Source organism: Thalassophryne amazonica, chromosome 19, assembly GCF_902500255.1.
Source record: "Thalassophryne amazonica chromosome 19, fThaAma1.1, whole genome shotgun sequence".
Taxonomy (NCBI): domain Eukaryota; kingdom Metazoa; phylum Chordata; class Actinopteri; order Batrachoidiformes; family Batrachoididae; genus Thalassophryne; species Thalassophryne amazonica.
Window position 1 is genome coordinate 50,121,808 of NC_047121.1, and position 135,478 is coordinate 50,257,285.

General features: G+C 41.4%; 4 protein-coding genes and 3 non-coding genes across 9 annotated transcripts; 1 reads left to right on the top strand and 6 right to left on the bottom strand.

Moving 5' to 3' along the window:
- Window positions 1-41,630: 41,630 nt before the first annotated feature.
- Window positions 41,631-49,327, bottom strand: rpl13a (ribosomal protein L13a). The gene is made up of 7 exons (XM_034195564.1): window positions 49,172-49,327; window positions 48,597-48,669; window positions 47,337-47,402; window positions 47,022-47,123; window positions 43,688-43,773; window positions 43,424-43,483; window positions 41,631-41,880 (listed from the first exon to the last, which is right to left on the bottom strand). The coding sequence occupies exons 1-7, from the start codon at window positions 49,310-49,312 to the stop codon at window positions 41,671-41,673; spliced, it is 738 nt and encodes a 245-aa protein (XP_034051455.1). The 5' UTR covers window positions 49,313-49,327; the 3' UTR covers window positions 41,631-41,670.
- Window positions 43,857-43,928, bottom strand: LOC117501237. Its single transcript, XR_004557976.1, has one exon. It is a non-coding gene; the product is annotated as a small nucleolar RNA SNORD50 (small nucleolar RNA).
- On the bottom strand, window positions 47,207-47,292 carry LOC117501235. Its single transcript, XR_004557974.1, has one exon. It is a non-coding gene; the product is annotated as a small nucleolar RNA Z195/SNORD33/SNORD32 family (small nucleolar RNA).
- LOC117501234 lies at window positions 47,474-47,555 on the bottom strand. Its single transcript, XR_004557973.1, has one exon. It is a non-coding gene; the product is annotated as a small nucleolar RNA Z195/SNORD33/SNORD32 family (small nucleolar RNA).
- Window positions 49,328-52,137: 2,810 nt separating the features above from the next.
- Window positions 52,138-101,142, bottom strand: rlf (RLF zinc finger). Its single transcript, XM_034159443.1, has 13 exons — window positions 100,928-101,142; window positions 91,366-91,520; window positions 91,173-91,254; window positions 89,515-89,650; window positions 87,466-87,668; window positions 85,046-85,182; window positions 75,262-75,403; window positions 70,679-74,519; window positions 69,966-70,645; window positions 68,021-68,027; window positions 54,030-54,142; window positions 52,925-53,037; window positions 52,138-52,786 (listed from the first exon to the last, which is right to left on the bottom strand). Exons 1-13 carry the CDS (start codon window positions 101,105-101,107, stop codon window positions 52,645-52,647), a joined length of 5,931 nt encoding a protein of 1,976 aa, XP_034015334.1. The 5' UTR covers window positions 101,108-101,142; the 3' UTR covers window positions 52,138-52,644.
- Window positions 56,766-67,911, bottom strand: zmpste24 (zinc metallopeptidase, STE24 homolog). The gene is made up of 10 exons (XM_034159444.1): window positions 67,550-67,911; window positions 66,982-67,128; window positions 66,483-66,686; window positions 61,888-62,040; window positions 61,595-61,736; window positions 61,275-61,450; window positions 58,546-58,650; window positions 58,322-58,465; window positions 57,618-58,249; window positions 56,766-57,580 (listed from the first exon to the last, which is right to left on the bottom strand). The coding sequence occupies exons 1-9, from the start codon at window positions 67,655-67,657 to the stop codon at window positions 58,025-58,027; spliced, it is 1,404 nt and encodes a 467-aa protein (XP_034015335.1). The 5' UTR covers window positions 67,658-67,911; the 3' UTR covers window positions 56,766-57,580; window positions 57,618-58,024.
- On the top strand, window positions 93,195-111,479 carry znf593 (zinc finger protein 593). Of its 3 annotated transcripts, none has more exons than XM_034159446.1 (4): window positions 93,195-93,200; window positions 110,319-110,531; window positions 110,750-110,812; window positions 111,043-111,479. In XM_034159446.1, exons 2-4 carry the CDS (start codon window positions 110,332-110,334, stop codon window positions 111,167-111,169), a joined length of 390 nt encoding a protein of 129 aa, XP_034015337.1. In that variant the 5' UTR covers window positions 93,195-93,200; window positions 110,319-110,331; the 3' UTR covers window positions 111,170-111,479. The 3 variants fall into 3 exon arrangements, with proteins under 3 accessions (XP_034015337.1, XP_034015336.1, XP_034015338.1); XM_034159445.1 differs by lacking the exon at window positions 93,195-93,200 and adding an exon at window positions 103,759-103,841; XM_034159447.1 differs by lacking the exon at window positions 93,195-93,200 and adding an exon at window positions 108,023-108,030.
- The last annotated feature ends 23,999 nt before the right edge of the window (window positions 111,480-135,478 follow it).

The following is a 135,478-nucleotide window of genomic DNA, read 5'->3' on the forward strand; positions in this document are numbered from 1 at the left end:
ACGATGTGTCAAACCCAGGCGCGGTCCTCAGCGTCTCACAAACGAACGTCACAAGGTTGAGTTCCCAGCAATTCTGCTTGAACCACTCATGGCTTAAATGCAGAACGCCATCTCATTATCTGCATCAGCTGAAAGTCTTTAAGTTTACACTTGAGCATCATCCACAGGTGCTGCGAGTCAGTAGGCCTGCACGTGAACATCCTCCACAGGTGCAGCTAATAATGCTGATGAGGGTGAAGGACTCTTCTGCCAGCACCGTCTCCACAGACAAAAACCAGTTTGCATACCACCTGGAGAGCAAAGAAAAGAAAACAACACAAAAACATCCAGCCAAACCCCCCAACACACAACAGTACCCCCCCATCAACGGGAAGCCTCCCGGCGACCGAACAGACCAGGCCCGAGAACAACACCTCCCTCCGGGGTCCATGACAGAAAGCAGACGGCAGGACAGGGCACCGCGGCTGGAAGGCCGGCTGGCATCAACAAAAACCCCAAACAAGTCCCATATACAACCCAACATAGAAGAAAAACACAAAACCCACCCAAACCCTCCCCAGGGGACTGTCCCATCCAACCCCGGGAAGAAAAGAAAAACTCCCAAATGCAATAACCCAACACAGCCCCAACAACACAATACAAACATAAATTCACAAAGAAAAATAACAAAACCCCCCCAGAACGATATGCAGAGCCCCCCCCCAGAAGACCTTTACCACCAGTTCCAGGAGAGAACAACCAAAACCGGAATCTTACAGAGGTCCCTAGGTTTACACGGAGGAACAGCGCCCCCCAGAGGACCATACCATCAACCCCAGGAGGTACCCTCCCCACAACCCAGGAACCCCAGACCCGGCCACACTTGGTTAATCGGCCCCACAATCAATTCCCCCCCCAGAGGACCGTCCCATCGACCCTGGAGGTGGAACCTGGAAGGAAACATAACAACACAAAAATCCAACCCCCAGCGGACTTCATTAAAACACCCCGGGGGCAAAATAAAACAACTGTCAAACCCTGTTACCCCCCCCAGCACCCCGAAAGACCCCAGATCACTCCCAGAGCCCATCGTTGGCCCAATTTTGGCGAACGGCACAAAACTACTAAGCTGGGGAAGGAAACAGGAAAAACTAACCTGGTCCCATCCCCGAAGCGCAGTGGAAAACCGGAAAGACGTCCGGTGCCCCAACCCGACCATACCCCAGCCTATCGGGAGGGGTGGAACTACCGAAATGGCGAACGGCAACAGATCGGCCCACCACTCCGACTGAGGTATGTTCCCGCTGCACCACACCCCGGTAACACCAATGACGAATGGTCAAAGGCCCACCGGGGCTGGAGAGGAACCGGGCCCTAACCAAACCCAAAAAAATGCCCCTGACAACCCCCCCCCCCCCCCCCCCCAGGTGCAGAGGTCTTCTGAGAAACGCTCAGCGTGACCAACCTGCACCACCCCACAACCCAAAAAACAAAACGGTCTCAGAGCAATGTGAGGTTGGGGTTAGGGAAGCAGGGAAATAAAAAACAACAAAACAAAATGACCCAATCCTCAAACAGAAAATACCTAAGTCCAAATAATGAAAACAAACGATTACCTGAGTCCAGCCGAGCTCCGAACTGCCAGTCGTTCACTCCTCCGGAACCGCCTCTAAATCCCCAAACAATTTATAACCCCTTACAAAAAAAACAAAAATAGCCCAAATAACTAAACAACCAAAGGGTTTTTTTGTTTGTTTGTTTGTTTTTTGTGTGTGTCCATTTTTATGCCTGTCCCAGAACACCTGGAGATACGTCATCACTATCTTTCTTGACGCTTATGTGACCGGGGCAATATGGCGGCTTCAGCTCGTCCGAGCTGCATGGGCTCATCCGCAAGAGGAGCCAGAGGTCCCGTCGGAGGAGTCTCAGTGGGGCGAAGAAGAGGCAGCCCAGATCTGTGTCGGGGAAAGCCCCGAGACGAAAAAACCCGCTCTGATGTCCGTCCTCTCTCGCGTCCACACTCCTTTATCCGATCATCTAGACGAATAACCAAAGATATTAGTTCATCTAAATCTTTTGGTTCATCACGGACTGCTAGCTCGTCTTTTAATGGATCGTTCAAACCATCTACAAACACTCCTCTTAAAGCTGCGGCATTCCAACCGGACTGAGCAGAAAAAATTTGGAAATCCACGGAATAATCCGCCGCACTCCGCCTCCCCTTGGGTGACGGAGTTATCTGCACCGGTATCGATAGTGCCGCAGCTGGAGCAGCAGGAAGCAGAACGGCTTGCGCTGCAAGCTCCATAATGCGAGCATCTGTTTGTTTAATTTGATTTGCGAGAGGCCATAATTGCTCCCATATCTTCTCCAAGTATTCTTGAACTCTTTCAGCAAAAGGAACCGCTTCTGCCGCTGGGTCCATTTTAGAATGGCCGGGAACTACTGTTATGTGCAGATGCAGGTTGAGGAGCGGACCAACGTCTGACCGAACCCAGCGCTAAATAACCAGAAAGCGGTTCCACAAACAAAACAATTTTATTTCCCCCTCTAGTGCAATAATTAGTGTACAACATAAATATGTGGTTTGTCTGGTGGAGTGAAGGACGGCGCGCTCTCCAGCGCCCAAAAGGATCGAAGCCACGGCGCTTCTGGACTCAGATTCACCGCCAAACACACCCCAGGTGGACACGACAAACTGACTCTGTGAAGGATGGAAAAGGTGAGGTAAGTCAACAGAGCTACAGCAAATATCCCTCAGAGGCACACACTATCAGCAACACATTCAGGTCTGAATTTAAGCTTTATGTAAATGAGCAGCTTCTCACAACAGGTGGAGGATCATCAGTCCGTACGCCACGGCAGTGAGAAGCAAACTGCACAATTCTCATCAATGTTCAAATATACTGCGTAACAAAATACCAAATTACTATTAACGATCATTCAGACAATCAATCACCTCTGATGTGTGCTGACAGCATGTGTCCCTCACCCGTCCTCCTTCACAGGCACGATGTGTCAAACCCAGGCGCGGTCCTCAGCGTCTCACAAACAAACGTCACAAGGTCGAGTTCCCGGCAATTCTGCTTGAACCACTCATGGCTTAAATGCAGAACGCCATCTCATTATCTGCTTCAGCTGAAAGTCTTTAAGTTTACACTTGAGCATCATCTACAGGTGCTGCGAGTCAGTAGGCCTGCACGTGAACATCCTCCACAGGTGCAGCTAATAATGCTGATGAGGGTGAAGGACTCTTCTGCCAGCACCGTCTCCACAGACAAAAACCAGTTTGCATACCACCTGGAGAGCAAAGAAAAGAAAACAACACAAAAACATCCAGCCAAACCCCCCAACACACAACAGAGGGGGCTGGACCACTCCTCCCACAAGGCGTGCTCACAGGCGAATGATGTCACTGACAGGCGTGAAAAAACTCATGCATGCGCACGAGGGTTCAAGCTTGGCTGATGTAATCACACATGATTCAAATCCATATAGTTTTTAAAAAAAATAAAACTGTCGGTTTCTTTTCTAATAGACCTCGTATATACACACATAACCATATATGGCACAATATATATTGCCGTATATTGATGCAAATAAAGTCAGACTATTACATGTAAAAATATAGTGGCCTCTTTGGTCTTGATTGCAATATATATTTTTATATTTACCAATATATACACATATATGGTCTACGCATATATTGCAATATATTCAAAAATATAAATGCAGAATCTCATATATGGAAATATATTGATAAATGTATTGCATGATATTCTCTAATATACCGAAATATATTTTTGTTTCATAAGGGTGGACAACATTATTTTTCTATTTAGACAAAAATTAAGTCAAATTTTCTTTATCAAGTTTTTTTTTTTTTTTTTACTTTCTTAGCTATCAGTTTTAAAAGACAAGTCACACAGTCACATACCGCGCATCAGGTGATGATGTGTCACATTGAAAAACAAGCTTTTTTCTCCTTCAGCACCAAAGACATCATAAACACTGCAAAATCGGATATCTAAGAAAGTCAAAAAAGGCTTGTTTCAAGAAAATTTGACTTAATTTTTGTCTAAAAAGAAAAATAATCTTGTCAAGCATTTTTTACGTAAGAAAAAAAATGTCTTATTTTTGGAAAATGTATCTCACTTTTTCTGACCAAGTTTTTCCAGCTGATAGCAAGATGTATTTAACCAGTAACGAGGAAAGGCAATGGATTTCAAATCATCCAAGCAAAGGAACAAGATTGTTTTCCTTATTTTAAGAAAGAGGCTAATCTTAAAATAAGAATTCTGTCTAGTTTTAAGGCACATTTTGATTATTCAGTGCCTACACGTTTTGCTAGTTTTGAGAATTCAAACTAAGTAAGTTTTTCTTACCTCATTGGCAGATTTTTTTTTTTTTTTTTTTTTTTTTTTTTTTTGCTTAATACAAGACAATTTGGCTAGATTTCAGATTATTTGGGTTATTTTGAGAGGGACAGTTTTTGCAGTAAAATGTTTTGTGATGTCTGTGTGTCTGGAGCAAGAATATAAAAAATCTGATGTTTGACCCTCTTTGGGTAAATTGTGGATCTCTGTTGTTTTGATTAACTTATTTCAGTGTCAGAGGTTGGATTGAATGATGAGCATCTGTGGATAAATTTAGCTTTGAAAGCCCAAGATCTGGCCTCTTGTATTTTCTCATATGAGCTACAGAGAATCAGGTCCTTAGTTGTTGTTTCACACAAGCAGCACACACTAGTTTTTCACATGTATGGGAAACATACTGTGTCCTATTTACCTCTAAAGTCCTAAGTGGGAATGACGTCGCACCAGACTTAAAGGTGTACCATTTTCATCACAGCATCGCAAGTCAGAAAATAAGATGGACATCTCCAAGATTTTTTTGAGTATATACTGCTACAAAAAACATCCAGCCTCTGAGTACAAATGGAACACACCAATGCTTTGGTTTGGTTTAGACAAGTGGTGACACCTGGGTAGGTGGTAAGATATTAAGTACACCGTTCCTTGAATGTGTCTGAAAATTTCACAGTACTTACAAAACTTCCTGAATTTTGATGCATAGGTGTCAACCTGACTCCTGAAAGGGCAGAGAGGGTGCACGTTTCTTTGTAACCACCAACTCCACCAGGTGATTTCATTTGTGAACTCATCAGATCTGCTGTTAAGGGCCCCTTTACACATAGTGCGATATTGGTTAATTTGCGCTTAAAATGCACATGAAGCAGGAATCGTGTGCAAAATGTGTGAAATCGTAGCTGCCTCGTACACCTGTTGCTACATCTATTTGCGCACACCAGCAGCTGAAAGACAGAGTGTGCGCTGTGCAAGTCCATCAATCCCTCTCACGGCAGGTGTCGGCCAAATTCCAGGTGACAAACACGAACGTCTAAAGCTGCACTGACACGTGCATGACTTTGACTCATGCACTTGCACACACGTCGTTGTGATGATCCCACCCACTGTGTTCCCAGCTGGATGCCATGCTTTGCTTTGCTGGTTGCTGCGTATATAAAATAATTATTTCGTAGCGGATTAATCATTTTCTCTGCAAGTTGTCTGTTGAAAACGGCTCTAATCACTTCCTTAATCACAGAGGACCGCTCCAGCAGTGCACGCGCACACTGAATGAGCTGGAGAGAGCATTTGGAGGTGTCTAAAAAGGTAATTATTTGTCATGTTTACATTGTCATGGCTTGGTAAAACAGTTGCATTTTCTATCCTTCTTTTCTGCAGCTGTTAAAGTACATTTATGATAGATTTAACATGTCGTTATAATCGTTCAGACGAGCTGCGATCCCATGTGATCTGCTGACGCAACCACTCGCTCTGTTCACTTCTTCTTTACTCCACTTGACAAGCTGCACGTCGTGTTGGTGACCAGATCGTGCCATGAAGCACGACATTTATGCGTGAAAGATTTTTTGAACATTTCAAAATTCTCTTTGCACAATTGCACACACCGGCACCCCATATTAAAGACTGGCACCCCATAATAAAGACGAGTTTACTCTCCTGCATGACACAGGCCGTGCAAGTGTGTGAATCAAAGTCACGCATGTGTCAGTGCACCATAACACCGCTTGTTTGGCACTTAGAAAATGTGTGGCCATTCGCACTATTAACACAACAACAGTCAGTAAGTAAGTAAGTAAGTAAGTAAGTAAATTTTATTTATATAGCACCTTTCACAGACAAGAGCCACAAGGTGCTTCACAACATAAAAGCAGAGTACACCACACAAAACATCAGACAATGGCTGAGACATAAAAACATAAAACATAACATAGGATCACAGAGCAGCCTAAAAGCTAAGAAAACGCTTGAGTAAAAAAGAAAGTTTTAGTTGGCTTTTAAAAGTATCGACAGAGTCCAGTGAGCGTAGAGAGAGCGGGAGACCATTCCAAAGCCTGGGAGCAACAGCCTGGAAGGATCGCTCTCCTCTGGTTGCAAAATGGGTGCGAGGAACCTTCAACAGATTTTGGTCCACAGACCTCAAAGCCCTGGCAGGGGCATAAGGCTGGATGAGGTCACAGATATAGGGAGGCGCCTGGCCATGTAGAGCTCTAAAAGTTAAAACCAAAATTTTAAAATTGATCCTGAAGGACACTGGCAGCCAATGAAGTTCCTTTAAAATTGGGGAAATATGAGTCCTTCTGTTAGCTTGTGTCAGAATTCTTGCTGCAGAGTTCTGTACCAACTGCAGTCAACGCAACTCCTTCTTGTTTAGACATGAAAACAAACTGTTACAATAGTCTAAACGTGTTGACATAAAAGCATGAATAATAAGCTCTAAATCATTTCGAGACACCATTTTCCTGAGCTTAGAGATATTTCTTAATTGAAAGAAGCAATTCCTCGTCAGCTGTTTACAATGCTGTACCAACGACATGTCTTTGTCAAAAATGACACCCAGGTTTCAAAGACATGATTTAGCAGACTGGCCCAGGTCTCCCAAGTACTGCTGAATACCTGGAATATGGGCATCAGGGGCAATAACCAATGTCTCTGTTTTGTCTGCGTTAAGCTGAAGAAAGTTATTCGTTAGCCATTGTTTAATTTCCGCCAAACAATGGAGGAGGGAATCAAGCCTCTTAATCTCAGATGGCTTAAAGGAGCAGTAAAGCTGGATGTCATCCGCAAATAACTGGTAAGAGACATCAGTAAATCTTTGAATGATCCTACCTAAAGGGATCAAGTACAATAAAAACAAAATGGGGCCCAATACAGAACCCTGAGGGACTCCACATAACAGGTCCGCAGACTCTGACCTTATCTGGTTAGCAAAAACGCTAAAGCTGCGCCCAGACAGATATGAAAAAAACCACCGAAGAACTGACCCCGACAGTCCGACATGATCCCTCAGTCTATTCAGCAGGACCTGGTGGTCAACAGTATCAAAGGCAGAGGACAAATCCAAAAGAACCAACACGGTGGATTTCCCAGCATCAGCAGACATCATAATGTCGCTGGACACTTTCAAAAGAGCCGTTTCCGTAGAGTGTTGTCTACGAAAACCGGACTGAAACCTGTCATGAATGTTATTCTGATCCAGGAAGAGTGTCAGTTGGTCTGAAACCACCCTCTCGAGGATCTTAGACAGAAATGGGAGCTTAGAAATAGGTCTAAAACTACTTAGCTCCATTTGATTTAAACCTGTTTTTTTCAGTAGGGGCAACACTATGGCATGCTTAAAAGCACTGGGAAACACACCGGTGGACAAAGAAAGATTTACCATTCTAGTAATACACAGTCAGCAGACAATCACTGTTGTGCTGGCAGTGAAATTTGTCTAAGTGTCCCACGAGTGTGTGCAGTAAACTGACAGGAAGTGTGGCCGCCAACAAAAGCAGCTGTGGAGATCTGTCATTCTGGACATCCCAGCTGGACAACACGTACTGTGTTTGGACAGACATGTGTCTGCTTGCTGTCATCATGTGGACATAAATAAAAACATATCGCTTGGTGACAGGCTGCAGCATGTGCACACGCTGCAGCCCATGGACAGGCTGCTCCCAGGTTGAAACGGACCGTCTGATCATAACACTCAGTGGGCGATCTGACTGTCACACCACTCACGTGAGCTCTGTTCCACATGATGCGGTGTCAGTCCTGCGGCGTGGCATTCACAAGACACACATTTCGGGCAGAACACTAGCACAGCCAGCTGGACGCACTGGACCAGTAGATGTGAACATGAGAAAAGCAAACTGCTTCATCATTCATGTCATTTAATGACTGTATGTCTGTGACCATGGGTATTCTACAGAGGAACAGATGGATCATATCTGTATTGCTCGCTTGATAAGAGGTATTCAATAAAATGCAATGTTTTTATATGGTATGCAGTTTTATTTTTTTAAATACGCTCATGTCTTTCCTGATATGAGGCAGTTTCCCACACCCTTTTTATAGGACAGTGATCGTAGCTCAGTGGTAAAGTTTCTAACTGGTAATCAGAGCTTTGGTGTGGGTTCAATTCCTGTGGGTGGCATGTAATTTTTTTTTCACAGCAGCTGCGCAATGCAGTTACACATCGCAGCATGTATTTTTTACATTTATTATTATTTTTTTCTTCACAGCAGCTGCGCAATAACCACATCATGCAGCTTCTGGCTCTGTGTTCCTGTGTGCATGAACTGTCGCTCCGGCATTGTGCACACCTGCCTGTCATGTTTCATGGTTCGCTCATACGAGCTGCTCTGACGAGTGTCGCCCTGAGTTGTACATATTCGCACTATGTGTGAAGGGGCCCTAATCAGTGAAATCACCTGGTAGAGTTGGTGGTTACACAGAAATGTGCACCCTCTTTGCCCTTTCTGAAGTCAGGTTGACACCTATGTTTGATGTCTCTCCAGTTAGACATTTTCGTTGATGTTTAGATGCAAATGGTCCTCCTTCTTCACTGTTGGATGTTTATATTCTGGTTTTAGGTCATTCACATGATATATGCTATTAGGAAAAGGTTTAGACTGATACGGTGCATTGGGAAAGTATTCACAGTGCTTCACTTTTTCCACATTTTATGTTACAGCCTTATTCCAAAATGAAGTAAATTCATTTTCCCCTCAAAATTGTACTCACAACACCCCATAATGACGACATAAAAAAGTTTTTTATTTTTGCAAATTTATTAAAAATAAAACAACAATAACTAAGAAATCACATGTATCATGTATCCACAGCCTTTGCTATGAAACTCAAAATTGAGCTCAGGTGCATCCTGCTTATGCTGATCATCCTTGAGATGTTTCTACAGCTTAATTTGAGGCTACTTGGAGTGAATTCAGTTGACTGGACATGATTTGGAAAGGCACACACCTGTCTACGTGATGCACTTTTGGCAGCAATTACAGTCTCAAGTCTTCTTGAATATGATGCCACAAGCTTGATGCACCTATCTTTAGGCAGTTTTGCCCATTCCTCTTTGTAGTATATGTCAAACTCCATCAAGTTGGATGGAGAGCGTTGGTGCACAGCCATTTTCAGATCTCTCCAGTGATGGTCAATCAGTCTGAGAGTCCTTCAGGTGCCTTTTGGCAAACTCCAGGCAGGCTGCCATGTGTCTTTTGCTAAGGAGTGATTTCTGTCTGGCCACTCTACCATACAGGCCTGATTGGTGAATTGCTGCCGAGATGGAAGGTTCTCCTCTTTCCACAGCGGAATGTTGGAGCTCTGACAGACTGACCATCAAGCCTTGGTCACCTCCCTGACTGAGGCCCTTCTCCCCCGATAGCTTAGTTTAGATGGGCGACCAGCTCTAGGAAGAGTCCTGATGGAGCCAAACTTCATTTACGGATGATGGAGGCCACTGTGCTCATTGAGACCTTCACAGCAGCAGAAATGTTTCTGCACCCTTCCCCAGTCTTGTGCCTTGAGACAATCTTGTCTCATAGGTCTACAGACAATTCCTTTGACTGCTTGGTTTGTGCTGACATGCACAGTCAACTGTGCAATCTTATATGTAGACAGGTGTGTGCCTCGTCAAATCATATCCAATCAACTGAATTTACCCCAGGTCTACTCCAGTTAAGCTATAGAAACATCTCAAGGATGATCAGTGGAAACAGGATGCACCCGAGCTCAATTTTGAGCTTCATGGCAAAGGCTGTGAATACTTACGTACATGTTATTTCTTAGTTATTATTGTTTTTTAATAAATTTGCAAAAATCTCAAAAACTTTTTTACATTGTCATTATGGGGTATTGTGTGTAGACTTTTGAGGGAATAATGAATTTACTTCATTTTAGAATAAGGCTGTAACATAACAAAATGTGGAAAAAGGGAAGTGCTGTGAATACCTTACGCAGCATCCCCAGATGCAGTGTAGTGTGTGTACCTAGCAAAAATATAAGTGCAACACGTTTGTTTTAGTCCTGCTTTTCATGCATTAAGTAAAAGATCTAAGATTTCTTCTTTGCACATAAAAAAGTTTATTTCTGTCCAATTTTGTTCAGAAATTTGTTTTAAAAACAAGTTAATGAGCACTTTACCTTTGCCAAGATAATCCATCCATCTGGCAGTTGTGGCATATCAGAATGATCACAGTTTGCCAACCCTCAATATATACTCAACAAAAATATAAACGCAACACTTTTGGTTTTGCTCCCATTTTGTATGAGATTAACTCAACGATCTAAATCTTTTTCCACATACACAATATCACCATTTCCCTCACATACTGTGCCACTCTGAAAGGTGCAGTTTTGTTTTATTGGGGGGGGGATACCAGTCAGTATCTGGTGTGACCACCATTTGCCTCATGCAGTGCAACACATCTCCTTCGCATCATCTGTGAAGAGAACACCTCTCCAAAGTGCCAAACAGCAGCGAATGTGAGCATTTGCCCACTCAAATCGGTTACGACGACGAACTGGAGTCAGGTCGAGACCCCGATGAGGACGACGAGCATGCAGATGAGCTTCCCTGAGACAGTTTCTGACAGTTTGTGCAGAAATTCTTTGGTTATGCAAACCGATTGTTCCAGCAGCTGTCTGAGTGGCTGGTCTCAGACGATCTTGGAGGTAAACATGCTGGATGTGGAGGTCCTGGGCTGGTGTGGTTACACGTGGTCTGCGGTTGTGAGGCTGGTTGGATGTACTGCCAAATTCTCTGAAACGCCTTTGGAGACGGCTTATGGTAGAGAAATGAACATTCAATACACGAGCAACAGTTCTGGTTGACATTCCTGCTGTCAGCATGCCAATTGCACGCTCCCTCAAATCTTGCGACATCTGTGGCATTGTGCTGTGTGATAAAACTGCACCTTTCAGAGTGGCCTTTTATTGTGGGCAGTCTAAGGCACACCTGTGCACTAATCATGGTGTCTAATCAGCATCTTGATATGGCACACCTGTGAGGTGGGATGGATTATCTCAGCAAAGGAGAAGTGCTCACTATCACAGATTTAGACTGGTTTGTGCACAGTATTTGAGAGAAATGGTGATATTGTGTATGTGGAAAAAGTTTTAGATCTTTGAGTTCATCTCATACAAAATGGGAGCAAAACCAAAAGTGTTGCGTTTATATTTTTGTTGAGTATGATGGAAGCCAAAGTGTAGGCAGAAGACAAAAACATCTGAATAAACAAAATCTACACAGAAACTGCAAGGAGTGAAGCAGCAAAACTATCTAAAATGGACTTTTTGCAAATTTCAAGCAAAGCAGAGCACAGATATGTTTTTGAAATGTCCCACAATGCTGCTGGTGAGCTAACAAGCACTGAATAGGGTAGTGAACTGTTGTGGGCTGGGGTGTTTGGCTGGCTTGGTTTTTGTTTTCTGTTTCTCCCACCAGGTGGTATGCATTCAGGACTGAGTGGCTGAGCATTAGGACCTCACCCTGAACACCTGAGGCTTGTTATCACGTGCAGGTCATCAGGACTCACAGCTGTGGTGTATTTTGTCTTGATCAGAGATTGCTGCATTTAAACCTTGAATGCACAGTGTGTGATTGCCAGAGACTCGACCTTGTGAGCAGACGTGTGAGATTGACGTCAGGAGAACAATCTCACCATCACGGACGCAGAGACCGCTCCAGGTTTGACGCCACAGTCTGTGAAGAAGGATTGGGTGAGGTCTCACGCTCCTCAGCACACTTCCTGAGGTAATTTGTTTTTTGGTGACATTTATGAAGTAACATGTAACAAGTATGACAGTGGATTTGGTGTCCCTCACACCTTGTGTTAGTGAGCTGTCACGTTATGCTAATTGTCTAATCAGCTTCTGCTGCAGTGGAGATTTGAACTGAGTTGTTCCGTGCCTGCAGGGTAAGAAGCTGATGTATAGATTTAAGCCAGGAAGTGTTTGCTGATTGCGTGCACCTTTGAGTTGTGTCTCTCTGTGTGGAGTTGGACTCACCTCATGTTTTCTTTCTTCACAGACTTGGTTTGTCGCGGCCACCTGGGGGGTGTCAGTGGGGTCACTGGGTCCAAACTGCTGTGGCTCCGGACCGTTTGCGCTGTTGAGAGCGCGCCGTGTTTCCACCTCACCAGACCGCGGACTTTTTGGTTGTTTAGCACTGCTCACTGTTATGTTTATTAAATTCTGTTATCCTTTGAACCGTGCTCTGCTTATTTTATGCTGGGTCCTTTCAAACGCTGGGTCGGTGCTCCGACCGCGTCCAACACATAACAGTGAACATCAGGTTCAACATAGAGGGGTCTGGGTGAGATTCATATTTCATCAATCAAATTCCAATCTATCCAAAAAAAATTCCTTAATTGGGCCCTATACTGATCTGAAGCGGAAAAGCTATCTAAAACAGACTTTTTGCAAATTTGAAGTGAAGCAGAGCATAGAAATGTTTTTGAAATGTGCCACAAAGCTGCTGGTGAGCTAGCAAGTAATAAATAGGAAAGTGGACATCAGGTCCATCAGCGCATTGCTTCCAACATGGACCAGACAGGTCTGGGTGAGATTCATATTTCATCAAGCAAATTCCAATCTGTCAAAAAAAAGAAGCCTCAGTTGGAAACAATACTGATTTTGAGGTTGGATCTAGACATCCTCAACCCTCACAAATAGCCACAATTATAAGATAATCTGCCATTCAAAATAAATTCAGTTTTTGGTAATACAGCAACTCAAATTTTAATCAAATTAATTTAATATTTTTATTCCATGTGAACTAAAATGTACTGATTTTAGCTGCCAGGTACTGAAATTTTAAATAAATGATCAATTATGTTTTATAAACCTAGCCCCACTAATGCTTTGATAATAAATACACTGATTTAAAACCAATTCAGTTCAGTTTGCTGCTACTTTTACAATGTCAACTCAAATTTTATGCAATTTAATATTTTTATTTCACATGAATTAAAGCATGCTGCCTTGCCAGGTAGCAAAAGTTTTAATAAATTTTAAATACCCATCCATTTTCTTTACCTGTTTACTCCAGTTAAGGGACACTGCGGGGCTGGAGCCTATCCCAGCAAGTATAGGGTGTGAGGCGGGGTACACCCGGGACACGACACTATCTGTCACAGGGCCACATATAGACAAACACATTCACACTCGCACACACACTTACGGACAATTTAAAGTTTCTAATTCACCTAACCTGCATGTCTTTCAATGTGGGAGGTAGCTGGAGCATCCGGGGGGAACCCATCCAAACTCCACACAGAAAGACCACAGCTGGGAATCAATCCCAGGTGAGGCAACAGTGCTAACTACTAAGCCACCGTGCTGCCCCAATTTTAAATACATTTAAATGAATTATTTTATTTTTATGTCTGTTTATTTCTGCTAGTGTAACTTTTTACTAGTCAGTCAAAATTTGTTTCTATATATTTGTGCCAGCAGGAGAGAAGACCTGATAACATACGTAGTTTGTCATCAGGTCGTAGTTTGATTTCTTAATACTCGCCATTGCTGCCCTGACATTGACTATTAGAAGCCCACGGTATCCTACAAGACATCAGAGATCGATGAGAATGGACTTAGTCTTTCACAGCTGGACACCTTTTGAACCCTGCGTGTCTTTAAGATGGAATCTTTAAGGATTTTCTGTGGTATAAAGCATTAAAAAGTCTCTGTGATCCCTCAGACTACAGTGGCTTCCTAATGAGAAGCACTTGACACTGGTGAGACATAATACAAGTGGACTTTTGTCCTGTGTATTTCTATGAGAATCCAAATGAACCATAGACATTCTACATCCAGTTAATGCTCAATACAGCCGTGACTCAGAAAGACTTTACCAAACGTCTGCCTGCTAATGCCCCGTGAACAAACATACTGTACTTCACTTTGATAACTAATTCCACCTCCGAGCTTCTCGTGCACGTAGGGAAACCTCCAGAGAAATGGAGGAGAACGTGGACCAGAGGAGAAAGCTTTCTGAGAAAGAATGGTTTATTCCCAGGTATTTTCAGTGTATGTCATGAATAAATTCAGAGTTAGATAAGCATTGATACATGGCTCAGTAATGATCTCTGCGGAGAGAAAGAAGGCTGCACACATTTTTTTTTTTTTTTGAGTTGCACAGGGAGATAATTCTTGTATTTCACAGTACAAGCAATGTACATGTGCATGAACACACTCTGCACTGACCATAGCCTTTAAATATTAATTTCAAAATCAGTGTGATCCTAGACTATTCCCTTGTTTTGTAATGTTTCAGCAATAGAGGGTGCCGCTGGAATGTTTTGAAGCATTTGTTTTGCATCAGTTTGTTCCATTGAGGCACTATTTAAAACAGCTAGTAATGTTTCTTCATACGAACCCTGAAACAGCGTTTGAAAAACAGGCTTTGAAATACTGGGTAGTAGTGTTTTGAGTTCGAGTCACTTGTTTGCAGAATCAATGATCAATTTTGGCCCTATCTATTGTTTAATTCCAGCTTTAGTTTGCCTTTCTGCTGTTAGGATTTTACCTTTTTCCTGTTTGTGTCCTCTGCTGTTCTTCCCCTCCACCTGCATGTCTGTTTATTTTGTGATTCATAACCTGGGCATGGCTGACCTGCTTGCCACTTACACCTGCAATGCAGGTGTAAGTCACGGACTGCAATGCAGTTTAAAAGACCGGCTCATTCATCCACTCCTTACCAGTTTGTTGACTTATTTCCTGTGATACACTTGGTTCTAGTTCTTAGTTCTCTGAACATTCTGTTTGTGTGAACTTTTTTTTGAAATGGGATTTAACTCTGTTTCCTGTGTTCTTTCAGCCGGCCACACCCAGCCTTCTGCCATCTGTTTTGCCCACGCCAAATAAATGGACTGCATTTATATAGAGCTTTTCCATCTGCATCGGAAGCTCAAAGCACTTTACAGTTATGCCTCACATTCACCCAGACACACTCACACACACACTGATGCCAGGGTGCTGCCATGCAAGGCTCTCACTACACATCGGGAGCAACTAGGGGATTAAGAACCTTGCCCAAGGGCCCTTAGTGATTTTTCTGGTCTGGTTGTGTTTTGAACCAAGGATCCTCTGGTCTGAAGCCCAACACTTAACCACTAGACCATCATTTCTCCAAGGCCAAGCCTTCAGATCCATTGGCCTTCAAGGACAGTTTTGCTCACCATCACCTCACTTGAAACCAACACTGAACAACCCTGAACTTTGTAATTTTTGTAAAATAAATTAATTCATCATTTTCATAAAAGCTCAGTGTCTGTGTCTACATTTTGGGTCCAATTTATACATTTACCTAATATGTGCTCTATATTTTGTGTATTATTTTCCCTCATTGTGATGCCTTCCTTATGATGCAGACTCTGTTAAAGTGTTCAAAGCAGGCTTTGAAATACTCCGGAGCAGCGCTTCTAGTTAGTGTTACTATTTTATAGAAATTGAGCAAAGCTCACGTTCTACCAGGAAGATTCAGGTTTTAGCTCTCCTAACATTCGCTCATTAATAACACCTGCTACCTAGTCAGAAGCAGCTCTTCTCAATTTCGGCATCAACGGCAACCAATATAAAGGCCAATGCCAGCTGGAGATGAAAATCCTGACTCACCTTTCGCCTGTTTACAAACGCTTTCTGAGGCTTTGCCTCCTCCTCCCCACCACCTCCTGGTTGGTTCCAATCATGCCTCTGTGTTCTGTTGCCTCCTGTTCGTTCCCGTCTGTTGATGGCCTGATCTCTGCCTTCTCTTTGTATCGCCTACTCTGGCTTCTGCATCCTCCTTGGTCACCGTCCTGCAGCATATCCTCCACCCCACCAGCACCATTTGGTCTCCATCCAATGCCTGGGGTATGCTCCGCCCCTGCCTTCTTCCAATGGCAGGGTTAAAGTGTAATATACGTAAACAGGAAAGAAGACCAGCCCCAAAACTATCTCATTTGTAGAATTTTATTTATGGAATAAATGTTTAACTTCTTTACCTCCTGAGTCTTAATGGTAGAACTGGCAAAAAGTTTTTGTATGATCCCCAGCCACATGTTCTATCTAGTATTTAATCCCAAATTTAGTTTTGCATTCTGTTAAATATTTAATCTAGAGTTTTCCCACATATTAGGCATCATGTTTCTCAGTGCAGTTGCAAGCTTGTTAGCTGCACGGAGCACTCTGTACAACAAAACACAGTGTACCAGGAGACAGACAGACTACATGTGAGTTTCAACTACAGGTGGTTGAAAACATCAACAATTTATCCAGCATCCACTAACTGTTCATAAGTTAATTGATGCTGATGAAGTCAGTCACCTCTACTAACCAACCCGCAGGCAGCACTACATTTATGGGATATTACAGACAAAACACAGTTGCTCTTTTGATCGATCTGATGCATCAAATTTCACCAGATGCAATAGCATTTGTCCCCATTATATGTTCTTTGATTTTGAAGAGTTACCAGATGAAGGCATTTATTGTTTTTCAATTATTGTCGACACAAGCTGGCTCACTCACCTACATTTTTGCTGTTCGAGCCCTATACTGTTACCAGCTCAGGGACCGTCTGCCTCAAAATGGGTATTGTACACTGATTCTCTTACTGTTGTCATCCTCTTTTGTTGTACTGAACAACTGTATGAGCACAACATTCAGTAAGAGCACAAATGCCCAACTGCATAGTGGAAAAAACAAAATGTTTAAACCTTAAACTTTGTGACAAGATTGAAAAGAAGGTCATCTCAGAAATAACATTAAATGGCAGACCTTGTTTTTCACTGGAGAGGTTTGAAGCACTTTTATGGTCTTCACCTCCCGATAACAGATTGCAGCAGTGGGTGGACTTCCACCGTTGCAAAGTGGAAACTGAAAACCACAAACAGACAATGGATTTGTACTTTGTGAATCACAGTAAAGTGAACTTTAATGAACTTAAAGGAATTCAGCTGAAGCTCATTTTGATTAACATAACTCAGTGCAGCATAAAATTTAATTTAAAACCTCACAGAGTTGTTAGGCAGCCTGTTTTATGCCAAACAAAACTGGAAAAATCATGGTAGGGTGAACAAGTACACAGTAAACGAGAGGAACCGTCATTATACATACTGCCCCTGTTTTAAAAAGGACGTCCATTTTCTGAGTCACTTCAGCTCCACGTTGGAGGTTGATGTTTCTGTTTAGATATCTGATTGAAAGATGTTTCTTTAAGATATCTGATTAGATATCTTAAAGTGATTCCACACAGTATATGAAGTCTGTCATATACTGCCAAAGCACTGAAACAATATTATAATAACAGTAATGCCAATAAATATACAGTACTAATAGAATCATGTTAATTAATTATTTCTAATGCGGTGACACAGTTGTTTATGGTTCTATGTGGGTTTGACATTTCATCAATTATGTTCAAAATTAAGCCCCTTGATCCTTGACAAACACACAACCTTTCCACCACATTTAATCCATATTGTGATTTATTTATTATTATTTATTGTGGTCCTTCTCAGGACCATTCAATCTCTGTACTCACAAAGCGAGAGCTGTGTTCAGATTCTCTGCAGTAAGTTGGACTCCTTTCCGGTGGGGGTTGGCCTCCGCCAGGGCTGCACCTCGTCGCCAATCCTGTTTGTGATATTCACGGACAAGACACCGAGGCACAATCGAGGGGAGGAGGGTCTTCAGTTTGGTGGGCTGAGGGTCTCATCACTGCTTTGATATGGTCCTGTTGGCTTCATTGGCCTGTGACCTCCAACACTCACTGGATCAGTTCGCAACGGAGTGTGGAGCAGCTGGGATGAGGATCAGCACCTCTAGATCTGAGGTCATGGTTCTCAGCAGGAAACCGGATTGCCTACTCCGGGTAGGGAATGAGGTCTTGCCCCAAGTGAAAGAGTTCAAGTACCTCTAAAAGAGACCAGAGGATCCTCGGTTCAAATCCCAGCCTGACCGGAAAATCACTAAGGGCCCTTGGGCAAGGTCCTTAATCCCCAGTAGCTCTTGGTGTGCATCCTCACATAGGGGTGAATGTGAGGCATTATTTGTAAAGCAGTTTGGATGGAAAAGCGCTATATAAATGCAGTCCATTTACCATTTTACCTCAGGGTCTTGTTCACGAGTGAGTGGACAATGGAGAGTGAGATTGACCAGAGAGTCGGTGCAGCCTTTTGGCTCAGCTGTCAATCTTCTCACCTATGTTCGTGAGGGTTGGATCATAAAAGAAAGAACTAGATCGTGGTTACAAGCGGCTGAAATGGGTTTTGCATTGAAAGGAGCAAGCTGAAGTGGTTCAGGCATCTGGTAAGGATGCTTCCTGGGCACCTCCCTAGGGGTGTGTTCCAGGCACGTCCAGCTGAGAGGAGAGCCTGGGGAAGACCCAGGATTAGGTGGAGAGATTATATCTCCATACTGAAGATATATGTATGTATGTATGTGATTTATCACCTGAAAAGAACATGTTTTGTGTGGGCGTGTGTGAGAGGAATGGAGAGAAAAACAGTGTCTTCTAAAATGTGTTGTTACCCTCCCGACTCCACCTTTGGCTTTTTTATTTGTATGTTTGATTTTTCTTGCAGCATCCACAACACACAGTCAAGTTAATACACTTTTGCAGCTATCTGACACTGATATGTGCAGGCAAACCGGGTGAATGTGCACTGAGAACCCACTTATGTCAGCATATGCTCCTGCTGTGCATGGGTGTAATTATAGAAAAATACTGTCTTAAAATATTCAAGATCATAAGTTTCTAAAGACATTTGTTGGATTGCTTCAAAACAAATTCAAAACTGCTGAAATGATTTTCATGGCACATGATGAAAAGGTTGGGCACAGTTTAGGATGATGGCCTTTAAAGTCTGGGTAAGAGCCAGATAAAGTGCCCACCAAATTCTAAAAGCACGTTTTGTTTTGATCTTTAGGATAACAAGTCGGGGCATTTTTCTTCTAAAAACAAATTCCAGCATTAATGTTTCTTTGAAACTATTTTTTAAATGTATCAAAAAAGTGATTATGTAAAAATGTATAGAGCATTATTTGCCTGTTTGGTTTTTTAATTCAATTTTGTGCTACATTCCAAAATTAGATGTAAAACTGTTGTGAAAGTGTCATGACACGGACCCACAACAGGGGGCGTTAATGAACGGACAATGGATAAGCCAAAAGTAACAATTTAATGTTGTGAATCGCACAACGACGTACAGACAATAACAATATGGTGGAATGTCAATTATACACCAGGTGACGTGTGGGCAGGCTCGACGATAGAAGACGCCTGGCGAGAGAAGAGCCGGATCCCACACAGCTTCCACCACCAACGGAGCTGAAGAACACCGGAGCCGCCAAGCCCTGCGCCCCAGGTGGCCGCTGTCTTCAGCAGTCAGACCCGGTACTGCTGGCAGAGAACAGAGACAGTCCTGATGAGTGTGAGTTCGCACACTCAGTAATCCCACAGTCTGTATACAGTTAGGAGGGAAAACCTCCACCTCCAATCACACACACTCGTGCAGCTCCCGAGATAACCACTTATCTGGGTGGGGTGGGAGGCGAAGCCGTCGCAGTCCACACCAAACGCCAACTCAGCAGACAGGGTATCCGTCCCAGGAAAACAGCTGCAAAAGAGATCAGACTGATGCTCGGGTTAAGGTTCAGCAGAGAAGTAATTACCTGAATGGTAGCTGATTTCTCGGCAGGGAGGTGGAGTTGCAGTCCGGCTTTTATGGTGGTGGTGATGAGTAGTGGATGAGTGACAGCTGGTACGGATGATGAGTGACAGCTGTCACTCCCGATCGCTCCGACGCCCTCTCGTGCTTGAAGCCCGCACTTCAAGCAGGGCTCCATCTTGTGGTGGTGGGCCAGCAGTACCTCCTCTTCAGCGGCCCACACAACAAAAACAGCACATTATTATTGAAATAAAAGCCTTTATCATGTGTATTTAATCCAGTATATAGACTAATCCAGGATTTTATGGCCGCCCCCGGTGTACTGTCAGTGTGGGCTAAATATTTATAAGCTGTGATCTCTGCTGTTTTTCCATGAAGGTGTTGGTATTCTTCAGCTTTGAATTCCACGGGTTTCACTGAGGCCCTTAGCTGACTTTATTGGCAAACATTCACTGTCTCTGAAAGTTGAATCATTGCAAGCACTGTTTTTAAACTGCATTTCTCATAGTTGAATTTTGTACCTTGAAACAACACAGTCTGCCAATGGTTTGTTCTTTTTTTTCCTCACTCAAGTACTCCAAGTGAATGCATGCTTTACATCTCTCTCCCCTTCACTGTTTCTTAGTGTGACACCAAAAAAAAGAGAGAAAAGTACAAAAGAACTGCATAAATTGAGATTATTTGGATTTTAATTAGGTTGAAATTAAAACAATAGACAACCTCAACTGAAAGATGTAACAAACAAACAAACAAGCTAGAGCGCAAACCTCTGCTAACACTGGTTTCCAATTTCACAAATTTTTACCTTGGTAAAAATTTCATGGTCAAAGTCCTGTTAGAAGTGGATTTTCATAAGCTAAAATATACAAAAATATACCTCAAAAGGGCTTTTTAATGTTAAAAAGAATCAAGTATTGCTAAATCAGCAATATGGATCAGCTGCGGATCAAATTTAGTCTTTTCATTAAGAGTGCCCGTTTGCACCTCATTGTCACAAATGAGAGTGATTGAGGCACATTTGATTAAGATATCATTTAAAATATACATTAAATGGGGTTTTCAATGTTAAATTCAAGTGTCCACAAAATCCACAATTCAGATCAGATCTGGATCAAACTTTGTCAGGTGATAGTGAGTACCAGTCTGCACATCGCATTCAAATACAAAAGTGATTGGGGAATATTTGATTAAGATATAATGTAAAATATATATTAAATAGGGTTTTCAATGTTAAATTTAAATGGCTACAAAATTTTTGATCTGGTTTCAGATCTGGATCAAACTTTGTCAGTGGATAAAGGATACCATCTTACATAATGTGCTCAAATATGAAAGAAATTTGATCTTTTTTGACAGAGTTATGAATTTTGAAAAATTTGTTCAATGTTAAATTGTCAGGCGTACTGGTACAGCATGGCTGGGCACAAATGCAGGATTCAGATAACAAACAGGGTCTAATAAAAGTTCAGGCAGAGTCCGGTACACAGGTAGGCAGGCCAAGATAAACAACAGGATCCAAAGCATTAGGCAGAGATGAAGACAAAAAACAGGTAGGCTTAGCCAGGACAATATACTCAAAAGAAAGGTGCCCAAAAGTGGCGAGAGATCCAAAGGCATTCCCAAGCCAGCTGGGAAATATAAAACCTCCACTATGACCGGGGTCTACCCCAGTGGCCTCCTCCCAGTAACAACACTAACAATGCTACCCATAGTTATGTGTTATATTATAACTATTATTGCTGTTGTGTTTGTTGTTAATGTATTTTTAGCAGCTAAAATGCAGACACATCTTTCATCCATGTCTTTCAATCAATATTATTCTGAGTGATCTACTGCTACAGTTCTGTGCTGTAAAAAAATAATTATTTTGTAAAAAATAATATCAGTATATGAATGTAATAAGTAACGTAACTATTTTAATTACTTCACCAGATTAATGTAACTCATTATTTTTGATTACTTTTCCAACAAATGTTTTAAATTGGATAAGAAAGCTGAAAAATCTAAATTATAGTTTTAAACTTGGCAGTTAGACTTCACAACAGTGATTATTGTTAAACTGTTTTTAAAATATTCAATATAACATGAATTAAGACTTCAACTTTTTGATTTTAAAGCATTGTCATCTAAACAAATCACATAAGTATGTAGGTTAAAAACAACATCTGCAGGGAAGGAGAAATGTAACCACTATCTCAAATTCTACAAGCCCAATTCCAGTGAAGTTGGGACGTTGTGTAAAATGTGAATAAAAACAGAATACAATGATTTGCAAATCCTCTTCAACCTATACTCAACAAAAATATAAACGCAACACTTTTGGTTTTGCTCCCATTTTGTATGAGATGAACTCAAAGATCTAAAACTTTTTCCACATACACAATATCACCATTTCCCTCAAATATTGGTCACAAACCAGTCGAAATCTGTGATAGTGAGCACTTCTCCTTTGCTGAGATAATCCATCCCACCTCACAGGTGTGCCATATCAAGATGCTGATTAGACACCATGATTAGTGCACAGGTGTGCCTTAGACTGCCCACAATAAAAGGCCACTCTGAAAGGTGCAGTTTTGTTTTATTGGGGGGGATACCAGTCAGTATCTGGTGTGACCACCATTTGCCTCATGCAGTGCAACACATCTCCTTCGCATCATCCGTGAAGAGAACACCTCTCCAACGTGCCAAACGCCAGCGAATGTGAGCATTTGCCCACTCAAGTCTGTTACGACGACGAACTGGAGTCAGGTCGAGACCCCGATGAGGACGACGAGCATGCAGATGAGCTTCCCTGAGACGGTTTCTGACAGTTTGTGCAGAAATTCTTTGGTTATGCAAACCGATTGTTTCAGCAGCTGTCCGAGTGGCTGGTCTCAGACGATCTTGGAGGTGAACATGCTGGATGTGGAGGTCCTGGGCTGGTGTGGTTACACGTGGTCTGCGGTTGTGAGGCTGGTTGGATGTACTGCCAAATTCTCTGAAACACCTTTGGAGACGGCTTATGGTAGAGAAATGAACATTCAATACACGAGCAACAGCCCCGGGTTACATTCCTGCTGTCAGCATGCCAACTGCACGCTCCCTCAAATCTTGCGACATCTGTGGCATTGTGCTGTGTGATAAAACTGCACCTTTCAGAGTGGCCTTTTATTGTGGGCAGTCTAAGGCACACCTGTGCACTAATCATGGTGTCTAATCAGCATCTTGGTATGGCACACCTGTGAGGTGGGATGGATTATCTCAGCAAAGGAGAAGTGCTCACTATCACAGATTTAGACTGGTTTGTGAACATTATTTGAGGGAAATGGTGATATTGTGTATGTGGAAAAAGTTTTAGATCTTTGAGTTCATCTCATACAAAATGGGAGCAAAACCAAAAGTGTTGCGTTTATATTTGTATATTCAATTGAATACACCACAAAGACAAGATATTTAATGTTCAAATTAATAAACTTTATTGTTTTTGTGCAAATATTTGCTCATTTTGAAATGGATGCCTGCAACATGTTTCAAAAAAGCTGGGACAGTGGCATGTTTACCACTGTGTTACATCACCTTTCCTTCTAACAACACTCAATAAGCGTTTGGGAACTGAGGACACTAATTGTTGAAACTTTGTAGGTGGAATTCTTTCCCATTCTTGCCCAATGTACAACTTCAGTTGTTCAACAGTCCGTTGTTATATTTTGCGCTTCATAATGCGCCACACATTTTCAATGGGCGACAGGTCTGGACTGCAGGCAGGCCAGTCTAGTACCCGCACTCTTTTACTACGAAGCCACGCTGTTGTAACACGTGCAGAATGTGGCTTGGCATTGTCTTGCTGAAATAAGCAGGGATGTCCCTGACAAAGACGTTGCTTGGATGGCAGCATGTGTTGCTCCAAAACCTGGATGTATCTTTCAGCATTGATGGTGCCATCACAGATGTGTAAGTTGCCCATGCCATGGGCACTAACACACCCCCATACCATCACAGATGTGTACGTTGTCCATGCCATGGGCACTAACACACCCCCATACCATCACAGATGCTGGCTTTTGAACTTTGTGCTGGTAACAATCTGGATGGTCTTTTCCCTTTTTTGTCCGGAGGACATGACATCCATGATTTCCAAAAACAATTTGAAATGTGGACTCATCAAACCACAGCACACTTTTCCACTTTGCGTCTGTCCATTTCAAATGAGCTCAGGCCCAGAGAAGGCGGCGGTGTTTCTGGATGTTATTGATGGATTGCGTTCACTTTGCATGGTAGAGTTTTAACTTGCACTTGTAGATGTGGCGACGAACTGTTAACTGACAATGGTTTTCTGAAGTGTTCCTGAGCCCATGCGGTAAGATCCTTTACACAATGATGTCAGTTTTTAATGCAGTGCCACCTGAGAGATCGAAGGTCACGGGCATTCAATGTTGGTTTTCAGCCTTGCCGCTTACGTGTAGAAAGTTCTCCAGATTCTCTGAATCTTCTGATTATATTATGGACTGTAGATGATGGAATCCCTAAAATTCTATTTTTTCACGCTGTTGTTCACAAGTGGTGATCCTCGCCCCATCTTTGCTTGTGAACGCTGAGTCTTTTGGGGATGCTCCTTTTATACCAAATCATGACACTCACCTGTTTCCAATTAACCTGTGGAATGTTCCAAACAGGTGCTCTTTATGCATTCATCAACTTTCCCAGTCTTTTGTTGCCCCTGTCTCAGCTTTTTTTGAAACGTGTCACAGGCATCCATTTCAAAATGAGCAAATATTTGCACAAAAACAATAACGTTTATCAGTTTGAACATTAAATATCTTGCCTTTGTGGTGTATTCAATTGACTATAGGTTGAAGAGGATTTGCAAATCATTGTATTCTGTTTTTATTTACATTTCACACAACCTCCCAACTTCATTGGAATTGGGGTTGTATGTTTAAGCTCCATTGAGATAAAGCTGTGTGCCTATTGAACAACTGATGAATGGAGCTTGAACATAGAAAGACCAGAGGATCCCCTGTGACTGCACTAAAGTGCTCAGCGTCGATACAAACACTCCTCATTCTCTCTTGCAGTCATCAGTAAGTGTCAAGCGGAGGTTTAAATATGACTGGACATGTCTGTACACTCTGTTACAGGAGAGAAAATCAATACACACTGTTCAGCTCTGTAATTTTTATTCCTGATTATCATGATTCATTCAGGTTGATTTAGTTGGTTCTTTCCCCCTCTTTATTAATGAATATCGTGTTCCTCCTCATTGCAGATGTGCTGAGACCTAATGCTACTCTTATGTGTTACCGTCTGAATCAATCCTCAACTTTTTGGTGGATGTGTAGGAGTACTTTGCTCTGAGGGCAGCGATCCACCGATGTTCTGGAACACTGCAGCTGCTGAGGGACTCAACCCTCCTCAGCCTTATTAGAAATGTCCATCACCGTGTGGCTCACTGTGTGCAAACCACTTTCTTTTTCCTCTCAGTCATCACAAATGCTAACTGGCTTTTCCCATGAACAAAACTAAAACCCAGTGTGTCTGTAACTCAACATCAGTTAAACTCTCCTCATTAAAGCCCCACACGAGCTCTCTGTGCTTTATTTGGTTTGTTAATTAAAAGCGGAGCAGTACTGATCTACACCCCGTGCAGGTTTTGAATACAGATACACACGCACATACACACATTAGCTCATAAAAGGAAAAGAGTTCCTTTTAATGAGTATTACCTCTGCCAATGAAGTTAGAGGAGGTTATGTTTTCACCTGTTTGTCTGATTGTGAACAGCCTGGAACCCACAATTTTTCATATGATTGAAGCAGCAGGACCTTCGTGGCCGGGACGATGGTGGGGATTGAACCCACACGGCTCGCACAAAAGACCGTTCCTCTATCAGGTCAGCCAAAGGGGAACTCCCTGTTAGCCAAGCTAGCGGGAACGTCTTTTCAATTGGGACCCGGGACTTTCATCCCGCTACATATTGTTATAAACTTTTTCCAGAGAATTCATATCCTGATAGGCAAGAACTGATTCAATTTTCAGGGTTAAAGTCAGGAAAAATCTTGCAAAATTTGAAAAAGCCCTATCCTTTAACATTGAACCAATTTTCAAAAATGCATAACTCTGTCAAACAATATCAAGTTTCTTTCATATTTCAGTGTCATGCAGGATGGTATCCTTTAGCAACTGACAAAGTTTGATCTGGATTTGATTTTTAATCAAATTTATATATATATATATATATATATATATATATATATATATATCCCCGTGCAATATCATTACACAGTTGCACATAATTCTCATTTTACATATTGTCCACATTTTATTTTAGTTGTACATATATATATTATATCTTTTATTTGGCTAACAATTACTCACACCTCGGAAAAGCACCTTTTGGAGTTGCATTCAAATCTCGTTGCAATGTAAATTACAATGACAATAAAGGCGATTCTGATTCTGATATATATATAAGGAATCACATGTACATAGGTATTCACAGCCTTTGCTCAACACTTGATTGATGCACCTTTGGCAGCAATTACAGCCTCAAGTCTTCTGAAGCCATGCTTGGTGCACCTATCTTTGGGCAATTTTGTCCATTCCTCTTTGCAGCACCTCTCAAGCCCCATATCAGGTTGGATGGGGAGCGTCGGTGCACAGATATTTTCAGATCTCTCCAGAGATGTTCAATCAGATTCAGGTCTTGACTCTGGCTGGGCCTCTCAAGGACATTCACAGAGTTGCCCTGAAGCCACTCCTTTGATATCTTGGCTGTGTGCTTAGGGTCATTGTCCTGCAGAAGGATGAACTGTCGCCTCAGTCTGAGATCAAAAGTGCTCTGCAGCAGGTTTTCATCCAGGATGTCTCTGTTTATTGCTGCATTCAAAGTTCCCTCAATCTTGACTAGTCTCCCAGTTCCTACCAATGACAAATATCTCCACAGCATGATGCGGCCACCACCATGCTTCACTGTAGGGATGGTGCCTGGTTTTCTCCAAACTTGATGTGTGGCATTCACGCCAAAGAGTTCAATCTTTGTCTCATCAGACCAAACAATTTTGTTTCTCATGGTCTAAGAGTCCTTCAGGTGCCTTTTTTGTAAACTCCAGGTGGGCTGCCATGTACCTTTTACTAAGGAGCAGCTTCTGTCTGGCCACTCTACCATACAGGCCTGATTGGTGGATTAGTGCTGCAGAGATGGTTATCCTTCGGTAAGGTTCTTCTCTCTCCACAGAGGAAAGCTGGAGCTCTGACAGAGTGACTGTCGAGTTCATGGTCACCTCCATGACTAAGGCCTTTCCCCCACAATCGCTCAGTTTATACGGGCGACCAGCTCTAGGAAGAGTCCTCGTGGATCCAAACTTCTTCCATTTACAGATGAAGGAGGCCCCTGTGCTCATTGGGACCTTCCAAGCAGCAGAAATGTTTCTGTACTATGGCGTTACTAATCTGACACCATCTGACCCTTCCCCAGATTTGTGCCTTGAGACAATCCTACAGACAATTCCTTTGACAGTCTACTTTTCATATATTGGCCAGATGTGGCCTAGAAAAAGTAGGCCAAGCAAAGAACTCACATAAGAGGGTTGTGTGATGAACTTATGGTGTTGAGCTGTCATGCAGAATGCACAAATACAACCCCTGGCGAAAATTATGGAATCACTGGCCTCGGAGGATGTTCATTCAGTTGTTTAATTTTGTAGGAAAAAAAAGCAGATCACAGACATGACACAAAACTAAATTCATTTCAAATGGCAACTTTCTGGCTTTAAGAAACACTATAGGAAATCAAGAATAAAAATTGTGGCAGTCAGTAACGGTTACTTTTTTAGACCAAGCAGAGGGAAAAAATATGGACTCACTCAGTTCTGAGGAATAAATTATGGAATCACCCTGTAAATTTTCATCCCCAAAACTAACACCTGCATCAAATCAGATCTGCTCGTTAGTCTGCATCTAAAAAGGAGTGATCACACCTTGGAGAGCTGTTGCACCACGTGGACTGACATGAATCATGGCTCCAACACGAGAGATGTCAATTGAAAGAAAGGAGAGGATTATCAAACTCTTAAAAGAGGGTAAATCATCACACAATGTTGCAAAAGATGTTGGTTGTTCACAGTCAGCTGTGTCTAAACTCTGGACCAAATACAAACAACATGGGAAGGTTGTTAAAGGCAAACATACTGGTAGACCAAGGAAGACATCAAAGCGTCAAGACAGAAAACTTAAAGCAATATGTCTCAAAAATCGAAAATGCACAACAAAACAAATGAGGAACGAATGGGAGGAAACTGGAGTCAACGTCTGTGACCGAACTGTAAGAAACCACCTAAAGGAAATGGGATTTACATACTGAAAAGCTAAACGAAAGACATCATTAACACCTAAACAGAAAAAAACAAGGTTACAATGGGCTAAGGAAAAGCAATCGTGGACTGTGGATGACTGGATGAAAGTCATATTCAGTGATGAATCCCGAATCTGCATTGGGCAAGGTGATGATGCTGGAACTTTTGTTTGGTGCCTTTCCAATGAGATTTATAAAGATGACTGCCTGAAGAGAACATGTCAATTTCCACAGTCATTGATGATATGGGGCTGCATGTCAGGTAAAGGCACTGGGGAGATGGCTGTCATTACATCATCAATAAATGCACAAGTTTACGTTGATATTTTGGACACTTTTCTTATCCCATCAATTGAAAGGATGTTTGGGGATGATGAAATCATTTTTCAAGATGATAATGCATCTTGCCATAGAGCAAAAACTGTGAAAACATTCCTTGCAAAAAGACACATAGGGTCAATGTCATGGCCTGCAAATAGTCCGGATCTTAATCCAATTGAAAATCTTTGGTGGAAGTTGAAGAAAATGGTCCATGACAAGGCTCCAACCTGCAAAGCTGATCTGGCAACAGCAATAAGAGAAAGTTGGAGCCAGATTGATGAAGAGTACTGTTTGTCACTCATTAAGTCCATGCCTCAGAGACTGCAAGCTGTTATACAACCCCTGGCAAAAATTATGGAATCACCGGCCTCGGAGGATGTTCATTCAGTTGTTTAATTTTGTAGAAAAAAGCAGATCACAGATATGACACAAAACTAAAGTCATTTCAAATGGCAACTTTCTGGCTTTAAGAAACACTATAAGAAATCAGGAAAAAAATTGTGGCAGTCAGTAACGGTTGCTTTTTTAGACCAAGCAGAGGGAAAAAAAATATGGAATCACTCAGTTCTGAGGAAAAAATTATGGAATCATGAAAAACAAAAGAACGCTCCAACACATCACTAGTATTTTGTTGTACCACCTCTGGCTTTTATATTAAGTTATTGTACTTGGCCCCACAAATCTTAGAAACATGGTGTCTAACCAGATCCTTACTCTGGATAGCATTACCCTGACCTCTAGTAATACTGTGAGAAATCTTGGAGTCATTTTTGATCAGGATATGTCCTTCAATGCGCATATTAAGCAAATATGTAGGACTGCTTTTTTGCATTTGCGCAATATCTCTAAAATTAGAAAGGTCTTGTCTCAGAGTGATGCTGAAAAACTAATTCATGCATTTATTTCCTCTAGGCTGGACTATTGTAATTCATTATTATCAGGTTGTCCTAAAACTTCCCTGCAAAGCCTTCAGTTAATTCAAAATGCTGCAGCTAGAGTGCTAACAGGGACTAGAAGGAGAGAGCATATTTCACCCATATTGGCCTCTCTTCATTGGCTTCCTGTTAATTCTAGAATAGAATTTAAAATTCTTCTTCTTACTTATAAGGTTTTGAATAATCAGGTCCCATCTTATCTTAGGGACCTCATAGTACCATATCTCCCCAATAGAGCGCTTCGCTCTCAGACTGCAGGCTTACTTGTAGTTCCTAGGGTTTGTAAGAGTAGAATGGGAGGCAGAGCCTTCAGCTTTCAGGCTCCTCTCCTGTGGAACCAGCTCCCAATTCGGATCAGGGAGACAGACACCCTCTCTACTTTTAAGATTAAGCTTAAAACTTTCCTTTTTGAAAAAGCTTATAGTTAGGGCTGGATCAGGTGACCCTGAACCATCCCTTAGTTATGCTGCTATAGACTTAGACTGCTGGGGGGTTCCCATGATGCACTGAGTGTTTCTTTCTCTTTTTGCTCTGTATGCACCACTCTGCATTTAATCATTAGTGATTGATCTCTGCTCTCTTCCACAGCATGTCTTTTTCCTGGTTCTCTCCCTCAGCCTGCCCCTCCCTGAGCCTGGTTCCGCTGGAGGTTTCTTCCTGTTAAAAGGGAGTTTTTCCTTCCCACTGTCGCCAAGTGCTTGCTCACAGGGGGTCGTTTTGACCGTTGGGGTATTTCTGTAATTATTGTATGGCTTTTGACTTACAATATAAAGCGCCTTGGGGCAACTGTTTGTTGTGATTTGGTGCTATATAAATAAAATTGATTTGATTTGACAAATAGTATGTTTTTGATCGTATACACAGATGGATGGAAGTTATGCATCAATTGCATGTTGTGAACTCACTGAGCATTGAGTGCATAAAATCAATTGGTGCACAAACTGTCAGCACTGCATCCTGTTTTCTCTCTGACACATAACTGGTACTGACAAGGACATGCATAGCTGATAGATTTCAGTAGCATAATTTAGGTTATCAGTGTCTGCCATTGACTCATGTTGGGTAATAATCCTTTGAAAACAAAGTCTACAGTCTGAATTCAAACCCAGATGTGTCTGGTCTTGTAGAAAGGCTCAGGTGCACACGCACATGCTGAGGTAATCATATGGTAACAGTTATTTTATATTTCACATGGCATGGCTCAGATTGTTTCATTAGAAATTGAATTTGTTCCGGATGAGCTCTGTCTGTGGGTTCTGATCCCGGCAGGCAGTAATCCATGATGTCATTCATGCTGTGCCACTGAAAGCGCTCTGCTGTACAGCCTGCAAAACAACCTGCATAAGAGCGTCTTCAATTCCCCATTTTAAAGTTCCCCTCATATTGTTCCAGACTGAAAAGACAGCAGGGGAGCCAATGAGATGCCTTTGGCAGTCAAATTATCTCCACATGATCTGAATTTGTTTCACATCACTCCAGGGTAAATGCCTCCTCTTTCAAACCACACGATTTTACAGCACATAAAGATATTTACTTGTGGAAAAACCTTTAAGAGTAACAATTGTTTAGATCATTACACTCTGCCTCTGTATTTGTACACATATACCTTCTAAATGTGCAGCCAAAATGATTACTACACCCAAGAGGCCAAAGTGAAAATGCTCACTGTCTGCTGACTTCAATAATCCTGTAAGCAGCTACTGGTTTTACCCGCTGTGCAGTTACATTCCACAATCTAAGGCTCTGCAAAGCAGCTCAAGCACAAAACGGAATCAAAAAATCCAAATGAGCACAGAATGTAACAACAATTTGTGTTTTTCTCTTCCACCCCCACGCAACTTAATTATATTTTTGGACTGTTGGACTGGGAAACCAATAAAGACATCTGGGTTTTAAAATTTGCTTTGCTGAGGTTTGATCTTTATGCTTGCATCTGTCAGCAATGTGGAAGCAGAATGTAGTAGAGACTGAACGTGGACAGACAAACAGGCAGGCAGCAAAACCTAGACTTTGGAAATGAATCATTTCTAAGCTAAGTGTAGCATCAAAATCATATATTGTGATTTGCAAAAATGCAATCAAATCTTCTTCTTCTTTGTCTTTCGGCTGTTCCCGTTAGGGCTCGCCACAGCAGATCAATCATTTCCATCTCACCCTGTCCTCTGTATCTTCCTCTGTCACACCAACCACTTGCATGTCCTCTCTCAGCACATCCATGAACCTCCTCTTTGGTCTCCCTCTTCTCCTCCTGCCTGGTGGCTCCATCCTCAGCATCCTTCTCCCTATATACCCTGGGTCCCTCCTCTGCACATGTCCAAACCATCTCAATCTCGCCTCTCTGACTTTGTCTCCAAATCGACCCACCTGAGCTGTCCCTCTGATATGTTCATTCCTTATCTTGTCCATTCTTGTCACTCCCAAAGAGAATTTCAACATCTTCAGCTCTGCCACCTCCAGCTCTGCCTCCTGTCTTTTTGTTAGTGCCACTGTCTCTAAACCATACAACATAGCTGGTCTCACTACTGTTTTGTAAACTTTCCCCTTCACTCTTGCTGATATTCTTCGGTCACAAATCACTCCTGCCACCTTTCTCCACCCACTCCACCCTGCCTGCACTCTCTTCTTCACCTCTCTACCACACTCTCCATTACTTTGAACAGTTGACCCCAAATATTTAAACTCATCTACTTTCACCAATTCTACTCCTTGTAACTGCACTATTCCACTGGGCTCCCTCTCATTCACACACATGTACTCAGTCTTGCTTCTACTGACTTTCATTCCCCTTCTCTCCAAAGCATATCTCCACTTCTCCAGACTAGACTCAACTTGCTCTCTACTCTCACTACAGATCACAATGTCATCTGCAAACATCATACTCCATGGGGACTCCTGTCTGATCTCATCTGTCAACCTGTCCATCACCACTGCAAACAAGAAAGGACTCAGAGCTGATCCTCGGTGTAATCCCACCTCCACCTTGAATGAGTCTGTCATTCCGACTGCGCATCTCACCGCTGTCACACTATTCTTGTACATGTCCTGCACTACCCTAACATACTTCTCTGCCACTCCAGACTTCCTCATACAATACCACAACTCTTCTCTTGGCACCCTATCATAAGCTTTTTCTAAGTCCACAAACACACAATGTAACTCTTTCTGTCCTTCTCTGTACTTTTCCAACAGTATTCTCAGAGCAAGCATTGCATCTGTAGTGCTCTTTCTCGGCATGAAACTATATTGCTGCTCACAGATCTTCACCTGTTTTCTAAGCCTAGCTTCTACTACTCTTTCCCATAACTTCAGGCTGTGGCTGATCAGCTTTATGCCTCTGTGGTTACTGCAGCTCTGCACATCACCCTTGTTCTTGAAAATAGGAACCAGCACACTTCGTCTCCACTCCTCAGGCATCCTCTCACTTTCCAAGATTTTATTAAACAATCTGGTTAGAAACTCTACTGCCATCTCTCCTAGACATTTCCATGCCTCCATTGGAATGTCGTCTGGACCAACTGCCTTTCCACTCTTCATCCTCTTCATAGCAGCCCTCACTTCTTCCTTGCTAATCTCTTTTACTTCCTGATTTACTCTCACCACATCATCCAGCCTTTTCTCTCGCTCATTTTCTTTATTCATCAACTCCTCAAAAATGCAATCAAATCTGCAGTTAATATATAAAACATGATAAATTAACAAGTACATTTACAGGATATGAGGACTTGTTTTAAATAATCCATCTTAAAAATCTTGTTAAGTGAAAGAGTCTTGAAAACATTTTGAGTCATATCTCAAATGAAACGAGCTTTAGATCACTATAAGATTTATAAGGGGTTGTGCTAATTTCTAAAAGATATATTATTTCCTAACACAAGTTATCCTGGTAAACAAGACCCATAACATCCTGCTCAGAGTGCCGCTCTCATTGGACCGACAGCTCTGCTATTTTGGCATTGTTAGTGGAGCAGATAACTGTAACAATTGTTCATTTCTGGAAACAAGCACCAAAACTGGCACACACACACACCTTAGACATTGCTCTTTTGTAAAAGCACATTAGCCACCTAAATTTTCAATAGGCAGCCAGCTCAACTGAAGAGTTACACAGGGGTCAAAATTAAAAAATGCTCCAATCATGTTGAAAACTATACCACATTATTTGTCTGATCGCGAAGATTCCAAAAGGGTATAGTTTGGACTATCTATGACTGAATCTTATGGAGTTATGGGGTAAAAACAGGAGGAATGGTGACAAAGGTCAGTTTCAGTTTGTACAAGGGTCAGAAGTTAAAGTTGCTCCAATTTTGTTAAAAAGTGGTGCAAATTATTGGTTGTGTTGATAGGATTAACAAATTGAATAGTGCTGACTATGCTGAATGCTTGGTCTGTAAGGTAAAGGTCAAACAATGTTGACATCCATTGGATTCTACGGCATGTGACATATGTTACCCCGTAACATGACAACTAAGCATGACACATGGTGCAAACTATTCCTTTTTAAAACCCTTTTAACTCAACCAATAATCTGCATCATGTTTTACAATAATAGGAGCAACTTTAACTTCTGACTCTTGTACAAACTGAAACTGACCTTTGTCACCGCTCTTGCTGTTTGTACCCCATAACTCCATAACATGCAGTCATAGATAGTCCAAACTATACTTTTTGGTATAGTTATAATCAGACACATAATGTGGTGTAGCTTTCAATATTATTGGAACATTTTTAATTTTGACCCCTGTGCAATTCTTCATTGACCCCTATTTGGCCCCCGATTGAAAATTCAAATGGCTAACATTATTTGTCTAACAGTAATGTTCAGAATAATAGTAGTGCTATGTGACTAAAAAGATTAATCCAGGTTTTGAGTATATTTCGTATTGTTACATGGGAAACAAGGTACCAGAAGATTCAGTAGATTGTCACAAATCCAACAAGACCAAGCATTCATGATATGCACACTCTTAAGGCTATGAAATTGGGCTATTAGTAAAAAAAAGTAGAAAAGGGGGTGTTCACAATAATAGTAGCATCTGCTGTTGACGCTACAAACTCAAAACTATTATGTTCAAACTGCTTTTTTAGCAATCCTGTGAATCACTAAACTAGTATTTAGTTGTATAACAACAGTTTTTTCATGATTTCTTCACATCTGTGAGGCATTAATTTTGTTGGTTTGGAACCAAGATTTTGCTGGTTTACTAGTGTGCTTGGGGTCAGTCTTGTTGAAACACCCATTTCAAGGGCATGTCCTCTTCAGCATAAGGCAACATGACCTCTTCAAGTATTTTGACATATCCAAACTAATCCATGATACCTGGTATGCAATATATAGGCCCAACACCATAGTAGGAGAAACATCGCCATATCATGATGCTTGCACCACCATGCTTCACTGTCTTCACTGTGAACTGTGGCTTGAATTCAGAGTTTGGGGGTCATCTCACAAACTGTCTGTGGCCCTTGGACCCAAAAAGAACAGTTTTACTCTCATCAGTCCACAAAATATTCCTCCATTTCTCTTTAGGCCAGTTGATGTGTTCTTTGGCAAATTGTAACCTCTTCTGCACATGTCTTTTATTTAACAGAGGGACTTTGCGGGGGATTCTTGCAAATAAATTAGCTTCACACATGCATCTTCTAACTGTCACAGCACTTACAGGTAACACCAGACTGTCTTTGATCATCCTGGAGCTGATCAATGGGTGAGCCTTTGCCATTCTGGTTATTCTTCTATCCATTTTGATGGTTGTTTTCCGTTTTCTTCCACACGTCTCTGGTTTTTTTGTCCATTTTAAAGCATTGGAGATCATTGTAGATGAACAGCCTATAATTTTTTGCACCTGCGTATAAGTTTTCCCCTCTCCAATCAACTTTTTAATCAAACTATGCTGTTCTTCTGGACAATGTCTTGAACGTCCCATTTTCCTCAGGCTTTCAAAGAGAAAAAGCATGTTCAACAGGTGCTGGCTTCATCCTTAAATAGGGGACACCTGATTCACACCTGTTTGTTCCACAAAATTGACAAACTCACTGACTGAATGCCACACTACTATTATTGTGAACACCCCGTTTTCTACTTTTTTTAACTAATAGCCCAATTTCATAGCCTTAAGAGTGTGCATATCATGAATGCTTGGTCTTGTTGGATTTGTGAGAATCTACTGAATCTACTGGTACCTTGTTTCCCATGTAACAATAAGAAATATACTCAAAACCTGGATTAATCTTTTTAGTCACATAGCACTACTATTATTCTGAACACTACTGTATATACCAAAAGGTATACACAGTCAAATTTTGGTGCTTGTAACCAGATTTGAACAATTCCTCTGCAAATATTCTGTTATCTGCTGCACTAATGGGATAGCTCACCCACAGGTTGAGCTCGCCAGACTACTTTCGCCACCCTGCTCAGCGTGCCGCTCTCGTTGGAGCGACAGCACACAGATACATTAGCACGAAGTTAACACCCAAGTCTTTCATCGCCAACTGTAAATGATAATCAAAACATTCCAAACGTATCTTTCAGAACTAGTCCACATCAAACTCCATTAAAACTTCAGTTATCTTTATAATTTTATTGCTGGCAAATTTTAGAATTAATTTAGATGAGATATACTCATTATCTCAGAGGAATATATCACAATTATCTGGGAACTACTTTTTGCTCAGGAATTCATCAAGCACGTCAGCCGTGGGTGCGCACTAACACAGAATACCCAGAAAATGGACAATTGTTCGGCCATAATGAGAGCGTCCACTTTTATCTTGCCATAAGCTAAGCTAGTGGCACTCGTGAGAGTGTGGACCCGTATGTCACTTTGCGAATAAATTCGCTTTGCGAGAAGGTCTGGTACCCCTCCAGTTCTATCTGCTGTGTAGTGTATGAGTGAATGGTAGGCACATTAAAACCATTATTGCACATATTTACTCCAAATTTTGTCACACTATTCTCAGAAAAATAATAATAATGTAATAATAACTGCCCTGACTTGCGATGGAGGAAGAGGAAGACAGATGTCTTGCTTCAATTTGAAGTCTTTATTACCGCAGGAGTGTCATCACTGTAGCTCATTAACAAAACCTCAGGATATATCCAGCCTGGATCACATGGGGTAATTACCTAGCAACAGTTTCGCCAGTTGTGTCTGAAACTGCTCTCATCCCCACATAAGAATGTCTGGTATCTGTCCAAGGCTGCAACCTTGAGATGTCTGACCTTATCTTATTCCCTGTCTTTTCACAAGAAAAACCCTCAGAATTAAACTGTCTTATTAGAATTTAAGAATTAGCACAAATATGCAACATTTCCCATCATGATAATAATGAAAATGAATAAAACACCTGTTTTCCAAAACTATTACGAAATAATCATCCCCCACACACACACACACACATCGCCCTATAAAGAAAAAGACTGTAGAGCCACCAGTTCTGAGCGGGATAAAAGTCACTATGAGAGGCGAATGTGAGCACTGTACCTGTTTCAATGGTATTTCATGATGTTGAAGTCAACAAAGGCTTCTCAGTCGGGCTCACTTTCCAGATCTCAATTTCAAAATCCAATTTTCGACTCTGCCTGCTCAATGTCCATCTCTCAGAAACGCCGTCTCTCGTCTGAATTTTACAGCGGCTCTGGCAATAAATGAATGGAAGGACTTCAGCGTGATTGAATAAAACCAGTTGGAGCTGTGTCATTCTAAATCATTTCAGTTACTTCGGAAGGTCACTGCGTGTAATAAAGCAGCGGAAAAATGACCTCCTTTGTCATGTTAATCATGTATCGCTTCCCTGTGTATAGCACCTACATCACTGAAAATGTACTTATGACCTACCATCAAGAGTTATGTGTGGGCTGAATAATGTCTGCTGCCTATAATGCACAGACATATCCATGTTTATGTGCATATTTCTCCAGTATATCATAGAATTCTGGGTGATTTTTCTGCAGTGGAGAGTAATTTATAAAGTGTGTAAGTGTAGAATATCATTACAAAAGACTCACTGATTGCACAGATTAAAAATGGAGAAAATGATGAAGACGATGAAGGCGTCTTTAAATTATGCAAATTTGCAAAAAAGCAGTGGTGGGTTCAGCTAAAGAGTAAGATTCGATAACAGCTAATCCTCTCGATGAAAAGTTAACTGTGATAACACTAAACTGATCAACCTGAGCATGATGGAAGAATGCAGATTACTCAAAGTTGAGAGCCCGAGCGCTGAGAAAAGGCCAAGAGGACGCTCACGTAAGAAGACAGTTTATTAGCGTCTGCTCTGTGTACGTCCATAAATCAAAATACTGCACGATTTCATCAGGAATAAATCAGACACGCTGTTCAAATGTGCTCTGTAGCGGCCTTTTGCTAATTTGATTTAAAAGCTATCTGTGGTTCGATAAATGGTTTCACGGTGTAAATCAGAGACAGACGCAACGGCAATGAGACATCAAGTAAAAGCTGAGTGCATCAACTAATCCGCTCACACTAGTGCGTAAAAAAGCTTTTTAATCATTTCCATTACTGACCTGCTGCGCAATCTGAACGCACACTGTGACTAAAAACAGAAGCTCTTCAGAAAACCTCACCGTCAAGACATGGTTTGCGATTTGAGGTCACGCTTTGTGTGTCGGCTTCCACGGTGGCAAGCGCTCCGGTTCAGCGCCAAACAGCCGCCGGCTGAAGTAGAATGAAGATGACTAAAATTGTTGGGGTTCATAAAAGGCCCAATGTTGGCAGCAGCAGTTTGAGACCATCTCAGTCATTTTAATCAGTTTCAGATGGGATGATTAGCGAGATCCACGACCCGATCCCGGGTAAGTGGTTGAAGATGATTGAGCGAGTGATTAGTGAGTGATCTCCAACAGGCAGCAGCTTTTAAAAATCTCATTTCTGGAGCCGTCACAGTGATTTTCCTCTTTAACACAGTTAGCCGAGCACCGTGTTGGCCTTGTTTCTGATCCACTGATAGTACATGTGTACTTTTATTGTGTATATACCTATGAGACACAGACAGGAAATGTGGTGCTTCTCACCAGCTTGAGTTAAGGCAATAAATCCTTCATATCAGGTACGAAGTCAGGAATTCATTTACAAGGAGGAGTTTTCACCTGTCTGTTAGATGGTGCCATTAAATTTGCAAAGGATGAAACTTTTTGTCAAGTCGAAAATTTTCTAATTGCTTCATCTCTTGATTTGAAATGGAGAATCGTTTTCTGAAATAACCATTTAGTTTTTCAACTGAGAAACAATGGATCACTTTAAGAAACAATTGTTTCATTAAGTTTATTTTAGTGCTTTGAAAAAAAGATTAATCAAAGAATCCCCACTGCTGACGATATCCCAATTTTAGTGATTCAAACACTTTGAAACATGGAATTATTTTTGAGGACAGTGTTATGAAACAAATAAATTATTTCTAAAACCATTTTACCCGAGGCCATCAAATATGGCCTTTGGGTATTGCCAAGGCTTTGCATCTGTCCGTCCGTCTGTCTGTGCTCAGCATAAATCCAATCCTATTACTGCCAAAGGCTTCAAATTTACATGGAGCATTCTTGGGACACAGACCTTGGACAAGTTCAAAGATGGCTAACCTTGACCTATTTTAAGAGGCATTTTAAGAGGTTAAAAAGTTACATTCTGTTTCAATCTGTTCAGTTTTGCTTTTGAGTGGCAGGGGTGAGAGCCAATCAGAGTAGAGTGGCTGGTCTGTCCAAAACTGCTTCGTTTTGTGTCTTTATATACATGTCTCTCATATATACAACCCCAATTCCAATGAAGTTGGGATGTTGTGTGAAATGTAAATCAAAGCAGAATACAATGAATACAATATTTAATGTTCAAACTGATAAACTTTTGTTTTTGTGCAAATATTTGCTCATTTTGAAATGGATGCATGCAACACATTTCAAAAAAGCTGGGACAGGGGAAACAAAGTTGATGAATGCTCAAAGAACACCTGTTTGGAAGATTCCACAGGTGAACAGGTTAATTGGAAACAGGTGAGTGTCATGATTGGGTATAAAAGGAACATCCCCAAAAGGCCCAGCCTTATGGTACATTATGTCTTTCACAGAGAAATACAGTAAGGAGTGTTTTAGTTGTAAATTCCAGTGTTTTGTATGGGCGTTTCAAAAATACATCTTATATGTAGACATGTGTAAAAAAAAAAAAAAATTATGGACAAGGTCTTCATATTAAAATAAATAAGTCAGCATTAAAGACAGAACAAGATAAACCTCATGATTAGAAACCTACAAAAGGATTTTTCATCTTTAAAATGCCAGTACATAATGTAATACATTCTTCAACAGACAACTTTCTGTAACATTTAGTATTTTATTTTTATAAGTCAACATAAATTTAAATTTTGGTCTTTTAGGGACATCAAAACCACGTTTCTTCTGTGTTGTGTGCTTGTGCACGCATGCTTGAGCTTTTACATATACTTAAATTTTATGTCATCAAATTAAAAAGGCTGGCTTGTTATCTTCTTAAAGAGAAAAAAAAAATGAAATTGCAGATGGCAGAAGACATGAGAGGCTTCGACTTGGATGTGATCAGTTTTCTTTCTCTGCTCCACTATGAAGCCATGACCGGCAATGCAACATATAAGGGTTGCACTCTGCACAAAAACTTGTAACTCCTTCGGAGTGGTTACTGGTGTCTTGTGGTTTATCATCTCACTTGTCTCCTTCTTGCAAGTACACAATTTTTGAAAACTGTGTCCTCCAGATTTGCACTTAAGGACTGATGAAAATGAAGTCCAAGTCATATTGAGTGACTTGGAAATGTTCATGTAGCCACGATCCCAGCTTGTATAAACTGTGAAACATTTTGGCAGTAGTGAAGATACCATCACATCTCAAAAAACAAAAGTAATTTAGGTTCACAGAATCTCATTATTGCATTGCTTTTAAAGTATGTTTAAGGGTTAGCCAGTTGTAAAAAAAAAAAAAAAAAGTGTATTATAGCAATGTTTATTTTATTTGTATTTCCTTTTGTTAAATACAATTAAAAAGTAAAACTTTCAATTTAGGTCGAGTCAGTCTTCCTGTTTATGACTTTCAAGTAAGGCACTGCCCTCTTGTGGCAGACATCCACAGCAGTTCTGAAAATTTCATTTTGCTTCTGCAATTTTTGCTAAACATACTGTAATTGTCCACAAAGCAATTTACCGAAATGATTACACGAGTTGTATTTACAGGTTGAATTATAACAGGTTGCTCAGTGAAAAGTGACTGTGCCACAATATGATCTGTAATAAAATGTTCCACCAACATTTTACTTGGGAGAATGAAAACTAAATTTGTGTAAACACTCAAGCTGTTACAGCTGCCAGATGATGAGAAACAGAAGCTGGGTGGAACAGATGGCAGATACAAACATGGAAAAATGACTCCCAGTATAATCAAAGTAGGTGTCTAAAAATATTCATTGCTTCACTTAATGGGGTTTCCGCACGAGGTTTTGCCAAACACACTCATGCCTCTAAAATTTGAAGGATGCTCTATAAAGTCCTCAAACTATTTACTGCTGTGAGACTCATTCCTACACTGACGTTAACCTCAGGTCTCAACAAAAACTCTTCAAACTCACCTTGCCAAAATACATTTCAAGCAGGCTACTGAGGAGCAAACCGCTTTAACTTTGACATAAATAAGTTGATAAAAATTAAACTGTCAATTGCTCTAGTTTTGCATTTTTACTTCAAGTGAGACAGCAGGACATTTTAATGATATATGACTAAATACAGCAATAAATCAGTGACATTCCTGTTTCTGGGTTCTCAGGTTTTTAGGTCAAGAGATGCCTGAGAAGCTTATATTCATATTTACATCTGCAGCAGAATGAAGGTCCAAGTCTTTAGGGTCCTGGGAATATTGTACTGAATACATATACATTTAAATAAAAATAAAATGCCCATTTTTATAACCAGGACTCCATGTGACCAGTGGAATGTTCATTTTGGCAGCCGCACAGCTTTGAATAATTCACTCCACTGGAGTAAATGTTTCCGTCAGGACAGATGAAGCCAGCACACTTGCTATAAATATTTATTTATCTTTATTAACCAGATCAAACAGATCAGACAAGGACTCCATACTGTTTAAGAACGTCTGTGTACTTTGCAATCTTGTCCTCAACGTTCTTTTCTGCCTGTTTGGTCAGCTTCATCACCGTCTTTTTCCTGACGTAGCGGAGCTTCGCCTTAGCTTTTCTCTTCTCCTCCAGAGTGGCTGTGATGGCCTGGTACTTCCAGCCAACCTCGTGTGCCAAACGGCCTAGGAGCGCAAACTGATGAGAAAATCAAAACCGTTAGTGCAGCACACAACTTGACAATGAATAATATTTACAGTTCCCTTCCAATCTACAATGCATCTGGAACATATCAACAGCGCTTCACTTTTTCCACATTTTTACAGACTTATTCCAAAATGGAGTAAATTCCTTTTATTCCTCAAAATTCTATTCACAACATCCCATAATGACAAAGAAAAGATTTGTGAAATTTTTCTAAGACCCTTTGGTCAATACTTTGTTGATGCAACTTTGGTAGCAATTACAGCCTCAAGTCTTATTGAATATGATGCCATAAGCTCCATCAGGTTGGATGGGGAGTGATGGTGCACAGCCATTTTCAGACCTCTTCAGAGATATTCAATCAGACTCTGGTCTCGGCTCTGGATGGACCACTCAAGGACATTCACAGAGTTGTCCTGAAGTCACTCCTTTGATATCTTGGCTGTGTGCTGAGGGTCACTGTCCTGCTCAAAAATGACCCGTGGGCCCAGTCTGAGGTCAAGTATGCTCTGGAGCAGGCTTTCATTCAGGATGTCTGTACATTGCTGCATTCACCGTTCCCTCAATCCTGACTAGTCTCCCAGTTCCAATCCTGCCACTGAAAATCATCCACACAGCATGATGCTGCCACCACCATGCTTCACTTGTAGGGATGGTGCCTTGTTTCCTCCAAACATGACGCCTGGCATTCACGCTAAAGAGTTCAATCTGTCTCATCAGATCAGAGAATTTTGTTTCTCATGGTCAGAGTCCTTCCGGTGACAAACTCCAGGTAGGCTGTCATGTGCCTTTAACTAAGGAGTGGCTTCCATCTGGCCACTCTACCACACACACCTGATTGGTGGATTGATGCAGAGATGGTTGTCCTTCTGGAAGGTTCTCTCCACAGAGGCTGATAGAGTGACCATCGGGTTCTTGGTCCCCTCCCTGACTAAGGTCCTTCTCCCCCGATTGCTCAGTTTAGAGGGGCAGCCAGCTCTACGGAGTCCTTGTGGATCCAAACTTCTTCTATTTACGGATGATTGTGGTCACTGTGCTCATTGGGACCTTCAAAGCAGCAGAAATGTTTTTGCACCCTTCCTCAGATTTGTGCCTTGAGATAATCCTGTCTCAGAGGTCTACAGACAATTCCTTTGACTTCATACTTGGTTTGTGCTCTGACATCTACTGTCAACTGTGGGACCTTATGTGTGGACAGATGTGTGTCTTTTCAAATCATGTCCAATTAAGTGAATTTACCCGAGTTCAATTCTGAGCTTGATGGTAAAGGCTGTGAATACTTATGTACATGTGATTTCTTAGTTTTTCATTTTTGATAAATTTGAAAAGTATCAAAAAAAAAACTTTACACTGTTATGGGTTCTTGCATGTACAATTTTGAGGGGAAAAAAAAAATGAAATTCATCCATTTTGGAATGAGGCTGTAACCTAACAAAACGTGGAAAAAGTAAAGCGCTGCGAATACTTTCTGGATGCATATGCTGCAGCAAATCTTTAAATTTCATAGAATAATCTAAAACTTTTGTAGTTTGTTCACCTTGCGGTTAGGCTTCAGACGCACAATCTTTAGGGCAGCTGGGACAACCATGCGCTTCCTCTGTGGAACAACAACAATAAGTCAGATGAACAATAGTTAGATGAAGAATAAAACAGCTCATGTGACACTGTCATGGGAACCTGTCTCAGACATGATTTCTTCTCAAAGACAACACTCAAACAAGGCGGTAAAGGAATTAAGTTGCATCACAGACAGTGATAGATTATAAATACGACCTCTGGGTTTTAAATGTACAGTAATCACCTTATCGTAGGGAGGAGGAATACCATCAAACACCTTCAGCCTGTCGAGGGCAGCCTGGCCTCTCTTAGTTTTATGAGGGAGCATGCCTGACAAAAAATAAATAATAAAACGTATTCACATTTTAACAATACAACCTCATCATATTCATTTACCAGAGCACAGTTATCTCAACTCAGGAGTCAGATCCGTAAAACTGTCTCATCAATAGATCAGCTTTGGGATAAAGAGCTCATCACTGTCGAGCAGAAAGAAACCTGTGTGGGGGTCAAAAACAGAAACATCCTGTTTCCAGGATTATTTATCTTTATTCATCCAAAATGTATGTGTAAAAAAGTGCCTGCTCTTACTTTCACACAAAACTGATTTAATAAATGTTACCAAATTCCTAATGAGAACTCACGGAGACACGACCAAAGCATTTACTTCAAGTCAAATCATACTCCCCAAATGCCTGAACATGAATAAATCTGAGGTTACATTTTAGGAAGTGGCTACTACCACAGTACTGTGTCAATAGGAGCTCCATTTGTCTATTAACAGAGCCGATCATATTCCACATTGTGTCAGGCATAGACTGTAACCAATCCCAATCCAGATACTCCACTGCCACAGTACTGTGTCAATAAGTAGCACGTACCACAGTGTGTCAAATCCAAAAATGGATTTATCAATGAATGTTAAAAAACCCATTATCCTACTCTCCATTCTCAAACTTTACATGGGTAAGAAGTCAATAAGACAGAACGGGCAGAAGATTTATGTAACAGAGTAACTCACTGGCACAGAAGAAATGGCAGCATCTGATTGGTGCTGTGCCAACAGACAAAAGGTTACGTTCGTGACAAAGTACTGTGGCAGTAGCCACTTCCTAAATTTTAATAATTCATCTGGGAATGACAGCTCTGTACTCCTCACTAGCAACCAATGCAATATAAGATGTGTAATTTATCACAAATGAGTCAGATACTAGAACCTGGTGTCCCTCCCCAAAAATTTTAAATGGTACATGCAATTTGGCATTATTCATAAGCTAAACATTTCTCAGGGCCATTTTCTTGCTCATTTTACTTATAAAAAAATATTTTCCATATTACCAAGAAGATTGGGTCTATTAATACATAGTCTGTCACATGGATCAAAATATGGTATTATTACTAGGGGTTAACAGATATCGGTGCAGATATCTGTATTAGCCATTTATACCAGCTGATATGACCTTTTTTTTGCAGCACTCCATGTAGCGATTCAGTGGTCGCCAAGTTCTGCCTTCATGCTGCAGAGATGCTGCTGGCAGTGCACAGCTGCAAGCAGCGTCTTTGAGAGAAAGGACAAGCTTAATCCAAATCCTTCATTAAATAACCCAGAGCTCATCCTGTGTTCGTAGCTGCTGTTACATTCATAAATTAATGGTTCATTTTAGAGATTAAAGGTTTTATATTTCCAAAAAAGCTCTGTTTCCTCAAAAGAAAATGCAGAGAAGGGGTTTTTGTACCAAGGAGAGGAGTAAGAGTAGAGGGGCTGGCAAAGGGGGGAAGCATGTGAGAGACAGCAGAGGAGAGAGATTTTCTCATTTTTGCATGAAAACAAAGATTAATATTTTTCATGGAAAAAAAAGTTCCTGACGCAACTCCACATTACATGGAGAAATGTGGCAGGGGTGGGATTTGAACCCGGAACCGTCTGCACTGAAACCAAGCGCATTAACCACTTGGCCACCACCCCTGCTATATAAAGATGATTTACTGCCCTCTGCTGGAATGATGTGTTAGTCCAGAATGTAATCAGCAACAATTAGCGAATATCTATAGTTTCTCCAAAAATATTAGTCCTATCAACATTCCATTTTGGTGCCGTTCAGCCTTAACCCAAAACACATAAGCATACTAAACAGCAAATGTCAGCTGTCCCCAGTCGCGCACACAGAGCTTGTTTTTTCCCCTGCATTCTGCTGCAAGCAAGTGCTTTTAATTTTTACACACGCACAGACAGTGGTGAAAGACATCAAAAGCAATACTCTTCACTCATGGCAATGACAATATGACTAAACTCACTGAACTACAAATGCAATAAATCAATAACACTAACACTATTAAACTACCATGAAACACAAGGTTTCAAAGCCCGAACTCCCATGGTGCATTGCAGCTCAATTTCCATCATTTACTGCTTAGCTAAAATTGCTAATTTCTCCAAATTAGTCCTGTCAACTTTACATTTTTACAACGTTCATCCTTGGCCCAAAATACATAAGCCATCCAAACAGCAAATGTTAGCTCTCCCCAGGTTTCTGCATGATCAAAGCCATATATATGCACGCAAGCACACAGAGGCCACTTGGCTATTAACACACAGGTTTTGGCACCTTTACTGCAAGCAAATATCGGTGTTGGTCTCCAAACCTTGCCGATAATTAGTATCGGTCCTTCAAAATCCATTTTGGTCGACCACTAATTATTACCATTTCATAGAACCTTATAACCATAACCATATTTGCGTTGGATTATCACTGTTCTATCTCTACACTGACCCAAATATTTGACTTCAGCAAGTTGTGCTTTAATAAACATAATTTTACACAAGTTTTGCCTCCCATTCATTAATAGTCACCAATATCACTTAGCTCTCCACAACAATTATGTTGAATGTTAATCACTTTTTCTCCACATGAAAATTTTCTGCCCATGTAAAATAAAATGCATACTTTGCTTGCTAGGTCACAACATAAACATAGAAAGATTGCACATAGATAGTCTGAATTAAATTAACTGCAAAGACAGATTGATAAGATTTGTGTGAAATAACTTGCATCAACTGACAATGAATTCATGGAGAATACTGCTGCCTGTGCCATCGATACAATTAGCTGAAAAACGTACCGAGATGATTGAGATGAATTTGTCCTTGATGGAACTGTTGTACTTTATATGGTCTCACTGCTGATGAGAGACATCACAAATTTTACCGTGATGTCTGTGGTGTTCTGAAAACTACAGTGCTGTTGTAACTACAAGGCAAACAATGAATGGAAATGTTCTGCACCAGCGAAACCATGTAAAGCAACAGTACAATCAGCAACTCTTAAATGGGACTGCATGTTAGATATTTTTTTTTTCAGTCTCGGATGAAGATATCAAAGTGAAAGACATATCAATATGGCATCTCAGAGACTTTTCCCCAATCAATTTTATAATCACTGCATTGTTCCGGCAAACGTGTACCTGAAATCTCACCCAGTTGCTCCGGAAAACAAAAATGTTAAAATTGTTGCTACAGATGGGGGGGGATAAATAAAAAATAATGAAGCTTGCTTTCCTTGTATGCCAAGCACTCTTACCTCTGACTGTTCTCCAGAAGATCCTGCTGGGAGCTCTAAAGTGGTACGGACCACGAGAAGGATTGGTGTTCATCCTCTTGCGCAAGAAAGCCAAGTACTTCACTGCACAGGAGAAAAAAAAACGTTGACGAAGTGGCATGTTCTCATATACATAGTCTACTTTCAAATTTCCATGATACAACTTTGATGTCTCAGATGGTAGTGCATGTAAAGTATTCTCATGGCCACTTAAAACTCAAAAATTTGTGTGTGGTAAAACATCATCGACAATGAGCATACTAAAAAACGGAACAAGTGTCACTGCGTCCTACTCACATTTGTTGCGGTAGAAGTTGCCGGAGATGTTGATGCCTTCACATCTAACGACCACCACTTTGTGTCCTTGAGCAAAATGGTGATTGAGCATTAGTGCAAAATAAACTTTAGTTGCTACTCACTCCAGTTTTGCACAATCTGTCTCAGATGGTAGTGCATGCTAGTTTTCTCATGGCTGATACACTCAAACAAGGCGGGAAGCACATCATCACTGACAGTTTTCTGGTAGAAGTCTAACTTGCTGCAATTATTAAATAATTATTAGGTTGCTCACAATTAACCTTTTGTAAATATGCAACTGGATGTTTTATTCTACAAGATTTGATAACACTGATGTTTGGTGGCTCATGTCTGTACAATGAAACTGCAAGAAACACTGTTGCACCCAAAAATCAATCCCAAGTCTAGACCTATAAGCTGGTCTTGCACAATGCTGCATCCGCAAGACCAGTGGTCTCAAACCGGTTCCAGAAAGGGCAGAGAGGTTACAGGTTTTCTGTGCAACCACCCACTCCAGGAGGTGATTTCACTGAGTAACATCACTTCAACTCCTCCCGAGCTCGGTCACTAGGGAGGAGCTCGGAGTCGAACCGCTGCTCCTCCATGTCGAAAAGAGTCAGTTGAGGTGGCTCGGGCATCTTTTCAGGATGCCCCCTGGACGCCTCGCTTTTTATCCGATTAATTGATTAATCGCCAGAATAACTGATAGAATACTCGATTACTAAAATAATAGATAGCTGCAGGGAGCACAAAATAACCCATGGAGAAAACTTCAGAAACTGTCGAAAGTGTGGGATCATTATCAATTAAACTGAAAGCAAAGTAGTACAATGTGTGTACTGCAAAATGGAATTAGCGTTCCATAACAGCACTTCTTCCATGCTACAGCACCTGAGCTGAAAACATCCACTGTATGCATCAAGCCTGCCAAGCGGACCCAACAGGCAATGTTAATGTCACATTCCCTGGAGGCCTGCATATTGTTTGCCTGGGGCCAGAGACACTCAAATTTTACACAAGACAAAAACTCAGAACGTTGTTATATTGCGAGGGCTTTATTTGTCCTTTGAATGGTGGTGTACCAGGGAGAGTTGGAAAAGACGCAGGACAGGTGATCTCCAGCCAGGGACAGAGTTGCTGACCCTTGCAACAGTAACTGTCACTATGTACTTTTACTCTGAATTACAGCATGATCACATTTATTACATTGTGGCTTCGAGAAAATCTGTCACACCCCAGTACAGTAATTTTTATACGTACCCAACAGAAGTTGTTTTGCTACGATAGCAGCAAGCCTGCCGAGCAGATGGCCCCTGCCATCCAGCAGCAGAATCTTAAGGGTCAGAAAGAAATACTGCAATCAATCTCACAACAAGACACAAACAAATCGGCATTGACTTACAAAAGTTACAGTAACTTAGGCCAGTTTTTCATAATGTCAGGATCAGCCGCTTGATTGTTGCAACATTTATGCCACGACACAGCTTGCATCACACAGAATGCAAATTTTAAATTAGTGAACCATTTTTCAATCAGTAATTCTACCAAGACAACACTAAACACAACGTATACACAGTTCTTTATGAAATTACGTATATTAAATTGACACCGCTTGTCTCGCTTTACACATGATCGCCAGTTGTTAGCTAACTGGCTAACAGCGGGCCTTAGTTAAGCTAGTAGCCTCAACCATAAGGAAAAAAATACAACCCTGACAGAAACGACAACACCAAACGGCGGTGTAGCAATCACCTGAACGTTGGTAATAACAGCGGCATTTTTCTACCAACGTTGAAGAAAAAAAAAACAAATTCGAACACTCTGCAAACACACACCTTATTGAACCGGTCCGCCATGATGCGCGAAAAGGAAGATAGACGGGGTTCCTCGAGGAAAAACCAGGGGCTAACGGAAGTGACGGCACAGATATATTTATAGTATCCGTTATTGAAAAATAAAAGCCTACAGTTGCCCATATAGTAGCATGTCCCTTTTTATGAAATAATGTTTACTTTTTCCAACTTTTTTCCATGTAAAATTAATTTTATAAAATAATAGTTAAATCAATTTGTTTTTATTCGCTGTGTCATATATTCAGTGGGTCAGAGGTTTATATGAAGTTGACTGTCAAACATAAGATTACATAGTATTCCAGAAATTGATGGAAGCACTTTTAAAAAGGTCTGAAAGACTAAGCTTTAAGCTTTAAGCTTTAAGACATAAGATTAAGCGTCAACTGAAAGAAATTTAGCTGCATTTCCAGCCCTACTTCTGCAGTGGTCGGCTTCTTACATTTAAAGTTGGACAAAATAAATAAATAAATAAATAAATCCAAATTGCACATCTACATCTGTAAATCTATGACACAAAAATATAAGAATCTTGGGAACATACAGACTTGACATAATTGAGGCAGGAGTTCCAAATTGATGAACAACTGTAAACCTTTGTCTAGTTTTTTTTTAACATACAGATTTTAGATTGATGGCTCCAGGCTAAGGTGCTGGAACACTCTTGACTGACGATGTCACAGTTGTATCTGACGCCTCAAACTCCATCAGTTCTTTACTTGTGTGTGTGGGGCTCTTTTGGACAATGGGACAAAAGATTGCTGATTTCTGGGTGTTGGAATAAAACAAACACACACACGTCTCTCAAAGGTAATAATGACAAACCTTCACAAATCAGACCTTTGTGACACCATAAGGCAAGAATCCCATAAAGCACATTAACGTGCATGTGTGTGTGTATCCACGGCCCATATGTGGCTAAAGAGGTGGTGTGCGGGTGACACTGTGCATGACCTGGGCAGGACAAATGAAGCCCAAACACTGACAGGCTCAGCTAACAGGCTAACCTCTGTTTGGGTGTTTACTACATCATATTTTTTTGGTGGGGGGAGATATGGTTTTCATAATAGTTTTACTTTGGTGTGGGCATTCAAATTTATGGCCATCTTATTTCCTCAGCAATCATGGATTAACAATCTAATGTCACAAAGCTACCAATCGCGAAAAATGCTAACATGCTAAAATGCTAGCATTCAAAATTACATTGCAACATACACACAAGTCTTAGATCATCTGTTCTGAGAAATAAACACACAAGCCTTACAGACACTTGCAGTAAAATGCTCAAAAAAAGAGAACAAAAAAAGACAGGCCTTCACAGCAGTTGGGCACCACAGCAGCCTCTGAACACGAGCTGTCACTCAAAGTAGCCACGCCTCTAATGTGTTAGGATAACTGGATTTTAGTGAATATGACGGTGAACATGATGGTGATGTCTGAAAGACAATAAATACATATTTAATTATACTACTGGCTTTGATCTTGCATGTACTTTGACCTGTTACTTTCGCTTCTTCAACTCTAGTCAGTGGGCCAAGCAGGCTTTCAGTACCAATTTACAGGATAACATATTATGGGGCAACATGTCATAGAATCCAATGGACGTTGACCTTGTTTGACCTTTACTTTGGAGACAAGGCATTCAACATGGTCAAAACTACTCCATTTATCAATCCAATTAGCTCAACCAATAATTGTCAACGTTTTTAATCAAAACTGGAGCAATTTTAACTTCTGACTCCTGTACAAACTGAAATAGACCTTTGTCACCATTTTTGCTGTTGTTACGCCACAACGCTCAGTCATACCAGCATGCTTATTTTATGTTATTTCATTTTTTCCCCTCCACTTATATTTAGATATTTTATACTGTTATTTATATATATATTTGGGCATCCAGTGTGGGCAGCAAAGTAAGAATTTCATTGCACAGGGAAACATGTTTCTTGGCTGTGCATATGACAATAAAAGCTTTGAATCTTGAATAGATAGTCCAAACTATACCCTTTGGGATCTGTATGATCAGACAAATAATGTGGTATACTTTTCAATATGTTTGGAGCATTTTTAAATTTTTACCCCTGTGCCATTCTTCATTGACCCCCACCTTGCTACAGCTACCACCCTGAGATGGACAGCATATATTTTTGTGTAGGTCCTGGTGCACTTAGTACCCTGAAATGGTAATGATTAGGTCAAAAAGACATGCAGGGTAGATGAACTGAATTGGCCATAGGTGTGCGTGCAGGTATGACTGTTTGTTTGTCTGCAACAGACTGGCGTTCTGTCCAGTGTGTACCCCGCCTCATGCCCTATGACTGCTGGGACAAGCTACAACTCCCCCGTGATCCTTATTTGGAGTAAGCAGTTGAAGATGAGTGAGTAGGTCAAAACTGACTACTTGCTCATAGATGACAATAATCAGTTTTCCCACAAAAAAAAAAAAAAAAAGAAAAAAAAAAAGACAGCACCCTTGGCGAGTATTTAGTATTTTTCAATCAGATCATGCTCTGACTAATATAATATGGTCAATGCATTTGTTTTATCTTTTGCATTTGGCATTCTAACCAATGGGTATTGCTACTGGTGTTAAAGAAACACACACAGAGCAAAGGTTTGAGCCAAAACCAAACTCAAACCCAAATTTAATAAATTCTTTCTGACTCCACAATTTACAAAAAAATTTAGCTGAAATATTCACTCACCACTTTTTAAAGATATCCTGTGTCCAGATAAACTGGCACAATCACGACTTGTCATTTTGACAGTGGGGAGATGCATAAATACAATGAACAAGAACTGTTAAAGCACTGACAAATTTAGAACAAGAATTTTAAAAAAGGGTCATGTTTCCAGTGCCCCCCTCACCCCCACCAGTGTTTAGATGAATTTCTTGTGTCCATACTCGTATGAGATACTACACAAAGATGCTCATCATATGTATTTCAAAATTTTTCTCTCTTGGAATGTGAATGCAAATCCTCCATCACAGGATAAAAATCAAATTGGTTTATCAACAGTTCCATAGTTCAGTGTAAATTATTTCAGGGTGTTTTTCCAGGATTCATGCAACTTGCACCAGTTTACGTCACACTGCGACTTTTTCAAGCACACAAACCTACAATTTGCATTACACATTTATATGCAAATACACAAAGACGAGTGTCCATATGAAGTGATTGGAGAAATGTCATTACTTTTGGAGTTTGCTTATGGCAATTGCTTGGGGGGGGGAAATCATGCTGAATGCTGGTATATTACAAAAAGAACCCATCGACATCTTACATTGCTCAACATGCCAGACAGAACAAAAAGTTTATCAACAGTTTTAATATCTTTCATAAAGAGAACAACTCATTTGTGAATTGTCTGGTGAGATGGCATATGCATTCTGAATAATTACTCAAGGTGTCTAGTTGAGACAGAGGACCCTGGAATATTTTTTTGGTAAGACTCCCTCAGTCATCATGCTTCAGCTTTCTGATTTTTCCCTTGTGGCGATCAATCTCTCGCTGCAGACGTTCAATTTCCATTTTGTGGTGCTCGATTTCATCATGGTGATGCTCTTTCAATGCAGCAAACAACTCCTGCTCCTTACGCCTTAAGATCAGATGGATAAAAAGGTCGGTGGGTGACAGATACATGAGATAGAAGGAACCAGTACAGAAAGTTGGTAACTTTTAAATTAGGTGGTTGTGATTAATGTACATTTGGTTGCTTTATGACAGAAATACATACCTGAAGTACAGCTCCTCTTCAGCAGCTTGCCTCTTTCCCATGGCACCACCTGCTTCTCTGATACTTCCTCCACCTCCACCACCTTTTCCTGCACCTTTGCCCAACTCACCCAACTGAAAAACAACAGGGGAGCAATTATAACGGAGAACCCACATTACTGAACATATTCCAATCAATCAGGGTGGTGTGTTTACTGCTTTGTTCAAGTTGTTACAATACCACTAAACAGCTCTCTTTGGCGCCCACCATGGAAACAATCAAACCTTTTTATGTAGTAAAACAATCATTTACTGGTTAATTCTGGTCATGTAAACACTGACAATAGTAGGTCAGTCTTGTATTTTGTTTTTGGAACAAACTCAAAGTTTTTAAAATATTCCTTTTCTTGTTTTATATACATACAAAAAAAAAATCTTTTAGACAAAATAACAGGTTTAAAGATTTTACTGTGTGCTCTGGTAAAGTGTATTGGGTATGCCTTATTATTTCTGACATATAACAAACAAATAGAAACGTGAAGAAACCAAAAGAATAATTTAACAGGTACAATTACATACCATCAGGCAGAGATTGTGTGTTTTAATCTTATCAAATTTTATACTTAGATGACAACTGTTCTCCAAGGCATACATTTTTGCATTTTGATCTTCCTCAAAGATTCCACTTTTATTTCTTTATCAGCCATGCTTTATGAAATCAAATGGTTCCAAAGCCCTTCTAGTTGTAGTTTTAGATCAGTATATTTACATGACAGGTGCATAAACCCACACAGTTAAATATGTCCCTTTATTTTTGCTGTCAAAGTTAGTTGTGGGACAACATGAAAACCATTATGAAGGTCAAAAGTTAATTCATTTCCCAAAGGTTTAAATGGTTTCTCTTTATTTAACCCCTGCCACAACAAAGCAGGACACACTGTTGGGTCAACATTACAACAGAGAACACATGGGGTGAATTATTATATCATGGGGCAACCCCACAGAACACGAAATAAGAGAAATTTCCCCCATTTTTCCACCCAACAGAATGGTACAATATTCTCTATCCGAATTAACAGATTAATTGATGCTTCAAATAAACCATGATTGTAAAGCGCATATGTTACCTGATCAGACGACATTCTCAGCTGTGCGGTGATAAATCCTCTCACAGCAGGCCTCAGAAATCTCGCCATATTGGTTGTCCCGACGAGAAAAACAGCGCACTGAAGGACAGAACCACTAATCTGGGAACAGGCGAGTTTGCCCTTGTCCATAAAAACACACCGCAGGACGGCGCCATTCTAGAAACAGTGCAGGGAGGGACGACCTCAGCGTCACGTCGGCTTAACCATTTAAAACTCATCTTATGTATTATTAAAGCACGCTGGAAATATGCTTTTTTATGTAGGTAAATTTAATTAAATGCTCTGTAAGACACCCATCCCCCCGTTATTTTGGAAATGGTTTGTTCTTACGACGGACGGTGGGAGTCCACCGCACGCGCACGTACCCCTACGACTCCCCAATTTAGTAAATCTAAAACTAGTATTTTTATGTCCAAACAAAAATATGATGTAATCCTCGTGTATAAATAATTTTGGTTGCTTCCTGCAATTTTGTGTGGAAATGTGTTGCTTTTTTTTAAACTTGTTTTTACCCCCATATATTTATTATTACTTAATTATCCATTTTGCTTGATTGCTAGCTGCAGTTTTTCATGGCGACAAATTGCACCTTTACTTTTTTGGGTTGCTTATTGTATCACTTTTGCATATTGATTGATAGCTGCAATGTCTTTGTGTGTGTGTGTGAGACAAAATTCCTTGTATCTTGCTTGTTAAACATTTTAAATTTTATTGTTGTGGCCAGAACTGGTGGTCACCTGACCCACTAATGTTGGACCTTGCCCAGTGGGGTGACTGTCTTGTGATTTGACATTAAATAAATACAATTTAATATTGCCACATACAGTCCCAATTCCAATGAAGCTGGGATATTGTGTAAAATGCAAATAAAAACAGAATACAATGATTTACAAATCCTCTTCAACCTATATTCAATTGAATACACCACAAAGACAAGATATTTATGTTCAAACTGATTTAACTTTTTGTGCAATTATTTGCTCATTTTGAAATGGATGCCTGCAACACGTTTCAAAAAAGCTGTGACAGTGGTATGTTTACCTCTGTGTTACATCACCTTTCCTTCTAACAACACTCGGTAAGAGTTTGGGAACTGAGGGCTCAGCCGTTCACAAGCAAAGATGGGGCAAGGATCACCACTTTGTGAACAATTGCATGAAAAAAAAAAATAGTTCAACAGTTTAAGAACAATGTTTCTCAACGTTCAATTAAAAGGAAATTAGGGATTCCATCATCTACAGTCCATAATTAGAAGATTCACATAAGCAGAATGGCCAAAAACCAACACTGAATGCCCATGACCTTCGGATCTTACCGCGTAGGCTCAGGAACACTTCAGAAAACCATTGTCAGTTAACAGTTCATCGCTACATCTACAAGTGCAAGTTAAAACTCTACCATGCAAAGCGAAAGCCATACATCAACAACATCCAGAAAACACTGCCCCCCCTCTGGGCCCCGAGCTCACTTGAAATGGACAGACGCAAAGTGGAAAACTGTGCTGTGGTCTGATGAGTCCACATTTCAAATTGTTTTTGTAAATAATGGACGTTGTGTCCTTCGGACAAAAGAGGAAAAAGACCATCCAGATTGTTACCAGCGCAAAGTTCAAAAGCCAGCATCTGTGATGGTATGGGGGTGTGTTAGTGCCCATGGTATGTGCAACCTACACATCTGTGATGGCACCATCAATACTGAAAGGTACATCCAGGTTTTGGAGCAACACATGCTGCCATCCAAGCAACGTCTTTTTCAGGGACATCCCTGATTAGTTCATCAAGACAATGCCAAGCCACATTCTGCACGTTACAACAGCGTGGCTTCACAGTAAGAGCGCAGGTACTAGACTGGCCTACCTGCAGTCCAGACCTGTCGCACATTGAAAATTTGTGGAACATTATGAAGCGCAAAATATGACAATGGAGATCCCGGACTGTTGAACAACTGAAATCGTACATCAAGCAAGAATGGGAAAATTCAACCTACAAAGCTTTAACAATTAGTGTCCTCAGTTCCCAAACGCTTACTGAGTGTTGTTAGAAGGTGATGTAACAGTGGTAAACATACTTTTTTGAAATGTGTTGCAGGCATCCATTTAAAAATGAGCAAGTACTTGCACAAAAACAAAGTCTAACAGTTTGAACATTAAATTTCTTGTCTTTGTGGTGTATTCAATTGAATTTAGGTTGAAGAGGATTTGCAAATCATTGTATTCTGTTTTTAATTTACATTTTGTACAACATCCCAACTTCATCGGAACTGGGGTTGTATTACACTAACCTGTGACAACACTACTTGAATTTAGTGACCAGAAATTTAGGCACACTAGCAGTTTTTCAATGTCTTCTGCAAATAGTTCTTGTTCAGACTATTTCAGTTGTGCTGAATACAGTAAATTCTGGATTTTGATCAGAGGACTGCAGTTCCTCACCGGGTCTAGCTAATGTTTCAGTTTCACTTGCCATCATCCCGTGACTTTAGAAGTCTGACCCATTTCAAGAAGTGGTTAAAGGACTGCATTTCTGTAGCACTTTCTCATATGATGTAAAATCTCAAAGGGCTTTACGACACTTCACATTCACGCACACCGCTCCACTGTACGAGAGTAACTTGAGGATTAAGGACCTTGCCCAAGGGATTGAAAACACCACCAACTAAAAATTAAAGCACAAACTCAACTTGAACACCTACATTAAAACAGCTGTGCACAGTAAGAACTGCTCTGAAGGATTTTATTCAACACTGCAAAGTATCTGCTCCTCTTTCACTGTATGTAGTAAAAACTTTACACACCTCTCCCCAAAATCCGATATTTTTTACTTGCTAGGCAGCTTTGTGAATCATGCTGCCTCCCACCTTCCAAATAACAAAACTGATTAGCACTGTATCAACTTAAAATATCAAAACATTTTTTTCACAATTCACACCATACATCATCATATTAAAATTACATATGCACAGGTATGGTTGGAACATTGTAAACAAGTGCTTCAAAAGACAAAAAAAAAAACGTTAAAAAATGAAAATCGCAAATGGCAGACATATTCAAATGCAAATTTTGTGCAGCCCTGCTCATAACTATGGTCATGCTGCCACAATAAAGCTCCTACATGGTTCCTCTTGTCAAACTTGTGACTAATTATACCACTATGAATTAATTAGCTCAGTGAGATGTGTTTAGCCAATCAAGAGTTGGCGGTGGCCCCAGCAGTTGGTAGAAATGGGACAGATCAAAAACGCATCAGCCTGGAGGACATTAAAGAACAGGGCTGAGAAACATTCATTCACAACACGCCTCTGCACCTGTGGAACGACTCAAATTCTGGCCTGTGTATATCAAAAGCGTTGCCATGAGCATGCAAGCTGTGGCTGGGCCACAGAGATGACTTTTTTCCCCCCATGTATAACCAATAAAAAAAGTGTCAGTCTAAGTCAAAACCTTTAAAATATAATCAGGCTTTACATTTACATGATTCTACTCTTATGGCTGCACTCCATGTCTGGCCTCATTGCAGCAGAAACACACGCAGCTCCGTTGTTGTTGACAACTTGATAAAGTGGTTTCACTTTATCAAGTTGTCAACAACTGAAATCAAACAGATTATTAGGTCAAGCTGTAAAAACCTGACCCATGCTCTGACAATAGCTTTCTTAAATGCATATTGCCCACATGTATTGCTCTCAACAAGTGCAAAACAGGCAGTTCTGCATGTTAAAAGTACAGAGATTTCAGTTTGGACTTTAGATTTGTTCAGGCTGTGCTGCTTTGTTTCTTCATTTAAAATAGTTTAAAATGAAAAATAATAAAGGATAGCAAGTGGAAAAAAAAGTTTAAATGAGATGAAGGGGTGTAGCAAGTAAGGAGGGGAAAAAAAAAGAAAAAAAAAAAAGACCAGGGAGCCTCAAAGGGCCAGAGGTGGCCTGCGCAGGCCTTTAGGAGGAGGCAGCCGCCGCTGTGTCCCCTTCTGGTCCCGTCAGTCTTGCTTGACGTTTCCCAATGATCTGAGGCGCTCCAGCAGGGGAGGGTGGGAATAGTGCCACATGGAGAACAACCAGTCGGCCACAGGGAAGCCCAGGTTGTCTTTGTTGAGCTTGATGAGGGCAGAGTAAAGCTGGGAGGCTTTGCCCATGCTCCTTGCAAAGGCATCTGCCTGGAACTCAAATCTGCGACTTAAGACCGTCAAACAAAAGGACAAGAGCTGCAAAGAGAAAATATGATCATCAGAACATCAAGTCAAAACTGGAATTTACCTATGAAAATCCACCGTCACCTCATTGTATGGGGAGAAGATGAACTGGAAGATAATCATCAAGCCTATTAATGTGGGTTGGCTGTCACTGAAGCCAAATGCTACAAACAGCTCCTTACGCCCAATTAGAACAGCAAACAGAGAGAAGCACAGGAAGGAATTGGCCTAAATAAAAAACAACAACTAGTATAAGTACAATTACTGAAATCAGATTCCATCCGTTCTAAATGCATTCAACTCCAGACCTGACTGATGACAATGTTCTTCACAGTATGGCCAAGTTTCCAATGGCCAAGCTCATGACCTAGAACTGCAAGGATCTCCAGATTATTGCAGCCTTGTCTTTTGTTCTGTGTAAACAAGAACATTATCAGCTTACACAGGCAGGAAATACATATTCAAAATACATGATAGCCATTTCATTGGAAATTCCATATATTAACACCAACAATGGCACCTCACTTAGAACATCTACATCCAGAATAAAACATCTGCCTTCAGCCATATGACCAGGAAGGAGACAATCCATTTGATGTTCGGCTAGTTAAAACTTCCAGTCTCCAAGATGGGACAGCGAAGGGCTTTGAGAAAAAAAAAAAATGTATCATGTTTTATTACTGCAAGAAAGAATGCAGTCCTTAGGAAGTGGCTACCTGTAGAAGCTCATACATTCAAGGACTGGGCTAGGTAGTTCAGGATATTTTCACAATTGAGAAGTTAACATTTAACCTTGGACTTCAACAGGACAAGTTTGAATGTTGAAAAGAAAGAAAAAAAAAATTGGATAATCGATAGATGATCCAAGACTACAGCACTGTTGCATTTTGGCAACAATGCTGAGACAGGAATTTTGGCAATGTAGCACATGAACTCCCCCTTTGTGGTGTTTGTTTTATAGATGAACATGCACACAGCCATTGTGATCAATTTCTTTGTATACTATTTTAGAAGTACAGTAGTGTTCAGAATAATAGTAGTGCTATGTGACTAAGAAGATTAATCCAGGTTTTGAGTATATTTCTTATTGTTCACAATAATAGTAGCATCTGCTGTTGATGCTACAAACACAAAACTATTATGTTCAAACTGCTGTTTTAGCAATCCTGTGAATCACTAAACTAGTATTTAGTTGTATAACCACAGTTTTTCATGATTTCTTCACATCTGTGAGGCATTCATTTTGTTGGTTTGGAACCAAGATTTTGCTCATTTACCAGTGTGCTTGGGGTCATTGTCTTGTTGAAACACCCATTTCAAGGGCATGTCCTCTTCAGCATAAGGTAACATGACCTCTTCAAGTATTTTGACATATCCAAACTGATCCATGATACCTCTATGCGATATATAAGACCAACACCATAGTAGGAGAAACATGCCCATATCATGTTGCACCACCATGCTTCAGTGTGAACTGTGGCTTGAATTCAGAGTTTGGGGGTCGTCTCACAAACTGTCTGCGGCCCTTGGACCCAAAAAGAACAATGTTACTCTCATCAGTCCACAAAATATTCCTCCATTTCTCTTTAGGCCAGTTGATGTGTTCTTTGGCAAATTGTAACCTCTTCTGCACATCTTATTTAACAGAGGGACTTTGCGGGGGATTCTTGCAAATAAATTAGCTGCACACAGGCGTCTTCTAACTGTCACAGCACTTACAGGTAACTCCAGACTGTCTTTGATCATCCTGGAGCTGATCCATGGATGAGGCCTTTGCCATTCTGGTTATTCTTCTATCCATTTTGATGGTTGTTTTCCGTTTTCTTCCATGTGTCTCTGTTTTTTTTGTCCATTTTAAAACACTGGAGATCATTGTAGATGAACAGCCTATAATTTTTTGCACCTGCATATAAGTTTTCCCCTCTCCAATCAACTTTTTAATCAAACTATGCTGTTCTTCTGAACAATGTCTTGAATGTCCCATTTTCCTCAGGCTTTCAAAGAGAAAAGCATGTTCAACAGGTGCTGGCTTCATCCTTAAATAGGGGACACCTGATTCACACCTGTTTGTTCCACAAAATTGACGAACTCACTGACTGAATGCCACACTACTATTATTGTGAACACCCCCTTTTCTATTTTTTTTTTTTTTTTTTTACTAATAGCCCAATTTCATAGCCTTAAGACTGTGCATATCATGAATGCTTGGTCTTGTTGGATTTGTGAGAATCTACTGAATCTACTGGTACCTTGTTTCCCATGTAACAATATACATATACTCAAAACCTGGATTAATCTTTTTACTCACATAGCACTACGATTATTCTGAACACTACTGTAAGCATGAGTGTTTTGTGGTTACTTGTTGTGGGCATTCCTGAACATGCATAAGGGTGTTTGAACTGAGTAAGTAGCTACTGTATTTTCCAGGCGTTTTAGTTTTTCTTACTACTTTGGGAGGTCCTGCGACTTATACACTGAAAAACCACACAATTGGTATTAATAATAATTAAAATGACTATCTAGAACTTTCATAGGAATCAAAGCACTAAACAAAATTAATAAGAGAATGAATGTCAGTAATAAAAAGTACACCACAATAATTCACAAAATTCAAATTAGGAAATCTTTTACCAACACTAGGAACTTTAAGCAGTACTCCACCACAACGGGCTTACTCTCACTATATTTCTTATTATGACTTATTACAGGGCAGCTGGCATTAATTTGATGCTGAAACACTTACTGTGAATCACATTCAGGAAAATAAGTTACGTATTAGTAGCTTTTCACATTTTCCTTAATGCCTGCTGCAGGGAAGCAAAAGCAGTAGAGCTGCTTGCTCCAATTATATTATGGTTTGAAAGTGTACTTTCTGGTATTTTAGGGCCAATGGACCCAAAGCTTTAACCTGATCAGATGCTGGGCTTGTACAACAGATCATAATTACTAGGGTTTATAGTGCTTTTCCTTTGTTTTTAAATCAAAACAATGTTTTGGTTTGTTTTTATGTGAATGAAGCACTTTGCTTTCTAACCTTCGGCTTGGTTTTAGGTTCAATGGGAGTGTCATCACTATCTGCCTGTTCAGGCTGCAGCGCTCCACTCTGATTGAGAGGGGAGTAGTCTTCCAGAAGAGTGTCAAACAGCACTATTCGCTTGTTCTTGAAGAACCCATAGAAGTATGCATTGCTATGTGAGGAACGCTTTGATCCTGGAACATGAAAATTTAAAACCATTAAAAGTGAGGTGGATCACCCACAATGTTAACATAAATACATGACAAAATAATGTTCAACATATTGCAGTAACTCCTAATAATTTCAATACAAGTCTGAATTCACTGCGATATCTGTACCTTCTACTACATAAATCTTTGTGAGAGGAAAGCTTATGCTCTTGGCCATAACTTCAATCTCTGTCTTCAGCTCTCCATCTGGCAGTGGAGTGAATTTGTCAAACAGGGGAGCAATGTAGTCAGCATAGATAGTAACAAGCACCTGAAAACAGACGCAATGCATTATAACACAATTGCACAAAACAACTCTTAAGTATAACTACAGAAAAAGTGGTGCAATCGCTGAGTTAGTTCCTCTTCACTAGTGTTAGAATTCAAAGCAAGAATGAAAGAAAGAGAAATGTAGCACTAACCAGAGTAACAACCAGAGTAAAGAGCCAAGCGTAGATGAAAAAGTAATCTCCACCAATCTTGATGATGTAGAGAAGCAGCGACGTCACAGGGAGCAGGATACACTGGGTGACCATAAACTTTTTGACAGCATCCTTCAGGAAGAACCCTAATGTCTGAGATAGACCCCCCCCCACACACACACAAAAGTTAATGTGTCTGAGAAGAACAGTTAATTATATTTTAATCCACAAACTGTGTTCTGGGTCATAAATTGGTAATCAACTGAGTATCAGTCTTGTAAAGCAGCTATTAACAGTTTGCACTTTGTCACAGAGAAAGGCTGCATTTATAGTAAATTTGTCAGTTTAAAGAAATCCCACTTTTCACAGAGCAAAAAAAAAAAAAAATGTTATCGAATGGGTCCTGCAACATCATTTCCTGAAATTTTTACTGATCAGCTTCAAGGCATACTTTACATCAGACGTTATCAAAAGTAAGTCATCCAACTTCTGCTGCAGTGTAGTTATACAGATCTATTGATCCATTCTTTAATGACTATGAATTCAAGCTATGTAAAGCTGGTACTCTGTGAAGACCAAAACTGAACACTTTCATATAGCCACATATCATGCCTAAAGGTACAGTTGTATGTAAAAGTTTGGGCACCCCTGATGATTTCCATTATAAATCATTGGCTGTTTGCATCAGCAACTTCAGTTAAATATATCACATAGCAGACAAAGTTTATAGGATTTACAGAAAGTGTGCAATAATTATTTAAACAAAATTAAGCAGGTGCATAAATTTGGGCACCCCAACAGAAAATAATACTTCAATATTTAGTAGAGCCTCCTTTTGCAGAAATGACAGCCTCTAAATGCTTCCTATAGCTTCCAATGAGAGTCTGGAGTCTGGTTGAAGGTATTTTGGACCATTCTTCTTTACAAAACATCTCTAGTTCAGTCAGGTTTGTTGGTTTCTGAGCATGAACAGCCCACTTAAAATCACATTACAGATTTTCAATAATATTCAGGTCTGGGGACCAAGATGGCCATTCCAGAACATTGTACTTGTTCTTCTGCATGAATGCCTTCATAGATTTTGAGCAGTGTTTAGGGTCGTTGTCTTGTTGAAAGATCCAATCCCGGTGCAATGTCAACTTTTTCACTGATTCATGAATATTGTTCTCAAGAATCTGCTGATATTGACTGGAATCCATGCGACCCTCAACTATAACAAGATTCCCAGTACCTGCACTGATCACACAGCATGATGGAACCACCTCCAAATTTTACTGTAGGTAGCAAGTGTTTTTCTTGAAATATTTCAATTTTTAAATTTATTTTTCCTTTATATAGCGCCAAATCATAACAGAGTTGCCTCAAGGCGCTTCACACAGTAAGGAATACTGTGTTCTTTTTCAGCCATGCATATTGCCCCTTGTTATGTCCAAGTAACTCAATTTTAGTTTCATCAGTCCACAGCACCTTACTCCAAAATGAAGCTGGCTTGTCCCAATGTGCTTTAGCATACCTCAAGCGACTCTGTGGCGTGTACGCAGAAAAGGCTTCCTCTGCACTACAGCATCATACAGCATCTCTTCGTGCACAGTACGTTGTATAGCCGTTTGTGGTAGCACTATCTGCAGTAGGGCTACCACAAACAGCTATTTTGATAGTCTACTAGTCAACGATTACTTTTGGGATTAGTCGACTAGTCGGATCATACGTAATTTGCGAACACATAATGTACTCGCAAATATGAATGACCAGACGTCTATAGCTGCTACAAGCCCCAACAAACTATTACTAAAATCTGCTTTCGGTCCAAGTGGAAAGAAATATTTACATACACTCAACAAAAATATAAATGCAACACTTTTGGTTTTGCTCCCATTTTGTATGAGATGAACTCAAAGATCTAAAACTTTTTCCACATACACAATATCACCATTTCCTTCAAATATTGTTCACAAACCAGTCTAAATCTGTGATAGTGAGCACTTCTTTGCTGAGATAATCCATCCCACCTCACAGGTGTGCCATATCAAGATGCTGATTAAACACCATGATTAGTGCACAGGTGTGCCTTAGACTGCCCACAATAAAAGGCCACTCTGAAAGGTGCAGTTTTATCACACAGCACAATGCCACAGATGTCGCAAGATTTGAGGGAGCGTGCAATTGGCATGCTGACAGCAGGAATGTCAACCAGAGCTGTTGCTCATGTATTGAATGTTCATTTCTCTACCATAAGCCGTCTCCAAAGGCGTTTCAGAGAATTTGGCAGTACATCCAGCCAGCCTCACAACCGCAGACCACATGTAACCACACCAGCCCAGGACCTCCACATCCAGCATGTTCACCTCCAAGATAGTCTGAGACCAGCCACTCAGACAGCTGCTGGAACAATCGGTTTGCATAACCAAAGAATTTCTGCACAAACTGTCAGAAACCGTATCAGGGAAGCTCATCTGCATGCTCGTTGTCCTCATCGGGGTCTCGACCTGACTCCAGTTCGTCGTCGTAACCGACTTGAGTGGGCAAATGCTCACATTTGCTGGCGTTTGGCACGTTGGAGAGGTGTTCTCTTCACAGATGATGCGAAGGAGATGTGTTGCACTGCATGAGGCATATGGTGGTCACACCAGATACTGACTGGTATCCCCCCCCAATAAAACAAAACTGCACCTTTCAGAGTGACCTTTTATTGTGGGCAGTCTAAGGCACACCTGTGCACTAATCATGGTGTCTAATCAGCATCTTGATATGGCACACCTGTGAGGTGGGATGGATTATCTCAGCAAAGGAGAAGTGCTCACTATCACAGATTTCGACTGGTTTGTGAACAATATTTGAGGGAAATGGTGATATTGTGTATGTGGAAAAACTTTTAGATCTTTGAGTTCATCTCATACAAAATGGGAGCAAAACCAAAAGTGTTGCGTTTATATTTTTGTTGAGTATACATCAATGCCTTGTACTGGCTATCACTATTGGTTCTTTTCAATGGAACTGAAGGTAGATTTTTTTTTTTTTTTGTTTTTATTAGTTTTAGTTTTTTTGGGACTTGTAGCAGCTCATCACGTTCATTTTTATTTGCAAACATTATGTAGCCCTTTGACTTACATTATGTAGCTCTTTGACTTTTCTCGGGGTTTAAGGACTGTCTTCCTCAGTTAACCAGCATGTCAGCTGTTTTTTTTTCTTTAGAGGGATTATTCAACATTAATTCTTTTAAAAAGTTCCTCATAGAAATTGAAAGTTTGACATTTGAAAGAGTCTACAACCTTAATACTGATTATATATTGTTCAAACTCTGCCAGACGTCTGTCTAAATTGGGGGTTAAAACAGCTGCTGTACGTACGCGCGCACACACACACACACACACTCTTTAAAAAAAATACTTTCATTGAAAACACAAAGAAAAATGAAAAAAAAAAAAAAAAACATTCCATTCACACCCAGTGTAAAGATTTCCAAATAAGTCCACAGCAAAAAGAAGCCTTCACTCAAACATCACGCGTGTGAATGATCGTAAATCGTCAGGCAAGGAACGGTCCACTGGCCCATTAGTGGCACATTAGATAGTCCATTATCTCCTGAAAATAATTTAACACGTGATTTTACAGTGTATGCTCTGATCTTCGTCACAAGCAGAGAAATGCAGAGAATTGCTGAGAGACGTTTTTTGGAAATGCACCTGTTTCCTCGTTCGGGAGAGGAATAAAAAGCATCAGAAACCACTAATTATGACCACATGTACGCGGAAAGATTTACAATCATTAGTACTTTGATGCTGTGCTGCTAACTGGGACATTAAAACACACGCAACATGTCCTTTAAATCAAATAGACGACTCGACTAAATTAGTTGTCGACAGTTTCAATAGTCGATGTAGTCATGACTAGTCGTGGCAGCCCTAATCTGCAGCAAGATCATGTTGTAGGTCTTTGGAGCAGGTCTGTGGGTTGACCGACTGTTCTCACCATCCTTCGCTTCAGCTGAGATTTTTCTTGGCCTGCCACTTCAGGCCTTAAGTAGTACTGTGCCCACAGTCTTCAATTTCCTCATGTCCCTCACAGTGGAAACTGACAGCTGAAATCTCAGATTTTTTTTTTGTATCCTTCCCCTAAACCATGATGTTGAACAATCTTTGTTTTCAGGCCATTTGAGAGTTGTTTAGAGGCTCCCATGTTGCCACTCAGACAAGATGGAAAGAGGGAAAACATTTGCAAACGGCCACCTTAAATACCCTTTCTCTTGATTGGATTCACCTGTGTAAGGAGGACAAGGGTCAATGAGCTTACCAAACCAATTTTGTGTTCCGATAATTAGTGCCAAATGTATTCAAATCAATAAAATGACAAGGGCGCCCAAATTTATGCACCTGCCCAATTTTGTTTAAATAATTATTGCACTTTCTGTAAATACTATAAACTTCATTTCACTTCTCAAATATCACTGTGTTCATCTGCTATATGATATATTTAAAATTTCTGATCCAGACAATCAATGACTTATAAAGGAAAATCAGGAAAATTATTAGGGGTGCCCAACCCTTTGCATACAACTGTATGTGTTTGACAACACTACAACTGTTCAACCATAGTACCTGCTGATTAAAGCCATGCTTCTCCTCAATAACAAATGTGTTGTACAAACTCCAAGGAAGTCCAGTTAAGGCACTGAACAGGGTAGCAAGCATCAGAAACATGAGGGACTGGGTGATCTCGTAATCTGGACCAAATCCAAAGTGAGCTGTCGCAGAACCCGCTACAGCCCACAGAAATGGAATTCCGCCCAGGATCAGGATCAGCTACAAAGTTTTAAGAATGATATATGTTAGACATAAAGAAATAATTTACCAACGATGTTATAGATTATCAATCAAGAGAACATGAAAACTGTCATGGAATCCATCCTTAATTACTGTGACAAATACAATTCAATGCCCATTTGTCATAACATACTCTGGCATGAGTTCAGTGTTGGACTTTTGATGCATGCCAACAACTCACATTAGTAATTTCTCAACCATTCTGTGAAAAATGAAGGGGGAAAAACAAAATGCCATTCATTATTAAGCAATTTGGTGTTTCCTGTCATCTTACCGTCCCTTCTGTCTCAGAATACAGTCCAGACCAGAAGCTGAAGTTGCTTTTATCCAGCTGATAAAGACGTGACTTCTCAAAAGTTTCAGAATCAATGATGGTCCCAAGCTCGTGTGGCACATGTGTTGTTGATCTGTATATCTTTCTCTGCCCAGGAGGAGATCAGCACTGTTAGAACTTCATTTAATATAGCACTGCAACTATGGATTGTTGTAAATAATCTAACATTACAGTGCATAATTTCAAATAACATATGTTAGAAAAATAGGGCAAACAAGAAAAAAGTCTTTGCAATTTTCCACAACCAAAATTAATTGGATTTTAATGGTTGACTGACAGATAATCTTGGTGAAATAAAGAAAAACGGATTTCTTATCAATCCTTTCAGTTCTAGCACATTCATTTATAAAACATTACACTGGGCATCCAACTATGTAGGCTCCCCAAGAATTACATTTTAAAGCAGAAGTACCGAATTAATACAATACAAACTTTGCTAAAATAAATAATTCTCATCAGTTTAAGGAGTCAGCTCACTTTCGCTTTGAAATGGCATAGTTCAACTTACCTGTCTGTACGCAAGGTATGCTTCCCAAAGATAAACTGTCCATGAAAAGCACAGGACAGCATAAAATATCTGTTTTTCCACCGGGAGGTCAAGAATCACTTCTAACATCTTTGCTGCTCTTGTGGTCAAAGAGGAGCTAACTCGACTAGCTGACGGTGTGGCTTCAGGCTAGCAACTACAAACCTCCGGTTATGTACGAAAACGGGCTAAACGTCAAGTTGTATAAAGCCTTGAATAGACAAAAGCGGAGGGGATAAAAATGTCCACTCGCAAACATTCACAACCACTTTCCACTGGGTTAAATCGAGACTTTTACAGATGTATCAATCCATTCATGCTAGCTTGTTGGTGACGTGCAACAAAGAACTCTGCCCTCACGGAAACAAGCATTTTAACTTTGGTTCCGAGCTGATTAGTATTTGTTTTTTTAAAGTGGTCCTTAAAAAAGTATCCAAGCCCACATATCACAGTGGAAGAGCTACTGTGTTTCAATGAACCTAGCAGTTGTGTAACTAGGGATATTTGGCTGTAGTAGGGTCACGGTTCCAAGAGGACAAAGTTATGAGGTCCATAACCAGGTATGTTGGTGTTAGTGTTGAAGATACCACCAATTGTCAAAGGTCAAAAACACCCATCTTTAACCTAGCTGCAGCCAATAGATGGCTAATTTTGAGAGGTGGTAATGGATCACATTTGCCTGGGTGGTCACCCTCCAAAGCAGAGAGGTTCTGCAGCCTGGTGGCTGTAGAAATGCAGTCCCAGAACACATTCCCAGGGCAGACCTGCTCGTACAAGACCAATCTGAAGTCTCTCATGAATGAGAAATGGTTAACATTTTTCCTGGAACAAGAGAATCGGGCCCAACTTCCTGGTAGCAAGTTTTTTTGTTTCCTCCCTCATGCAATACAACGCTCCTCTCCTACAAAACTCTTCCTTATAATTATAGTTAGTGTCATACATGTTTGCACATTCCTCGTATTTTGTATGTTTTGTTTTTTTGCTTTCCTTCATTCTTATTATTCTATTGTACTTTATTTCAACTATCATTTATTTATCAACTACTGTACTGAAAAGAGAGCTGCTTCTTTTTAATTTTGTTATACTTTATACTGCGTGCACTGTAAAATGACAATAAAAGGATTCTGATTCTCAGGTGTGGAAGGGAAGTTCAGTAATACCAGGCAGGGTTCTCACCAGGAATTTATTTTTATTTTTTACAGCATAAGGGGAGAATTTAGCGGGGCATGGCCACACGGCGAGCGCTACAGGAGGGTCCGGGGCATCCCCGGAGAAAATGTTGAAATTTATAACCCTTTGAAACATTATTTCCTGCATTCTGAGGACCACTTTGTGCTGCTAACTGGGACATTAAATTATATGAGACATGTCCTTTAAAAAAACCCCAAAAAAAACAAAACAAAAAAAAAAACGGAAAAGCCCTGTATAGGGGCTCACAGCATAGGGGCCCCATATGCTCAACTGCACTGGCAAGAACCCTGCCAGGTCATGTAGAGTCTAGCTGATCTTCGACAGAAAACACGACATGCCACACATGGTTTTGCTAACAATAGGCGCTGCCAGTTTCCTCAAAATAATATAGTATTTACAACCACTGAAATTACCCATACCACTACAGACTTGCACTTTTATTAGCAACCTCCAGAATGCGCATCCCCCCCCAACCACACCACTGCTCCTTGAGAAAAATAAACCCAACCTTCAGTCAGATACATCACCGCAATAAAAAAATAAATAAAAATCAGTCAATCCAGAAATTAGAGAATGGTATATTTGGTTCCACATTTATTATCATTTTTTTTTTTTTTAGAAAGTATTAACATACATGTTTGCCAACATCCGCTCACTGCATCTCAACACTGAAGTAATATAAACAGAGTTGAAAAATAACTAAACTTAGAGAACTTTGCAGTAAGGATTTTTTTAAAAGTCACATTTCACAAAAGTGAAAAGCCTTGAAATACGCTACTGAGCATTTCTAACAATCTCAAAATCTGTACATTTATCTTTGAGAACTACAGTATGTACATTTGTGAAAAAATCATGACTGGACAATAGCTTTTATCAGAATACCTTCATACCACATGTCTAAAAACAATGAACTTGCCCTCCAAGTGTGCTGTCCAAACTTGTTTTCGGCTAATTTCTACAATTCTTCCATTTGGCAATTTACAATGAACAAAGTAATCCCCCCCCCCCCCCCAAAAAAAAATCTAAACATAACTAACTTTCTGAAAAGCAACATACTGGACATGGTGTGAAAATACAATGAAATTTGTCCCAGCCACGTTAAAAGGCTCCCAGTGAACTAACTTCCAAGAAGCAGTTTGCTGTTTTTTGAGTCTGATGGGAAGAGGCCAGGCATGCTGTTGGTGCACACAGGCCTTCCTAGAACGACCACAGGTCTGAGGTACTGAAGCTGCTTAATGGCCAGGTCTCCACACCCAGCCAGTGCTTTGTCCAAGACAGACTTCAAGTTTTGGACTGAGGTAAAGTGCCCAGTCATAGCACGAGGCCTCAGCAGTGGGGACTGAGTGCGTCTGCTGCAGGTGAGAGAGATCCCCAACTGAGTGTTCTCCTTGATGGAACAACTGCGTCGAAAAGAATCCCGCCCTTTCAACAGCACCACATCGCCATGTTTTAGCAATGATACGTCACTATTGTCTTGAGGGGTGTTTTCTTGTATGAACTTCAGGAATGAAGACTCAAACCCCATAGGCTTGTAAGTGGCAATATCAAAAGGGCGTGGAGCAGGGCTTAGACGCTCAGGTTCTTTCAAGTTTGGAGGCTGTTCAGACAGTTCGTTTTTGCGTTTCAGCGGCTGGCGAACAGGAGAACTGGACAATTCTGCTGACCCGTTCAACATTTTACTACCATCATTGGTGCTTGATGAGTCCTGGAAGCCCTCATTAGTAAAACGGAGTGAGCATGGTGGTGAAAGATCTACAGTGACAGGACGAAGAAGTGTTTTGAAGTTTTGCAAGTTTACTTGCTTCTCCTGTTGGCCGTTCTCCATTCCTGCAACAGACTCTTCAGTGTGCTCACTAGTACTCCGTTCACCGTGATCATGATCATCATCACCACCACCACCACCACCATCTCCAAGTACACCATTTCTCTCAACAGGTGATGGCTCCTCCACTTTCTCTTCTGGCAATCCCAGTAAGTCATGATTTTCCTCTTCCTGAGACTCATTCTTGATTGAGAGGAGTCCCATAGGTGCAGACTGACCTCCTAGCTTATCAGTTTCCGCCTGATACTCCATTTTGCGTACCCCATTGGGTGTACTTGCTCCCGCAGAAGTAGGCCTTGCTGACTTCCTCTGAATTAGCTCCTCAAGCTGCTCGGCATTAAAAGCAAGCTTGTCTTCGTTGTCCATCAAAACCTCTCGAGGCATACGGTGAACTTTCATATAGTGACGATGCAAACTGTGCATGTAGCTGACGACAGAATCGCAGTGCTGCACCATGCACGGGTGAGCCACACGCAAACAACGGTCTTGGCACATTTGCAATGCTTCTTCGTGAGATCTGTAGACATAGCTGTCAAACGTGTTCCGTTTCTCTGAGACTTTACTTCTATTGTGATGAGACTCATCCATTTTCTCTGACTGGGAAGTCGCTTCAGACTTGGGATCGGATTTCTCAGGCTGTGCGGCAGGTGAACTGGGTTCCTTCACGGAACTCTGTGATGTGACTATAAGCTTCTTTTGGCAACCAGTAATTGATTTTTTGTGAGTGCTCTGTAGACGCACTACCAGGGAATCATAGTATTCACAGTGGCTATAAAGAATATGCTTTTTCAGGGCATTATCATGGGTGAACACTTTTGTACAACCCTCCTGTTTGCATCGTACTAGCCCTGGTGCCTGTGAATGATAAAGACGAATATGACGGACAAGGCTGCTTTTAAGGTGGTAAGAGGCATTGCAGTTGGCAAAGTGACATTTGAATTGGGGCTGTGGTTCATCAGAGTTTGTGACGGGCCTTTTCCTGGCCGGCTCTTTTTTGATATCTGAGCTGCGATGCACATCGAAGTCTTTTTCCAACAACAGTTGAGAGCGATTGTAGTGATGTACCAGCTGCAGGTGGCGCACAAGCCCTGCCTGGGTGGAGAATGCAGCATCACAGTGTTTTGCAACACAATGAAAAGGTTTACTGTATTTATCCAATATATAACACAGTTTACTTTTTGCTACCAAACGGCGTGTAGGCCTGGCCTGTTGCGGCATCACATCCTGACCTTGTTCCTTTTGCTCCCTCTCTTCCTCCCTACTGTCTGCTTCATCATCCCCTTCCTCTTCAGATGAATGATTGCCCATGTTTTGCCCGTTTTCACTGACCCTATTTGATTTTTCACTTTGGTTTTGATGATGCAGTGCAGGGATTTCTTTCCCTTCGAGAGAACAGTTCAGGGACTTGGACGTATGCACTGCAGTCACCGTGGTTTTCTTTTCGTCCGCAGGTACAGCATTACAGTTTATTTTGTTCACCATAGCATCAGTGAAATGATGTGCCTGAATATAATGGGCCCTCAATACACGTTTTTCTCTGTGCCTCTTGGAACAAAGCTGGCAGACATAAGGTTTAAATGTGCTTTTCAGAGATGTCAGTCTTTTGGCCTGCGAGATGCTGCGACCATGTAGGTTGTTATAGTGGCGTAGCAAGCTGTAACTTTGCGCAGTCCTGAAGCCACAGCTTTTCACCTCACAAACATACGGCTTGGCTATGGCCAATAATTCTGCACAGATCTTTTCAGCCGTGGATGACTTATTTGATGCAGCCCTCACCTTTTTCTTAGACTGATATGGATGTCGTTTCTGAAGCAATACAACAGGTGGCTTTGCCATGATTGCCTGGTGAAGGGATGTTTGTGAAGGACATGAAGGGGTGTTGGACATCAGGGGCTCACTTGGTGCACTGTTGGAGCCATTCAGGCTCAGTTTGCTAAGCCCAATGAGAATTTCTTTGAGGGAATCGTTTTTTATGGAGCTCGAAGAGTATGTTCCAATGTATCTGGGCTGATGGGATGACAACCTTTCTCTGCCAGTGTCGAGAGAATGAAATGGGTTTGGGAGTTCGTCACTTTCCTTTTCTTCACCATGTGACTCAATTTCAGCCTTTAGCTCTTTGGACGTTGAATCCCACTCGCTGTCATGTTTGTGTTCTTTGGGTTCCAACTTCAGATGCTCTGGGTGGGCACATTTCAGATGTCTCTGGACATCTCTAGCTCTCGTAAATGTCATGCCGCACCTCTCAAAGCCACAGGTGAACTTACTTCCATCAAAACACACAGCCACCAAAGTCGTCACAGCTTTGGGCTCCTTAAATTCTGTTGGCTGCAATGGAGAAATACAACTCAATGAAGGGGGACTGACATACTCAAGATTTACAGTCTTTTCTGATCCGCTTGATCTAGTGACATGGACAGTCTTGTCCACAAGAGTCTTAAAAAGTTTCTGCTTAGCCTTCATCTGAGCCTCAAAGTCATTTTCAGAGAAGGTAATGTTATGTGTAGACAGATGATCAATAAATTCCCTTTTGGAAAAATAGTATTTACTACATTCAGGGCTACAACAGGTAAATCCTGCATCTCTGAAATGCTGTGCTTCATGGTGATATAACTGTCCCAAGTCAGAGAAAGAGACATAACAGCCTTTGAGTTCACACTGGTAGTTGAGCTGATAGCCGTGGGTCTGTTTGTGTGTGATAAGGTCATAGGAAGACCTAAACCGTGCGCCACAACCTATAACCACACATGTAAAAGGCTGCTCACCATGATGAACTTGCCGATGCTTGCGGTGATGGTAATCTGACACAAAATGGCGCCTGCAAAAGCCACACTTTTCCCGCTTGTCCCTCATGAGATGAAAATGTTTAACATTCTCATCATCTTTGTGCTCTGACTTTAAGTGAACGTACAAGTACTTGGAATGTTTAAAAACCCTTGGACACCCAGTTCCAGGACACGGATACTCATCCCGGTTCTGCAGCTCGTAGTGACGCTCAATGTGGTCGAAAGTGATGTACACATCATCGTCCATCCGCTTCGCTTGCACAGATTTGGCTTGTTGCACAATGTGGTTGAGCACATCCTGATCGTGCGTGGATTTGTAATACAGCATTAAGGAAGGGTCAATAGTGATCTCACCAGGCTCGAGCTCGTCATTCTCATCTATCTTTATCTGAACACTGTCTATCTGTTTCTCCTTTTTGTAGAAGGATGCTTCACTGTGAACATGTTGCTTCATGTGGGGAACAAGTTCCTTCCTGCTTTGAAATTTTTTTAAGCAAACTGGGCATGGGTGAATGTTCTCCAGTCCATGCCTTCTAGAGTGAGGAAGGATTTGGGTGTCAGTAAACGACCTACTACAAATCTGACAGCAGAGTTTGTGTTTCTTTATACGAGATACATCCTCTATTTCAGCATGTTTATCATCTTTCTGCTCATGGCCACCAATACTTCCATTTAACCTGTTTTGTTGTTCAGATTCCACACACTTCACTGCGATTTCATGTGGCTCATGTGGTCTACTGCTCTCCTCTCTGTCTGCTGGTTCTTCCTCTTCTCCCTCTGACTCCACCTTTAATCCAAGGAGGGAAGTGCATTGATATTTGAGAGTTTTCCAGTCCCAGAATTCAGGGTCAAAAGGCCAGTGTGCTTTAAGTGCTAGTAGTAACTCACAGCGGAGTGAGTTAGGAATAACCCCATTTTCTTGGTCATACTTCTGGTCTGGTCGTAGGTAGAGCTCTTCAAGGTGGCCAAAGACTTCCTGTCTTGGTCCAAGCAGGAACTCTGTGAGCAAACAGGCACGCAGCACTTCAAGGTCACCAGGAAGAAGTATGGACACAGTTTTACAGACAGAAATTCTTGTTTCATTGTCATCTTTCTTTGGAAGTTGGAGAGCTTTGACACAAAGTTCAACTGATGAAGCTAGCCCCAGTTCCCGTGCCTGAAAGAGAGCGATAATTTTAATACAGTGTGACTGCAATAACACCTTAAAAAAAGAAAAAGACCATAGTAGACCAAGATGTTCATATACAGTCACATTTCAAAATTAAACAGGAACTAAACCATTGTTAAGGCTGGTGGGGGGAAAATCCATGACAGCGAAAATCTAGAAGAGGCTGAAAAACCTGACTACTTCTAAAGCAAAAGTGAGAAACCCCCCCCCCCCAAGTATAACAGTTGAGGTTTTAAAATACACAAACATTTTAATGTTTGAGTGAAAGCTATAATTGAGTCAAAAACAATAATTTACACAAAAATAATCAATCACTAAGTTTGTCCAAATAAAATTGTAATTAGATATTTTCGCTACATTGTTTCACCATTAGCAGGGCAAAAATGTTTTCTTTATTAATAAATCTAAAATATTCAAGTACTTAATGTCTGTGGGGTCACCACCAAGGGCCAGCAAGTGTTTGAATAAATTATTAACTTAAAGTGAGAAATAGTTTACAGCAGAATAATAAAAAAATGACACTGGGCAATAACATCTCTGTTGAAATGTTTCCAAACACCAAAATGGCTAATTTGAAGCATCTGGATTTTTAATTTGCTCTGTATGTTATTGGTAAACATTATGGTTAGTATTTTAAAACTGCTCATCTATAATATAATGAAAAAACTCTAGTCCAACATTGTTCTTTTTTTTTATTTATTAAAAAAAAAAACTGCCTGGTTAGGCTCACCTCTGCTTGAATAATTCGGACCAGAAACAGCAAATGGTCAACAATTTTGGCGATGGCACCCAGCTGAAGGCATCGTTCCAGAAGAGACTCCAAAGAGGGGTCAATTCTTCTCTGAAGCTTACTCCACAAAAGTGTCAACTCCCTTTAAATAAAAACAAAGGGACAAAAATGACCAACTGCATCCTTGTAAGTTTCTATATCAAACTTTTACCTCATTGAATACAAACACTAACAAGTGATTGATTCAAATTTCTTTCAGTCGTAACTGCTGCAGCTTGTTTTTTACGGATGAAAAAAAAAAAAAGAACTTCGAACCTAATTTCAGATGTGCCTGAGCAGCAGTGATGTGAATGGTCCTTGAAGGGGGGGGGGGCAGAAAATTTTCTTTACGACCTCACAAGACCTGCAGGGCAGCAGTGTCTCAAGGGGGAGTCTGGGGGATGTTCCCAGAGAATTCTGAAATATTACAAGCAATCTGGTGCAATCGATAAGCTAAATCAGTCCCATTTTCTTGCTCATTTTAGTCATAAAAGCATATTTTCCGCATAGTGACAAGATAATGGGCCTACACTACACAGTCTGTCACATGGATAAGAATATGGCATAATGCCATTTTATAAATCCACGTATTTGCATGGGATTGTTACTGTTCTATTGCTACCCTCATTCAAATATTTGACTTCAGCAAGTTGTTCTATAACTGAGTTTTGTTTTTTGTTTTTTTGTTTTTTTAAACATGAACAAAAATAAAATTTGACATAAAGCTTTTCCTACCATTCATTAATTATCACTAATATCACTGACTTCTCAACAACACCGATTTGGGTTTAAATTTTATTCTTATTCTCTTAAATGAGAAATGGACTAACATGGATTTTCCACCTGGTGCTAATGTCATCATGTCTTGGCTATTTAGAATTTATGTGTAGTCCAGAATGATGCATTTAGTTTTTTAACATCAATATTTGACATCTACAAGCATGTTAAAGTGTGCATCACTAGTAAATGAAATGTCAAATGAGCTGACTTCTTTGTCTTTCGGCTGTTCCCGTTAGGGGTCGCCACAGCAGATAAATCGTTTCCATCTCACCCTGTCCTCTGTATCTTCCTCTGTCACACCAACCACCTGCATGTCCTCCCTCAGCACATCCATAAGCCTCCTCTTTGGCCTCCCTCTTCTCCTCCTGCCTTGTGGCTCCATCCTCAGCATCCTTCTCTCTATATACCCCGGGTCCCTCCTCTGCACATGTCCAAATGATCTCAATCTAAAGCCAAATCCAATCTAAATCCAAACCGTCCAACCTGAGCTGTCCCTCTGATATATTCATTCCTAATCTTGTCCATTCTTGTCACTCTCAAAAGAGAATCTCAACATCTTCAGCTCTGCCACCTCCAGCTCTGCCTCCTGTCTTTTTGTTAGTGCCACAGTCTCTAAGCCGTACAACATAGCTGGTCTCACTACTGTCTTATAAACTTTCCCCTTCACTCTTGCTGATATTCTTCGGTCACAAATCACTCCTGCCACCTTCCTCCACCCACTCCACCCTGCCTGCACTCTTCTTCACCTCTCTACCACACTCTCCATTACTTTGAACAGTTGACCCCAAATATTTAAACTCATCTACTTTCACCACTTCTACTCCTTGTAACTGCACTACTCCACTGGGCTCCCTCCCATTGACACACATGAACTCAGTCTTGCTTCTACTGACTTTCATTCCCCTTCTCTCCAAAGCATATCTCCACCTCTCCAGACTAGACTCAACTTGCTCTCTACTCTCACTACAGATCACAATGTCATCTGCAAACATCATAGTCCATGGGGACTCCTGTCTGATCTCATCCGTCAACCTGTCCATCACCACTGCAAACAAGAAAGGACTCAGAGCTGATCCTTGGTGTAATCCCACCTCCACCTTGAATGAGTGTCATTCTGACAGTGCATCTCACTGCTGTCACACTATTCTTGTATATGTCCTGCGCCTCAGAGCAAACATTGCATCTGTAGTGCTCTTTCTCGGCATGAAACCATATTGCTGCTCACAGATCTTCACGTTTTCTAAGCCTAGCTTCTACTACTCTTTCCCATAACTTCATGCTGTGGCTGATCAACTTTATGCCTTGGTAGTTACTGCAGCTCTGCACATCACCCTTCTTGATAATAGGAACCTGCACACTTCGTCTCCATTCCTCAGGCATCCTCTCACTTTCCAAGATTTTATTAAACAATCTGGTTAGAAACTCTACTGCCATCTCTCCTAGATATTTCCATGCCTCCACTGGAATGTCATCTGGACCAACTGCTTTTCCACTCTTCATTCTCTTCATAGCAGACCTCACTTCTTCCTTACTAATCTCTTGTGCTTCCTTTACTCTCACCACATCATCCAGCCTTTTCTCTCGCTCATTTTCTTTATTCATCAGCTTTTTAAAATATTCCCTCCACCTTCTCAGCACACACTCCTCACTTGTCAGCACATTACCATGTGCATCTTTTACCACCCTAACCTGGTGCACATCCTTTCCAGCTCTGTCCCTTTGTCTGGCCAATCGGTACAAGTCCTTTTCTCCTTCCTTACTATTCAAGTTCTTATACAGCTTGCAATATGCCTTTTCCATCGCTTTTGCCACTTCTTTTCGCCTTACACAGCATCTCCTTGTACTCATGTCTATTTTCTTCATCTCTCCGACTATCCCAAAACTTTTTCACCAACCTCTTTCTCCTTATGCTTTCCTGGACCTCTTCATTCCACCACCAAGTCTCCTTGTCTTCCTTCCACTGTCCAGATGTCACACCCAGTACTGCCCTAGCTGTCTCCCTCACCACATCTACAGTACTTTTCCAGTTGTCCAAAATTGCTTCCCCTCCAACCAGTGCTTCTCTCACCTGTTCGCTAAATTTCACACAAGTCTTCCTCCTTCAGCTTCCACCATCTGATCCTTTGTTGAGCTCTCACTCTCTTCTTCTTTACCTCTAAAGTCATCGTACAAACAACCATCCTATGCTGTCTAACGACACTCTCTCCTGCCACCACCTTACAGTCTCTGATTTCTTTTAGCTTGCATCTCCTATAAAGAATGTAGTCCACCTGTGTGCACCTTCCTCCACTCTTATGTTACCCTGTGCTCCTCCCTTTTCTTAAAGTACAACCCCTGGCAAAAATTATGGAATCACCGGCCTCAGAGGATGTTCATTCAGTTGTTTAATTTTGTAGAAAAAAAAGCAGATCACAGACATGACAAAACTAAAGTAATTTCAAATGGCAACTTTCTGGCTTTAAGAAACACTATAAGAAATCAGGAAAAAAAGATTGTGGCAGTCAGTAACAGTTACTTTTTTTAGACCAAGCAGAGGGAAAAAAGATATGGACTCACTCAATTCTGAGGAATAAATTATGGAATCACCCTGTTAATTTTCATCCCCAAAACTAACACCTGCATCAAATCAGATCTGCTCGTTAGTCTGTATCTAAAAAGGAGTGATCACACCTTGGAGAGCTGTTGCACCAAGTGGACTGACATGAATCATGGCTCCAACATGAGAGATGTCAATTGAAACAAAGGAGATGATTATCAAACTCTTAAGAGGGTAAATCATCACGCAATGTTGCACAAGATGTTGGTTGTTCACAGTCAGCTGTGTCTAAACTCTGGACCAAATACAAACAACATGGGAAGGTTGTTAAAGGCAAACATACTGGTAGACCAAGGAAGACATCAAAGCGTCAAGACAGAAAACTTAAAGCACATGTCTCAAAAATCGAAAATGCACAACAAAATAAATGAGGAACGAATGGGAGGAAACTGGAGTCAACGTCTGTGACCGAACTGTAAGAAACCGCCTAAAGGAAATGGGATTTACATACAGAAAAGCTAAACGAAAGCCATCATTAACACCTAAACAGAAAAAAACAAGGTTACAATGGGCTAAGGAAAAGCAATCGTGGACTGTGGATGAAAGTCATATTCGGTGATGAATCTCGAATCTGCATTGGGCAAGGTGATGATGCTGGAACTTTTGTTTGGTGCCGTTCCAATGACATTTATAAAGATGACTGCTTGAAGAGAACATGTAAATTTCCACAGTCATTGATGATATGGGGCTGCATGTCAGGTAAAGGCACTGGGGAGATGGCTGTCATTACATCATCAATAAATACACAAGTTTACGTTGATATTTTGGACACTTTTCCTATCCCATCAATTGAAAGGACGTTTGGGGATGATGAAATCATTTTTCAAGATGATAATGCATCTTGCCATAGAGCAAAAACTGTGAAAACATTCCTTGCAAAAAGACACATAGGGTCAATGTCATGGCCTGCAAATAATCCGGATCTTAATCCAATTGAAAATCTTTGGTGGAAGTTGAAGAAAATGGTCCATGACAAGGCTCCAACCTGCAAGGCTGATCTGGCAACAGCAATCAGAGAAAGTTGGAGCCAGATTGATGAAGAGTACTGTTTGTCACTCATTAAGTCCATGCCTCAGAGACTGCAAGCTGTTATAAAAGCCAGAGGTGGTGCAACAAAATACTAGTGATGTGTTGGAGCGTTCTTTTGTTTTTCATGATTCCATAATTTTTTCCTCAGAATTGAGTGATTACATATTTTTTTTTTCCCTCTGATCAGTCTAAAAAAGTAATGTTACTGACTGCCACAATTTTTTTTCCTGATTTCTTATAGTGTTTCTTAAAGCCAGAAAGTTGCCATTTGAAATGACTTTAGTTTTGTGTCATGTCTGTGATCTGATTTTTTTCCTACAAAATTAAACAACTGAATGAACATCCTCAGAGGACGGTGATTCCATAATTTTTGCCAGGGGTTGTAGGTATTCACCACAGCCATTTCCATCCTTTTTGCAAAATCAACTACCATCTGTCCTTCCCCATTCCTATCCTTGATACCATATCTACCCATTACTTCCTCATCACCTCTGTTCCCTTCACCAACATGCCCACTGAAGTCCACTCCTATCACCACTCTTTCATGCTTGGGCACACTTTCCACCACCTCATCTAACACACTCCAGAAATCTTTCTCCATCTCACAACCTACCTGTGGGGCATATGCACTGATGATATTCATCATCACCCCTTCAATTTCCAACTTTACACTCATCACCCTGTCAGACACTCACTTAACCTCCAACACACTTTTAACATACTCTTCCTTTAAAATGACCCCAACACCATTTCTCTTCCTGTCCTCACCATGGTACAACAACTTGTACCCACGGCCAATGCTCCTGCTCTTACTTCCCTTCCACTTGGTCTCTTGCACACACAATGTCTACCTTTCTCCAGTCCATCATATCAGCCAGCTCTCTCCCTTTACCAGCCATACTACCAACATTCAAAGTCCCCACTCTCATTTCCACCCTTTTGGTTTTCTTCTCCCGCTGTTTGTGGAAACGTTCTCCCCCTCTTCTTCGCCCAGCAGTAGCCCAATTTCCACCGGCACCCTGTTGGGCAACAGCACCGGTGGCGAGCGTTGTTAACCCGAGCCGCGACTGATCTGGTATGGAAATTCGATTCTTAGTCTGCGTAGTTGGGTTGGCTTGTTTTACGCCGGATGCCCTTCCTGACGCAACCTTCCTCATTTATCCGGGCTTGGGACCAGCACTCAGAATGTACTGGTTGCACACCCCATGTGGCTGAGTTGTCAAATGAGCTGACTATGCTAAATAAATAAAGAATTATGAAAATACTGATGTAGTGCATTTTATTTTTGGTGTCATGTACCCTGAGAAATCAAGTCAAACATGGGGAATTTAGCTTGATTTCAGCTGCTGCCGATAAACCTCAGAAACATGAGCTATGAGGAATGTGGACTTTGATGACATCATGTAGAGTAACACCCCTGGAGACCCTCTATTGAAATGAATGAGGAAAAACTGATTTTTTTTTTTTTTTTACAGTGTGAAATCAGTGTTTTTTGTGGACTTGAATGGGCGCATGGACATGAATACATCAAAATGGTTAAAATTTGTTTTAGAAGGATGTAGTCACAGGAATGAGTAGGAAAATGGGAGTTTTTATTTATCTATTTATTTCTGGGTGTCTGTGGGAAAGACTGCAGAAGTGATGCCCTGCAAAGCATGAGAATGGTCGGCATGTTAATGTCTTCTTTAGAAAATCTCATGTTATATACCATTGATTCCAATACATTCAATATACAGGAACGGTGCTTGTACTGCTCTCATGTCCTTTTAAGTGCCAACAAGTCTGCACAAGGTTGCTGCGTTCTTGCTAAAAACCCTGCGATCTCCATGAGAAGGGGCACTGCATTCTTGCTGAGGTCAAAAACAACTTATCTACATTTATCTCTTAAAATTGCCAGCCAGTGTGGACATTTATCTAGGCTCGATGTGCTCAGTGAGTCAAGGTGCCCTCGCGCATCCCAATTTGAACCAGTTAGTGACATGGCCAAACTCAAAACACCATCATGCACATGACATGGGAGGACCACCCCTCTGTCGCAGTGAGCCAATAGAAATCATTGTGAGAACAGGTCCACCCATTGTATCGGGAGAGACTTTCCATTCTCTATAAAACATCACTGTACTATTGTTCAAGGTTCCTTCTGGATGAGTTCCTGTGGAAGCTACGTTCATTAGGGACCCAGATCTGTCTAAATTCACATAAAATGTTGATAAATTGAATCTTTTCTATTTACAGAGTCTTTCCTTCTGGGCCAGGTGTTCAGGACAGTACTATTTAGATCCAGGGTCAACAGTCAAACATGGATCTAACTGCAGATTCTATACTTTCCATGCATGGACACAGGTGGACTTTTCAGACAGCTAATAGTCAGTGCTTACATCACAATTATGGATTAGAATGACTGTCAATCTGTTGTGCATTTTTAGACACACACTGGTTTATTTTATTTTTTTTATCAGTTTTAGCAGAACTCTCAAGTTTAAGAGTTGGAAGTATAGATTTATAATTTGGTACATAATTTTTTAAAAGATAGTGTTGACTGGAGTGAGATATGTCCTTTAAATGTTTATAATTTTTTTTCCACGTGAATATTTCATGCCCATGTACCAGAAGCAAGCATAAAATGCATATTTTGCACGCAAGGTTAAAACAAACTTACTGAGTTTGCATGCAAACACTCTGAAGTAAATCTCAAAGATAGATTTTGATAGGTTTGTGTGAAATATCTTGTGTCAGCTGCCAACAAATTCATGCCAGGGGTGTTAGGTTTTCATATACACAATAAGAAAAAGTCACTATTTTGGTTCATCTCCTCTAACCAGGCCCACTTGAGTTAATTCCTGATGGAAGTGTTGCGCTTTAAATAGTCTCCCTGCTGCAGAATGTCTCAATCCATGAGTTGCTTTGTAGTTTCAAAATGACGTGGCTGTTTGGAGAATGCCATGGACTTCATGGTAAAATCTGCATTAACGTTTCTCATTGGCTACTGCTTGTACAAACACCGGGGTCTTCATAGAAGGGATTACGGTTAACATTTATTTTTCAGTCTTGGACGTTTAGGATGAAGTGAAATGGCAAGACTTCATATTCACTATGGCTTCACAATGGACACATGTCCAATTGATTTCACAAACAATACATTGCTCCAGCAAATACAAATAGACTTGGGTATGAATTCCACTCATGCTACTTGTCTGTGTTCTTGGACAAGACATGTCTCAGTCCAACCAGCTATAAATGGGTACTGGCCTTGGCTGGGGAAGTAACCTGTGTCGGACTGATGTCCTGTCCAACAATCACACACACACTCAGCTGCTTAATGCTACTGAATCTGGAGACAAGCACTGGCACCAATATGCCTCAGGGACCTATATACAAGGCTGTGAAATGAAAATTGTGAAATCCGAGGAAAATTCGCAGGGGGTCTGCCGGCCCCCCCGGAGCTGGGGTCTAGGGCCTTGTGGGGCCCCAGAAACCAAATTAAAAATTTTCATCTACTGATACATTTTCAAAATCTCCTGGAAGAACAAATCTCAAAATTAGTGCATATTTAAATGATCCTAGATTCAACCTTTCATTTGAACCGTCAATGATCATGTTGAAACAAATTATGCATTAACTCAGAATAATTAAACTACAAATTCATTTAGACTGAAAAGACTGTTAAAGTATTTCAAAAACGACAGCTAAAGCTTGTAGAATATTTTAAAAAAATCAGGGTAAAATATCAATAACATACCTTATAGTAAAAAGCCACACATTCTTGCGTAAATTCCTGTAAATCCACTCAAAGCCAGTGTTTTTTTTCCCATGAAAAAAAAGTGTACATTAATAAAAACTAATTTCCATTCTTGTGTAAATTCATGTAACCTAAATTCATTCGAAGCCACAATGTCTTTTTTTCAATTAAAGAAAGTCTAGATTTAATGAAAGAAAAAAGGCACATAATCATTTCTGAAATCCTGTTTGAGGGTGATTCTTTAACTATGGGCACTATTGGCCTTGTAAATGTAATTTCCACCACACCATTGCCTTACAATATAAAGCGCCTTGGGGCAACTGTTTGTTGTAATTTGGCGCTATATACACATGTGCTCTGATGTCACTGTTTATCTCCATAGAAACTACCCAAACAATCTTTCATACAAGCTGTTTAAAGGGACATTACAGTGTTGTGGTGGAAATTACGGCAATAGTGTGGGACAACTACATTTTGTTTAAAAAAAATAAAAAATCACAACAGTTGTATGACATTGAATACCCCAATTATGTTTTGATTATTTTACTGATATTTTATTCAGAGATATTTTAAAACATTAGAAAAAACGTTTCTTTACCATTCATTTTTATAATTGAAGATCAAAAGTCTGGGTGTGGAACAAGCACAAAATGGCAATATTTGCATATAATGATGCTGAAAAAAGGTGAAAAAGTCATCATAGACTACTAGAACAAATTTCTTAACACACTTTCATTGTAAAGATAACTATAAAAGTGTGAAATTTCCCCTTTTTTCTGTTTTTCATACAATATGATCAAAGGACATAATAAGTGCCCGTAGTCTAAGAATCACCCTTGAACAGCACAATGTTTATTTTCCAAAGAGAGAAAAAAAAAAAAAATTCTTACCAGTTCACTTTTCCCGTTTATCTTTCAGGTGTGTTCATGAAGCCAGCAACAATTCCACAGATTCTTGTCCTTATCACACGTTTTCAAACCGTCTTTCTCGCCATCTTCTCTCTGTCTGATGTCGCTCCGTGACACAGACATGCTGAAAAATTCTTCTTTTAAAAACTTGAAAGTTCTAAAAGTTTGTGATGTACATGCTACTTTTAGCTAAGCTTCACACAGGAGCCACACAGTGTCACCGCAGCAACCAACCAGTCCCGCTTTACGACAACTGTCGTAACAGCCAGGCTTTGAGTGGCATTTATTCTCCTCGAAACTCCGCGGATCCGAGGAAACTGATTTGTATCTGTAGCACACAGATCAGTGTCCGCGGACTTATAAAACTTGCATGATGTCATAAAAAAAGAACGCTTTGCGAGAAGCATTTTAAAAACTCTAACGATCACGATTAAAGAGTACAACACTAACACCCCCCCCCCCCCTCCCCATGATGAAATCTGCGGAATCCCGCGGATCTGTAGAGTTTTCACAGCCCTGTATATAGAACGTACTACTAATTTCACACTCGACAGTTAAGAAATTTGGTAAATTTAATTTAATTCTGTTCAGTACTTCACAGCACATCCATTCTGCAGCAGCACATAATATGCGAAATTCAATGCATTTCATTGCCGATTTTGTCTTAAGACTAGTTTATAAGTGGTTACTCACCAGGAGCAGTATAGACTTTGCTGCTGAAGCTGCTGCGTCAGGAAAGTTGTACACAAGATGAAGGCTGTATTCTCCTCCCCCTCCGTCTCCAAATTACACGTGATTTCCAATACATCCTTACAGTCAAGTCTGGATATCTGTTCAGGAAATAAATATAATGCTTCAAAAAAAAAAAAAACAAACATTCACATCACAACATGCTAAGAATTATCTTCAATCTTTCCTCAAACAAATGAAACTGTTGCTCCAAAATAATGTCTAATGTCAGGCATCAACACAAAATCAAAGATTACTGATGGGCCAAAGGGCTAAGACTCTTATGTAGTTACATTTCTGCATATTTTAACAACTATCTACAGTAACTAATTGACCCACATCAGTCAATGCCAGGAAAAAAAATAATAAAATAACAAAATCTGTCCCACAATGTCTAACTGAGTAACACACCAAACAAAATTAAATTCAGGACTCCAGAGTATGACTAATTAATGTGGTTTTGGAGACTGTACAACAAAAGTGCTTACATTTCGTTCGCTGAGAGTCAGAAGGTTATACGTCCACTTTTAATTCAAAAAAATAGTTATTTGATCCACTGTATATTAAAAGCCAAGTGGTCTCTGTGTACGTGTACGCATGGGTGCATGCAGCTTCGATCACAGACAAACTGGGGAGAGCTGACATTTATCATTTGGTTTGCTTATGTATTTTGGGTCAAGGATGAATGCTGCAAAAACAGGAAGGTGATAAGACTAATAGTTTACATAGCTCCGGATGCTAACAGCAGCACAGCTCTGACATACCTCCATAACATTATAACAAAACTACAGAAGGCACATCCAGATGGTGCACATGTAATCGACAGTGATTTTAATCAAGCCTACCTAAAGACAGTTCTTTTCAAATTCTATATTTGTTAAATGTGCCACCAGGGAGAAAAACATACTCAACTGTGTGTACTGCAACATCAAACAGTCACATGTAGGACTATCAGACCACCTTTCACTCCACGTCATCCCAGCCTACATCCCCTTTAGAAGGAGATCCAAATACATGAAAACCTGGCCAGAACAGTCTCTCAACTGCAAGACTGTTTTGAGATCACTGTTTGAGAGCCAAAACATAGAGGAATACAGACAAACTGTTCTGTATCTTTCTGTACTGTACGCCGTCGGGTTTTTGCAAACCAAAAACGCTGGATGACGAGTGACATGTGGCTCCTCATCAGAATCTGTGACAATGCTTTCAGATCAGGGGACAAAGAGCTGGACTCTGGGGCTGCAAAAGATGTATACAAGAGCAAACTAGAGAGACACCTCATGGACAACACAACCTGCGGCAGGTATGGTGGGGAATCCAGAGCATCATGAACTACAAGGGCACCAATACCCCCACCATCAGTGTTAGTGTTGCTGCCTCGCTGGCAGAAGAACTAAATGGCTTCTTTGCACGCTTCGAGTCCTGCAGATAACTAATGCCCCACCTGTCTACAGCAGCCTCTCACTGACTCTTCAACAACATGATATGAGGAGAGTATTACGCCAGGTGAACCAGAGGAAAGCCACCGGTCCTGAAAGTGTAACTGGAAAGGTACTCACTACCTGTGCTGGACAGCTCTTAGGGATCCTCACCACAGTCTTTAACCTCTCCCTGACTCAAGCTACTGTCCCAAGCCTGAAGCTCAACCCTCACCTTTCCTCCCCCTCACACTCAGCACAGGCTCACCACAGAGCTGTGTGCCGAGTCCACTCACGACTCTTGTACACTTCCCTGCCATTCCACAAACACATCATCAGGTTCGCGGATGACAGTGGTGATCAGACTCATCTAAAGGGGAGATGAGACTGCCTACAGCGAGGAGGTCCAGCACATGTCAGAATGGTGTCAGGCCAACAGCCTGCTACTGAACACCACAAAGACAAAAAAGCAGGCCATCATAGACTTCAGGAGAAACTGGGGGGTTATGTCCCTCTCAACAGCAACAGAGATCCGTTGGACAGCGTGTCGTCTTTTAGGTTTCTGGGAATCCACATCCAAAAAGAGCTCTCCTGGTCCACCAACACCACAGCTGTCATAAAGAAGGACCAGCAGCAACTGCACTTCCTGACTGAGGCTCCTCAGAAAGAGCAGACTGGAGCAGAAGCTGCTGGTGGCCTTTTATTGTGCCATCATTAAAAAGTGTGAGGACATACTGCGTCACAGTGTGGTTTGCCAGGAGTACAACCGCAGACAGAAAGGCTCTGCAGTGAGTGATTTTTTTTTTTTTTTTATATATATATATATATATATATATATATATATGGGATTCCATGCATTTGACAACCGGCCAAGGAGAGAAGAGCACTCAGACTTGTTTGCTAACAGTGTTTTAATATGACTAGTTTTGTAAAAGTCAAATTATCCTTCAAGTGTCGTAATCATACCTCTCTGATGGCTTCTTCATTGGGCAGCAGCTGACAAAGCAGAGAGACATATGTTTGACGAAAGGTAGCTTGGTTGGTGACCAAACTGCATTCAGTGCAAGCTTTGGCCAGAACCACCGCCTTGGCCACTTCACCAATCTTCTCCAAGTGCTTGACTCGCATCTCCATGAAACCCTCACCCTCCAGGGTGATATAGCCATCCACTAAAAAAAAAATTGTGGAAAAAGAATGTTCCAAAATTGAAGGAAAATCTCATTAGCACTTGCAAACAAAAAGCACAACAATAACCCCTCGCTCACACTGCCTCCGGTATTACCGTTGTGGGGTACAGATGTGGGACCCGCAGAGAATCCAAGTCGTTAAAAAGATACAAACCTCTCTCAGTGGCCACGGAGCTCTGTGGCTACGGTTACTGAAACCCTGCGGTGCTGCAGATTTTTCTGCAAGAAGTCTATCCTTGCGGGCTGCCGGAGCGCGCCGCATCAAAACAGTGAGCGTAGCCTCTGGACCTGTTGCCGGGGTTGGCCGCAGCTCCACACAGGCGACTGGGGGGCAGTGGCCCGCTGCGGCGCTTACCGAGCCCACAGACTCAGTAAGTGCATCGGATGCAGTGAGAGCGAGGGGTTAGACAGTTAAGCATAATCCTGTCATATTCACATGCATAACCTAAAACCCCGTTCAAACTGGGATGGGCAATCCAACTCGAGCCAGATTCAGATCAAATCGGAGGTGGCTCGACCTCGATTTTAGCGGAATTCACTAAGGTCTGAACACAAATGCAACTGCGTTTAACCATGTTAATTGTCCAAGGGTGGCTGCACCATCTGGGAGCTAAGAAGTGATGCTGTTGCTCACTTCTCCACCATCTGGAAATGCCCCTACAGAAAGACTTTTAGTGCTTTGCACAGCATTATATTGGCTCTGCTGGCATCTTAAACAAGAGCCATCAGGAGATGACATATCAGTCGACTCAAAACCACAATCGACTGGTGCCGGGCGATCACCCAAGTACACCCTTATGCTAAATATGAATGAAATAGCTACATTCAAAAATGCTAGGGGTGCTGCAGCAAGTTGCTTGTGTGCATGCGCAGCTTTTGCAATACCTGGAAGTTGAGACCCAGGCCGTTTTTGGCTACCCAGAGCTCAGAATTCCGGGTCATTGCTATGGGATATTTCTGCCACAGAAATGACAGATTATGCTTAAATTTGATACATCCTTTGAAAGAATTACATTTTAGATATGTCTGGGTATAACTGTTTGGCATCTGATTGCAAATTGGACACAAGGAAAAAAAAAAAAAAAAAAAACAACAACAAACAAAAAAACAATCGACAAGAAAACAGGCCTCAAGGCATTACATTTCACCCATTTCTACACAAAACTCATCAAGATAAATTAAGATCTCAATGGGTGTAGATATGTCATAGGGCCGACAAAAAGACCCAACTTGCGTACAAATGACTCGCCATTATGGACAACAGTTCTACGTCGTCGATATTCCCGTTCATGCTCATCTTCTCGCACCAGCAGGCCAATCTTGTCCGCTCTCAGCCAAATGTAACAGCTGCTACTGCTTTCTGTAACCCGTGTTCAAAATATTCCTGTCTTTTAAATACTCTGATGCTTTTAATCACCCATTCTCAGCCGTGGCATTACTTTAACTACCTAAACATAGACTGATGTTATCAATTAATTGCTTTCTGAAACACCACACAAATCCACATTTACTCGGTTAAAACCAAGTGATTCTCTGCAGTTAAATAATGCATCTCTTGCTGTCTGTTTGTCCTCCACGTTCTGCTCTAATGACTGCTGTGACAGGTTTTCTGACACCAACAACTGGACGCAGCATAAGTCCAAATATACACACACAGCTTGAATTTGGTTTGAGCCGTATAGAGATTGGATGTGTATGTAGGATGATATGGATTTGAAAAACATGTCTCAATGCTATGCAGAAAGAAAGCAATCTGGATTGAATCTGGTTCAAACTGGATTGCCAACTCTGTCTGAACATTGTCCAAGTGACATAGCTAGAATCCAACCTTCTTCTCTGCTGGTTGGCTGACCGGTGAGAAGGGCAGTGAGGACAGGATTATTCCATGCTCCTCCCTCTCCTGTGATTTGCAGAAGAGCTTGGAGATCTGTGCTCCCATACTGCAACAAGGTATCATGAGCACTCTGCAAAATATTACAAGATACACTTTGAACACCAACACACCACCACAATAAAATGCAGACTTTTTGATGCTTTACTTAGACCGCAACATTTGAAGGGCAATAAATGCAGAAACAGATGGCACCATTCCAAATACAAACTTGTTGCCTAAATCAAACGATGCATTCATACAGGGGGATCAAGGACAGTAACTAGGGCTGCCACAATTAGTCAACTAACCACAATTACATCAACTATCAATATAGACGGCAACTAATTTATTAATCATCATCGTTTATTTTTTTAAGCTTTGTTTTTCTCTCAAACCTGCTGCCGTATCTTCTGCTTCCTTTCTGTCCTTGACGCACGTGGACAGTAGCGGTAACCTGGGTCAGCAGTGATGTCACCGGAAAAGTTATGCCCAAACAATATCATGGCTTGCCGGCAACAAAGATCAAACGTTTGGGAGCATATTAACCAAATTAAAGAGAAAAACGCGAAATGCAAAATCTGCAAGGTAGAACTTGTACAACGGCAATGCAAGATCATCTGAGAAGGAAACATGCTGTAGCTGATTCTGACAAAGCGAGAGTCGTCTTGTTAACTGGTTAGTAAGCCGCTAACACTGATGTCTATAGTGAGCTACCTACTTAGCTGTAAACATGAACATTAAAGATGATGATTTCATTAGCCTTAGTACACATATGTGTTTGCTATGTAATAATGCTACGTTACAGTGCTTAAAAAAAAAAAAAAAAAAATTTACGCATGATCCGATAGTCGACTAATCGCAAAAATAATCGGTGACTAGTCGGTTATCAAAATAATCGTTTGTTGCAGCCCTAACAGTAACTGATGAAAATTCCTGGACAGAAATCATTTTTATAATAGTCTTTTCTTCAGCATACAAGTGAAAAATGCAAGATCACATTGAAGACAATATAATTTACCATCACAATCTGAAATTTGATATACAGCCACAATCGGTGATGCTGAAATAATCGATTTTCACAGTGGGCTCACTTCTCAGATTCAGCTCAACCTTTAGCAACTAAAGTGCTGCTAACATGCTTTGAATGGACAAACAACTACCAGAACCTGGATTTCTAAAACCTACTTCGTATAACCAAAATTTTTTCTTTTTTAAATTGCTGACTTGATTCATCACTAGAGCTGAGTCAAAACTTCACATATTCTCAAGAAATGTTGGTTTCTCAGAATGCAAAAGATGGAGAACCACACCCTAATTTTTTCTGGGTCAGGCTCAAAACTTCTCATTCGCCTCTCATACTTATCAAGATGGACTGATAGCCCAAGATGAGGTCCATAAATGTCTTGTTTTGCCCACAACCTAAAGATATTCAGTTTATTATCACTGATGAAAAAAATAGTCACATTTAAGAAATTCAAATAGGTTAATCAGTTAACTGAATAACTGGGTTAATTGAAATAAATTATTCATTGCAGCTTGATTAATCAGTGCTTCAGTTTTTCATAAATCAGAAAATGCATCAGTAAATGACTTTCTCAAACAAGTTCCTCTACCTGAACAAAGTGGTGGAATTGAACCCAGGCTTCATAGGGGATTTCATTCTCAGGCACTGAAAGCAGCAGTTCAAAACAGCTCCTTCAAGAAACAAAGAAATCAAGATTAAACTGGCAGACTCTTAACAGTGAAAGCAAGCTCAGAATCATTCTCATGAAATAATCAACCACAATGAATATTTTGAGCACTCACAAAGCCAGTCTTTTCAATACAAGAGTGACACTGTCGGAATCTGCTGTGAGATGGCATCGGGCTGCAGCAAAGCAGTTTATGGACAGACAGTAAACCTCCAGAAGAGGAAGACCATGCTCCACAGAGTTCCTGCTCCCAGCATAGTGCATCAGTGCCTGTACATGCAAAATGAAAACAGGGATGTAAAGAAAGCTGTGGGCAATTTCACAAAATGACACACCCACACTGTCACTCTAGTTACTTGTACATATTATACACCTGTTGTTGTAAATCCTGTTTGATGAAATACCTGAATTAAGAAACCGATTGCTCTCTGTATTGAAGAGGAACAAGTCTGTTAATGCATGCAATTGAAACATATGATGTATGTTTTTTAAGTCCAATCAAAGATGCTGAAGTGATATTTGATAGTTGGCACACATCATTTTAAACTGTCACACTGCAGGACGTGTGATGTAAAGTAAGGGAAATTAAGCACATACCCCACAAGGTCTTTGTTGTTTGATTAAAAAAAAGCTCAGTTTTCATCTTCCATGACTAATCTGTAAGAGAGGTCTATCTGATATAACATAACGTAATTTACTCCAATTTAAGGGTTCTTGTAGGCAATGACTTTCCTGGAAACATGATTCCTGGTGTGAGAACTACCACACAAAACCAATCTCAAATATGTGAAATTGTTAATTATATAACAGCTGAGTTGATCCTTGTCATTTGATTGGTGGCTTGTGTGTCAGATGACATGGATTATTCATACCATTTGCCATTGTAATTCACTGACCATGCAATAGTTCTTTTTTGCGTGCAATGTGCTATTGCACTCCCGAACCACCGCACATGCTCACACTACCGGGGGCAGCGTTTAGCTAAACATGGCAGAGTTTGTTTTGCTGGCAGATGACGATCTGAAGGAGCTAAATAAAGCTAATTCTTCTAACACACACAAAAAAAAATCCACCGTGTCAAATATCAGATGACAACTTGTCATTTGATATTTTAAAATCATCCTTGTCAACAATCTATTTTCACCGTTATATAAAACAAATAATGAATGTTTTCCATTCCTTCAATGGAACAAATATTTAAGTCAGTGAAAGCTGGAACACAACTTCTTTCACCTCATGAAATATTTGTACCACTGAACTCAAACATTCATTATTTGTATACTATTGCATTTTTGTCTGTGGAAAATGCTCAAATTTGATGTATGTTCCAGCTTGTCAGCAGGAATTATATTAAGGACTTTTACGGTAAAATGTCAGAACAGAAGGACCCGTTTTCTTGGCTTTGTATTTGAATGTGAAAGAAGCTCCTACCATGGTAGCCAAGCCTATGTTTAGGCAGAATTGCAGTGAAAATGACCAAAACGGGAGAATGTTTGATGACGTTAGTTCGGGTACAGAAAGGACAATGTTGACAAAACCAAAAAAAACATGTAAGTTTTTGAGGAGTTCCTTGGAGTGTCTTTCAACTTCTACTTTAAATTTTAAATCTTCTGTGCAGATTCATTCTGCTAAAATAACTAATTAAATAAATAAATGAAAAAGCTTACTCTAATCATTCCAGAATTAGTTATTCTTTCCAAACAGACCTACAAATGCATGAACTGGTTTTAACAGGACCTGCAGTTATAAGACTAAGGGACAGATGGACCGGTCGATTTTTAATGACATAGTCCAAGTGCAGTACGTTCAGTCTGTGCATGCCGTACCAAAATTATAACTGTAACTAACCTCCCCCCGCCCCCAAAAATGTACAATTTTCAACTTAATTACCACAAGGTCACCGACTAGGAAGCAACTCCGCAGCTACATTTCTGGAAACCTATCTGGAAGGTGCACACGCCGCTCTCCGCCTTACTGCAGCAAGATATTCTTTTAAGCATTTGTGTATAGGATATATATAAAAATATGAAGTCTTTCCTGTGGAAGGATTCAAACATGGGACTGGATGCCAGAAACGTGTGGATGAACAAGGCCTTCCCACTTGGGGATATACCAGTCTAGAGCATATCTGATTGATCCCAGTTGGTTTTAAGTAGAGATGAATTTCTCCTGATTAGACCTGAAGGGACCTGTCCAACACCCCTGCACCTTCAAGAACAAATCAACATGCACTACAAACTGTAAGACAAGACAAACCCTCTCTCATACACACTACCGTTTACATTTTTCCTTAATCAAAGCTGTTCACACACACACACACACGTCATAAAATTGCAGTAATACACAGTAAAACTCACATATAATGGATTCAGGTGGACCCATCGATTTCTATTTAACCGGATGCAGCCTGTGAGAATACTCGATTACGAAAATAATCGAAAGCTGCAGCCCTAGGTACCTTAAAATCCTCAAGCCTGATTTATGCCTCAACAACTAAGTAACTCCACACTCATGCAATGATGTTGACACGCGCATGACCTTTTACAAGTTCACCGTCACATCTTTATGCAATATACCACAGAACAGCAGCTTCATCTGGATTCATTTGTCCCTCAACGCACTCCACTTCTTTATACAATCATCAACCTCCAAACCAACAGTATACGTGTAATTTCCCTCCGTGAACTGCAGGTCATTTGAGGGTCTTTTTTCGACTCTGTTGGGAAGTTGGTCATATTTGCGGACTTTCCTGGCAAAAGCACTTGATCCATGATCGAAACATAATCAGTGAGTGCACTGCAAAAACTTTTAAAATATGACGGGAGAGGAAGGAGCGAAAGTGGAAGTGACCAATCACAGTCCTTACGCTCTGTCCTTTCGCAGGTGCGCGCCAGGCTACGGAGAGCCATGCAGAGGGCTCTGATGGTTCCTCACACTTAGAGATATGTGTGAAACTTACCACCATATTACAGTGCAGGCAACAAGCAGCATTTTGTCAATAATCACTGGCCTTGAATTATGGCCTACCTCTTTTAGGTGTCGGATCTGAGCATGGTTTGAAAAAATAAACGGCCAGGCTGTAAATCAAGGAATTACAGCCCCACCTTCATGGAATCGGTGAGCATCAGTGTGAAACTTCATTTCATACCTCTGTTACTGGGCATTCCCAGACTGCTCTGTCCGGTATATACAAGGTTTTTTTTTTTAATGAAAATTCACTGCACTCGGACATGATGTTTTGTCCGATGTGAGCAACAATCCGTCATACAAAATCTGCTATATATGGTGTTTATTACATGGAAAACCACACAAAAGCATTGGGACTTTTGCTTTTGTCCAGTGAGTGCAAATATCTGGGTTTATACAATGACGGTTTAGGCAGGTTTTACTGTAATTCACTTCTGCAAAACAGAAAACTTGCTGTTATTCATGTCTCACACACACACACACACACATCAACTACTCATAGTACAATTAACATCCCACAAGACTCATTTGCCATAAATCAGGAACAAACCTTGACAGCTGGTGCAGGTGTCTGGGAAGGTGCTAAATTAAGTCAGATGAGAGATACATGTGTGCCTCAGTGGGAGGCAAGAATAAGAACCCAACCCCTGAGACACATCAGTGCACTAATTATATCTGAACCACTTTTAACTTGAATAGAGAGCATAAAGATGAGGACAAATTATTATTAGCTTTCTAGATATTTTTTGTGATATTATTTTGTTTCCATGTGTAAAGTAAAATAATGCAAAACGTCCCAAACTAGGATATCTAGAAATGCTGTGCTGAAAATTCCTTGCTGTTAAAAAAAAAAAAAAAACATTAAAAAAAGAGAACACAATTTGGAAAATTTTTTGGGGAAAAAAAAAAAGCCACATTTTTAGGGGAGAGGGGCTAACAATTTTGTCCTCATTTGTACATCCAATGAGTTCAATATCAACCACCAAAAACATCAACATTACCCAAAAGAGACTTAAAAAGCATCTAAAATCCAAATAGAGGGAAATTTGTGTGGTTAGCGGGTTTCTCTCATTTAAAAATCTAAACAAAAAAAAAGCTACAATCATGAAATAATGATGTAATGGAGCATAACTGATATTTGATCTGTATGGACTGACTCCTATGGTGAGACACAGAAATGAACCATGGATTAATTCCAAAGTTTACATATTAATGTGTGAAATATAGTTTTACTGTCATGATTGCTTGTTTTTAAAGTAAAAATTTTGACATTCTTCATGCACCACTGCAATGAAATCAATGTAGTTATGTTTTCATGTGCATGTGAACAGAGCATGTGGCAGCCTGGTGCAGTTCTGATGCATGTTGAACACAGAAAGAACCAGTCAGTGAGTTGACGATGGAGCGTGCACAGTTTCTCCCCCGTCACTGAACCGGGGTGGGGTGGTGGGGGGGAGACAATCACTGAGTCAGTGATTCAGTACTCAAATCACATTTACAGTGCATCCAGAAAGTACTCAACTTTTTCCACATTTTGTTATGTTACAGCCTTATTCCAAAAATGGATGAAATTCATTTTTTTCCTCAAAATTCTACCCACAGTAAATACCCCATAATGACAATGTGAAAAAAACAAACAAAATAAGAAATCACGTATACATAAGTATTCATAGCCTTTGCCATGAAGCTCAGAATTGAGCACAAGTGCATTCTGTTAAATCAATGATCATCTTTGATATGTTTCTACAGCTCAACTGGAGTCTACCTAGGCCTGGGTGATATATCGATTTTATCGATTAATTTGAGTTTTTTTTTGTTGCGGACGATTTAAAAAAATAAAAAAAATCAAGTTTTTTCTCATCTTGCTATGGTGCACCTTTCTGTCCCCAGGATGTTCCCCCCTCCCCGTCCCATTTCCGTCACACAATAACAAATATGGCTAACCACTAATGAAGAGCGAGTTTCGTTAGTGATTTTGGATTGCTGAGACAGACGTGCAACAAGTGACTGCATGCTGCAAAGTTTGTTAAAGCCCACTGCAACAACAACAACCGCAGCACAATAAACTTATTCCAACATCTAAACCAGAGGCATTCAGCTGCATTGGAGACATGTCACACTTCGCGAGGGGAACAAGAGTGCAAACTCCAACTAAAAAGCAGCTTACTCTGGTGGAATCATTTACCCAAGTGTATTTTTTAAATCAAAAGAACAGTTGGAGCTTCAATTCCAGGTGATAAGTAGGGGTAACTTTTGTTAAGTTTTTGATCAAAGAAAGCAAAACTTGTTTTGAGTTATCTCTGTCATTTGTACTAAATGTTTTCTTTAAAAAAAAGTATGGGGGGGGGGGGATCAAAAGTCGATTTTTTTCTGAAAAATTGGAGATTTTATTTTTAGAGGCCAAATCGTCCAGGCCTAAGTCTACCCAGGGTAAATTCAGTTGATTGGATGCGATTTACATATATGGTCCCACAGCTGACAGGGCATGTCAGAGCACAAACCAACCATGAATGCAAAGGAATTGTCTGTAGACCTCAGAGACAGGACTGTCTCAAGGCACAAATCTAGAGAAACTTATGTTGCTTTGAAGGTCCCAATGAGCAGAGTGGTCTCCATCATCCGTAAAGCATGGTGGTGGCAGCATCATGCTGTTGGGATGTTTTCAACTGGGACACTAGTCCATCTAGAACATCTCTGGAAAGCTCTAAAAATGGCTGTGCAGCGACGCTCCCCATCCAACTTAACAGAGCTTGAGAAGTGCTGCAAAGAGGAATGGGTAAAACTGCCCAAAGACAGGTGCACTAAGCTTGTGGCATAATATTTAAGAAGACTTGAGGCTGTAACTGCTGCCAAAGGTGCATCAACAAAGTACTGAGCAAAGGGTGTGAATACTTATGTATATGTGATTTCTTAGTTTTGTATTTTAATAAATAAATCAAACATGTGCCATGTTGTCATTATGGGGTGTTGTGAGTAGAATTTTGAGGGACAAATAAATGTACTCCATTTTGGAATAAGGTTGTAACATAAAACATGGAAAAGGTGAGGCACTGAATACTTTCCAGATGCACACTGTATGGAAGTCAACAACACTTTCACTTTCTCTGCAGACTCAAAAAGACAAGTCTTCAATCACCAACACTTATGCAGAGGGGACACTGTCCTGACTTGTTGTCTTACAGTCTGCTATGGTAACACTAATGCATCAGAATACAAAACCATTCACAGAATAAACAATGTAGACAACCATGCAGGATCTTAACAAGGTGTAGTTAAAAGGCCACCAACACCATCAGTTTTCTCAGGATGCATGTGGAGATCTCTCAGGGTGCAGAAGGGGTGCACATGGGCTCTGAGATTTGTCAGTGATGACTGGGGAGATTTTGACAACAAATGTGCACATTTCACTTATACCAAAATGCACTGTTTGCACCCATGCAGTTGGTGGTGTGGAATTAGTGATGCTGAAACTGTGTACTCTAGTACACAGAGTATTCGTTAATATTAACCATACTTGTGTATTTTTTCTGAGAATATTTTAAACCACCAATAATCAAGCTTTGCAAGACTGCAGTAGGATTATATAAATAATGAGCGCATCACTTAACTTTAGCTTTTCTGAGCATCTCACGATTTGAGGGTGGGGAAGGTTTCAGTGAGTACCACTGAGCATAATATAAATTCTGGAGAAACACAAATAAATGTGTGTCCACATCTCATTGTTAAGATTTTCTGTTTGTTTAAAATGCAATAAGACAACCTGCCACTTTGACAGGAAAATGAGAATCAGCTGCCAAGGCCTTAATACTGAAACAAAGCTAAAGTTCTTTATAACATTTAATCTTTACAAGAATTCTGAAAGACTCTGCAAGACGACATTTCACATAAAGAACCTCAAACTAGTTAACATTTTTATGCCCAGCCAGCTGATAGTCCATGAACAAGGATATAGAAACATGTTCCGCAGGTCAGTGTGGGCATCTTTTTCTCACATTTCATGTCAACATGAAGACCATATGGTAAAAAGTCATGAGCGTATGCACGTCCAGTACTGTCTCATAAGACCAAAGAACTTTGTTGCTCATGGTCCTTCAGGTGCCTTCTGGCAAACTCCAGGTGGGCTGCCATGTGCCTTTTACTTAGGAGTGGCTTCCGTCTGCCCACTCTACCATACATTCCTGATTGGTGGATTACTGCAGAGATGGTTGTCCTTCTGGAAGGTTCTCCTCTCTCCACAGAGGAATGCTGGAGCTCTGACAGAGTGACCATGGAGTTCTTGGTCACCTCCCTGACTAAGGCCCTTGTCCCTCGATCACTAAGTTTAGACAGGAAGCCAGCACTAGGAACGGTCCTGGCAGATCTGAACTTCTTCGTTTTATGGATCATGAAGGCCACGGTCCTCACTGGGACCTTCAAAGCAGCAAAAATGATTCTGTACCCTTCCTCAGATTTGTGCCTCAAGACAATACTGTCTCGGAGGTCTATAGACAATTCCTTTGACATCATGCTTGGTTTGTGCTCTGACATGCACTGGCAACTGTGGGCCTTTATAGGCAGACAGTCTTGTCCAACGAACTGAGTTTACTCCAGATGCATTCCAATTAAGCTGTTGGAAAATCTCAAGGATTATCAGTGGAAACAGGATGCACCTGAGCTCAGTTTTGAGCTACATGGCAAAAGCTGTGAATACTTATGTACGTATGATTTTAGTTTTTTTTTTTTTTTTTTTAATACATTTGCAAAAAAAAAAAAAAAGTTTCACATTGTCATTATGAGGTATTATGTGTAGAATGTTGAGGAAAAAATAATAATTTCATCCATTTTGGAATAGGGCTGGAACATAAAATGTGGAAAGAGTGCAGCTCTGTGAATACTTTCCAGATGCACTGTAAATTAATTGATATTTGGCACTGTTAAATAACAATTCTGACCTGGCCAGTGGCCAGGCGTATAGAGGGTTTTCAATCACGTGACCGATTTGCTCCCGTCTCCATCGTGGATTACTACACGGCTGGCGCGTGAAAGAAAATAGAGAGAATGAAAGCTTATTACAAGGCTTTAAACCCTCGAGATAAAGCTGTTTATCGTGATCGATGTGTAACAGTTGGTTCAGTGGATCCGTATGTTGTACCTGATAGTGAATTTAATGACGATGTGACAAAGTGGCTGGCAGTTTCACAGCATAGGCTTAATATGGCTAGAACCAAGCAGACCTCCCGTAAATCCACCAGAGGAAAAGCTCAGAGGAAGCAGCTTGCTACCAAAGCTGCCCAGAAAACTGCTCCGGCTACCGGCGGTGTGAAGAAGCCTCACCGTTACAGGTCCGGCACCGTGGTGCTGAGAGCGATCCGCCGCTACCAGAAATCCACCGAGCTGCTGATCCGCGAGCTGCCGACCAGGTCAGCAATTGCTGGCCTCCTGCAGAGCATCACAGCGGAGCTCTGAAAGCGGAGGTGGGTCTTGAAGTCCTGAGTGATTTCTCTCACCAGGCGCTGGAAAGGTAGCTTGCAGATCAGCAAGTCGGTCGATTTCTGGTAGCGTTGGATCTTTCTGAGTGGCACGGTGCCGGGCCTGTAACAGTGAGGCTTCTTCACACTGACGGTAGCTGAAGCGCTCTCCCAGGCGGTTTTGGATTTATGGGGCAGTCTGCTTGGTTCTGGCCATATTAAAGATTCTTTCAGATCTGCTCTGACTCTTCTGCTGAGCCAGGTCTCTGTGTCGCTTAGAAACCTCGTAACACTCCACTGCTTGATGCAGAATAACTGCCGGTAGCCTGTAAAATGAGGGATCTGACTCATTTTATCACCTCTTTTTGAACAACCGACAAGAGCACAAAAGCTGACCATTGTTGAAGCTTTTGCAATTGTTCGCCAGATGCATGGAGCATATCACAGCGGCCACCGCCTCGTAATCCAGAATGGCTGCGGGGCACAAAATCACGTGACTGATACGTCACATGAAAACCCTCCCCTACCATATCAACTTCCTCCATATTTGGATTTTATGCACTCTACAAAAATAAAAATGAATCATTGGCCAAAGATTGTCCAAACTTAATTAAAACTGGCACAGTTGATCTTCAGACTAAGTTTCACGTTTCTAGTTGATTTGTCAAGCCATCTGTTCATCACAGGCGTGTGGAGTTTGTGGTTAAGTAATATCTCATGAAGGCTTTGATACATCAAAACCAAACTTGGTACGAGAACATGAGACCCCATTAGGAGGACGCACAAAAGAATGTTATCATTTAACCTCCAAGACGTGTTATTTTCAGCGGGTAACGCTAGCCACGAGCTGTCTATAAACAAAAGACCACCCCGCCCCACAAGTATGCAAGTCTGCACGGTTGAATTACTCCCCCCCCCCCAAAAAAAAGTCAATAATACGTTGGGTCAACTATGACAGTTTGTCAATACTAGTACAGCAAACCAGCAAAAAAAAAAATAATAATAAAGTAATAAACTGCTTAGAGTACCTTATCATTAACATTAGCATTTGCTTAGTAAGCAATCATCTTTCAGCGTCAAATTACATGCACATATTAACACAAATGCAAAGAAATGCTGTCCATTTGCACCCACTGTGAACTCACTGAGCAGCGGACAGTCGCACATTAAACTCGCAGGCTGGAAGAAAAACACATTCCAGGCGAGCAAAGCTAGGCTAGGCTAGGCTAACGGCAGCTTTGATGATTTGCATGTATACATTACCTGACAGAAGTTGTCGCAGTACTCATTGGAAGATGCTACCGATATGTCTTGCTGGCTGAGTACGTCTTCGAAGGCTCTCAGCGTGGCCAGCAAAGTTTCCATTGCAACCAGAGTGTCCTCAGCCGAATCCAGGGCCCGATCACTCCATTCGTGCTCTGTTTCGACATTACTCTCCGCCATCTTCGCTCTCCAGCGCGGCGCGTATGCAGTCAGTGCAGTGACGCCTCCTTAAAGTGCTGTCGGAAATTTGTCAATTCCATCCGAATGGCCACAAAACACAGCGAAACGGTGACCTTTTTTTCAGCAAAAGAGAAAAGTTTTCTCCTACGTCTATCTGAATAATTGCTCGCCGAGTTTACGGGTTATAATACTGTTATGATTTTTTTTTCCTATGGAGAAAGCAAAATTTGAATCTCGTCCACAGTTTCTGAAGGTTTCAACAGTCGTCTATTAAAAAGAAAAAGAAATTTAAAATAAGTACTGTTTATCCATTTTTACATGTTATCAACAGCCTTCTTTATTTTGTGCATAATTTGATTTATTCCTGTAAGAAAAAAAAATATTCAGCCTCTAACTGCTGAATTCCCACTCTCTGCAACATCATCTATCGACTTCAAACAGGGCGGCTCCAAATTTGGCAGCGCCTACAACCCACAGATGGGAAAAGAGGCGGAGCACAGGGAAGAACGAATGACGTCCGAACACGCCCCCATCTGACAGTGGTGAGGACTAAACAAGATAAACTAAGGCTAACAAGCTGTCTTTGGTTTGGGTGTTTTATTAATGTCTTTATTGATGCACATTTTTTGTGGATTGGGTGGGTATATTATTTGAGTAACCATTGCACCATCGGTGTCACTAATTTACCTGCTTGTGCTAACCTGGTGCTAACAGTGCTACATCTAAATTAAATATTATTAAAATATCTCTGAATAGAAATACCAGAGCACCAACATTTTTAATGGTCCGCTCATACAAATAATGGCACAATGAAGAAAACCTGCAGAATTAGTGTAGATGTAATATTGTGTCAATGTAATGATTCATTGTTTTCATTCCAGATAAAACAATGCTGATATTTCATCGTCATTCTAGGAAGAGTGAGATGAATCCATGTGTGTTTCTCATCAGATGTTGGTTAGGATCAACACCAGGTGGCACTAAGTGATAACAATCCTTAAATAAATAATAGCAAAAATATTTTCCAGTTTTATTACATAATTAAAATGTATTATAAATCTGTTGCTAGTGAACTTTCATTTAGGGTGCTTGTAATCTCTTTGATTGCAAAGTTTCAAACATGAGTGATTTTTCTATTTTGAATTATTATTGACTCCCTCCCTCACTCACTCACTCACTCACTCACTCACTCACTCACTCACTCACTCACTCACTCACTCACTCACTCACTCACTCAGTCACTCACTCACATTTTAACCCTGTAAGGCCAGTTAGTGTAGGCAATACCTTTTTCAGTTGATGCCAACATGTCTTTTCCACTCAACAGCCACCCAACATCTTGAATGCCTGAAAGGACCTTTCAAGCATTACCGCATGCTGATGGAGACATCTTTCCCAACATCTGGGAGATGGTGTTGGTGGGATGTGTATCTTCTGTGGGGTCCTGTGAAGCAGAAAGGTTTTTCTCTGCCCTCCAACGTGTGAAAACACATCTGCGAGCAACCATGTCTGAGGAGAGGTTGGCAGGATTGACCATGACAGCAGAGGCGAAGGAATGTATCACTGAGAATGTTGTCAAACGCTTCATTCAGGATCACTCCAGGCACGTCTTCTGCACCTCTATGTCATTTGAGATCCAGGTGGATAAATCATCGTTGAACAAAGACTCATTAATATCTCCAAATAAGGATGTGCTATTTCCAACTTTCTATTTGCCTGCCTGGTTGTTAGTGTGTAACCTGACCATTATGCAGAGTATAAAACAATGCTGTGGCATTTGAAGTCAGAGACTGAATTAATTTCTTTATGTATCATCCATCTCAACTTGTTCATAAAATTATAGCAACTACCTCTTCCAAATGACCACAATACATACTTGAATTGCCTGAGATTGCAGGAAAATGCATCCTTAATTTCAAGATTTTCCAGTGGAGGGGGGCATGTCCCGCATCTCCCTAGTCAACCCACCCCATCCAAGAAACCTAGATCCGTCCCTGAAGGTTATTTATATCACTACAGTTTTGTCCAGAATCAGACCCAGACCAGGTAGATTTGAATATATATATATATATATATATATATATATATATATATATATATATATATATATTCAAATTTAGTACATTGTTCATTCATGTGGTAAACGAATGACCAACACACACACATCAAATTCATTTATGTGTGTGTAAGTAATACACAAACACACACACATATATATGTATATATGTGTGTGTGTGTGTGTGTGTGTGTGTATTATTTTAGATTTGTTAAAATATATGAATTATGTGTGTGTGCATATTATATTATATTATATTATATTATATTATATTATGTATTATGTGTGTGTATTTAGAGCATTGTTCATTCATTTATGTTGTTGTTGTTGTCCATTCGGCTGCTCCCACTGTTTTGGGGTCGCCACAGCGGATACAGCCAGATATAATAATAATAATGACACTTCTTTAATATTCGTTTACATCTCAAAAGGTCAATTTAAAACAAAACTAAATGAAATACTCCATGAAAAAGAAAAAGAAGGATGCTTTGATATTTTCTTTTCTTTTATTCCCGTATGCCGATCCCTAGCTGATAAAGCGGTCGAAGATGAGTGGTGTCCGCCATCTAGTGGTGAATTGGCGTAATACGCCGTTTTCCTGTGGGGTGTTTTTTTTTTTTTGACCCGGAAGTAGTTTCGTTTATGTCGGCCACGTGAGTGTAGCGTCGGGAGTGGAGGGTAAGCAGGTTGTTATCACTGACTAAACAACTTTTTTAAATACAAATTGCTACGTCTTTTGGTGAACCTAAATTTAAAAAATGCGTCTGGCAGTCGGTTTATACGGAAGCCGACAGAGGACTTCATTCGGTAGGTTTATGGTACACAATATCCGGTTGTGTTGTAAATTAGTTGGTTGACAACGTCTGTGTTCGGCACGTGGGGATTAAATTTTAACCTTAAAAATGTTTATTTTGACGAGATTTTAAATTCTACAGTGAAACGTGACGTTAAGGTGCAGCACTTCGGTCTGATAAGTTGAGACGTGTTCTGCTAATGTCAGAAGTGGTTCACGATCTGAATGTGGATCATAATCGGACAGTTCCGGTCTTGCGCAAGGAAGGGCGCTGCGTGTTCTTTAGTGTCAAAACAAAACTGTACAAATGATGTCTCAGTCATGGAAATAGAAACTGGAATGGACATCACGTGACTAGTGGCGTCCCGCACGGCGGTCATTACTAAGGATGGACAGAGCGCCTTGAGCAAAGTTAAACAGAAGTAAAATGAGGGGAAAAAAAGGCAGCCAGTGCTTCACCATCAACTGCATGCCTGTATATAGAGGGGGTTCAGTGTTCAACCGAACCCACCCCTGAGAATTCTGCTGATTTTTTTTTGTTTGTTTTCTGCTGATTTTTTTCTGATCTGGATATCAGTGTTATGTATTTTCTTTTCGTTGATAATAAGCAACAAGCACTAACTGTTACACAGCTATTATCACACACCCTCAAGTTTCAATTTCCTCTGCCAGAGTAATCCTTTAAGTGATGAAAGGGGAAACTGCTATATAAACTTTTCCTGTGGGGGTTGAGAATTTTGCTCCCTGGTCCCTATCCTCCTCTGATATCAAACAGATTAGTAGGCTTGTAAATACCCATGTAGAGACATAATTACACTTGTCTGGTTTGTAAAAACATGTTTGTATGTACGAGGTCTGTGAGAAAAGTATCTTTTTATTTTTTGCAAAAACTATATGGATTTGAATCATGTGCGCTTGCATCAGCCAAGCTTGAACCTTCATGCGCATGCGTGAGTTTTTTCCACGCCTGTCGGTTGCGTCATTTGCAACCGACAGGCAGGTATAAAGTTTGCATTAATGTTATCTTGGTTCTTCCTGGGTGGTTCTTATGGCAACTGATCCAATCCCAAGCAAGGACTATTTGTATATAAAAATGTATTTCCTAAAATGATACATTTTGGGTTTCAAATGAAATTTATGTAGCTTTTTACCCCTCGAAATCCTCAAAAAGCTTCTGCCCACTGGACCCCCAACTCAAGGATTTGAACCCCCCCTTCACATTCCTATATACGGCCCTGAACTGCACCAACTACAAAAAACAAATTCTCCAATACTAAAATGAACTGTACAAGAGCCTTAATGTAATTATGTAAAACAAATGTCTGTTTTAAAGTAGTTATGTCGCAATTTAATATCAATATACTGAGACTATAACTCAACGCCATAAGTTCTTTTCATTAAGCTGCGTTCACATGCATACAAATATGGAAACAAAAATGTTTATATATATATATATATATATATATATATACTTGCAGTTGTTTAATATGATATGTACATGGTGGTCACAGGTGGCATTTAAATTTTAACAGTGTGGTTGGAGGGGATGGAGGAGGTCATTTTTACCCTGACTGAGGGTCAAAAGTTAGAAATTCTGAATGGCTTTATATCTACTTGTAATAAAATGTTAGTAAAATCATATATATGTTGTTGTCATTAAAAGACTAGCAGTAATATTACAGTGGAAAAAGCAGCAAGGTAAATGACCACAATGGCAAGGCATATTTCAGATTTATATTTTAATACAGATGGTTGCCCAGTTCCAGATCACCTTTTTTAAAGTCCCGCTATACGGAGCCATAATGCAACTGAATGTCCTTTATTGTGTATTATTGTATTGGGTATTTGGATGTTATTTAGCTGAAAAAGTCTGGGTGGAGTAGCGCTTCTACTTAAAGTGTGAAGCCACATTATGTGTGGCGCAAACATTTGCCAGAAACGGATCACTTTTGCCAATTCTGGATCACGACACTTTGGGGTCATTCCTGGCATCTGGCTGGAGCCCTTCTAATGCAGAATCATACACACTGTGCCTGAGAATGTGTTTTGAACAGAAAATGATATAAATTATACTTATTAAATGAGAATTTACTTAGTTTCGAAAGGCGCCATTATACGTTTTTACGAGCAAAAAAATGAAGCGTGGAGGTGAGATTTCTCCCGAATTAAAAAGTAAAAGCCCCCACATTCATGTCCATTCGTGATGTTGAGATGACCCCCAAAGTCCACATGACTCACAACTACAGATACGAGGCTGCTGCTTCAGTGATCCGCAACCGGCAAGTTTTCGCGTCGGAGATAAATGCGCGCAGCAATTAAACAGCAAGACGTAACACACTGACATTTTCTACCCAAGTAAGTAAGTATTTTCCCACTCTAGAACCAAAAACACAGAATGGCTAACTCACCTTTGCAACGTTTTAGAGATCGTTACTTTCAAACTTGCAGGAATGAGTGAATCAGAAAAAACGCGCACACCGCAGACACCGGGATGTTTTGATTCCTCTGCTGATCACAAGGACGGCTGGATCCGGACGAGCTTGTGGTCGTTTGTAGACAAAACATCAATCTTTCCATTGGTACCAAGTTTTAGCTTATTCGTGCTGATTACGAGAAATGGCGGCGCAAATACTACAGCAGTGATCCGGAACTGGCAATGATCCAGAACTGAGCAAGTGACTGTACATAAGGATTGTTTATCCAGGCATGTATGGGTTGTTAGAGCTTTTATTCAGCATGAATACAACTTACAAGGCTTCATTTATAAAAATCCATCGAGAATTATGATGACAGGAAAAAAACCATCACAGTAAATGAACAGAATGGCATATTTTCCCCAAATTTCTACACTTGACATAAAAAAAAAAATTTTCTACCCAGATATGTATGGGTTCATTGGAAAGAGCAATTAAAGGGCTTTAAACAAGCCTACTTCTATTAAAATCTGTTAACAAATAGCGACAATAGAGAGAGAAAAGCACCACAGTTTGTCATAATTTCCCCAAATTTCTGCATTTTACATAAGTTTTTTTTTTTTCACCCACACATGCATAGGTTCATTGGAAAGAGCTTTCAAATGGTTTTAAAACAAGCCTACATTTATTAAAATCTGTCAAGAAATAGCGATGCTAGTGCAAAAAAAGCGGTCAGTTTATTATTGATGATCGGCACATCTCCACCCTTAGTAATGGCGCCTTCCTGTCCTGAGCGACGCTAATAGACTGAGGCACGCACGTCCATTCCAGTCTATATTTCCATGGTCTCAGTTGCTTATTAACTTTGCAGATCATTTTATCTTAAATTGGTTGTTATGAGGAAGAGTTGGCATTTTTTAAATTTTATTTTTAACACTATCTTTACTTACAGTCCAGGCATTAATACAGTAACATGCTTTTGGAGGGCGGTATGTCATTTTGGGTGACTGGGCATGGACGGAGGGACTCTGAAAATGTATGCCACACAACAATTGCATGTTATTTGCATTATTATCACTTACTGAGATACACAACACGTGGAATCACATTAACAATATTTAATGTCATTTCAAAACGCACGACACCCAGCAAACGCATACATAAAAAGTTGGCTCGCTTTAACTGTTGTGTTGGCTGGTACTGTGCTGCTCTCCAAATTCAGCAGGGCATCCTCATCAAGCTGGCTGCTTTGGCTGCTGTTTATTGTCGTACTGTCCATGATAAAATCATCCTGAATATCCATATTGGGATCAACACACACTTCTCGCCTTTTTATGTTTTCCTCTGCGGACAGTTCTTGGGCTGCACGCGCTATCACGTCATTTGTTTGCGCACAGCAGGCAGGTATAGCCAGGTAGCGTCAATGTAAATCTACGCTACCAGCCCAGCAACGCCCCAGTAAAGTGATAATAAGTCCCAATATGATCCATTTCCACAATATTTTTGATTCACATACTGTGTGGAATATATATATTAATTTGTCTTAGGAAGGACATCTGCTCTGGTGACCCTGAGTGAATTCTCAGTACCTCTGATGTTCAAGGCTTCGTGCCTTCTTCTGATTGCAGAAGCATCCGGAAATGAAAAACATAAACCTCTAGTTGTGTCAAACCTTTGAATTGCTCATTAATTTTTTATACCTACTTATTCTAATTAAGGGTCACTGGAGCAATCCCAGGGCCTTTTTGCTGTGAGGTAACAGTGCTAAGTGCTAAGCCCACTATGCTGCCCACTTTCTGAATTGTTTGGAATGGAAATACATGGGTGACTAAACACCTGCAAAGATCAGATTTTTTTGCAACATATAACTAAACCCTGGGGTATTAAAAGTACAGCGCATCTGGAAAGTATTCAGAGTTTCACTTTTTCAACATCTTATGTTACAGCCTTATTCCAAAATGGATGAAATTCATTTTTTCTGCAAAATTCTACACACAACACCTCATGATCACAATGTGAAAAAGAGTTTTTTTAAAACCCAGATTTTTGCAAATTTATTAAGAATAAAATAAATAAAAAATAATTTAAAAAATGAAGAAATTACATGTACATAAGTATTAACAGCCTTTGTCATGTAGCTGAAAATTGAGCTCAGGTGCATCCTGTTTCCACTGATCATCCTTGAGATGTTTCTTCAGCTTAATTGGAGTCCACCTGGGGTAAATTCAGTTGATTGGACATGAGTTGAAAAGACACACACCTGTTAACATATAAGGTCCCATAGTTAACAGTGCATGTCAGAGCACAAACCAAGCATGAAGTCAAAGGAACTGTCTGTAGACCTCTGAGACAGGATTGTCTCGAGGCACAAATCTAGGGAAGGGTACAGAAGCATTTCTGCTGTTTTGAAGGTCCCAATGAGCACAGTGGCCTCCATCATCTGTAAATGGAAGAAGTTTAGATCCACCAGGACTCTTCCTAGAGCTGGACACCCATCTAAACTGAGGAATTGGGAGAGGCCTTAGTCAGGGAGGTGACCCAGAACCCGGTGGTCAATGTCAGCACTCCAGCATTCCTCTGTGGAGAGAGGAGAACCTTCAGAAGGACAACAATCTTCATAACAATTGACCAAACAGGCCTGTATGGTAGAGTGGCCAGATGAGATGAGATGAGATTTATTGTCATTGTCATTACATGAGTGCAACAATGATGAAATTACGTTCACACTCCAGTTGCCTCAGACAAGATGCAGCAATTAATCCACAGTTATCACTAGTTTACCATAATAATGGCACACATCAGAATTAAAGACAACACATATACATTTGACATTGTTTATGTGCACTAAACTTGAAGCAGTCCGTCATCCGAATTGAGGCAAAGTGATTGAGGGCTGCAGCAGGAGGGGCCTGCGCCTCCCAGCTTGGGGAGTTGAAGGTTGCAGCAGTAAAAACCGCGCTGCCTTCGAGGTGGCAGGGAGGAAGCCAGGGTGAGGGGAGTGGAGAGACGGGGGGGGGGTGTCAGATGAAAGCTACTCTTTAGTTAAAGGCACATGGCAGCCCGCCTAGAGTTTGCCAAAAGGCACCTGAAGGATCCTCAGACCATGAGAAACAAAATTCTCTGGTCTGATGAGACAAAGATTGAACTCTTTGTTGTGAATGCCAGATGTCATGTTTAGAGAAAACCAGGCACCATCCCTACATTGAAGCATGGTGGTGGGAGCATCATGCTGTGGGGATGTTTTTCAGCGGCAGGAACTGGGAGACTAGTCAGGATTGAGGGAAAGGTGAATGCAGCAAAGTATAAGACATCCTGGATGAAAACCTGCTCCAGAGTGTTTTTGACCTTAGACTGATATGACGGTTTACCTTTCAGCAGGACAATGACCCTAAGCATACAGCCAAGATATCAAAGGAGTGGCTTCAGGACAACTCTGTGAATGTCCCTGAGCGGCCCTGCCTGAGCCCAGACCTGAATCCAGTTAAGCATCTCTGGAGAGATCTGAAAATGGCTGTGCACAAATGCTCCCCATCCAACCTGATGGACTTTGAGAGGTGCTGCAAAGAGGAATGGGCAAAATTGCCCAAAGATAGGTGCGCCAAGCTTGTAGCATCATATTCAAGAAGACTTGAGGCTGTAATTGATGCCAAAGGTCCATCAACAAAGTATGGAGCAAAGGGCGTGAATACTTATGTACATCTGATTTCTTAATTTTTTTCATTTTTAATGAATTTACAAACATTTCATGTTTAATAATGTGGTGTTGTGAGTAGAAGTTTGAGGGGAAAAATACATTTATTCCGTTTTTGGAATAAGGCTGTAACATAAAATGTGGAAAAAGTAAAGCACCATGAATACTTTCTGGATGTACGGTAACACAAAAATATAGTTTTTCTGTGATCTACACCTTTACCATCTGTGTTTTTAATACTGGTCCTATTTAATCAGTTACAGCACCACCATGGGAAAGTCCAGACAAACAGGGAACCATAAGAGCGATAAGAAGAAGAACATCGCAAAAACATGGAAGACAAAGCGCCGGACTAAGGATTTGGACCAGATCCACTCAGACATGAAACCTGAGACAGCAGCCAAGTTGTTGAACCAGGAGGTGGATAATGATGTGACTGGCTGTGCCCAACACTACTGCTTACACTGCGCGTAAGTGTTTGCATACTGGATAGGATGGGTCCTCAAAGAAATCCCAGTGGGCTCCTTTACGACCCCAGTATGCTATTAATCTGCCACTCTGTGATGATCCCGATCGTAATTTTAGTAAGTGGTTTCTAATTGAAACCACAGCACTGTCAAACACTTGCTCTACCTGCACAAAAATATGATGCAGATCATTGAACACATTTACACTTAATGTCTTCCAGGAGATATTTTGTGGATATGAGGTCGTTGAAGGAACACTTCAAAAGTAAAGTGCACAAAAAACGGTAAGGCACCATATCTCAGTTGAGTTATTACCTCTGCCAAAGATAGAATGTTATCTTTCCTGTGACCAGGTTAGGTTTTATATGGCCCCCCCATTACCCCATTACTTCAAGGATTCAGTAGATTATTACTCCTTTATTTTTGTCTGTTCTCACGAATGACATAATTGTTTTTTTCCGTTAGACTCAAATGACATTCTGCCTAACTTTGTCATTATTGGTTCTCCTTCCAGGATAAAACTCCTCAGAGAAGAACCTTACACTCAGGCAGAGGCAGAGAGGGCAGCGGGTATGGGCTCGTATGTTCCCCCCAAACTGGTGGAGGTGAAGACGCAGCCTGTGGAAGAGGACATGGACTGAAGATCTTCCTCTTTATCCTCCTGAGACCTTGCAGCCACATACAGGGGCATAATCGAAAAAAAAAAATCCTGTTCAGGTCTTAGGAAGTTAAATCCATGAACTGATCAACTCAATAAAGCAAGCAGCAACACAATGCTGCAGTTTTCTTGATGTCACAGGTGCATCATGAAATGCTTTTAGGTAGCTGACTTCAGGCTAACAACAGATTCATTAAATCCTCACCTTATAATATAGAATATAATGTGGTTAATGTACATACTGTGTATGTTTACAGCTTATGGAAGGCCAATAAATTACATGTTTTGCTCAGTTCTGATGAAAATGTACTAATTTGACAGCTGTTGGGTAACTTGTGGCTGCATTGCAATTTCAATGGTTTATTACAATCATCAACTGCAATAAAAACTAAATGTAAGAACCACCCCCGCTATTTCATAAACAAAACCACAAGAATTTGGTGCACAAGTTTTAATTTATTTTGTTTTTATTTCAATACTTTGTGGGAGTTCAGGGATGCTTCTTGATTTTCATCAGCAACTGCTCATGTGATTTGAAGCTGACTGTGACTGAGAAGGCAAGTGGAGCTCTGTGGAGAAGGTGGCTTAGTTGCACTCCATCCTGATGTCCTGGAGCTCTGCAGCCACCTCACCTGTCACCTGGGACAACAACTCACTTGTCAGACTGTCTGCAATGACCCAGGGGTCACAGATGATGGAGTACTCCACACCTTGCAGGTTGGCTTTGTAGCCTTCCTTGTATTGCCAGGTGTTTCTGACCACTTTTCCTGACACTGACAGGAGTCCCTGTGATTTTTGGGATCATGAAGTGGTTACTCAGAAGCTGTTCATCTCAGGACATCTCCTCCGTCAGGATTTCCTTAGACAGAAAAACATAGTCTACAGGTTTTTCCATGATAACGTACATCAGAGACCTGATTCAGCACTGGCTCTGTGAGCTGACATAGCTGAGGAATGCGAGTCTGTGGTCCTGCTGGCAGGTCGCAGTAGACAGGAGCCATATAATTGATTGAGCGCCGTACACAGCCCATTCCTGTTTCTTCTTCAATTTGCAAGCATTTCAAAATGATTCATTTTAATAGGCCATTGTTACATTGCTTGGCACATGCACACTGAGTATTCCACAAGTCTCTCATGTAGAATGACGCAGGAAGCAGCACCTTTTAATGCGGGCATGCATCCTCTGTGTATAAAGAACCCCTGGCAAAAATTATGGAATCACCGGCCTCGGAGGATGTTCATTCAGTTGTTTAATTTTGTAGAAAAAAGCAGATCACAGACATGACACAAAACTAAAGTCATTTCAAATGGCAACTTTCTGGCTTTAAGAAACACTATAAGAAATCAGGAAAAAAAATTGTGGCAGTCAGTAACGGTTACTTTTTTAGACCAAGCAGAGGGAAAAAAAAATATGGAATCACTCAATTCTGAGGAAAAAATTATGGAATCACCCTGTAAGTTTTCATCCCCAAAACTAACACCTGCATCATATCAGATCTGCTCATTAGTCTGCATCTAAAAAGGAGTGATCACACCTTGGAGAGCTGTTGCACCAAATGGACTGACATGAATCATGGCTCCAACACGAGAGATTGAGGACGCGTAAGGCACAAAAAACGCGACAAACATGCAACAATGAATTATTGGCAGCTTGTTAGCGGCTGGATAGTGGCAAGGTAGCATTAAATCCGTCTGCTCTGTAGTCTTTACTCAGCAGTCAAATAGGCACAAAATGTTCCCAGTAGTCACTTCAAAATTCAGAAATGCAGAATCTGCCAAAATAATGCGAGGAAGAAGTGACTTAATTCTAAATTGATTGTTGGAAGCACGTACAGCACACAGGAACGGACAGCGTGACAGGAAGCTGAAGTTGTGATCGGCCCCTCCTGTTCCCTCCACGTGTCTTCTTCAGCTCTTTGCAAGACACCAAATTAAAAACCCAGACTGTGAGCTTTCCACAGAGGCCAAGAATCGTAAGATCAAGCAGGGTTTTAGTTGAAAAGAAGCCTGGTTAAATGGGTCTATATCCAGGATGTTTCCACAGGCCATGAAATGTGTGCTTGTTCAAATCTGACCCAGGTCCCTTAAAGCTGCGTCAATATTCAAGTATTTTGCATCAAATGAAAGCTTACATTCTGCCCTTTCCAGCAACAATAATTTTGTATTTGTAGCACAAGCCCTGTGGCTAAAATCACCCAGTAAGTGTGGTCAATTTTCAACCTGTATCAGGCGTCTCAGTGGGTTTGAAATCTGCAGCCCTCTTCACGTCTTCTTCAGCTCTTTGCAAGACACCAAATTAAATCTGAGACTGTGAGCTTTCCACAGAGGCCAAGAATGGTAAGATCAAGCAGGGTTTTAGTTGAAAAAAGCATGGTTAAATGGGTCTATATCCAGGATGGTTCCAGTGGCCATGAAATGTGCGCTTGTCCAAATCTGACACAGGTCCCTGAAATCTGTGATAATATTCAAGTATTTTACATCAAATGAAAGCTTAATGTCTGGCCTTTACAACAACAGTAAGCTTGTAATTGTGGCACAAACACTGTGCCTAAAAGCAGCCAGTAAGTGTGATCAATTTTCAAACTGTTTCAGGCGTCTCAGGTCAAAGGGTTTGAATTCTGCAGCACTGTTCCCGCCACGTGTCTTCTTAAGTTCTTTTCAAGACAACAAATTAAAACCCAGACTGAGTTTTCCACAGAGGCCAAGAATGGTAAAATCAAGCAGGGTTTTTTTGTTGAAAAAAAGCCTGGTTAATTGGGTCTATATCAAGGATGGTTCCACGGGCCATGAAATGTGTGCTTGTCCAAATCTGACCCAGATCTCTTAAAGCTGCATCAATATTCAAGTATTTTACATCAAATGAAAGCTTAATGTCTGGCCTTTACAACAACAGTAAGCTTGTAATTGTGGCACAAACACTGTGCCTAAAAGCAGCCAGTAAGTGTGATCAATTTTCAAACTGTTTCAGGCGTCTCAGGTCAAAGGGTTTGAATTCTGCAGCCCTGTTCCCTCCATGTGTCTTCTTAAGCTCTTTGCAAGACACCAAATTAAAACCCAGACTGTGAGCTTTCCACAATGGCCAAGTGTTATGTTTCGGACGCGGTCGGAGCACCGACCCAGCGTAAAATAAGCAGAGCACGGTTCAAAGGATAACAGAATTTAATAAACATAACAGTGAGCAGTGCTAAACAACAAAACAGTCCGCGGTCTGGTGAGGTGGAAACACGGCGCGCTCTCAACAGCGCAAACGGTCCGGAGCCACAGCAGTTCGGACCCAGGGACCCCGCCGACACCCCCCAGGTGGCCGCGACAAACCGAGTCTGTGAAGAAAGAAAACGAGGTGAGTCCAACTCCACACAGAGACACAACTCAAAAGGTGCACGCAATCAGCAAACACTTCCTGGCTTAAATCTATACATCAGCTTCTCACCCTGCAGGCACGGAACAACTCAGTTCAAATCTCCACTGCAGCAGAAGCTGATTAGACAATTAGCATAACGTGACAGCTCACTAACACAAGGTGTGAGGGACACCAAATCCACTGTCATTACTTCATAAAAGTCACCAAAACCAAATTACCTCAGGAAGTGTGCTGAAGAGCGTGAGACCTCACCCAATCCTCCTTCACAGACTGTGGCGTCAAACCTGGAGCGGTCTCTGCGTCCGTGATGGTGAGATTGTTCTCCTGACGTCGATCTCACACGTCTGCTCACAAGGTCGAGTCTCTGGCAATCACACACTGTGCATTCAAGGTTTAAATGCAGCAATCTCTGATCAAGACAAAATACACCACAGCTGTGAGTCCTGATGACCTGCACGTGAAAACAAGCCTCAGGTGTTCAGGGTGAGGTCCTAATGCTCAGCCACTCAATCCTGAATGCATACCACCTGGTGGGAGAAACAGAAAACAAAAACCAAGCCAGCCAAACACCCCAGCCCACAACAGTCAAGAATGGTAAAATCAAGCAGGGTTTTAGTTGGGAAAAAAACAAAAAAAAAAAACGCCTGGTTAAATGGGTCTATATCCAGGAAGATTTCACAGGCCATGAATTGTGCGCATGACCAAATCTGTTCCAGGTCCTTTAAAGCTGTGTAAAAATTCAAGTATGTTACATCAAATTAAAGGATAAATTCTGCCTTTTCCAGCAAGAAAAAGCTTGTAATTGTGCCACAAGCACTGTACCTAAAATCAACCAGTAAGTGTGGTCAATTTTCAAACTTTTTCAGGCATCTCAGGTCAAGGGGTTTGAATTCTGCAGCTCTGTTCCCTCCACGTGTCTTCTTCAGCTCTTTGCAAGACACCAAATTAAAGTGCAGACTGTGAGCTTTCCATAGAGCCCAAGAATGTTAAGAACAAGCAGGGTTTTATTTGAAAAAAGCATGGATAAATGGGTCTATACCCATGATGGTTCCACAGGTCATGAAATGTGCGCTTGTCCAAATTTGACCCAAGTCCCTTAAAGCTGCGTCAATATTCAAGTATTTTACATCAAATGAAAGCTTCCATTCTGCCCTTTCCAGCAAAAATAAGCATGTAATTGTGGCACAAACCCTGTGCCTAACATCACCCAGTAAGTGTGGTCAATTTTCAACTGGTTTCAGGCGTCTCAGGCCAAAGGGTTTGATTTCTGCAGCCCTGTTCCCTCCACCTGTCTTCTTCAGCTCTTTGCAAGACCCCAGATTAAAGCCCAGACTGTGAGCTTTCCATAGAGGTCAAGAATGGTAAGATCAAACAGCGTTTTAGTTGAAAAAAGCCTGGTTAAATGGGTCTATATCCAGGATGATTCCACAGGCCATGAAATGCGTGCTTGCCAAATCTGACCCAGGTCCCATAAAGCTGCATCAATATTCAAGTATTTTACATCACATGAAAGCGTAAATTCTGCTCTTTCCATCAACAATAAGCTTGGAATTGTGGCGCAAACAGTGTTCCTAAAATCAGCCAGTAAGTGTGGTCAATTTTCAAACTGTTTCAGGCATCTCAGGTCAACGGGTTTGAAATCTGCAGCCCTGTCCAATCCACGTCTTCTTCAGCTCCTTGCAAGATACCAAATTAAAGCCCAGACTGTGAGCTTTCCACAGAGGCCACGGATGGTAAGATCAAGCAGGGTTTTAGTTGAAAAAAGCCTGGTTAATTGGGTCTATTGCCATGGTGGTTCCACAGACCATGAAATGTGCGCTTCTCCAAATCTGACCCAGGTTCCTGAGAGCTGCGTCAATATTCAAGTATTTTACATCAAATGAAAGCTTACATTTTGCCCTTTCCAAAACAATAAGCTTGTATTTGTGGCACAAACACTATGCCTAAAATCAGCCAGCAAGTGTGGTCAATTTTCAAACTATTTCAGGCGTCTCAGGTCAAAGGGTTTGAATTCTGCAGCCTTGTCATCTCCACGTGTCTTCTTCAGCTCTTTGGAAGACACCAAATTAATGCCCAGACTGTACGCTTTACATAGAGACCATGAATGGTAAGATCAAGCATTGTTTTAGTTGAAAAAAAGCCTGGTTAATTGGGTCTATTGCAATGATGGTTACACAGGCCATGAAATGTACCCTTGTCCAAATCTGACCCAGGTCCCTGAAAGCTGCGTCAATATTCAAGTATCTTACATCAAATGAAAGCTTAAATTCTGTCCTTTCCAGCAACAATAAGCTTGTAATTGTGGCACAGTGTTCCTAAAATCAGCCAGTACGTGTGGTCAAATTTCAAACTGTTTCAGGCGTCTCAGGTCAAAGGGTTTGAAATCTGCAGCCCTATCCCCTGCACATGTCTTCTTCAGCTCCTTACAAGACACCAAATTAAAACCCAGACTGTGAGCTTTCCATAGAGGCCAAAAATGGTAAGATCAAGCAGGGTTTTAGTTGAAAAAAAGCCTGGGTAAATGGTGTCTATTTCCAGGATGGTTACAACAGGCCATGAAATTTGCGTTGTCCAAATCTGACCCAGGTCCCTGAGAGCTGCGTCAATATTCAAGTATTTTACATCAAATGAAAGCTTACATTTTGCCATTTACAGCAACAATAGGCGTGTAATTGTGGCACAAACAGTGTTCCTAAAATCAGCCAGTAAGTGTGGTCTATTTTCAATCCATTTCAGGCATCTCAGGTCAAAGGGCTTGAATTGTGCAGCCCTGTCCCCTCCACGTGTCTTCTTCAGCTCTTTGCAAGACACCAAATTAAAACCCAGACTGTGAGTTTCCATAGTGGCCAAGAATGGTAAGATCAAGCAGGGTTTTTGTTGAAAAAAAGCCTGGTTAAATGGATCTATATCCAGGATGGGTCCACAGGCCATGAAATGTAGGCTTGTCCAAATCTGACCCAGGTCCCTTAAAGCTGCATCAATATTCAAGTATTTTACATCAAATGAAAGCTTAATTTGTGCCCTTTCCAGCAACAATAAGCTTGTAATTGTGGCACAAACACTGTGCCTAAAATCATCCAGTAAGTGTGGTAAATTTTCAAACTGTTTCAGGTCAAAGGGTTTGAATGTTGCAGCCCTCTTTGTCCTCTTTGTTCCAGACAGTGGTGAAAATAAGTATTTGAACACCCTGCGATTTTGCATAAATTTCCCACTTAGAAAACATGGAAATCAAAAATAAATAAATAAATTTTAAAAAAATCCGGAAATCACAATGTATGATTGTATGGTCTCTTTGTTCTCTGGGACTTCTGCACCAGATAGACAGGAGACGGAGACAAGAAGAAGAGGAGTGTCTCTCCCTTATTTAGCAGGAGTAGGGGAAAAACTACAGAGGATCTTCAGACAGCACAAAATCCCAGTTTACTTTAAACCGGTTAACACCTTGAGACAGAAATTAGTTCACCCTAAGGACAGGATCCCTAGTTACAAACAGAGCAATGTAGTGTATTCTATCAGATGTCAGGAAAACTGTAAGAAACACTACATAGGTGAGACTAAGCAACCTTTACACAAAAGGCTATACCAGCACCGCAGAGAGGGCGCCAGTGGACCTCAGTCTGCAGTTCATCTCCACCTTAAAGATACTAACCACACGTTTGAGGACAAGGAAGTTAAAATATTAGCCAGAGAGAAGAAATGGTTGGAGAGAGGGGTCGAGGCATTCTTTGTAAAACGTTTGAAACCCAGCCTTAACTGGGGAGGGGGTCTGAGACACGCTTTATCCTCTGTTTACAATGGAGTACTCAGGTCAAAGCAGTTTCAGTCTTTTGTTCATGGTAATGAGTCATTCACGTCATCAGCAGAGTCGTCAAGGGAGCCATCAGGAGAGGGACAGCCGCCCTGTCATTAGGAGGATGCTAACTAGAGCACAATAGGTGCTAATTAGAGCTATTGTTTAGTCACTAGCCTATAGCAGTCTGCCTCTCGGTAGGAGGGGTCTGGTTATGTTTAAAACTCCAGCTTTTGTGACTTCTTGATTATTCTTCTCTACAAGAGTCAAGACAGAAGTCAGACCACCAGAGCAAGAATTTAGCTGAGGAAGCTTCTATGATTTGAAGCGAAACGTCCTTGCGTCAAGCAACCTAGTCCAGTTGAAGACTTAAGCTTCTCTACTATGGAAACCACCTGGACAACTGACAGCCTACACAGAAACACCAAGACAATCATCCCAACCGTGATGCACAGGGGTGGAAACATCATACTCGGGGAGTGCTCTTCTGCAAAGGGGACAGGATGACTGCACCATATTGAAGGGAGAATGGATGGGGTCATGTATTGCGAGAGTTTGGCAAACAACCTCCTTCCCTCAGTAAGAACACTGAAGATGGGTCATGGCTGGGTCTTCCAGCATGACAATGACCCCAAACACACAGCCAGGGCAACTAAGGAGGGGCTCCGTAAGAAGTATTTCAAGGTCCTGGAGTGGCCTGGCCAGTCTACAGACTTGAACTCAATAGAAAATCTTTGGAGGAGCTGAAACTCCAAACCTGAAAGATTTGGAAAAGATCTGCATGGAGGAGTGGACCAAAATCCCTGCTGCAGTGTGTGCAAACCTGGTGAGAAACTACAGGAAACGTTTGACCACTGTAATTGCAAACAAAGGCTACTGTACCAAATATTAACATTGATTTTCAAAGGTGTTGAAATACTTATTTGCAGCAGTAACATACAAATAAAATATTAAAAAATTATACATTGTGATTTCCGGATATATATATATATATTTTTAGATTATGTCTCTCACAGGTGGACATGCACCTAAGATGAAAATTTCAGACCCCTCCATGATTTTTAAGTGGGAGAACTTGCAAAATCGCAGGGTCTTCAAATATTTATTTCCTCACTGTATATAATATTTCTGAAATTCGGTTTGCGTTTATTAAATTCCATGCAGATTAAACATAGCAGACACGGATTATTTGTTATAATTGTTTGAGCAAGTTTTCAGGGTATCATGCATGCAGTCTTTTATTAACGTGATGAAAATCATAAAACAATTACATTTTTGTAGTATAATATTCATTTACAATTGTCATCATGTGGATTCTCTATGTTGTTTGACTGCACCGACTCTCTGGCGCACAAGGGATTATGGTATACATCAATAGTGCGAATGGGACCCATTTGTCTTGTAAGACAATGGTGTTTGGGGTGACGGTGTTGTGAAAGTGACGTGACACAGACCCACAACAGGGGGCGGTAATGAACGGACAATGGATAAGCCAAAAGTAACAATTTAATGTTGTGAATCGCACAACGACGTACAGACAATAACAATATGGTGGACTGTCAATCATACACCAGCTGACGTGTGGGCAGGCTCGACGATAGAAGATTATTTTTTGTTGTGTGGTTGACAATGTTCCACCGGTGCTGTTGCCCAACAGGGTGCCGGTGGAAACTGGGCTACTACTGGGCGATGATGATGAAGAAGAGGAGGAGAACGTTTCCACAAACAGTGGGAGAAGAAGGAAAGTAGAAGGGTGGAAATGAGAGTGGGGACTTTGAATGTTGATTGTATGACTGGTAAAGGGAGAGAGCTGGCTGATATGATGGAGAAGAGAAAGGCAGACATCTTGTCTGTGCAAGAGACCAAATGGAAGGGAAGTAAGAGCAGGAGCATCGGCGGTGGGTACAAGTTGTTGTACCATGGTGAGGACAGGAAGAGAAATGGTGTTGGGGTCATCTTAAAGGAAGAGTATGTTAAAAGTGTGTTGGAGGTTAAGCAAGTGTCTGACAGGGTGATGAGTGTGAAGTTGGAAAATGAGACGATGAATATCATCAGTGCATATGCCCCACAGGTAGGTTGTGAGATGAAAGAGAGAGTGTGTTAGATGAGATGTTGGAGAGTGCGCCCAAGCATGAAAGAGTGGTGCTAGGAGCGGACTTCAATGGGCATGTTGATGAAGGGAACAGAGGTGATGAGGAAGTAATGGGTAGATATGGTATCAAGGATAGGAATGGGGAAGGACAGATGGTAGTTGATTTCGTAAAAAGGGTGGAAATGGCTGTGGTGAATACCTACTTTAAGAAAAGGGAGGAGCACAGGGTAACATATAAGAGTGGAGGAAGGTGCACACACATGGACTACATTCTTTATAGGAGATGCAAGCTAAAAGAAATCAGAGACTGTAAGGTGGTGGCAGGAGAGAGTGTCATTAGACAGCACAGGATGATTTGTAGGATGACTTTAGAGGTAAAGAAGAAGAGAGTGAGAGCTCAACAAATACATTTATACGGCTTGGGACTCTGATGAGGGCGATCGCATCTCCTCGACTCTCCCTTATCTCTGTTCTCTGACTTTAACCTTCAAGTCCCTATTTCATCAGACTGTGAATTCCTCAAATCATATTGGTTTCTGGATCTATTGGACTACTATTGGATTAACCATGGAATTGATCAGCTGGTCTGTGAACGCTATTGACACCATTTTTTCTACAAGAAGGTCAGGACCGGGGATCCTACCTGCTCAGATGGAACGTATCCTGCGGGCTATGTCCTCGACTCCTGGGGGTCTTGGCGTGTTGCATGCTTGGCGCCTTTCTCTGTTGAGAACGTCGAGGATTTATTCATTTTTGGTCTCATGGTAGCAGGGCTGATACTTTTTGGCTTATGTGCTGCCCTGATCTACCGGAAAATTGGCAAGATGGCGGCATCAAGAACCACTGTCCCTCACTTGTCCGTCATGATTAACAGGGTTGGCAAGGCAGTGCATTCTCAGACTGTGATGACTCGAACTCAGACGCAAATTGGATCACATCTTAGATAGATAGATAGATAGATAGATAGATAGATAGATAGATAGATAGATAGCTTTATTTATCATTGTCATGACAACAACGAGATTTGCACACTCACATACCACAGACAAACCGCAATTAAACCACAATTATTACTTGTTCACCGTAATAATGGCACACATCAGAAATTAAGACAACACATATACATTTGACATTGTTATGTGCACTGAAACTTGAACAGTCCGTTTTCCCAATTGAGGCGATGTGGTGTGTTACAGTCGCTGCAACCTGCAGTCGCGCCGCCAGTCGGCCAGCTTGGGAGACTGACGTTGATGGCGCCGGAGAGGGGAGGTGTTGATCAGGGAAGGGAGGGGGTGGGGAGAAGGGAAGTGGAACCATGCTTCAGAGTCTGTAAAGTCTGATGTTGATATTGTCTGTGGGTTGAGATATGAAGTGGCAAATATCTCACCAAGGCCACATTCCTCAGGAGAAAACCAGTGGGCAATTTGACCTTGATTATGGCTCACAGCAGTGAAAAGCACTTTTCGAAGCTTCACTCGAAACCAAAACCAATTGTAAATTAGGAATATTCCCAATTTTGAATTAAGAATATTTGTCGGCCTCCGCAACCTTCAGCTTCAACTGCAAGGGATGCGTCTGAGTTCAATAGTCATCACAGTCTGAGAATGCACTGCCTTGCCAACCTCATTAATCATGACGGCCAAGGTTCTTGATGCCGCCGTCTTGCCAATTTTCCGGTAGATCCGGTAGCCCCACTACCATGAGACCAAATATGAATAAGTCCTCGACGTCCTCCACGGAGAAAGGCGCCAAGCATGCAACACGCCAAGACCCCCATGAGTCAAGGACATAGCCCGTAGGATACGTTCCATCTGGGCAGGTAGGATCCCCCGGTCCTGACCTTCTTGTAGAAAAAATGGTGCCAATAGTGTTCAGAGACCAGTTGATCAATTCCATGGTTAATCCAATAGTAGTCCAGTAGATCCAGAGCAGATGTGTGCCTTGCAGTTGAAACTGAAGATTTCAGAGGCCGGTGAATATTCTTAATTCATAATTGGGAATATTCTTAATTCATAATTGGGATTTGGTTGTGCAAGTGGAACTGTTAAAGTGATTTCACTGCTGCAACAATAACATTACAGGCTTATCAAGCCGAAGGTCAAATTGCCCGACTGTCTCCTCCTGAGGGATTTGTTTCGGCCTGGGGAACATTGGCTGTTTCTTATCTCATCTCACAAAGATAATAAACTGCTTTTCACAGGACTGAAGCATGTTCCATTCCCTCCCCCACCCCCTCCTCCCCCCATCAACACCCACCCTTTCCGGCGCCTGCTTCTCATCATCCCGTTTCCCTTCGGCAGGGCAGTGCAGTTTTAGCTGCAAGCCCACGCCCACCCCCCCACCCCCCTAAGCTGATGTTGGTGGCACAACTCAGGGTTGCTGCATGGCCATCACCCACTTGCCTCAATTCCGATAATGGACTTCTTCAAACTTAGTGCACATAAACAATGTCAAATGTGTATGTGTTGCCTTTAATTCTGATGTGTGCCATTATTACGGTAAACAAGTAATAATTGTGGACTAATTGCTGTCTGATGTAACTGGAGTTTAAATGTAATTTCTCCATTGTGAGATCAATAAAGTATATCTCTATCTAACAAAGGATCAGATGGTGGAAGCTGAAGGAGGTAGACTGTTGTGTGAAATTTAGCAAGCAGGTGAGAGAAGCACTGGTTGGAGGGGAAGCAGTTTTGGACAACTGGAAAAGTACTACAGATGTGGTGAGGGAGACAGCTACGACAGGACTGGGTATGACATCTGGACAGTGGAAGGAAGACAAGGAGACTTGGTGGTGGAATGAAGCGGTCCAGGAAAGCATAAGGAGAAAGAGGTCGGCGAAAAAGTTTTGGGATAGTCAGAGAGATGAAGAAAGTAGACAGGAGTACAAGGAGATGCAGCATAAGGTGAAAAGAGAAGTGGCAACAGCGAAGGAAAGGCATATTGTGAGCTGTACAAGAAGTTGAATAGTAAGGAAGGAGAAAAGGACTTGTATCGATTGGCCCGACAAAGGGACAGAGCTGGAAAGGATGTGCAGCAGGTTAGGGTGGTAAAAGATTCACACGGTAATGTGCTGACAAGTGAGGAGTGTGTGCTGAGAAGGTGGAGGGAATATTTTGAGGAGCTGATGAATGAAGAAAATGAGCGAGAGAAAAGGCTGGATGATGTGGTGAGAGTAAATCAGAAAGTACAAGAGATAGGTAAGGAAGAAGTGAGGGCTGCTATGAAGAGGATGAAGAGTGGAAAAGCAGTTGTTCCACTGGAATGTCATCTGGACATTCCAGTGGAGGCATGGAAATGTCTAGGAGAGATGGCAGTAGAGTTTCTAACCAGATTGTTTAATAAAATCTTTGAAAGTGATAGGATGCCTGAGGAGTGGAGACGAAGGATGCTGGTTCCTATTTTCAAGAACAAGGGTGATGTGCAGAGCTGGAGTAACTACAGAGGCATAAAGTTGATCAGCCACAGCATGAAGTTATGGGAAAGAGCAGTAGGCTTAGAAAACAGGTGAAGATCTGTGAGCAGCAATATGGTTTCATGCCGAGAAAGAGCACTACAGATGCAATGTTTGCTCTGAGAATACTGTTGGAGAAGTACAGAGAAGGCCAGAAAGAGTTACACTGTGTGTTTGTAGACTTAGAAAAAGCTTAAGATAGGGTGGCAAGAGAACAGCTGTGGTATTGTATGAGGAAGTCTAGAGTGGCAGAGAAGTATGTTAGGGTAGTGCAGGACATGTAACTTCAGACTTCAGACAACTTTACTGATCCCAAAAAAGGGCAATTACGTTTACACTCCAATTACCTCAGAATAAAGCAATTAATCCACAGTTATTACTTGTTTACTGTAATAATGGCACACATCAAAATTAAAGACAACACATATACGAGGTCTGTTAGAAAAGTATCGTACCTTTTTATTTTTTTCAAAAACTATATGGATTTGAATCACGTGCGATTACATCAGCCAACCTTGAACCCTCGTGTGCATGCGTGAGTTTTTTCACGCCTGTCGGTTGCGTCATTCACCTGTGGGCAGGCTTTGAGTGAGCACTGGTCCACCCCTCCCGTCGGAATTCCTTTGTCTGAGAAGTTGCTGAGAGACTGACGCTTTTCTTGATCAAAATTTTTTCAGAAACTGTGAGACACATCCAAGTGGACGCCATTCAAGAAATTCATATGGTTTTTGGTGAAAATTTTAATGGCTGATGAGAGATTAAGGAGTGTTACTATTGCACCCCGAGCCGCCATCGTCAGCCTGTTTCAAGCTGAAAACTTCCAAATTTAAGGCTCTGTTGACCCAGGACGTTGTGAGAGAGCTGAGAAGTTTCAGAAGAGGTTGGGATCAGCAGTTTATATATATATATATATATTGTCAAGAAAGATGACTTTAAGCTTGCTTTCAGCTTGTTTTCATCTTGGAATATAATACGTGCCATTGGATTAATACACATGTTGTTGGAATAAACTGGACAGTGTTTGGTACTTTCCCGGAGTAAGTGAGGTCATACCGGACTTTTCCATTGCAGATGGGGAGGCCCTGGGAATGAACTCAGTGGTGAAGACGATGAAATATGTCTAAAGAATGATTCTAACATAACAAGTATGATTAAATGAACTATTAATGTAATAAAAGTAAGAGTTGATTAGAAAAAATATGTAATAAATAAGTGGAATGAATGATTATATGAGTTGTTTTTCATAAAGGGTGCAGTGAGAGAGAAAGAGGAAGAAGTTGTTTTTAGTGCAGAGGCAGAGACAAAAGGAGGAAGTTAGTGATGTCGCAAGCGAGGCCAGAAGAGCTGATGATAAAAACAACTGATCAAATGATTAAGATGTGAGAAAATATGAAAAGAATAATAAGGAATGAAAATGTTGTATATGATCATATGAATTGTTTTTATGTGAAAGAGAGTTGTAATGAAATGATTGAATATGATTGATGTGATTCTAAAGACATGTTTTAAAAAGAATGAATTCTCGGAAAAGCTGATGTGTTAAGCAGAAAACAGGAAACTTGCACAATAAGTTACCGGCAGCCGGGAAGTGAGTTCTGCAGATGGCTTCCAGTAAAGGGAAGGAGTAGGGGGGAGGTTTTGAGTCACCATCATCCCCATGGTAACCAGATCAACTGAACAACAACAAGAGTTCTCATATATAAACTGTGGAACAACAGGAAACGGGGTTATTCTTCCAGGGAGAGGTGCTGTTGTCACTTCTCCCCTGCTACGAGGAGATCACAAGACTTGACCATCTTGTGAGCTGCAATTGGAATCGTGGAGTGAGAGGATTGGAGACATAAGAGATTATTTGAGAGAGTTTTCAACTCCCACTCAGGCCGTCCAGTCACGGAGTAGCAGAGCATTGGAGAATAATCACTGGCCTTAAGTCTGAGTGGGGAAGTTTCAACGTTTTCTCTCTCAAGGAATATCACATCGTACCAGAATGGATTAGATCAACTTTTGGTTGATTGAAGAAGGAATAAACTCTTATGTGGATTTATTTCCTGAAGGAACTCTTATGTGGATTTATTTCCTGAAGGATTACAACATCACACAAGGATCGTGGTCAGCTAACAACTAATAGCTGATGAAGAGGAAATCAAGTTCATCGAACTGGGGATTTTAACATCAAAAACCTCCTTCCCTCACTCCTAGAAAATTTGTTAAGAAGTTAATCCAGTCCAGTCAGAGTAAGATCAGACAGCATTATTGAATCAAAAACAAAAATCTCTGCCAATTATTATTCTGATTATATTTGAATTACTGTTGTGAAATTATCATCATATAACCGATTTTGATTATGTTGTCAGCACTTGCAAACCTGCAATAAATTTCCAAGCATGCAGTTAAAGTGTTAAGGCTCTGACATTGGATTTATTGATTCTTCTTAAGGTGTAAAAGTTAACGTTTTTTGGGTGTATAACATCAAATAGTGCTCTAAAAGGTTAGTCTGGTTTTTAATGAAATTAACGCATCCTGGGGACTCGCTGTACAAGTCACTAAATTTAAAATCTAGCAACATTCCAAGAGCCCTGATCCATAAGAGGAGAGCTGCCGTTAACGGGCGTGGCCGGCTCGTATCCTGGTTCCAGAGGAGGCTATTCGACCGGGGTGCGAGATCAGCGTCAGCGGGGTGGACGTCCGGATGGAGGCAGTGAGCGGCTAGACGAATCTCCTCGCCACCAGCTTGAACAACCCTTGTGTAGCCCTGCCGGGTAATACCCGTGGAGACACGAAGGTCGGACCCCAGAGACGGAGAGCTGGTTTTATAACGGGATCTGACACGTGGCGCCCGAACAGGGACCTGACGAAGTGTAGTCGGGTCCGAGGAAGAATCCTGGCCAAAGGAGAGTCTTTTGCCATTGGACAGGTGGAAAAACCCTGAGTGGGTCACCACGGGAGACAGTGTTGTGGAGAGTGTCGACTGATGGCCTGTATAGGTTCAGTAACGGCTTGAAACACATATGTTTTCCAGAGAGGTGAAAATTTGGAGGCGACCACCAGAAGGACGAAGTAAAGACAACAGGAGTAAGCATCCCAGGGAGCTGGGATCGTCTGAACTGGGACGAGAAGCAGACGTGTCACTGCTGGATCGTCTGAACTGGGACGAGAAGCAGACGTGTCACTGCTGGATCGTCTGAACTGGGATGAGAACCAGACGGAGATAGCCTGCTGGATCGTCACGAAACAACGAGGAAGGGAAGCAGACGAAGGAGCCTGCTGGATCGGATCGTCAAATAAAGCAGGTATGAGAGTATACCATGCAAGATGGTGATCTACAAGAGAGAGTAGGATCATCAACCCGTGAGGTTCCTGAGGGGAGAAGCGGAAAAAGGAGCAGCTGATTTGGAGTTAACCTCTGGAATTAGCGCTGAATAGCCAAGTAGTCTGTCACTCATCCCTGACTCAAGGCGCCAAGAGAGGCTTTGAGAGGCAGACGACTCGAGACGACAAGGACCATAGCTGAAGTCAAGGAGACGACAGTGGTGGAATCGACAATCTCAGCAACCGAGAGAATAAAGAGAGGATAATCATTACGAAACGTAAGGTTAGTGTTAAAAACAAGCAGTAAAAATATGGCTGAAGAAGCGTCAGGACCTGTAGAAACTCCTGAGTCCGAACAAGATGAGGAAAAAGAAGAGAATATTCAGCCACACAGAATGGTATTGTATGGACGAGGATATGATTTTTGGGCAGAAACAGTTCAAAAATATGTCAGAGATCAAAGTGTAGAAACTGATGAAGAAAGTTTCAAAGAAGCTATGGCAGAAACTATACACAAATTAGGGATATATTATCCAGGTCAGCATAAAGAGGGGCAGATCCTGGCCGTTTTGGAAAGCCCACCAGTCCCAAAGGACAAGACGGGGACCAGAGAGTGGCTTGAGTGGTGGTGCAAAATTCTCGAAGAAGGGTGGAAAAGAGGACAAATTACCACCTTAATAAGTCCTGAGAAAAGTTATGACCCCGTAGTAAAAATGACAGCTGGGTTGTTGGGAGTAGAGACGGTCCTGGTAGATGTTAAAGCAAAATCAGCGTCCGTGTATGCTGAGTTTAAGTCCGTGGCAGAATGACTAATAGGGGTAGGAAGAATGCTTAAGGAACAATATCCTATAATGGAAGATAGGGATGGAAGTCAGATCCTCGACACTGGAGATGAGAGCAAGATAGATTTCCAGACCGAGCCCGGACAAAGTGATGAGGAAAACAAGCCAGAGAAAAGTGAAGATGAATTGACATCCCAGGGAGGTCCTAATTCTGGAGTAAATGGTCAAGAATATAAAAGCCCGGACCAGCTCTCTACAAGCTTTGACCCGGTGTGGCAAAAATTGCCCTTAGGAAGTGTGAGAGGAACAACCTCAACAGTTAAAAAACAGACAGAACGCCTGATTGAACTGGATAAAAGACGAAGAAGCCTTCAGGGAGTATCTGGACAGATATTCCATCAATCGCTGGAATGTGGACCCAGAAGTTTGGGACAGCTTAAAAATGAAGAATGTGCTCCCGGACCGAGTTACCACATTAAAGAGGAAGGCCGTTCTCAGGAAATCTTTAGAAAATCTAAAGCAAAAACCCACCATGTATACCTTGAATCTGACTACATGGAAGACTTGAACCCTATGCCTGAAGGAACCAAAAAAATGGTGACCCAAGATGGAAGACGGGCATATCATTATTTTGGCAGTCCTTGGGATATAGATGGAGATAGTCTCATTGTCTTCACAAATCCCAAATTGAAAATTGCCAACCGAAAATTCCGAGCAAAACTTAAGGAGAAGGCAGACAAAGAATACCAAGAGGAGCTTAAAAACATAAAGGGGAGAAATCTGGACGGAAAATCGATGGTGATAACAAGCGAACCACGAATGAATTATCATGCACTCATACATGTGCCTTTTGAAAGCTACCCAGGGAGAGAAAATTCAATCGAATACACGGAGAGAATGTTGAAAACTCTGGGGATAGCTATTGATTTGGCCAAAGAACGCCAGCATCGGCGAGTGGTGATATGTGTGGACGGATTACGATCTGGACATATGACATGGGAAGAGGCAGAAAAGGTTGCCATGGCAGCCGTGAACCTACACATGCGTACCCCAGGAGTATGGGGATCAATGAGGGAGATTGTGGTGGTCACTAGCAATGAGCAGGAGCAAGATCGAGTGAGAAGGGCACTTGAAGCGGTGAATTTAGGGCCAAATAGAGCAGGTCCAAAGAAGGGTGCAGTTAGAGCAAGTGGAGTGGCAACTAGTCCCCCGTTAGTGATGCAGCCCATTCCCATGGCGACAAGTGAGAAAAGATCAGTACATGCTGTAGGAGTGCAGCAATTAAGGATTAAAACCCCACGACCAACATTAAAACAAGTTGCAAGTGGGCTCCAGACTATCATACACCCGACAGGCTCCCAATCACGGATGAAAGAGCCTTTCCAGGCTCCTCCACCGGATAATGGAGAAGAGGATCCTATATTCATTCCTTTACCAGTCGGAAATACTGAAGCAACTGGGGCACCCCGAAAGTCAGAACAAAACGGGGAGCCACAACCACAAGACCTATGTCCTCCCCATGAATCTGATATGGATGAGGACCAGGAAAGAGTCTGAAGAGGAGATCAATCCACAAGACACAGAAGAGGATGAACCGCTATCTGTGGTAGGAGAAAGAGAAGTCTCGCGCCCAGAACTACGAACTGGATGCTACAGAGGACGAAAGAAAGAAGTTGGGGTGTATAATGTGTGTGTAGCCTCTGAGAGAATTGCAAGAGATGTCAGAGTCAACCCAGTGGAGACCCGAGATAAGCGACAAACCTATGCTCCAGAAGTTGGACAAACTGGGTATGACATCCCAGAAGAGTGGATAGAGCGACAAGATGAAAAGAAAACTCTCGAGGTAACAGCTACAGTTGGAGAGTGGGCTAATATACTAATGTGGCCATTCTATCCTACGTTAACTGCCTGTAAAGAGTTAACAAATAACTTCAGAGTCGCCTATTTAGGCGTCGCCCATGATGTGATGTTGAGAAAACTAAAAACAGCAGCTTTACGCTGGTCACGGCAAGTGTTGAGAGAAACCAATGAAGAAAATCTGGATGATGAGGGAGAAACAATTCCACCATCGTCAGGATTACAACCGAGCCTCCCAAATCAGAACTTTCCTGCTGGATCTAGAGAGCAAAGTCTGCCAGCAATTCAAGCTGAAATTCAAGCAGACGGCAGGGAATTCCGTGAATTCAAGAAATTAAAGATGCTGGTGAGAGAGAAAGAACCAAATGAAGACCTAAAGGACTATTTGAAAGAAGTCTGGCCACTTATTGACAGAGCTTCAAACAGTGAAGAGGGTAAATCTATGTGGCTAGCCCAGGTTACCAGTCAACCCATCAGTCGGGGTGAACCAGCACGAAACCATTATGCCAGGTTAGTGTTGGAAGATCCCAATGATGAAGATTCCCATATTGCTCGAGCTAAAGCTGGACTAGACAAAGGTCAAACCTTGGTTCAAGTTTGGCATGGGCTGAAACAGACGATTTTGCCACAACGCTATGTTAGGGCACTGAGAGAGGTCACTAAAGGATGAAGAGGAGAGATAACTTTTGTGAAAATGCCCATAGACGGCACTACAGTCCCACAAATGGATGCGGTGGTAAAGAGCTGGGATTTGGAGCAGCAGTTCTATGAAGAAAAGAGGAAGAAGGAGAGCACACCGAGATCAGGACAAAAACCGGTGGGAGTGGAGAAAAGAAATTCAGTGCCTAAACCACCACCTCCTCAGTCACATCAAACACCACAGAGGAATAATCAAAGGCCTCCAGCTGGACAATGGAGCTCTCGGCCGAGAGGTCCACCACCTCCACCACCACAATCGCGACCTACACCTACGCCTCGTAGTGGTGGCTATCTCCCTAAAGAGGAGTACGACAAATTAACTCCAGAACAAAGAAAAACCCTCCAGGAAGTCCGCCAAGCTGCAGCGGTGGCTGGAGGGCAAAAGAAGTAATGGCTTCGGAGGCGCGGGTCACGCTAGACCATGCCTACTGGGAAGGGGACGATATCTACACTGATGTGGATGGAGAACCGTACCTAGTGGACACGGGAGCAGAGGTGTCCATGACCCGCAGAAACCTCGTCACCATAGGATACCTATTGATCCAGTATGCAAATGGGGCAACGGAGAGAACACCATTTGGAATATGGAAGGGGATAGTTTGGTTAAAAGGCCCCTTTAATTTGATATCAGTCAAGGATTGGAAAGAATTGCATCGGCCCAAAAGACTTCGAACTCTAATAAGATGACGAGTGAAAAAATTACAAGCAAGAGTTGTACGAATGGGTATAATTCCAATTGGAAAGAGTCCGGTCAGCTGGTACAAAGAAGTGGATGTACCGGCTGTCACAGAAGAAAAAATTGAAGAAAGTGATTTCTCTGAAGCAGGGAAAGAAAAATTGAGGGAAATTATCTCCGAAGCTGAAGTAGCACGATTTAAAAATGATTGTGGAGATTTGGGGACTAAACACATTCATGTCATCGAAGGAGGAGTACATCCACCGGTGCGACAATATCCCTTGAACCCTGGGGCGGTTGAGGAAATGGATAAAATAGTGAAAGAATTGGAAGCTTTGGGGATCATTCGAGTGGAATTGAATCCGATCACTAACAGCCCCATCCAAGCAGTTAAGAAGCCAGAGTCGGCAGGAGGAGGCTGGAGACCAGTAATCAACTTCAAGGCTCTCAATCGACGAACAATAGCCAATAGAGCGAGTTTGATAAATCCCCAAGGAGCACTGAAAACTCTCCAAATTAAGAAATACAAATCATGCATTGATCTGGCAAATGGATTCTTTTCCCTGCGATTAGCAAAACAGTCACAAGGGAAAACAGCATTCACACATAAGGGGAAAAGTTATGTGTGGCAACGACTCCCGCAGGGATACAGAAATTCACCAAATGTGTTCCAAGCAGCAGTAATGGAAATATTGAAAGATCTGGGAGTAACAGTCTACATCGATGATGTGTTTATCGCAGATGATGATGAAAATGAACACCTAATGCGGCTGCAAAAGGTGATACAGAAGCTCACAGAAGTTGGATTAAAACTCAATCTGAAGAAATGTCAGTTTGGACAATTCAAGGTTAACTATTTGGGATTCCAGGTATCATCAGACTTGGGACTCTCCGAAGGATACCGAGAAAAATTGAGCCAGATTAAACCACCTCAATCTGAGAATGACCTACAGAAAATATTGGGACTGTGTAACTATGTGAGAGATCACATTCCACACTATCAGAAATACGCAAAGCCCCTTTATGCTCGTCTCAAGAAGAAACCTAATGGACAAGAGCAGAAGCAATGGATATGGACAGCTACAGATCAGGATTGCTTGGAAAAGCTAAAGAAAGCCATTCAAGACGCAGTTAGGCTGGAGCCGCGTAGTTTGACTACTCGTCTGCTAGCCGAAATAAGCTGTGAAGAAGAGGATTCGGTGGTAAAAGTGAGCAATGAAGGAGGGGGTATGGTAACATTGTGGAGCTATACTCTGTCTTCGATTGAGAGAAAATATCCACCGGAAGAAAAAGAACTGGCAGTCCTGGCTAGATATTGGAGTGCGTTAAAAGAACTTGCACAAGGACAGGGGATAAAAGATATCACTCAAAGCCAAGTCCACCGGTTCCTAAGAAAAGGAACTATTGAGAGTACAAAAGCCACAAATGCCAGATGGGGAAGGTGGGAGGACATCCTGCTAGACCCTGAGCTGGAAATTGGGCCAAACCAGTCGGCGACAAAAAAGTTACTGAAGGAGAGGCAACTCCCTATGGAGCCATATGACTGGATTATGTACACTGATGGATCAAAGAAAGGTACAGACAATATAGCTTATTGGGGCTATATTCTGAAGTATCAAGATAAGGAGAAATATCATCGAAAAGGTCAAACGCCAGGGAGTGCCCAAGCTGGAGAAGTTACAGCAATACTGGAAGGACTCTTGGAGTTAAACAAGAGGAAAGTAAAAAGGGCTAAAGTGGTTACAGACAGTCATTACTGCGCACAAGCCCTGAAAGAGGACTTGATTTGAGGGAGCTAAGGGGAAGCCTGTAGCTCATATGGATTTGTGGAGAAAAATAGCTGAGTTGAGGCTAACAATGGACTTAGATGTTGTACATCAGAAAGCCCTTGTAAAAGAAGGAGCACATTGGAGCGGGAACGAAGAAGTGGACCGCTTTGTGCAGCTGAGAAAAGTCGTCGTTGTAGGGATCGAGAAGTAGGAACAGACACCCAAGGGAAGGGTAGTTCCAAAAGAGTCCGTGAAAGAAGTGGTGCTGGCCGTACATGAAGCGCTTGGCCATGCAGGCACCATTCCCACACAGAAGGAGCTGGAAAAGCTGCAACTTTGGATTCCGAGAAACCAAGTCTTTCGAGTCCTAAAAGACTGTGAAGTATGTGGTCGATACAATGCAGGACGACGAGGACAAAGGGTGGATGGTTTCACCATAAAGAGTACTGTTCCATGGGGATCAGTATGCATGGATGTTGCCGGGCCCATGGGGGTGACCGGTAAGAAAGGAGAAAAGTATCTGTTGGTGCTTGTGGACTCTATGTCAGGCTATGTGATTGTTAAGTCTGTAAGAAAAGCCAACGGCAGCAGTGTGATCAGCATGTTGGATCAAGTGTGTTCAAATCTGGGGATACCTAAAGAGCTGAGAATGGACAATGGGACACATTTCCGTAATGCTCAGGTCGACCAGTGGTGCCAGAAAAATGGAGTAATGAGAATTTACTCATCCCCATACACCCCACAAGCAAATGGAGTTGTAGAAAGGGCTACTGGACTGGTGAAAAACTGGATTGGAAAAAATGCTAACACGAAGGAATGGAGTACTAAGGCCCTGGAAATTGGACAGGCCCTGAATGACCGCCAACGTGCCGGCAGGCCCACCCCTTCGCAAGAACTGAACCAACGCCCATTTTTGACACCGGAAGTGGGGCGGAGTCAGACTGAAAGGGACAGAGAACCAGAACCAAAGATCCCATTCAAGGTTGGACAGAAGGTGTGGGTGAGAGCTCGAGATCACCCAACCAACACTGCTGTTAAACCTAAGTATGAGACCACAGATACAGTAGTGAAGATACTGGATAGTAACACAGTAGAGTTGAAGAGGAAAGGAATCCAAGGAGTGGAGCAGCTGAAGCCAACTCCTAACTAGACGAAACCAGGAGCTAAACATGGCCAAAAACACCCAAGATCTTCCACCCTTCGTCAGAATGGCCACTGTCAATGGGGTGGTTGCCTTAAGAAGAACAAGAGAAGGCCTTTGGGCAGGCAGAGCCCTGAGGATACTATATCATGCAAAGAAAGGATTTTTATCTCATGAAAAGGAGTTATTACAGTGGAAAAGAGTTGAGAATCACTGTGTGGTTTGCCGTGGAGAAGTACAGCTGACGGTCCAATGGTCGGGACCTGGAGTTAGAAAACCCCCAATTCCAAATGGGGCAAAAAATGAATTCAAGCAATTACTTCACAAGCCGGTGAAGGTTTTGGATGCACTTGTATGTGGGTTATGCCGACTAACCCACTTGCCAAGAATGGTCTTTTACACCCAGTGGGATTTACGAGGAGACAATGTGGATATGCAGGTGTGTTCATGCTATTGGAATGGACGTGACATTGAGTATTGCCTGGTGTGTAAAGCAAGAACTCATATGGGAAGACTACTGCATGTGGCAAAAGCAGATGGATGGCAAGTGAGAAGGTTTTTAGACCCTCTGAGGACCTTTCACACCGATGAAACCTGCTGGGCTAATCCTGCAGCAACAACTGCGCTTGATCAAGCTGAGGGGAATCAAGGCAGCGGTGACGTGAGTCCAACGGCCCCAAGTGTCTATCTGATGTTGGACACAGCTAGAGCAGGAGGAAGTGATCAAGCTGCAGGAGGTAGTGAACGGAAGCCATCTTTGTTGCATGAAGCTATACAACAAAGTTGGTCCCAGGGTCCAGAGTATGGGCAAACTTATGATCCTCCAATAGATGCAATGCAAATTCCACTGGTGTTTAGAGTGTATAGAGATCCGGAGCGACCCGGATATACAGACATGATGGAAGGACTGACAGATGATCAACAGCAAAAAGCCCAAGAAGAAGGATGGATCGGCCCTTGGGAATTGACAACTTGGGCAAAATTGATAGAAGAAGTTCTAAAAAATCCAGAAGTTTTACTGGAAGATGCAGAAGAGGTGCCACAAGAAAAAGGGGGCAGAGAAACCCTCATGTATTATTTTACCACTGGATTAGACGCCTGGGGAAATAAAGCAGCAAAACTGAAGAAGAAGTCAGCCGTGTACCACGTGACACCCGAAGAATGGGTGAGGAAAAGGAGGATACAGTCTAGAGGGGGAGTGGCTAGCAGAGCGGACACTCCTAGTAGGCCGGACCAAACAATTAGGGTGCGGCTCACAGTGCTGATGGTGTTGGTTCCCTATGTGGGGGTTTATTCTGTCGGAGCACACGTTGAACTCCTGGAGGAACAGCAGCAGTCAGACCAACCGACTCAAGGTGAGGAAAA

Bases quoted from the DNA above. Each gene is read 5' to 3' on its own strand.
- rpl13a (XM_034195564.1), bottom strand. From the start codon at position 49,312: ATGGGCAACTGTAGGCTTTTATTTTTCAATAACGGATACTATAAATAT. The intron at 47,124-47,336 runs GTGAGTAGGACG...TCTCCTGTGCAG, and splicing joins CAACTTCTACCGCAACAAAT to TGAAGTACTTGGCTTTCTTG. The intron at 43,484-43,687 runs GTGATTACTGTA...GTTGTTCCACAG, and splicing joins TTCCTCCTCCCTACGATAAG to AGGAAGCGCATGGTTGTCCC.
- rlf (XM_034159443.1), bottom strand. From the start codon at position 101,107: ATGGCGGAGAGTAATGTCGAAACAGAGCACGAATGGAGTGATCGGGCC. The intron at 89,651-91,172 runs GTAGAGGAACTT...AATATTTTGCAG, and splicing joins AATTCCACCACTTTGTTCAG to AGTGCTCATGATACCTTGTT. The intron at 53,038-54,029 runs GTAACATATGCG...GTTGTTTTTCAG, and splicing joins TGAGAATGTCGTCTGATCAG to TTGGGTGAGTTGGGCAAAGG.
- zmpste24 (XM_034159444.1), bottom strand. From the start codon at position 67,657: ATGTTAGAAGTGATTCTTGACCTCCCGGTGGAAAAACAGATATTTTAT. The intron at 62,041-66,482 runs GTACTATGGTTG...GGTCTATCTCAG, and splicing joins AGCATGGCTTTAATCAGCAG to ACATTAGGGTTCTTCCTGAA. The intron at 58,466-58,545 runs GTCTGGAGTTGA...TTTTTTATTTAG, and splicing joins AGAACATTGTCATCAGTCAG to GCCAATTCCTTCCTGTGCTT.
- znf593 (XM_034159446.1), top strand. From the start codon at position 110,332: ATGGGAAAGTCCAGACAAACAGGGAACCATAAGAGCGATAAGAAGAAG. The intron at 110,532-110,749 runs GTAAGTGTTTGC...AATGTCTTCCAG, and splicing joins CACTACTGCTTACACTGCGC to GAGATATTTTGTGGATATGA. The intron at 110,813-111,042 runs GTAAGGCACCAT...TTCTCCTTCCAG, and splicing joins AGTAAAGTGCACAAAAAACG to GATAAAACTCCTCAGAGAAG.